This window comes from Tenrec ecaudatus, chromosome 6, assembly GCF_050624435.1.
Source record: "Tenrec ecaudatus isolate mTenEca1 chromosome 6, mTenEca1.hap1, whole genome shotgun sequence".
Classification (NCBI taxonomy): Eukaryota; Metazoa; Chordata; class Mammalia; order Afrosoricida; family Tenrecidae; genus Tenrec; species Tenrec ecaudatus.
In genome coordinates this window covers 132,009,150-132,130,016 of record NC_134535.1, presented here as the reverse complement: position 1 = coordinate 132,130,016, position 120,867 = coordinate 132,009,150, and the positions used below count along the sequence as shown (strand labels likewise).

Genomic DNA, 120,867 nt, shown 5'->3' with positions numbered 1-120,867 from the left:
AAAATATTTGCTTTCTGCTTGAGCCCTTTGTATCAGCTCCCCATTTTTCCCCTCCCTCCCCACTCTTCTCTCCCTCATGAACCCATAATAATTTATAAATTATTATTATTTTGTAATATCTTACACTGTCCAACGTCTCCCTTCACCCACTTTTCTGTGGTCCACCCTCAGGGAGGAGGTTTATATAGATCCTGTAATTGGTTCTCTCTTTCCACACTACCCTGCCACCATCATTTGCAAAACATTTTTTTTTTTTTTTTGGCTGTTGGAGGTCTTTGTTAGATTCTTGGCTCTACTGCTCAGGTGTGGTCAGGGACAACCCATAGAGCAGGGCTACTGCCAAGGTCAGAAAGGCCAGCTGGCCAGCTCCCCTTTATCCCCACCCTCCCCCACAAGAACTCTTTTTATGTTCAATATTATAATTTCTTCCCCCTTCCCCCATCTTACACCATCCAATGTGTCTGTCCACTTGCCGTTCTGTTGTTCATTCCCTTTATTTCAACATGTTTTGTGTACAGTTGAATGAGACATGTTTATCATCTTGTGCAACCATCATCACTACCTGTTTTCAATGCTATCACTTTAAGCAAGCTGCATGTCCTAATTGGTGCCTTCAGATTCCCGGGTTCCCAGCTGTGCATATGGCTGCCCCTGACTTCCGTCTTCTTCAGTGTACTGCTCGTAGTTCTATTTGCATTATAGCCCTTTTAGGGGGTCCTTCTTCCCCGATCTCTTCAAACGTCTCATAAGGTGACTATTGATTTTGTTAAGGAAGCACCTTAGCAATCCATGGCATGATCTGCCCTCCAGGATCACAAACCAATCAATTCGTGGAAGTCACTGAATCCTATTGGGTAGTTTTATGCATGTGTTTGCATAATGGTTGATCTATTCCCATACTGAGGATAAAACAGACAAAATGTGAGACAGGTATTAGCCCAGTCCAGTTTTGGCAGAATTACAAACCCAAAACCACAAAAGTCAACTATGAAAGAAAACCATTGCATCGTGCTGGGCAACTGTCGCAAAAGTGATCTTGTCCATTTAGGAGTCGAGGACTAGCGTCTACTCTTATCTTCTTTGAGCCCTGAGGCCCCCATCTTCTGAAAGAACCATTCCACCTTACTGAGAAGAGAACCCATGTTGAGAATTGTATGACAAAATAATAATAGTAATTCATAAATTATCAAGGGTTCATGAGGGAGGGGAAAAATGAGGAGCTGATACCCCGGGCTCAAGTAGAAAGCAAATGTACAAATGTGCTTGACACACTAGATGGATGTGTGGATTGTGTGATTGTGTGGATTGTGGATGTGTGGATTGTGATGAGTTGTAGGAGCCCCCAATAAAATGATTTAAAAAATGAGAGAGAGAATTGAGTCTTCTCAGATGACAGCCACCAACATTAGCAGAAATGTGAGGACATTCTGCCCTCTCCGACTCTAGCCCAGTCGATGACTGTAGCTGTATGAGGGATCCCAGGGGAGATGAAGAAAACACTGCATCGTTCACCCACAGAATGGCGAAAATAGTTTTTATTGCTAACTGTGTTAAGTCTGGGTAAACTAGGGAAACAAATCCACAGAAACTCACAAGTATAAGAGAGAGTTTTATATAAAGGGTAAGTGCACATCAAGAAAACATCACAACCCAGTCCAGTTCAAGCCCATATGTCTAACATTAGCTCATGTGTGCCACACCAGTCTACGAAATCCTCCTCAATCTCACAAAACACACACAATGATGCTGACTGCAGGAAGAAAGCTGAATCAGGGAGCATGTAAACATCTCAGCCCTGGCAGGGGTCTCCACACAGCTGCTCCAGCACCCAGGGCTGTATCGGGGTAGGTCCATGTGGTTTCTCCTCAGGGATGTCTTGAAGGAAGTGAGCCTTGCCAGATAAAACAGGGAACTGGCTAAGGTAGTTGAACCCTGGTCCAACCATCAGAAAGCAAGAGACCCAAGAACTAAAAAGGTGAGGCTCACTGAGCCATTTATTTCTCTGCCCTTCAATTAATCCGTGTTTATTCGGCCAGGTTGGCACAATAAACCTTAACCAAATACATTTTGAGGTTTTAAAAAATATTTTATTGGGAGTTCTTACATATATCATAACATTCCATCAATCACATGAAACAGTATTGTACAATTGCTACCAGAGTCAGTTTCAAAACATTTTCTTTTACATAGATGGCATATATTTTAAAAATGGCATTAAACGATGTATTATTTAAGTGTTTTGTTGCAAAATTAAGTCTAATTGTAGCAGAAGTATCCCCTGAAACTGCTTGTGCATGAGGTTCAAGCTCCTGGGTATGAATAGGCACTAACCTTTGGAAAGATAGTATATGCGATAGTTTATTGTGCCAGCCTGGCCGATAAACACAAGTAGGATTAACTGAAGGGCAGAGGGATAAATGGCTCGGTGAGCCTCGCCTTGCTTGTTCTGTGCCTCAGTTTAAAGGGGTACACTACCTGTGGGATGCCTAGCCTGTGAACTGTGTCGCTGCAAGTTGAGGTCCCTTCAAGCCCACACGATTGGAATGTTCGTCTCTGGAGCTGGGGACTGACAGTTGATGACAGTTGGGGACCTGCCTTGCTGTTTGCTGCCTGGGTATATATAGCCCAGCTCCCTCTACAGAAGGGGACTGGCAACTGGCAGCTCTCAAGCCTTGAAGGACTGCTAGTGTCTCACTGCTTTATAATTTAACTGTGAATTTCTTGTATTAGCTATCTGTATATAATTTAATGGTTCATTTCTTGTATTATATATCTATCTTTATAAATATATTCATCTATAATCACTAGAAATCTGGTTTGTCTCTCTAGAGAACCCTAACACAGTATATATGCTATTTTCACAGCCTGTTTGATCTGGTGTGTATTGGCCTTAACATTCACAATAAACACCAGCGTGCTATTACCTTCAGTCTTCTCATGGCTGACCCAGGGGCCAGGGGCAACTTGATAATGGCGTAGTGGTTAAGCTTGTTTCTCTGGGGTGCTTTTAAGAAGTTATTAGTCATGAGGAACTCTGGTGGTATGGTGGGTCCTGTGTTGGTTTGCTAATGAGGTCAGGTGTTTAAAAGGGCCAGCCTCTTGAAAGAAAACTGGGCATTCTGCTCCCTTAACCACTGAGTTTCTAAAACCAGCAGGGGCAGTCCTGCTGTTCTCTAGGATCCCTAGGAGTGGAATAGTCAATGGCAGTGAGGGTTTTTGGTTTCTTTTTATTTCTTAGGCTCAGTATCGAGGGGCTGCCAGAAGGTGGGTGATGTATGGATCTTCTTTTTTTGTGGTTGTGGATGCCTTTCAGCATGGCCCTTTTTGGTTTTCAGCCTTTGCTTTGCCTTCAGTTTTGGGAGGGGTAGGGGCTTCCTTTTTTGCTTTCGGTGCCATCTTAGAAAAACACTGGGTCTTTGTTAACGAGATGGAGAGACATAGATTTAAAATTTTTAGGTGCTAGCAGATTACACACACAAAAGCACACAGTGGCTAAAGAAACAGAAGGCGTTTAGGATTATTTCTAAACTTCTGCCTCAGGTAAGGATGAGTAAATGAAGTTGTTCTCAATACCTGGGAGCACTAAAGCAAGTGGGAAGTGAAGACTTCGAAGTAATTAAGAGGACTGTTTCAATAGGCACCTGAATGTACTCGCTTGAACATCAGGGTAAGTCTAGACTGGAAGCTGGAAATATATTGGGAGTCATCAGGCTACACGTGTCAAATTAGCTCTCAGGAATAGCTGAGGGTGTATGAGAACATGGGAACTATGGGTATATCTGAGAATGGGGCCTAGGATGGAATTTGCCTCCAAATGAGTCATATTAAGAACTACCCTTTTGAAAGAACTGGGAGGCAAATACATTTATATAGGTATAAATGTGGGCATACATATATGTAAATATATCATTATATAATAATAGGGATACAGGTCCATGTACATATATTTATATGTTAAGTATCAAGGTAGCAGGACAGACTTTGGGTCTCTACTCAAGTCTTCCCTCAACAAGGGCATTTTGCTTTAATAACCTGGTATTTTGTGATGCTCACCTTCCCGACATGATCGCTGAAGTCAAAATGGGTGCATAAGCAAATGTGGTGAAGAAAGCTGATGGTGTACAGCTATCAAAAGATGTAGCATCTGGGATCTTAAAGGCTTGAATTAAACAAGCGGCCATCTAGCAGGGAAGAAACAAAGCCCACATGGAAGAAGCACACCACCCGGTGTGATCATGAGGTGTCCATAGTGTCAATCATAATGCTGCAAAGGAGGGATGTCAGAGTGGAGACCCAAAGCCCATCTGTAGACAATTGGACATCCCCTCACAGAAGGGTAACAAGGAAAGGACGAGCCAGCCAGGGTGCAGTGTAGTACCACTGAAACACAACATTCCTCTAGTTCTTTAATGTTCTTCCCCACAGCCCACACATACTATCGTGATTCCAGTTCTACCTTACAAACCTGGCTAGACTGAAGCATGTACACTGGTACAAATAAGAGCTCTCGACACACAGAATCCAGGACAGATAACTGCCTCAGGTACAGTAATGCATCAAAACTATGAGGGGGGAGGGGGAAGAAAGGGGAAACTGATTCCAATGTATAACACCCCTACCCCCATCCCAGGGGAGGAACAGCAGAAACATGAGTGGAGAGGCAGCTGATGGTGTAAGAGATGAAAATAATAATTTATAATTTATCAAGGTCACGAGGATGGGAGGGTGGGGCAGGGAGGGGAAAAAGGAGAGTTGATACCAAGGGCTCAAGTAGAAAGAAAATGTTTTGAAAATGACGGCAACACATGTACAAATGTGCTAGATAGAATTGATGTATAGATTGTTATGAGAGCTGCAAGATTCCCCCTATAAAATGATTTATAAAAAAAGAACGACTCTTTCAAAGTTTTTCCTTCGGTCCTGTCTACATCTTGGAGAAAGTGGGAGAGAGATACTGGCAGAGGATTCTGAAGAGTAGGGATTGGACAGATGGCGCCACTTTGATGACAAACCGTGAAAGGCTTAGCAGGGTGTGGTTTGACAGGGAAGTGGCTGCTGGTAAGATGCCTTGGGAGCTACCTGCCAAGACCGAGAAGGCCAGGAAAGGAGCCGTTGCTTCAGCCGCGGGCGGTAAAGCAATGACTACGTGTTGACGAAACTGGCCAGCAGTCCTCAGGGGCCAGGTTCGACCCAAAGGTATCGCCAAGGAGAAGGGGCAGGCGGAAAGTGGCTGAATGCTTACTGGAGAGATCCTAGCAGTCGAAAGACTTTAAAGGAAAAAAAAAAAAAGAAAAAGAAGAGACGCGGAAACCTGTTACGAGGCAAGCGAGAGACACGCAGGTTTCCACACGGCCGAACGCACTGGCGGCGCGCGGAGGAAGCGCGCTTAGGCCGCGGCCGACCCCCGCCCGGGTTGCACAAAGGGGAACTGGCCGCTCCTCGCCGGAAGCGGACACTCGGCTCTCTACGCGTTACGCATTCCTCCGCGCCGGAAGAGCGCGTCCGCCCGCTCCCTGTCGGCTGACTCGCACCCGCACGCTCCCGGACGAGGGGCCGGGGGTCCTCCAGGACCGGAGCGCTCGGACCGCGCGGAGCCGAGGCCCACGAGGAGAGTAGGGCCGACGCTGGGCCGTACGGGGACGAGAGGACGGCGGAGGGGGCGCGGCGCGGCCCGGCGGAAGGATCGTGCCTGTGGGCGGCGGAGGGATTTGAGGGCGCTTCGACTTCCGGAAAGTCCCGGCCCTCCGCGGAACCCCCCCTCCCCCGGAGGAAACAATAACAAACGGGCGAAGGAGGCCGTTCCGGGCTTGTCGGGTTGGGCCGTTCTTCCTGCTTGAGGAGATGCATTTCGGCCCCCGTCAGGGGACGCGGAAGGGCTAGGTGGGCTCCCGCCAGCCTCTCTCCTTCCACCTGTGCCCTCACGGGGGCCTGGGACGTGACCATGGCTGGCGTGGGGCCGGGGGGCTACGCGGCGGAATTCGTGCCGCCGCCGGAGTGCCCCGTGTTCGAGCCCAGCTGGGAAGAGTTCACAGACCCGCTCGGCTTTATCGGCCGCATCCGGCCGCTGGCCGAGAAAACCGGCATCTGCAAGATCCGACCGCCCAAGGTACCGGAGCCCGCGGGCGGAGAGGGGAGTCGGTACCCTGGCCTTCGCTTTCCTGGCCCCGGCCTTCCGTCCTCGGTTCCTCGTTTCTCAGCAGCCGGAGATTAAGTTTCTAGCTCTTTTGGCCTTGTTTTTATTTTATTTTTATTTTGCGGTCTTAGGCGAGAATGGTTGAACCCGTGAAAGTGGTGTCCCTGGGCCTTTTTTCATTTAGCTTTTATGAACCGGTACCTTTCCTTTGGATTATGGGCCAGGGGAACAAAAGGCGTCCGACTTTTCGTTGGTCCATAAGGTTTTAGAAATACTATGACACGACATACCCCAGTCCTCCGCGTGCAGTCCTCATGATGCGATGGTAAAAAGTGCTCTTCTCTTGGCGATTTCATTTTGCAAGCCCTGCTATTGCTTACTTTACTAAATATTTGCAGGCCTCAACCTAGGGCTCGAGTTTCTTAAGGTAATCCGACGCGTAACTGGACCCTAGGATGGTGTCACCAAACCGGGACCCTGCACGAATTACTGCTGCATTGGAAAAGGCTTCCCAAGAGCAGCAGACGCATTCGCTCTAAACATTGTACAGGTTTAGGGAAAGTCTTCCCAAGGGAGGAGAAGCAGCAGCATGTATTTTAAAAGTTTTTAGAGGTTAAGGTTTTCTACTGCCTCAATCATGAGGTAGAAGGAAACGTTGAAATCTCTTGCTGCTTGGAACCAAATATCCAAAACAAAATTAAAAAAAACCAACTTCATTCTTTAAAAAAAACTTGGTTTGCGTATAGAAGCAGTGAAATCCTCCACCTATCTGGGGGAATTAGTTCCTCAGGAGGTTGGATGCTTTGTTCAAGGTCAAAAGGTTTTTTGGTGTCTAGAATATCAGTTTAAGGCCCTGTGGAGGCTGAGCAGCTAAGGCATTTCGCTGCTAACCCACAGCCTAGGAGAGAAATGTGGCAGTTGGCGTCCATAAAGGTTTACAGCCATGCTAACCTTCCTCTGTTGTCAGTCTACTTTGTGTTGCAGGATAGGAGTTGAAATCAACTCACTGGCAGTGGAGTGGGTTTTAGAGTAGCATTGGAGCTCAGTTCTTTTTTTGTTTTGTTTTAAAACAATTTTCTTAGCACTTCATTCACATGTCATATAATTCAGTAATTCAGCCATATCCAGAAAGTTGTACAATTAGCACCACATTTAGGTCTGAAACATTTTCTTCCCTTGTGCTTATTCATGTAATTTTTTTTCTAATTGTGGCAAAAATAAACACAAAATGGTCTACAGTTCCGCAACTTATACATGTATAGTTCAGTGCCATTGATTGTACTCCTCGTGTTGTACAGCTGTTATTGATATCTTTTTCTAAATTATTCTACCACCATTAACATAAACTCATTACCTCCTAAGTAGATCGTTTCTTTAACCCCTGGACCAGTAATCCTCCTGGGTTGCCTCCACTGGTGGTCAACTGGATATTAAGATGTAAATTCCCCGGCTTCATTTACAGACTAGAGGAATCAATTTCTGAATATGGAATTTCTGGCATAGGCTTTTCTACCAGATACTTCCAGGTGATTTCTTGTTAGGTGCCGGATTCACAGTGACCCCTGAGCAATAGGAAGGGACACTGCCTAGTCCTGTACCTTCCACAGTTGTTCTCTGTTGGCACCCATTGTTGCTGTCACCATGTCAGTCTCTCTTGAGGGACTCCCTCTTTTTTTCACTGTCCCTTGACATTACCCCTTAAAAAGGACCCTATATGAGAGAATGGAACTGCCCCTGTGGGATTCTGAGACTTTTGACTCTTTACGGGAGTAGAAGGCCTCATCTTTCTCCCATGGTGTGACTGGTGGCTGCAAACTACTGACTTTGCAGTTTGCAGCCCAACTCATGAGCCTATGCTATCAGACTTGAGTTTGATTTTTCAGTTGGTCTACTTACCAAGCATGACATTCGTCTCCGGACTGGTCTCTTTTGATAACATTTCCAAAGTGTGTGTGAGAGATGTTTTGCATCCTACCTCTAAACACAAAATCAGACTCATTGCCATGAAGTCAGTGAGTTTCCGAGATTGTAACCACCAGAGTAGAAAGCTCAGTCTTTCTCTTGAGGAGCTGCTGGCGGTTTCAAACTGCTGCCTATGTGGATCGCAGCCCAATGCATAACCACTACATCACCAGGGCTCTGACGTCCTACCTAGTGCATATTAAAGTTTGCAAATTATTACCTTGGGTTTGGTTTCTTAAAGATGTTGGTTTATGTTTTGCGTAATAGTAGTGAAGCTAAAACTTAAGTACTTTTGTTTCATTAAAAAATAAATACCGGGTAATTCAACACAGGGACTATAAAACCACCTTAGGTGGTGGTGGTAGGACAATTTACCTCCTGCGCATCAATGTGGAGAAAGATGGGGCTCTTTCCCCTCAATATTTGCAGCCTTGGAAACCCTTTAGGTAGCACTCTGGTAATCTTCGGACTCCCAACTTCAAGTAGAGTGTTCAACTCTACCAGCTGTTTTGTAAGACCAAGATGAGACTGCCCCCATAAAGAGGGGCATCCTTAGAAACTGTGTGTAGGGTCACTTGACTTGCTAGCAGTGAGCATGTATCACAGGTTTTATATAGATTGCTTCTTCTAACCTTTAAACCCCTAATATGTAAATAGTCCCCATTTTAAGTTGAGGACAAGTCTTCATAAGTGAAATAACCAAATGTGTGATCTTGCATAGATTGCAAGGTAACTCTGGAACCTGTATCATTCTATTTAATTCTCAAACCCCAGCATGCTGCTCTTACTGTGCTGAATGAAATTGAGTAAAACCATAGATGATTGATTGGAAACAAGGATTAACAGAAAAATTGCTCTAATAATATGTGTTGCCGTGCTTTAAAATCTTCTAGTTAGCGCTCTTCTTTTCTGTCAGAATTGTCTAATATTGACAAGGTCTGAAGCATTTCAGTTTTCCCTAATTTTCATTTATTCTATTGTCTTTATTAATTATTATAAATTCTATTCAAGATTTCATCTTGCCAGCAGTGTTATTTATAAAGGTTGATGGGACTATACCATCTTTGCACTTATCACATCATTATTATTGAAAATATGCTTGCAAGCATAATTTAACTTTAATATTAATGATTGCTACAGTTTTCCAAGACAAGGCAATGTTATTCTGGACTACTCAAATCCTTACATGCTTAACAGCAGTGGTTCTCAACCTGTGGGTCGTGACCCCTTTGGGGGGGTCAAATGACCCTTTCACAGGGATCACCCAATTTATAACAATAGCAAAATTACAGTTATGAAGTAGTAATGAAAATAATGTTATGATTGGGGGTCACCACAACCTGAGGTATGAAAGGGTTGTGGCATTAGGAAGGTTCAGACTCACTGATTTTACAGTTACTTAGCCCATATCAAACAATGTCCTCTAGCATCCCAGTTGAATTACGCTACCCCATTTCAGTTATCTTACAGCTCTCATCTGGAAGTCGTCTTGTTCTATGGGTTTGCTTTAAAAAAAAAAAGTAGATGGGGAGGGAGGGAAAAAAGAGGAGCTGATCCCAAGGACTCAAATAGAAAGTAAATATAAAATGATGATGACAACATATAAACAAATATGCTTGAATTCAACTGATGTATGGTACGTTATAAGAGCTGTAAGAGCCCCCAACAAACTGATTTAAAAAAAATTTAACCTGTAAGAATAGTCTTGTTTCAAAATTGGGGTATACAGAGCTGGCCATTGAATAAAGCATTTATATAACAGACTACAGAATGCTGGGGCCCTGGTGGCATAGTGGTTGTGCATTGGGCTGCTAACTGCAAGGTCAGCAGTTCGAAACCACCAGCCAGGCAGGCTTTCTACTCCCATAAATCGTTACAGTCTTGGAAACTCAGTCGCAGTTCTACCATGTCGTATAGGTCCCTGTCAGTAGGCATCAACTAGATGGCAGTGAATGAGTTAAGAGTGCTGTCACAAAACACATGAATGAAAACAAAAACCAAGTGTACTTAGAGTGCTTTTCAACATTGCTTTGATATTCATCCTTTTTTAGTTTATTTTAAATTGTTTCCTTTTTAATTTGATAAATTTGAGTTACTGGACACTGTTCTATGGTACATGAGCTCGTTGTCTTTCACAAGAGCAATGGGGAAAAGTCTAATTGTGGGCTATAAAGGGACAGGTGAGATCTGAAATCATTGCTTTAGATAGTATAAAACTTTTACTGAATTACTTTCTGTCTCTGCAAAAGAAGACTTCTAAGTTGGTCTGTTGTTACCATGCTTTGTGGCAACTCATGCCTTAAATTAAGGGGACAGATAATATATTCTTTGCTTAAATACTACTGTGTTAAAATATTCTTTTTGTCTAGGATTGGCAACCTCCATTTGCATGTGAAGTAAAAAGCTTTCGGTTCACTCCCCGGGTCCAGCGCTTGAATGAACTTGAGGTGAGTGTTACGGTACTGTCTCCATCTGCTGAATTCTTTGTGCCAGGGCTCCAAGTCGAGAACTCCACCAGGATCAAGAGTTAGTGTGAATTAGGAATGTAATAGAATAATCACTTGAGTTTTGGAAGAAATGCCTGATTTTAAAAAAGTTTTTTTAAAAGTCGTTCTGCATGTTTCCACTTAGAGTTGTAGGAAATTATCTCAGGTTCTTTTTGTATGATGGGAATGTTCAATGATAGCTTTCAAAGACAAAAGACCTAGAATTCTTAAAATTTCGACCTCTCTTCAGTGCTTATTATTTTATTAAAATAATTTTTAAAATTTATTTTCAATCATTTAGTTTCGATTTATTATTTTTAAAAATCATTTTATTGGGGGCTTGTAAAACTCATCACAAGCCATCCATCCATCCACTGTGTTAAGCACTTAGTTTCTATTTCTCATGTTTTCGTTTGCATCATCTTAGGCAATGACTAGAGTGAGATTGGACTTCTTGGACCAACTAGCCAAATTTTGGGAACTTCAAGGATCTACTCTGAAAATCCCTATAGTGGAAAGAAAGATTCTGGATCTGTATGCCTTGAGCAAGGTGAGGCTTGTGCTTGATTTAGAAGTCATCAATTAATTTCAAACAACCCTGGTAGAAAACATTATTTCCTTGTGTAATATGTTTGGCATTAAAATGTAAATATGAATAAATGGAAACAACAGATCTCCAAAGTTATCATTAGAAGATACTTAGCACTTCGGTATGAGAGTAATGACTCACTTGGATTAGTAGGCTCTGTGAGACACAATATGCAAAAGAAATTACACAACCTGCTAATGGTTTCTTTTTTTAAAAAAATTAAAAAACTTTTTTATAATAGTTTCATGCATTGAGTATACATATAACATCCTGGGTTGAGCTTGTCATCTTTTGTTCTACTGAAAACGATATATTCAGGGGACATTCTCAGGTGTAGTACCTAAAATTTTTTATTAATACCTTTAAGTAGTGTTAATGGTTAACTAAATGGTTAGCTGAGCGGCTAACCAATAATATCCAGTAGAATGAATTGGAGTGTGGAAACTTAAAAGTTGAGAAAACGTTGTGGAGGCCACATTTGAGCTCTGGCTTCAGTAGGGAGAAGGAGAGTTTTTCTTTACAGTAGCCCAGAGCCAGTTGCCACAAGCCGAAGTCAGACATGGCCTTTACCATCCCTGCTCTGCCTGCCCTAATCCTCCTCTTACCCTAGTCTGACACCAACCATTTCTCTTGAAACATTTTGCTTCTCTGCTGGGTTCCAGGATCCATAGCAGTAGCCATACACAACTCACAGACAGGACTCACTATTAAGGGGTTTTGTTAGGGAATTTAACACAAGTCAAGATCGATCAATAGTAAGGAGACAGTCATTGGTCCACATCAAGACTTTCCTCAGCCAGCAGGCACATCTTTGTCTCATGGCTTGGCTTCTGCTGCTGTGGGTCAGCAAGCCTGCCTGCTCTACCTCACGGTCTCAGGGTCACAGCCCCTCTGCTCTGCCTTGACGTGACTCCTTTGTTCTGTCCTGTGGTCACATCTTCTGATGCCTCTGTCTTAGCCTCCGCCTGGCAGACACTTTAGACTGGGCGTCCTCAAACTGCGGCCTGCTGAGGACATTGTTGAGACCCGCCGGATGTTTCTGCCCCATTTTGTTTTTTACTTCAAAATAAGATATGTGCAGTGTGCGTAGGAATTTGTTCATATATATTTTTTAAGCTATAGTCTGACCCTCCAACGGGTCTGAGGGACAATGAACTGGCCCCTGTTTAAAAAGTGTGAGAACCCCTGCTTTAGGCAGAGATCTCAAACTTGCTTTGCTGGTGGTTCTTCTGCCTCAGTGGTCTCTGTTTCTGCTTCTGAGTTAGCTCATTCTTACAGCTAGAAAAATGGCAACCAAGACTGAGCAGTCCCCTCCTTGAGTGTTTCACACATCTTATTTGCATAGTCACACCCAGCCATCTGGTGGGAGTTTCAGAGTCATGAGTAAGTCTTATTAAGAAATTTCACTTCCACCACAGGGTTCAGAGTTTTAGGCTTATTTTTGCCCAATGTCTTGTTAACTTTCTAGCATTACCTTCTCTCACATGAAAAACTACCTGACCTACAACAAAGATGATTATAATAATTATCTTAAAAAATACTTTTTATCCCCCCTCAAAAAAAAATATATATGGCTTTTCTGACTTGTGGGTGAAAACAGCTTGCTTATTTGAGGATTTTGGCAAAACAACCTATTTTTGTGACCTTTCATATCCTCTTATTGATACATTCTTGAAACAAAAACTTAATTTTACCTACTGTATATACTCGTATAAACCAAGGTTTCAGCACATTTTTTGTGCAGTTTTTGTCGTAAAATTAGGTGCCTCGGCTGATATTTGGGTTGGCTTATACTTGAGTATATACTGTAAATTGCAGAAATCTGACTACTCTCAAGAAGGATAGTAAGAATAATTATTAAAATTGGTTTTTATGTAGTCTGTTAAAGTTAATGTCAGGTTAGACTTGTCTCACCAAGCAGGAGAAGTGTATCTTTATGCTAGAGTAGCTGTGGACTTGCTTTATCAGTCAGGGAGCAGTGTCCGCTATGAAGCACTGCACCAAAAGTTGCCTGGCGTAGTGACATTAAAACCTAAGACCAAAGAGCAAATCATGGTGCATTTGACCAGTGAGTTTATTTCTTTATGTAGGGAAACAGTACGATGAAGTTTTCTTTTGGCACCTTTTTTCATTTAAAACTTTAATAACTTTTGCGAGATGATGCTGTTTAAGGTTCTGGTTACGTTTGATTTTAATTGTGTAGTTTGAATAAAATAAAAAACATTTTCTGAAATAATTTTATCATTAATAACGATAGTATTGCAATCCTTAGCCAAATTTCATTAGGTCAATTGTATTTTTATAAATGCTTAATGGAATTTGCCAAAATAATTATAGAAGCAGTTGATCCATTAAATTGAAATGGTTTTGATATCAGTAATTTTCTAATGATAAGTCATAGATTTTAGAATTAGGAAGTGGCTTTCGAGTTAACTTGAATAATTTGAATGATTGTTATTAGTCATAATAATTTGACTAATTGTTCATGATTCTGTTAGATAACATTTGTCTTTGGACTGCTTATCGCCATACCAACAAACCAACTTCCTTTTTAATTAAAAGAGGAATGCTACTAATAAAGTATGCTATGTTTAAGTATGTAGGCAATTTATTGAAAACGTTTTGTGATTAAGATTGTCCAAGGTTTATTGGGTTTTACCTCTTTAGGGTTTTTATATGCCCTTAGGTTTCTCTTTCCCCTAACAGATAAACAATGCTTGTCAAACTGAGATTTAAAGCTAAAAAGGAGACACGTTTTGATTTGTAGTACTTTTATTTCTATTTCTTAAATGTTGTAGTGAGACTGCTACTTCTCACCACCTTAACTTTATTTTTGAACAATTAGTAACAAATGTAAGTGCTGTATACAAATCTTAAGTGCCTTGGTTCCTTCATCTTAAGTGTAGTTAGAGCAATCTTTCTGTATTTAGATATCCATGTAACCACCCATATCAAGCTGTAGAATATTTATCCAAGGACCACGTTAGTAAGCTTCCTCCCCCTCTCTGACAGTACTTCTCCAGAAAGGTCCCTGTGTTCTCACCTCTGTGTCATTGGGTGACTGACTAGAAAGAGACAGACTGCTAACTGTGGAGCATCAGGAAAGTTCTGATGTTTCAAATTTCTTAGGTATGCCCTGGACCTTTTTACAAGAATGTTATTTTTGGCTGGCAGCTGATTGGCAAGTGTTGAGTTTGTTTTATTATAGATACGTGATGATTTTGAAGCAGTGGTTCCCACTGCTGTTTGTGGGAAGCAAATTTTCAGTCTCTTCTAAGTCATTAAATTGTCATTGTGATGACTTCCAGTCTTGATTAAATCCCTTCATCTTTATAGTAATTATTTTTGATAGAAATAGTATTTCTTGGGCTGTCTCTAATTTAATGCAGTTTTACATGAATAACTTCTATTTATAACCACTTCAGCAAGGAACCATTCAAGTTCTTAAAAAAAATTCTCAAAGGAAAAAAATTACCTAAAATAGAAACAGCATTTTCCTTCTTCCACTGTTCCTTATCCCCATTCATGCTTCTCCGAGTTAATCTCTCTACTTCTAGCTGCTCCTGGTGTTTGTCTTTATTTTCAAATAACTTGCTCATTATGCAATTCATTTTTAGTGTTAAGTATGATATACTGACTTAACTAATAATGATTTGGAAGAGGTGTAAGAAATCCAAATCATCCCTCTACTTATTATACCCTTAGTGGTTAAGATCCAGTGTTTGTTAATCAAGCATTACTGTGATAATGTAAATAAATATAAATATATCTGCACCTTATAATGTGCTATGTACGATTCACTTCCTTGTACCAATTTTTATTTTTGATGAATAATCCCCCTCCTCTTAAAATTTTTTACATTTTCTTTGTAGGCATCAGCATTTTCAAAATTCCCAGTAGAAGTGTAAGCCTTTGAGTTTTTCTATCCATCAGGTCATCTGTCAGTGTGTTTTCTTGGAGACATTTCTCTTGGTTTCCTCTTTCCAGCTCCTATTCAGACTGGTTGCCTTTTAAGGTCAGCTGTCAACCTTGAACTTGCTTTTACCACTCTTATTCTGGGAAAAAAATAAGCTCTACTAATTTCTCCAGTAAGATGATAAAAAGGATTGCATTTTTTTAGGGTATTACCTAAAAATGTTGTTATACCCTGTTTTTGGTTTTTTTTTAATACCCTGGTTTATTGGTAGTTTAATGATATACCAAACCAAACTCTGTCATTGAGTTGATTCCAACTCATAAGCTAGACCTATAGGACCGTGAAGAACTCCTGCATATGAAACCAAGGCTGTAGTCTTTAAAGAAGCAGACCGCCACATCTTTGTCCCACGGAGTGACTGGTGGGCTTTCACCACCAACCCACAGTTAACAGCCAAAAGCCCACGCACTGCACCAGTAGGGCTCCTTGGTATATAGAAGTGTAAAATTATGTCACGTTACTTCAATATTTTGTAAACTTTACTGCATAATTTCCAGTTCTACTGTTGAAAATAATGATATATTAATCCTTGTATCTTTGTATGTGACTATGTTCCTAAAAACTTAGGATCTAATCATTGTTCCCAGTGTTTTAAAATGTAAATGATATGTATTGACATGTATTAATTTCATTAATAATCTTTTTAATGAGAGTTCATGTCTTTAATATTTCTTGTGTCAATTCTTTGATAATTTCTTTCACTTATCCTTTTCCCCCTTTTGGACATTTATTAATTAGCTGTGAGACGTCTGGTTTATTTACCTGTTTTGTTCTTTCTTTGGAGCCCTGCTGCTCTAGTCTGTTGCTGTGCTGACCCGAGGATTTCAATCAGTCCTGTTCTCTGCTGCATTATCCTCCTAGTTTTAGAGTTACTGTGCTTCTGTTTGTCCTAAGCCTTTCCAGGTGCTCTTTTTCAAAAGGTTCTCTTTGGCTTTATTTCATTTTTTGGAAAATATTCTCCCCCCCTTTTCTTTTGCTTGCTAAGTTATCACTCATAATCTGCTTTATATCCTTTTAAAATTTGTTTATATTTCTAGTTTTTAATCCATTTTTTCCCAATTTCTATCTTTTTAGGTGGTGTTTTGAGAAGCTTTTTTAAAAAAAATCTTTTTTTAGGGGCTCATACAACTCTTATCACAATCCATACATACATCAATTGTTTAAAGCACATTTGTACATTCATTGCCCTCAACATTTTCAAAACACTTGCTCTCCACCCAAGGCCTTTGCATCAGCTCCTCATTTGTCTTACCCCTCTCCCACCCCCCCATCCCTCATGAACCCTTGATAATTTATAAATTACTATTTTATCATATCTTGCCCTGTCCAACATCTCCCTTCACCCACTTTTCTGTTGTCCATTCCCCTGGGAGCAGGTTATATGTAGATCCTTGTAATCTGTTCCCCTTTTCCACCACACCTTTCCTCTACCCTCCCAGTTTCGCCACTCTCACCACTGGTTCTGAAGGGATCATCCCCCTGGATTCCCTGTATTTCCAGTTCCTGTCTGTACCTGTGTACATCCTCTGGTCTAGCCAGATTTGTAAGATAGAATTGGGATCGTGATAGTGGGTAGGGGGGAGGGGAGGAAGCATTTAGGAACTAGAGGAAAGTTGTATGTTTCATCGTTGCTATACTACACCCTGACTGACTTGCCTCCTCCTCGTGACCCTTCTGTAAGGGGATGTCCAATTGCCTACAGATGGGCTTTGGGTCTCTACTCTGCACTCCCCCTCATTCACAATGATGTAATTTTTTGTTCTGATGATGCCTGATACCTGATCCCTTTGATACCTCGTGATCACACAGGCTGGTGTGCTTCCTCCATGTGGGCTTTGTTGCTTCTGGGCTAGATGGCCACTTGTTTACCTTCAAGCTTTTAAGACCCCAGATGCTGTATCTTTTGATAGCTGGGCACCACCAGCTTTCTGTACCACATTTGCTTATGTACCCATTTATCTTCAATCTTATCAGGGAGCTGAGCACACAATGATAAGATTTTTTAGTTCTTTGATGCCTGATAACTGATCCCTTTGCACCTTGTGATCAGGCAGGCTGGTATGCTTCTTCCATGTGAGCTTTGTTGCTTCTGAGCTAGATGGCTGCTTGTTTACACGTTCAAGCCTTTAAGACCCCAGATGCTATATCTTTTGATAGCCGGGCACCTTCAGCTTTCTTCACCACATTTGCTTATGTACCTGCTTTGTCTTCAGCGATCATGCCAGGAAGGTGAGCATCATGGAATGGCAGTTTAATAGAACAAAGTATTCTTGCATTGAGGGAGTACTTGAATCGAGGCCCAATGTCCATTTGCTACCTTAATACCTAATGTATACATATATGTACATAGATCTAGTTCCACACGAGAGGGAGCTTTTAACTAGAACCTTGAGCATGCTTTATATCTGATAAATTTATTTTTAAGCAAACTTGTTTTGAGTTTTTCTTTTCTGGTCTTGAGTATATACCTAGAGTAAAATTGCTGGGCAATACAATACCTTTTTGTTCAGCTTTTTGTGGAACTGCTGTGGTGTTTTCTACGGGGCTGCTGTTTGCAATAGCAGCTTCAACATTTAACTTTCCCACCAACTCTTCTACTTTCTCGCCAACATTTGTTAGTTTCTATTTTTCTGACAATGGTCCTTCTAGAGGGGACAAAATAGTTCTTTGTGGCTTTGATTTATGTTTTCCTGATGACATCTTGGGGGAGCCGTGTTTGTGTAGTGGTTATGAGTTAGGCTTGTAATCTGCATGGTTGGCAGTTCAACACCAGCCGCTCTCTGGGGAAAGACGGCTTTCAATACCCGCAGACAGTTAGCAGTGTAGAGTCTATGAGTCCCCTCGTAGACTTGATGGCAGCGCGAGAGCAAATGACATCTTTTCATGCGCCTATTGGCCATGCCTTGTAAACCTGCTTTTTAAGTCTTTTGTCTTTTTTATTTGGATTGTTTGTCTTTTATTTGTGCTTTTATAATATGTTTTGAGGTACAAAACCCTTAGCAGATGAATGGTTACCAAATCTTTTCTCTCATTTTGTAGGTTGCCTTTTTATTTGGATGCACAAAATTTTAAAATTTTTGATAAGTATCTATTTTGGCTTTTGCTGTTCATGCTTTTAATGTCATCAAAAACTAGTTCCTGAAGTTAAACCTTTAATGTTTTCTTCTAAGAGTGTTATGGTTTGAATTTTCTTGAGGTTAGGCCATGGATCCAATTTGAATTTATATCTGTATGTGGTATGTGGTGTGGGTCCAGTTTCATTCTATTCCATATGGAGACCGAGTTGTCCCAACACTGTACCTACTTTGTTTACTTTCTTACATTTTATTTCTCCCTTTGAAATGTACTTGTTATGCTGTCCCTTGTTTTATATGCTTCCACTTAATGAAGGCAAGGTCTGTGAGGGCAAAGGTCTTTGTTTTGTTAGCTGATGTGTCCTAGAACTGTAGCTCCTAGAACCATACCTGGAAATATTGAAACACTGGCAAGATACATGTTAAAGGATAGTTGCTCTCGTTTCCATCCATGTGCTTCTAGGTACCCCGCTATTTACACCACTTTGTGTTTTCCTTTACAAAACCAATTTGGTTTTCTTCTGCAGAAGGAGTTCTTCTCGGAGTATGAAAAGAGGAATTGTTCATTTCTTGTCAATATGAAGTTAGATCTTACAGATATTTCCCTAGGGAACTTCTGCTTTGGCTATAGGTTTAACTGCATTCATAATAGAGCATAAGGTGGAACACATTTCTTTCATTTACTGATAAGCATGTGCTCCCTACCTTCCCTCCCCACACAGTACATGTAACCCATTTATAATCACAGCTAACATTGACAGAGTGCTTAACTTTATCTTTGGACTTTTCATGCTTTGTTTTTATTTTTCCTCGAGACAGCTGCAAAATAAGGTAGTTACTGTTATTCCCATCTTAATAGCAGGCTACTGAGACACACGAGTAATTTATTCAAGGTCATATAGCTATTAAGGGTCATAACTGGGATTTGAACTCAGGTAATTGTAGCATTTATGCTCTCAACCTTTGATATAATGGCATATAAAAGCAATACATGATTAGAGAGCATGTATTTATAGTTTATTTAACAAATATGGTTTGTGTACTGTATCATAATACTCTACTGTTCTCAGACTAACTGAAAATTGTCTGTGTTTTAGAGTGTGAGAGATAAGCACTATCAAATTCTCGAAACTAGTGGGCCTTGTATGTATGTATATGATATTCAATGCCCTACGTGACATCAACATCCAACCAAATTGGGCAGTTCATGTTATTACTACCTATCTAAGTACACTCTGTGTTAGATTTTGGGTCATACCTTCTACATGTAATCTGACTTTTTATTACCATTCCTTTAGAAAAATTGTAACTGCTTATTCAAAACTATTCTTTGAATTCATTGTTTGCTTGGCATTTTGTTTAAATTCTTTTACTGATAACACTTTATGATTTCAGAATTTCTCTTCATTTTTAACTGTATAACATTCTGATGTTACTTTTTATGTCTGTTTTTTCATTCATTTTATATTGTGAAAGATAAACATCTTGATGGCTCTGAGTATGTACATATGTTCAGTTTTCTCAGAGTAATGATCAGAATATAAATTTATTATGAGATTTTTGTATACCTGATTTGAGGGTAGGCACCATTAACATTAGTGATAACATTTAAGACCTCCAACCTCTTTATTCGTTTAACTATTGACAAGTGTAAATCTTATGAAATATTGGTTGGAAAAAAACGTTCAAATCTAAGCCGAGACTAACTTTTTATTTTAGCAGACAACGTAAAGTAGTAATGCTTCCCTTTGCCAGGCTTCTTTTCCTAAATGATGACTATCTTTTTTTTTTTCCAGATCGTTGCCAGCAAAGGTGGTTTTGAAATGGTCACCAAAGAGAAGAAATGGTCTAAAGTGGGCAGCCGCTTGGGATATCTGCCAGGAAAAGGAACTGGGTCTCTTTTGAAGTCACACTATGAAAGAATTCTCTACCCATATGAGCTTTTCCAATCTGGTGTCAGCCTTATGGTGAGAAACATCATTCTTCTTAGGAGTGGAAAAATCTAGTGTTCCAAGTACAAACTTTAGACTGGGTTCAACCCAACACATTAACAATTCTCTGTGCAAACCAAGGTAGATTTAATTTCTCCAGCACTGGAAATTTGGGAGCAGTGTGTGTCACATCTGTTTTTGATGGTCTACAAGATAAAGGATATTGGGAAAGGAGGGTATGTAATTTATTTAAAATAACCTTATGACCTAGCTTTTGGAAAAGGTTCTTCGTTAATTTTAAAAAACAACTTTATGGCGTTATGATGTACATACCATAGCATTCACCCACCTGTAGAGGCACAATTTCAGTACACTGTAGTACACTCATGGAAACGTCCTAGTCCTTAGTGGCACAAATGGTTAGTCTTTTGAAAGGTCGGTGGTTTGAGCCCACCCAGAGGCACCTCGAAGGGCAGACCAGGCAATTTGCTTCTGAAAGATTATACCTTTGAAAATATTGGCACTTTTCCTCTGCTTCCAAGCCTGGGCTGCTCTTGATCTTCTTTCTGTCTCCATGATTTTGCCCTCTCTAGAAATTTTTTATAGATGATATGATTCTGTATGTGACTTTCACTTGGTGTACTATTTCCAAGGTTCATCCAAGCTGTAGCATGTGTCAGTATTTCATTCCTGTATGGCTCAGGAGCATCGTGTTGTAAAGCTGTACTTCATGTTATCTTTTTATAAATTGATGAGCTTGTCTTTAGTTTGTAGCTCTTATTAAAAATAGCACTATAAAGTAACACATGCAAGTCTTTGTGTGGACATAGGCTTTCATTTCTCTTGTGTAGGTGCCTAGGTGTGGAATTGTTGATTATACCTAAGAATTGCCAAATTTGTTTCCCAAAGTGGCTGAACCATTTTGCTTTCCTAGTACTGTGTGACACTTCAGATGCTTTATGTACTTGCCAACATTTGACTTGTTAATCATTTTTGAATAGCTAGCTTAATGAGAACAGTATTTGCATTCTGCTTCCGTAAAGATTGACAACTTTGGAAACTATTGGGGCAGTTCTGTTCTGCCTATTGCTCTGAGTGGGAATCGACGGGATGGCGATGGGTTAATGGCTAGGTACTTTCTCAGTCTGGTTAACTTGCTGATTTCTAATGACTTACTATTGTTGATTCTCTTCATGGTACATACAATTTTCTCTTAGAACTAAAAGGTCAGACACCCCGGAAGACAGACTTGGTGATCTGAGAACCAGCTACTGAAAAACTCAAGGAGCACAGTTCCGCTCAGATACAAATGGGCGCTGTGAGTCGCTTTCCACTCCAGCAACTGGTTTCGGTTTGTTTGGGATGTTGTACATCTTTTCACGTGCAAATCTTACTGAGTTGTCTTCTTATATTTGAGTTGTAAATAGTCTTTTATATTCTCAATGTAGGTCTTTTATCAGATATATTATTTACAAATATTTTCTCCTTATCTGTGACTCCTCTTCATTTTCATTTGGATGGCTTATTTGAAGAACAAAAATTTAAAATTTCCATGTCTAAATTTTTGAATTTTTTTCCTTTTATAGATTGTTTTGGTATCAATTTTAAATCTTTTCTTTACCCGTCTTCACAATAGATTTTCTTTGTTTTTATAGAGAAGTTTTATATTTTATTCTCATATGTCCAAATCCATGATCCCGTGGTTAAGTGGCTGGTAGCTCAGTGGTTAAGTGATTGGCTGCGAACTGAAAGTCTCGATGGTTTCCCAGGAGATAGATGTGCCAGTCTGCTTCCATAAAGATTACAGCCTTGGGACTCTAAGGGAAGCTCTGCTCTGTCCGATAGGGTCCCTGTAAGTCAGAATTGACTGGATCCCAGTGGATTTCCTAGTCCTCGTGATGCATTCTGTGCTCAACTGCTGACCAAGAAGTTGGTGGTTCTGTGGGAGGAAGGATGGCAGTAAAGGTGATAGATATTCTAGGAGACAGCTGTACTCTTTCCTATAGGGTCATTATGAGTCAGAATCAAACAGACTGCAATGGGTTTGTTTTAATAACAATCCTTTTGGAATTTTGTGTGTAGTGTGAGGTAAATGTATAAGTTCATTGCTTTGGATGGGGCAAGGCTAGGTCATAGCCATATTCAGTTGTACCAACCAACACCTTCAATCAGAAATGTTCTTTTCTCATTGGTCTTCTTGGATACTTCTGTTGAATAGCACTTCACTATAAATGCATGGGTTTATGTCTGTACTGTTTTGTTCCTTTGATCTGGACACACTGGATTATTTAGTTTTATAATACAGTTTGACGTCCAGTGGTGTAAGTTCTCCAACATTATTCTTTTTCAAAATTGCTTTGGTTATTTCCAAACAATTTGCATTTTTGTATAAATTTGAGAGTCATCTTCTTAGTTTTAATAGCAGCAGTAGAAAACCTCCTAGGATTTTGATACAGATGTCTTTGACTCTGAACATCCACTTGGGGAGAATTGCTGGCTGGTTTCATGCGTTTTTAGGGATTTATTGGAAATTTATTATTTCCCCATTGCTTCTCAAGCCTGATTTCTTATCAGTGAATCTGCTTTCTCTGCTCTGATCTTTTAGGGTGTACAAATGCCCAGTTTAGATCTTAAGGAAAAAGTGGAGCCTGAGGTTCTTGGCACTGATATCCAAGCTCCCCCAGAGCCGGGTACAAGAATGAACATTCTACCGAAGAGAACAAGACGTGTCAAGTCTCAGGTATCAATGCCTACGGGCCATTTTAAATAGGCGTTTTAAGTGCATTGACCGTGCAGAACAAGTTGTCTAGTCACGGGAGGCCATTACTATTGTTCTTTACGAACTAAAGAAATACTTATTTCTCATTGTCTGTAAGGTGAATAGGAAAGACACTGCATTTGGTCTGAAAATTAGCTCTGTTAATTTTGAGCAGTTTTGGCAGGAATGGCAAATCAAAGGGTGTCTTGATGCTGTAGAGCTAGTTTCATAGGTTTGCTGATGAACATTTTATATTCTCATGGTTAGCAGATTGAGAGGAGTTGAAAAAAAGTGATTTTATTTTTCATTGATTATTCCAGTATAATACTGTCTTACTGTCTGAGTTATTTCTGCTTGTGTTCAGTGCATTTTCCTAATGCATCGGAAAGAAAGTCCATTTCCCTTTTGCCTGCTTTCCTTTTTTTCCTAGTCTCTCTTCTTAGGTCTGAGGAGCTGCATTTTAAGTGGTTTGCTAAAGACAAGTCTGTAAGCTGGCCCAGTGGGGGCTTAAGATCCTGAGATTTGGTTCATGGAAGTGAAAAATGAATGGACAGGAGTAACTACCTAACTGACTCTTAAAAAATGATGTGACTGCATCTCAGGTTGCTCCACGTTAGAGTGGACTCAGAACCAGAAGAGTCTGCTTTTTGAGTTTAAAGAAAATGCTAACAAAATGGGAATGGTCATCAACCAAAGTTAGAGAAGCAAAATATTGCCTACACTGAGGAATACTGGATCTTGGGTTGTGAGGAGTCCTTTTCCAGAGGGCCGGGAATATTTTTTCCCCATGCCATTTCTGTTTTTCCTGTTCGGAATTTGTGGTTACTGAAATAGCCTCCCTATTAATTTAGCTTCTCAAGTGCTTTGAGAGCTCAAAGGTAGGTGTGCTGGATAGGGATTGAATGTAATGAAAATCCATTGGAAAATGGTGGTACTAGTTTATACAGTAGTAAATTCTGGTTTACCATCATTAACGGGTTTTTATTTTCGTGTGAGTTGATCTCAGGTTTTGACTGTCTTTAGGTACATAGTGACTCCTCTCTTTTTTTAGACTCCAAACATTGAGGACTGCTCTCTGACATGACTTGGATGAATTGTCTTAACAAGCTCTGTGTTTCTAACCATTTGCCAGCTTGTGATGAAATTCCTTTTGTTGTTCCCCTTGAAATCTTATTTTTAATTGCCTTTTGTAAATTTTAAATAACCACATAGAAATTCTTTTTTTTTTTTTTTTAAGATTTACATTTTTAATATAAAAGTATTATGTTTTCCCAGGAACTTAAAACACACACAAACCACCAATGTACTGTCACCTTTTAAACTCATACACTAAAATCCAGGTCGATGGCCAGACATGCCATCCAAAATGCACTTGCACTAGACTTCATGGGCCAAGTACCTGGGCTTTACTAAAAAGGATTTTATGTTTTAAAATGTAACAACATAGAAATGATAATACTTAGAATTAAAGGCAGCCTTTTAGCCAGATAGCTGACCAGTTTGTATAACATCTAAATGTGAGCCCTTAACTTTGATTCAGATTTGACTTATTTAAAGCCTCCAGATTTAAAAGGTGCACTGCACTTTCACCTTTCAGAAAAGTTGACCATCCCTATGTGCTTCTTGTGCCTCAATTTCAATTAAATAAATAAGAGTATATATGTATACATATATATACATATATACACATGTATATATGTATAATATATATGATTGACTTGTGTCAGACTCCTGTTAAACTGGAGAAAATTATTTAACCCCTTTTCCAATCCACACAAAAAGGACTGCCAAGAGAGAGAGACAGAAAGAATATATATAAATATATATATATATATGGGTGTAAATATGTGCTACATATACACCCATAGATATATATATATAGATCTAAAAAAACAGCCGTAACAAAAAATACCAAACTACACTTGCATTATGGCAGCAAAATAAGAGAGTGAGGGTGAAGGGGAAAATGGTTAAGATCTATTAGAGTTTTCAATAATTATGATATTAGCATAACTTCTACCAAATTTGCCTGTAACTCCTCTCCAAAGAGACAAGACTTCTTTTAAGATGAAGGAGTTCCTTACACAAAATGCTTTGAGTTCACATACATCTGTACTATTCAGAACAAAACAGTTTGCTGGCAAAGATTGTGGGTTCGCAGGGACACGTAAGCTTTCATTAAACTGGAAAGCAATCAAGTCTTTATGTCTACAAATTATACATTTAATAGTTCCACAAGTTTGGCAAAGTTCGAGATGACACCTAGGATGTTTTTACCAAATCGTAGACATAAATATGGAAATCATCATCAAACTTGATAAAATAGACAGAGGGCTTGGCTTCTACTTGGTGAATGACCATGCCAGTCCTTTTGGAGCCATCTTCTTTGGCATATTCCACTTGTTTGCCTACCAGGCTGTCAACAACTTCTCCTGGTTCCCTTTCTGCTGGAGGTGAATCGTTAGAATCCGGCATGATGCGAAGGTCGCCTTCTTTATAGTCATCTAACAGCTGGTACATATATAAGACAGGATCTTTCTCATAGGTAATATAAAACCATGTGTTCATTATAGGTGCACGTGCCAAGACCATTCCCCTCCATTCATCTTTAGAACCATCCTCTGTCTCAAACATATGCTCCACAGCTTTGCCAATCATTGTGTCTGCTAAGTGTGCATCACTGATTCGAGACGTTGCAACTATCAGGGAGGACTTCAAGCGCAGACACTCTTTCATCTTTATTAAGTTCTAGTCCATAAACACAGTCAAATCCATCGTATTTTATAAGATACAATGAAGGATTTACAGGAACCTGATCCAGAACTGTTCCCTTCCACTGTGTAATGGGTCCATTCCCTTCTTTCCAACCATGCTGAATTCTGCAGCCCACGATGTTCCGCCGGGGCTGTGAAACAGGCTTGCTGGGTCCCACACTGCTCCGATGTTTTTTGTGAGAAGTTCTTTTCTTCATCATGTTTGCAGACACACCAGCATGTCCTGCATCAGCTCTGGACCGCTGGCCAGGTGTCTTTCCGAATGGGGTCTTCATTCATCTGTATCTAAGTGAGCAGCACAGCTGCTGGACTAGGGTGAAAACTCAATATTCTCCAATTTGAAACTTCTCACAGAATTTCAGTGTTCTTGTTAATCCACCATCCACATGTCTGTTTTACAAATTCAGCAAAAATACTTGAAATCACCAGCACTCTGCCGACCTGCCAGAGGGCTGTCGTCCGCAAACCTTACACGGAGCTCCTGCCGTCCCTCTTCTCAAGCTCCCTGCCTGACTCAAACCCGAGCCAGACGGCGCCTCCCCGCCTCCCGGCCTCCACGGCGCACGCGCACTGGGCCCGCCAAACTGCGAGGCCACGCCGCTTCGGCGGCCCTCTCTGAGCCCGGATGAGATGCGCACGCGCTGCCGGGGCGGCCTGGTGGGGGCGGGGCCCATAGAAATTCTTTTGAACCATTGTATCACTGTAGTCTGATGGCTGATATCGGATAGAAACTAGAGCTGTTAAAGGATTTGCAGTGATTTTGACTCCCAGTTTGTCCGTAATTGTTCATCTGCTGTATTGCCAGACTGCTTCTTGTTATTTTTAGCTATTTCGGAGAGAAAGTATATGTTAAAAAGAAGAAGGAATTAAAATACCTTATAGCATAGCACAAGGGAGTGCTGGTGGCACTCTCAGCTACGCATTAGACCTTTAACCACAGGATGGGCGGTTCAACTCTACCAGGAGGCTGTCTGCTCTGGGAACAATCACAGACGCGGAGATCTTCATAGGGCTGCTATAAACTGGAATTGGCTCTTTGGCAGTGAGTTTTGTTTTTGGTGTAACGTACACTTATCCTGTGATAGACATAGGGGATTGGTTCAAGACCCCATTGGATACCAAAAGGCTCATGTCTCAGATAAAATGGTGTGATGTTTTCATATAACATAGGTTCATCCTCTTATTTAAATCATCTCTAGATTACTTATAATACATAATACAGTGAAATGCAATGCAAATAATGCTTTATGGGTCCCTCAGCCTTTGAGGAATTGCTTTGACCACTTACCGTATATACTCAAGTATAGACCTACCCGAATATCAGCCAAGACACCTAATTTTACCACAAAAATTGCATTAAAAATGTGCTGAAAAACTCAGTTTATACACGAGTATGTATGGTAATTATTTTCCAAAAATATCCATCTGTGGTTAGTTGAACCCAAGGGTGCTGTGGAGGGCTGATTATCATTGTACACCTTAGTGGAATTTCTTCTAAGGAATAAAGGAGTTACAAAGAAATCTTGATGTTTACTTATTAGGTCTGTTAACACTATTATTAGGTTAATTCTAAAACTACATTACATTATGAAAAAAGCAAATGAATAAATAATGATATTGGGAATCCGAATTCTCAGTGGAAGAAGGGCGATAAAAATAAGGGATGGTAAAAGGACCTTGTGGCGATGAATTAGAATTGGAATTATCAATAGGAACCAAAGACATGAAATTACAAATAAAAAATTTTTTTTTCTTGTCCTGACCTCTAAAAGGGTCTAGAAGCATTGATATCTCAATGGCGACTAGCACACTTTGTGCTCAGATCTTGTTTCAGCATAACGTTTTCTTTTTATTTTAAATCATTTTATTAGGGGCATATACAACTCATCACAATCCATACATACATCAATTGTGTAAAGCACATTTGTATGTTCATTACCCTCCTCATTCTCAAAACATTTGCTCTCCACTTAAGCCCATGGTATCAGCTCATTTTTCATCCTCCCTCCTTGCTCCCCCCTCCCTCATGAACCCTTGATAATTTATAAATTATTATTCTGTCATATCTTACACAGTTCGACATCTCCCTTCACCCACTATTCCTTTGTCTGTCCCCCAGGGAGGAGGTTATGTGTAGATCCTTGTAATCGGTTCCTCTTAGCTGCCCCACCCTCTCTCCTCCCTCTGGGCATCACCACCCTCACCACTGGTCCTGAAGGGATCATCCATCCTGGATTCCTTGTGTTTCCAGTTCCTATCTGTACCAGTGTACATCCTCTGGTCTAGCTGGATTTGTAAGGGAGAATTGGAATCCATGAAAGTAGGTAGGGGGGGAAGCATTTAGGAACTAGAGGGAAGTTGTGTGTTTCATCTTAGTTACACTGCACCCTGACTGGTTTGTCTCCTCGTGACCCTTCTGTAAGGGGATGTTTAATTGCCTACAGATGGGCTTTGGGTCTCCACTCCACACTCCCCCTCATTCACAATGATGTAATTTTTTGTTTTGATGATGCCTGATACCTGATCCCTTCGACACCTCGTGATCACACAGGCTGGTGTGCTGCTTCCATGTGGGCTTTGTTGCTTTTGAGCTAGATGGCCGCTTGTTTACCTTCAAGCCTTTAAGACCCCAGACACTATATCTTTTGTTAGCCTGGCACCTTCAGCTTTCTTCACCACATTTGCTTATGCACCCATTTGTCTTCAGCAATCATGTCAGGGAGGTGAGCACACATGATTTTTTGTTCTTTGATGCCTGATAACGGATCCCTTCGCACTTCGTGATCATGCAGGCTGGTGTGCTTCTTCCGTGTGAGCTTTGTTGCTTCTGAGCTAGATGGCCACTTGTTTCCATGTTCAAGCCTTTAAGACCCCAGATGCTATATCTTTTGATAGCCAGGCACCATCAGCTTTCTTCATCACATTTCCTTATGCACCCACTTTATCATCAGAGATATTGTCAGGAAGGTGAGCATCATGGAATGGCAGTTTAATAGAACAAAGTATTCTTGCATTGAGGGAGTACTTGAGTGGAGGCCCAATGTCCATCTGCTACCTTAATACTAAACCTATAAATATATGCACATAAATCTATTTCCCCATCTTCATATATAAATATATTTACATGTGTACATAACTTTATTTAGATCTCTATAAATGCCCTTCACCTCCTAGCTCTTTTCTCTATTTCCTTTTACTTTCCTCTTGTCCCACTATCATGTTCAGCCTTCATTTGGGTTTCAGTAATTCCTCTCAGTTACATTACACTTGGTCATTCCCTACCAGGCCTGGTATACCCTCCTCACCACCGATTTGAATCACTTGTTGTTCCCTTGTCCCTGGGTTTGTTAACACCACTTCCTGTCCCCCCACCCCTCCCCCTCTCCCACAGCATAGCATTTTCTGCTAAAATAAACCAGAGATCCTTGGAGACATGGCTGATTCCAGGTATAAGGCATGGCCTTTTTGTTTAGAAAGTAATGGCTTAGAATCTGTTGAAGTCATGTCACAAGGATACCTGCACCAGCTCCACCTGGGCAGATTTGGATCAATTTGACTATAATAAAAGAATAATGGTAGTAATGGATTATAATACATTTTGTCTTGAGGGCTGTGTGTCGGGCAGGTGAGCATCACAGAATGTCAATTTAATCGAAGAAAATATTTTTTTTTGTTTAACTAAAAGTTAATTTTATTTTTACGTGTCATAATACAAACAAAAATCGTTTTGTTCTGTTTTTTGTCCCACTACTCCACTCCAAAAACTATTCTCTTTTTGAGAGAAAGGGGGAGTAGGTCTTCCGTGTTGTCCTGTTAGAAAACATCCAGAGTTGCACCACCAGCTCTCCGGGTGAAGGCGTACAAGTAAGAGCAAAGCGATACAAAGAGGCTGTGCTCTGCCTTTATCTGTCTGGTCGGGTCATTCCTGGCCGAGTGGGCACCATCATAGGACGGGCTGGGGGCCGATCATTGGGGGCCCAGGCATCATTGGCATGTGGCCCCCCATGGGTGGCCTCATTCCAGGAGCGGGTCCCACTGGCATCATCCCAGGAGGAGGAGGGCCCATCATTGGCATCATGGGGGACCCCCCATGTGGGGAGCTGGCAACATCCCAGGGCGAGGAGGACCCGGGAGACTCGGGAGGCGGGATCATGGCCCTGCTGGAGGAGGAGCAGAGAATGGAGTAGGAGGTATCTTTCCTTGTTGAAATGCAGCCATTGTTTTGTCAATCAGGCTCTGAGCCTGCTCTTCCATCCATTTCCCATAGTAGTCTCTCACATTCTCTGTGTGTTTCCTACCACTGGCAATGTGTCTTTCTCACAGATGGTGAGACATGGGTGAGGTCTGTAGCGAAGTAGTCGCAATAAAACTTAAGCATGTTGCTCCACCGACCGTTTGCTGCTCCGTTCGGCGCCGCCCGGAGAAGAAAGTATTCTTGCATTGAGGGAGTACTTGCGTGGAAGCCTAGTGTCCTTCTGCTACCTTAATACTAAACCTATAGGCACATAGACCTATTTCCCCATCCTCATATATAAATATATTTGCATATGTACATGTCTTTATCTAGACCTCTATAAATGTCACTGAAGACAAAGCGGGTGAATAAGCAAATGTGGTGAAGAAAGCTGACGGTGCCTGGCTATCAAAAGACATAGCGTCTGGGTTGTTAAAAGCTTGGGGGAACACAAGCAGCCATCCAGCTCAGAAGCAACAAAGCCCACATGGAAGAACACACCAGCCTGTGCGATCACGAGGTGTTGAAGGGATCAGGTATAAGGCATCATCAGGACAAAAAAATCTTAACATAGTGAATGGGGGCGGAGTGCAGAGTGGAGACCCAAAGCCCATTTGTTGGCCACTGGAGATCCCTTTGCAGAGGGGTCTAGGGGAGGAGACAAGCCAGTCAAGGTGCAATGTAGCAACGATGAGAAATACAAATGTCCTCTAGTTCCTAAATGGCCCCCCCGCCCCCACTATCATGATCCGAATTCTACCTTGCAAGTCTAGCTAGACCAGAGGATGTACACTGGTACAGAGGATGTATACTGGTACATTTAGGAACTGGAAACACAGGGAATCTAGAGTGGATGATCCCTCCAGGACCAGTGGTGTGAGTGGTGATACTGGGAGGGTAGAAGGAGAGTAGGTTGGAAGGAGGGAACTGATTACAAGGATCTACATGTGACCTCCTCCCTGGGGGATGGACAGGAGAGGTGGGTGAAGGGAGATGGACAGGGAAAGATATGACAAAATAATGAGTTGTGAATTATCAAGAGCTCATGAGGGAGGGTGGAGCTGGGAGGGATGGGAAAAAATGAGGACCTGATGCCAGGGCCTTAGTGGAGAGCAAATGTTTAGAGAATGATGAGGGTAGTGAATGTACAGATATGCTTTACACAATTGATGTATGTATGGATTGTGATGGGAGTTGTAAGAGCCCCTAATGAAACGATTAAAAAAATATTGTAATAAAAACCTGAAAAACCCTAAAAAATACATTTTTGTCTAAAGCAAAATGTTATCTGTATAGAAAGAAGTTGATAGTGCTTTCTTTCTCTCTCAATCAAAAATGTCAAACTGTTTACTTGGAGATATATTTAGCACCCTCACCCCATCCGCACCGCTGCCTCAAACTACCAAACTTAAAACATTGCTGTTGAGCCATTCTGGTGCTGTTGGCTACCCCCGCGCATTTCTAAGTAGAACTGCACTCAGTAGGGTTTTTAACGTCTTCTGGAAGTAAGTGGCTAGGCTTTTCTTCAGAGACTTTTTGGTGGATTTTAAAAGTACCTGTTTTTTGCTTAATAATTAAATGTTGCACACACTACCCAGAGATGCCTATCTATATTTTACTGTATGAAAACTATATGAGGTAGTACCCGCCAAAAAACCTGAATTGTGCTGAGCAGAGTAGAGCTTTCTTAGTATGCCTTTTCCCTCTACGTGCGTATTGAGCAACTTTCTCTTGAGTTTGTGCACCCTGTGGTGTCACTTGAGTTTGCGGACACCAAGATATAATTAATTTACACAAGGATCATCATTACAAATTAAAACCATTAGATAAAAGGTAACTGGAAAGTATATTGGCTTAAGAGTTTACTCTGGTTGTTATTTTTTACATTGTGGTAAATATATGTAACTCCAAAAGACTTGAAATTTCAGTTATCTTCACATGTACACTTCAGTGACATGCTCATCATGTTCAACCATCACCCATATCCATTTCTCCAAAAATATAAAAATATTTTTTAACTTATTGTGGTTTGGGTAAAGGTCCATTATGTATTTTCTCATCATATTTTATGGTTGTTATTTTTTGTTATGAAGGGGAGAATGTGACAGACGCTATCTTAGCTAAATGCTCAAACTAGTGGTACATGTTTACGATGCCCTTCAATCTAGTGTATAATGTATAACTGGCCTGTGTCTGGTATTTCTTGATGTAGAGAATTTTTTTAATAGGCAGCCAGAGTTGTAAGTTTATTCTGTTTATCATTCTTTTTAGTCCATTTTCTTAATTACTCAGGAGCCCCTCCTGGGGCACAAATTGTTAGGAATTTTGTTGAATAGTTGATACTAATTTTATGTACTTTCCCATTTACAAGTACATTAGAGTTAAGTAGAGTCTAAATTGCTCTCTCTCTGATTGGACACGAGGCATTTAGACCACTACCACATTACTGACCTTACTATTCCACCACCATATGTTGGTGTTAACTGCAGTGGAATCACTCTGACTCATGGGGACCTACATACTGAAGCACTTCGGTGCTGTCTTCCTGACTGTACGCATGCTTGTGTCTGTCGTGTCATTTCGTCTCTTGGAGGGTTTTGCTGACACTCATCTTTACCAAACAGATGCTTTTTTTTTCTTTCTTTCACATGTCTTTCCTTTACAAAATGCTTTTTCTAACAATTGGTCTCTGATGACATATCTAAAGTAAGCAAAAGGAAGTTTCACCGTCCTTGGCTTTCAAAGAACATTTTGGTAGCATTTCTTCTGAGACCATGTATTTGTTTTCCTGATAGTCCATCATATAACCATGAATTCATTATTTTTTGCCAGCATCATAATTTGAATGTATCAGTAATTTTTCTCTCATCTGTTTTCATTGCCCAATCTTAGCATGTATGTGAAATGATTCACCATTACATACTTGTTGGAATATTTAAAACAAATTTAATTTCTGGGGAAGAACAACTGTACAAAGAAGCTTTAGGTGTGGAATTAGGTCAAACTAGTAACAAACTATTTTTTTGTTTTTTAAAACTTCCTGTAATAATAAATCCTAGTGTGTCATCAGTTCATAGGGATCTCGTTTGTGTGTTGTTTTTTTAAATAGCAAAGCACGTCATTGTGTGGATGCACTATAATTGTTTAACTCTCTCTAGTCTCCTTTGGATGAGCATTCAGGTTCTTAGTATTTTGTTGTTATAAATAACCTTAGGTTGAATAAGTATTGTTTTAATTGTTAGAAATAACATTTCTAGTGTGAAGTCCTTTAAGGTCGTGCCCCTGGTTCCAAGGACGAATGCCCATTGTAGTTTTTCTAAGTACTGCCCATTTCCATTATGTAGAAGTTGGACTGTTTTGCACACCCATTAGCAATGCATGAGCGGGCATGTTTACTCAGAGTATGTTCTTAAGCTTCTTAGGTTTTGTTATTTGGAGTGGTGAGAAATCATATTTCAGTGTAGTTTTAATGTACATTTCCCATTATAAATATGAAAGGAGTCATGTGTTAAGTGTGGCCAGCTACTCTAAAGGAGACAGAAGAAGCTTGACAGCCTTGGAAGCAAGGGTTTAATAAAGTAAGTTGAACATCCACTTATGTATCTCTTTTATGATCACTTAATGCATTTTTTAGTCATTTTTTTTAAGATTACAGACTGAAAGCTATTCATTTTCACAGGTTAAGTTTTATATTCTAGCTATCTTAAGGAGTTCCCTTTAGTGTACAAGAGCAGTTTTATCACCGAGTCTCTTGAGTTTCCAGATATTGTCAGATCATCTTCAAATAGCAATAGTGTTACCCTGTGGTCACATCATCAGCAACTTTAACCGGACTTCTACTTCTGACCTCTCTCTCATGTGAATGCACTAAGGAAGTTCTGATTTTAGAATTCAGGGTCATGTGTCTTATCATATAAGAATTGGATTCTTATTTACTTAATTCTTTTCATTCGGAATGGCTGTTGAATTTTGTTAAAGGTTCTTCTGTATCCATGAAGATGCCATGTAACTTCTTAGATCAGTTGCTGTAGTAAATGACTTTAACAGATTTTTCTGATAAAGAAATATTCACTCATTCCTGGAATACATCCCATTTCATTTTTTAATTAAGTACTTTTATTGGGGGCTCTTAACATCTCATCATAATCCATACATTCATCTAGTGTGTCAAGGGCATAGATTATTATTTTCATATCTTACATCGATCTCTGTTGCCTCTTACCTACTTTTCCATTTTTTGTCCCCCTGGGAGGGCATTATAGATTGATCTTTGTGATCGATTTCCTACTTTCTTCCCCCACCCTCCCTTAATCCTCCTGGTAATTCTATTTTCATTGTTGGTCCTGAGGGGTTTCTCTGTTCTGGATTTCCTGTGTTGCTGGCTCTTATCTGTAGCAGTGTGCAGGTTCTGGTCTAATCCGATTTGTAAGGTAGAATTGAGGTCATGATAGTGGGGGGAAGGAAGCACCAAAGAGCTAGAGGAAAGTGGTGTGTTTCATCGGTGCTATGCTGTACCCTGACTGGCTCTTCTCTTCCCTGTGACCTTTCTGTAAGGGGATGTCCAATTGCCTACAGATGGGCATTGGGTCTCCACCCCATGCCCCCCAGTCCCCTATTCACATTGGGTATGGTTTTGTTCTGGGTTTTAGATGCCTGATACCTGATCCCATTGACACCTCATGATCACACAGGCTGGTGTCCCATTTCATTTTTTAGTGTGTTGAATTTATTCTTTAATATTTGGCATTTTTGCTTTGTATTCTTGTATGAGATTGAGGAATATTCATGTGTGTTTGTGTGTGCATATGTTCTCTTGGTTATAAGAATAAATATTCTTGTTTTATAACAATCATTTGTAAGTTTTCCACTTTTGATCCTGATACTTAGTAATTTATGTAGCACTGAGTTGATCCTTACTTTTGGTGGTAGCTTGGTAGTGTTCTCCTGTTCACCATCCAACCTGCTGCTTGTTACGTATTGTACTTTGATAATTTTCGTTTCTTTTAAGTAGATGGGCCTGTTTAAGCATCCTGTTTTTACTCGGGTCATTTTTATAAACTTTTTGAGGATAAGTTCTACGCTGCCCTTTAGGGTTGCTATGAGTTGGAATCAACTCAATGGCAGTAAGAGCTTTTTTTTTTTTTGAAGTAGAAACTGATTGTAGTTTATACATACATGGGTTTATTTTAAGTGAAATGTGTTTAATTATGTCTCTGTGATCAGTTGGTGGCTGCAGATAAGCACTCTCAGTAATGTGCTTGTCTTACTAGTTTTGATAGGAATACTTAAAAAAAAGAGTTCAGTTAAACAGTGGCTTCTGAGGGGATCTTCTAGGCCAGTTCAGTTCAAGGCGAGAGAAATCCACTCAGGAGGTTTGAAGTACCAAAGGGGTAGTAATCGTGGTAGATTTTTTGGAAGGACATGATGGCATCACATTCATACTTCATATTTTTGTTTAATAAAAATTCCTAGTACTATTTTCTTATGCCTATGTTCTCTTAGAGAGTTCTCAGTTTTAATTAGGCTTTCCAGTGTATTTGTGTAATTGTACAAAGTAGACTTACAGTTTTTAAATTTTCTGTTGTGCTTACTTTGTTTTTCATGTATATTGTTAAACATTTGTGTTTTTCCTCTTTCCCTCTTAATTAGATTAAAAACCCAACTTATTGTTATTGAATCAGTTATAACTCAACAATAGAGTAGAATAGCCCCCTTTGGTTTTTGAGGCTATAAATCTTTGGGGAGCAGAAATCCTTATTTTCCTCCCAAAGTTGGTGGATTCTAATGCCAACTTTGCGATAAGCAGACTAACCCCTCTAGTAGTTTCACACACCATAGCCCCACCATGTCATTTGGTGCGAGTTACAGACAGGAATAGAAGAGCCATGGGAAGAGATTTCACTTCACCAAAGGTTTGTATATCTATAATGTTATTTTTTAATACAAGGTAAAATTTTATAAACAGAAGGACCTTTTTGATTTTAATTTTATTATTTCTAGTTTTATTCCATTAAGATTAGAGAATGTAGTCTTATTATTTGTACTTTTGGAACTCAGTGTCTGTTTCAAAAGGTTACGCAAATTAAACCATTATATAGGGAAGATATTACGTACTTTGTATATGTTAACTTTGATATTGTATATTTTAATAGTGGTAACGAATGTGCAGTGTTATGTTTGTTGTTGGACTTAATCTAGAGGTTTATTAGTATAACAAAATCAAGTATACTGAAGCTTAAAAAAAGATTTTGATGGATCTTTTTGGTTATGATTTTGAATGATCTTTATTAGTTCAGACTGCTTATATCAGCTGTGGTGTAGTCATAGACTTTAAAATAGTCTGTATTTTATCCTGGTTTATTTTTGTTGTTAATGACTTGGAACATTTCAAGTAAATGCTGGTTCTTAGTCTGCTTACAGAGATTAGGGTGCATCTAAATTCAGGAGTTAACACCTGTTGCCTGCCATGATGTGCTCGTCTTCAGGTAATAGAATGCCAGGTGAGCGTAGGTTAAACACGGAGGACACATTTTTCACGTAGGAGTTCCGGAGTTGTTATGGCATCCTGACATTCTCAACAAGGCTTCAGTCTCTGCATATTTCTGCCTTGCGTCTTTCATTGAGGAGCCCTGGTGGCTAGTGGATTACATATTGGGCTACGGACTACCAGGACAGCAGGTTGAAACCCCTATTCACTTCCTGGGAGAAAGACTAGGCCTCTGTGCTCAGAAAGGTGGAAAGCCTTGGAATTCCACAGGGGCAGTTCTCGCCTGCCTTCCAGGGGTGTTATGTGTCTGAACTGACTCAGTGACAAGGAGTGAGTTTCTTCCTTGTGTTAATAATACACCCCTTCCGCATTGTAGTGGGGTTGCCTGCAGAGTCAGGCAAAATGCTTTCACCAGATGGAGTCCCCTAGCAGGAAGGGAGGTAGTTGGGGTCAAAGGGTTTATATTTATTCCCAGAGACGCCTTGATGCTTCATTGCCTAGTACTGGATCACCTTCCTTCCCTGGCAAGGTCATTAACAAAGGGAAATGAGATTGGCACTATTGGTCATGACTCCTCTCACTTGGGCATATTTTTCTTTGATCAAGGATAGGTGTCTCTTAGCAAGTTCGAAGTAGAGGGAAGTGGAAGTTCCTATACAGGAATAGCCATTAGTGTCTCTGTGGACATTACTCAATGATAACTACATGTTTATGAAAGATAGATGTGTGTGTTTTATGTGTGTGGATAATGCTACATGGGTATTTCATGTTCCTTTTTATGAAGCTGTGAGATGGGTTAGGAGAATTGAAATAATTGTTTTCTTTATTTAGAAGAGGATCCTGGAACTTCTTGGGCAAGAAATTCAAGAATTGAAATAATTATGCTCATGTGAGTTTTCTTTTATATATATGTATTTTCAGTCAGAATCTGGAGACATGAATAGAAACACGGAACTGAAGAAACTTCAGATTTTTGGGGCTGGACCCAAGGTTGTGGGCTTGGCAATGGGAGCAAAAGATAGAGAAGGTAAAATCATTTGTATATATGTATATATTTTTTTAATTTATTTTTTTGAGAAGGTAAAATCTTCATTTGGTCTTGAAAGGAAATATGTACATGGTTGTAACAAGATTGAAATGATGCTGAAAGTGCAGCCCACCTTGGGAATTTCTTAAGAATTGTAAATTTGTGGCATGGTACCTAAGCAAATTGCCTTTTATTTTTATAATCTTAAGTTTATGGTGTGTGAAGGCATATTTATTACGTTGAATTTTTATGATACTTTCTTTAGAAGAGAAACTTCCACTCTCTGTGCCTTAATTTGTAACATGGAAATATTTACTATAGTTTCTAGTTTTTGAGTAAAGGCTGAAATTAGTGTTTCTCACCTAGTGATCTGACCCTTACAACTTCTCAATTCAAAGGGAAATAGAGCAGTCTCTGTGAGTTACTTTAATTTTGAAATATGCTGTGTGGGAAAGCATAAAACTTTGATATTCTGACCATACTTTTGATTATTTTTCTGTAATTGCTCTTGATGTGGTGTGACACTAGTGATTGCATTTTTTGGAGCTGAAGTGCCTTAATTAGAATCCCAAATTCTTAGATTGGCGGTGTGATGTTGGGCGTGTGATTCTTTTATTTTAAAATGATGATAACAGTATTTCTGCCTTGTAGTGTTGTTGTGAGATTTTAATTAATTTAAATTACTTAAAATAGCATCCAGTTCTTAAGATCTCAACATTAGTTATTATCATTGCTATCTAATTCTCTTTATTTCAAGATGAGATGTCCAGGAGGCGAAAAGCTACCAGCCGCTCAGATGCGTTTAATATGCAAATGAGGCAACGGAAAGGCACCCTCTCTGTTAACTTTGTAAGTGTTTTGGGATGTTTCAGGAGGGAAAGGCTTCTTGGTTTTAATTTTAGTTGCATACTTTCTACCACAGCATGCCGTTGAGTTAGCTTACTTGGGTGGAGGTTTTCTTGGTGAATGTAAAGTTGTAGGTTGGCCTGCTGTAATGTTAATATTGTGTCGCCCTGTGGAAAGACTGCTCCCCTGACTCATAGACCCTGTGGGAGACGAAGGGAATGAACAGGCATGTCTGTAAAGCATTCACTAACATACTGCTCGTTTCCATTCTCTGCCAAATAGTTTTGCATAGAGGAAAGATGGTTTTTTATTATATAAATTGATATTTAAGCAACCTTTAACAACTTGATATGCTTTCTGAGCAAAATAGTCTGATGGTCACAACGGTTGTAAGTATGGATTGTGATAAGAGTTGTAGAAGCCCCCAATAAAATGATTTTAAAAAAAAAGATAGTTTCATGGCATGAATAGCTTATAGTATGTAGGGGATAAAGCAGAGTCATTTAAAATTGTTTCTGTTTTGATTAAAGTATCATGTACTTTGAAAAGATTTTTGTCACCTTCGTTCCTTCATACATTAAATATAGAGAGAATACCGTACATACTTGAGTCTAAGCTGACACGAATATCAGCCGAGGCACCTCATTTTACCACAAAAACTGCATTCAAAATGTGCTGAAAAACTCGGCTTATATGCTAGTATGTATGGTACTTGTATTACCTTGCCTGCAGAATCACTGAAAAGAAATTTTAGCAGTTTTATGATAAACTGTAAATATTACTTAGAATAAATCTATAGGATTTAGGTTATGCTGACTTCTCAGCGTATATTATTTGTCTTAATTATCTAGTAGATACACAATATAATTTTTTATAGAAAATAGACTTTTTTTTTTAACAGGTTGATCTCTATGTTTGTATGTTTTGTGGCCGAGGAAACAATGAGGATAAATTGCTTTTATGTGATGGATGTGACGACAGCTATCATACATTTTGTCTCATTCCCCCACTGCCTGATGTACCCAAAGGAGACTGGAGGTGCCCTAAATGTGTTGCTGAGGTACACACCTAAGCTTTATGATGTCTTGTTTTATAATGAGGAACAATAATGCGTGCATACACACACACCCACGGTTTACTCTAGCCTTCCTTTGTGATTCAATGTTTAAAATCTCTGTATTTAAAGAGCTATATTAAATGAAAATGGTAATCAGCTTGCTTTTTCTGGTTTAGTTTTGTTTTTTCCCTCTATGGGTTAGTTGTCTTTATTGCTGTAGGTGAGTATGAATGGAACTTTAGCTCACTTTGTCTATTTCTGGACAGCTATAAAAATTTTTTAAAGTTTTATTGGTTTTTGCCTTTTTAATAAAAGTAGAAAGTGAGATGTGAAGTTGTAGGCCATAGAATTTATGCATCAGTTTTTCACGCTAAAACGGACTCCTATGGAATCTTATTCACTTATCTTCATTTTGATATTATGCTACATCCTTCTTATTGAAAGATTATGATGATGCGTTGTCATGAAATGCCTAGTTTGTTCATTCACTTAATTGTAATGTGATGCTGTTTTGGACCACTGAAGGGAAACTGTTGACTGGATGTATTTTAAAAAACAAAACTTTTTGTGGCATTTTCACTACAACGTACTATTCTCACAGATAACTCAGAGGCAGCTCTACTCTAAGTGAATATTGGTGTTTTGCCATTAGACATGGTGATTGATAAGTAGTGTGAACAAATCTTTTATTCAAACACCCTAGGTAACCTAGTAGTTATCCTTTTATCCATTACATTGGCTTCTTTTGTGAGCATTTATTTTCTCTTTGAAACCACTTGGTATGCTAAGAATAAAAGGTATGATTGATTTCCAGTTAGTAGCCTTTTAGGGGGTTTGTCTTGATTTCTAAGTGTAATGCCAACTCCCAAGTCTAAAGTTACCTCATTGTTAATTCCAGCTGGAAAGCTGCGCAAATGCAGTTGGAACTCCAGGTTATTTCTTGATACCACATTGTACAAATATTTTATACTTATTTTGCTGTATGGGTTGATGTTTTACTTTACCTAGGAAAATAAGGAAGATGGTGTCTGGGAACTTCAGTGGTTTGCCCAGTTGTTTCATCAAGCTGGTTCTAGCTTTTTGTTTCTTTTCTTTTCTAGGAATGTAACAAGCCCCGAGAAGCCTTTGGATTTGAACAAGCTGTACGAGAGTATACCCTGCAGAGCTTTGGAGAGATGGCAGATAATTTTAAGTCTGATTATTTTAATATGCCAGTCCATGTGAGTATATTTTAAGTCATTTTGGTTTGCTTTCTACTTTTATTACTTTGTAAAATAGAAAACATGACAGCATAAACATGATAACACCAAATGTAAGAATTAGGGGGCTGGCTCCTATTTCTTAAATGTAGCTGTGTTTACTCTCCTCTGGAGAAATGTGTTTTGATGCTTGAGGTATTTCTTAGCCCCATGTGAGTAATCCCTTACAGAGAAGAATGGAGTACGTGGCAACTGCTGATTTCTGTTACTTGTGCTGTGGGATTTGCTTCTTTCTCTTAAGGCGTTTTAAACTTTTCACACCTGACCAAAAATATTTGCCAAGACAATTGAAATTCAGTCTTGGTTTTTGCATTTCCTTGATCCTCTTTGATGCTCTGGTTCATCTTTATCTTTCTTGCAGAAAAAGGTCAGTTTAGTCCATGTTTTGCATCCGCTAGTGGTTGACAATTCAGAGACATCTATGACCTTGAATTTTAGCCCTGGAGAAACAAGAAAGTTGTCCATCTCATTGTGGGTTGCTATTCACTTATGCTATGTATAACGTTATAGTTAATAATCTATGTTTGTTTTCCCTATGTAGATGGTTCCCACAGAATTAGTAGAAAAAGAATTCTGGCGGCTGGTAAGCAGCATTGAAGAAGATGTTATCGTAGAGTATGGGGCTGACATCTCCTCAAAAGATTTTGGAAGTGGATTTCCTGTAAAGGATGGTCGGAGAAAGATGCTGCCAGAAGAAGAGGTGCAAATTATATCACCCCAACTTCTGTTTATTCACAAATGGACTTAGCCTTTGTACAGAACTACCTTTCAGTGAGGGAGTCATATTAGTTGATTAGCTGCCTAACTTCAAGTGTGTCTCAGATTTTCAGTTGAAAGACACTATTTTGGCTTATTTAGGATAGGAATCACGTCTCTCTTATTTCTTATTGGAATTTTATAGTTAAACTTAGATTGAACTTTTTCATTCTGTCTTTAACTCTTACATACACTTTTATAGTTTCCATGACTACTGCATTATGAGTGATGCCCTCAGAACTTCTAGTTAACAAATTCTCTCTTCAGCATTGTCATTGGTTGGTAAACTCCCTTTTTGAGTTTTTCCCATAAATTTTGAAATTTTAAATTTCAGAGATACACAAAGTAAACAGTATAACACACCTTCCTCATTCAATACCTAGCATCCAGACTCAAAAAGTCTGCCATTCTAATTTGATTTTATGATCCCCCTTCCTTTCTGAAAAATTGAGCTTGACTTGTGTCCCAGGAAATATGAACCCTACTTGTCTATGGTGCTCAGTTCTTTGTGTGTGTGTGAATTCTTTTTGCTATTATTTTATGAAGGCTTTCTATATCTATTCATGAATGTTAGTCTACAGGTTTTCTTTTGCCCTGATGTTGGTGCTGGGTAATTCTAATTTATTAAATGAATTGAGAAGTGTCTTTTTCTATATTTTGAAAGATATTGGGTAGAACTAGTGTTAATTCTTTAAATGTCTGATAGAATTCTCTAGTAAAGCCTTCTTAGCCTGGAGAGGAGTGTTGTGGGGAACCAAGTTTTTTTTTTTTTTTAATGCTGTTCAATTTACTTGATATGGGACTAGTCAAATTATGTGTTTTGTATTGGTTGACTTATAGCAGTATGTATTTTTCATGGAATTTGTCCATTTCATCTAAATTGGCAAAATTTTAAGTGTATAGGGCCTGTAGTGTTACCTAATTTAATTCCTCATATTGATATTTTGTGTTGTCTCTTTTTTTTCTTCATAGAGGTTTGTCAATTTTATTAATCATTTTAAAGAATCATCTGGTGGTTTCATTGAATTTTATCTATCTTCAATTTCCTTGTTTTCTGTTCATGCCAATATTATTTCTTTCCTTCTGCTTGCTTGAGTTTTGCTTGTTGTTTTATAGGTTCTTGAGGTGGGAGTTAATGTTTGTTGATATGAGATTTCCCCATTTTTCTTGTTCAATGTGTTCATTTTGTGTTCTAAGTTTCCCTCTCATCACTGCTTTAGCTATATCCTATAAATTGTGATTTTCGTTTTCATATAGTTCAGTGTATTTTTTTCCTTGAGAGTTTGTGCTTTGGACACGTCAGGAGAGAGCAGTCCCTGCAGAAGGACACACTGTTTGGTAAAGGGGAGGGCAGCAGGCCTGGAGCACTGGGACGGATGGCGTAGGGCCTGGCAGGGTGTCGTTCTGTTGTGCATAAGATTACCATGGGGCAGAACCAACTCGGTGGTACCTAGCAACAGCATGGATAATTTATATGTATGTTCCAAGTGTATGGAAAATTTCCTGTTATCTTTTTGTTATTGATTTCTAGTTTGATTCATTTGTGGTTGGAAATATACTGTGTATGAATTTAATTTTTAAAAATTGAGGCTTTTTTTGACCCAGAATATGGCCTTTAGTAGTATATGTTTCTTGGGTACATAAGAAGTATAATTAATCTGTTGTTGGCTAGATTATGTGGGAAATGTTAATTGGATCCTGTTGGCTGGTGATGATGTTGAGTTTTTCTATATCTTTGTTTAGTTTTTTTATTGTTGAAAGACTTGATGAGTTCAAATATAATTGTAGTTTGTCAGTTTCTCCTTCACTTCTATCAGTTTTTCCTTTAGACGCTTTGCTTCTCTGCTGTTTGGTGTTCACATCTAGAATTGTTAAGCCTTCTTGAAGCGGGGTTGACCATTTTATCATTATATAATGTGTTTTTCTGATTCTGGTCAATTCTTTTCTCACAGGTCTATGTGGTAGCAACATTACTAGAAACCCAAACCCATTGCAAAGTAGTAGATCTTGACTCATAGCGACCCCATCAGACAGAGTAGAGTTAAGAAGCAGATCGCCTCACATTTGTTCCTCTGAGGCTGGTGGGTTTGAACTGGTGGGCTTACATCTTGCCTTTAGCTGCCCATAGGACTACCATGCTCCTCGAAAGCAGCACAACCCTTCCTAATTTCTTTTTTTTTTTTTTAATTTTTTTTTTATTTTAACAATTTATTGGGGCTGATACAATTCTTTTCACAGTTCATACATATACATACATCAATTGTATAAAGCACATCTGTACAGTCTTTGCCCTAATCATTTTTTCTCTTTTCTTCTTTTACATTTTATTAGGGACTCCTAATTTCTTTTGTTGTTGAGAATATACAGAACAACACATTTAACAATGTTTACATGTACAGTTAAGTGACATTGATTATATTCTTTAAGTTGTGTGGCTATTCACAACTCTTAATTTCTGAATTCTTCCTTTTCCAGTAACATAAACTCACTTTCCTATCGAATCTTCAAGTTGCTCTTGTCAATTTGATTCCTTATAGGTACTTCTTAAAGAGCAAGTGTTCACTAGGGAAGCGAAACCAGCATCTAGGAGAGGTTAGCGATCCTGTGGGTGTTAGAGCAATACCAAGCTGGCGGAGAGGGGAACTAAGCGGTGTAGGAAGGGGGATAGTGAGAGCGGGGCAAGAGGAGGCAAAAGGAAACAGGGGCAAGCTCTAGGAAGTAAAGGCACAGATAGAGAGATTAACAGAGGTGTGCACTTATACAAATACATTAATCCATGACAGTAGTGGTATTGGCTTATGCATATATATATTTATTATTTTTCCGTGGCAACTAGTCTTTATTTTCATTTATTTATTGATCTGCCGATCTATCTATCTAAATAATCATTTTGTTGGGGGCTCGTACAATTCTTTTTAAATTCTTTTTTATTAAAATTTTTTTATAAATCATTTTATTGGGGCTCATACAATTCTTGTCATAATCCATACATACATCAATTGAGTAAAGCACCCTTATACATTCGTTGCCCTCATCATTCTCAATATTCACCTTCCACTTGGGTTCCTGGAATCAGCTCATTTTCCTTTTTTCCCTTCCCTTCCCTCCCCGCTTCCCCCTCCCTCATGAACCCAAAATAATTTATAAATTATTATTTTATCATATCTTACACTGCCCGGTGTCTCCCTTCACCCACTTTCCTGTTGCCCATCCCCCAGAGAGGAGGTTATATGTAGATCCCCAAGATGGGTTCCCCCTTTTACACCCCCTTCCCTCCTGGTATTGCCACTCTCACCATTGGTCCTGAGGAGTTCATCTGTCCTAGATTCCCTGTGTTTCCAGATCCCAACTGTACTGCTGTGCATCCTCTGGTCTAACCAGGTTTGCAAGGTAGAATTGGGATCATGAACAATTCTTATCACAATCCATACATACATACATCCATTGTGTCAGGAATGTACGTACACTTGTTGCCATCATCATTCTCAAAACATTTGCCTTCTACTTGAGCCCTTAATATCTGCTGCTCATTTTCCCCTTCCCTCTCCACTCTCTCCTACCTCATGCACCCTTCATCATTCATAAATTATTATTATTTTGTCATATGCCCATATATTTATAAGATAATGCATTGAAGCTGCATATGGGCCTCAGCACATACCTTCCCTCAATACAAGAATACTTTGTTCTAACAAATTGGCATTCTGTGATGCTCACAACCCCCCCCACCCACAAATGATCACTGCGGACAAAATGGGTGCGTAAGCAGATGTGAAGACAGAGATGGTGCATGGCTATTAAAAGAAAGAGTGGGGTCTTAAAGGCTTGAAGTTAAACAAGTGGCCATCCAGCAGTGAAGCAAGAAGTCCACATGTGATCATGAGGTGTCATCGAGACAGGGCAACGAGCATCAGAAGATTCACAATAAACAGTAAAGAAACAAAAATACAGTGGTGGGGTTGGAGCGGAGACCCAAAGCCCATCTATGGACAATGGAGCATCCCCCCACAGAGGGGTCGCAGGGAGGGTTTAGTCAATCATGGTGCAGTAGACATGCAATGTACCTCTGTTTCCTGGAAGCCTCCTCCCCTTCTCCCCGACCATCACAACCTCAATGCTGCCTCCCAATTTATACTAGACAGGAGTGTGTACATAGATAACAGGCAAGAGATAAAACAACACATGGAACCCAGGAACAGGAATAGGAATAGAGCTATCTAAAGGGTAGGGGGGGAGAAGTGGAAAGGGAGGAGGGCACCGACTGCAATGACATAATAGCCATGCATCATTTCTAAATTATTTTGATTAATATTTCCATTATATATTTATCTTTTTCTACCTTTTTATTTTTAGCTTATCTATATAATTATATTTACAGTGAATTTCTTGAGACATAGTTGAATCTCGGTGTTAATCTAGTCTCTTGATCTTTGTCTTTTAGTTGATGTATTTGGACCATTTATATTTTTTACTGGTATGTTAGGGCTTAGATCTGCTGTTTTAAAATATGTGATTCAGTGACATTAATTACATTCACCATGTTGTGTAACTGTCATCACTAATTTCAAGCTTTTAAAAAAACTTTTTAATCACGCTTAAAAAAATTTCAGTTTTCCTAAAGCAATAATTCATTTTTCTCCTTGTACTTGCCTTTTGTAAATAGTAATACGTTTTGGTCTCTGCATTTGCCTACTATAGATAATTCATGTAATGGGAATCATGCGCTGTTTGTTCTTTTGTATCTGACTTCCATGTCATAATATATGTCAGAACCTTATTTCTCCTTATGGCTAAATAACATTCCATTGTATGGATATACCATATTTTGTTTCCATTTATTTAATAGACTGGTTGGAAGTTGTTGAGTCACGGTTAATGGAAACAGAGGCAGCATATATGTTGCATAGCAAGCATATCTTTTGTATGTTGGAATTTGTGGACCTGAGTGGTGCTGTCAGATAAATGCTGGGTTGCTTGCTACCTGCAGAGTTCAAAATCACCAGCCACTCCAAGGGAGGAAGATGAAGCACTGGGCTTCAGTAAAGGTTTACCGCATCAGAAACCAGTGTAGTGGTGCCGTGAGTGAAATTGCCTCTAATAGTCCGTTTTTAAGGAACTAGCCAGTGGTGCCTTCCTCATGATGGTGGCCAAGCGTACTGCTTGACGGTGTGTGAGTAAGCTGCCATGTGTGGGCCAGAGCACCTGTTTCCTGCTGGGTCAAAGCGAACATGCAGGATATCTGGTTGTGCGTTGCATACAGTGTCCTTGTTTCCTGTGGTTATGACTGAACTGCTTCAAACCCTGGATGTTGCAATGAACATTGGTGTACAAAGATGGTTGAGTCCCTGTTGTCAAGTCTTAGGCACATACCTGTGAGAGAAATTACTAGCTCAGACGGTAATTGTATGTTTTAACTGTTTGAACAACTGCCACTTTTCCACAGTAGTGCCTGCAGTAGATGGAAGTTCTCACTTTTGTGTATCCTCATCAACACTTGCTACTTTTGTTTTTCAGTAGCCTTCCTGGTGAGAGTGAAGTGGTGTCCTATTGTGGTTTTGATGTGTATTTCTTTACTGACTTATGAGGTTGAATTTGCTATTTTGTGGTTTTGGAGTATTTGTATATATTCTCTCACTGCCATAGAGTCAATTCTGTCTCATAATGACCCTAGAGGGCAGGGTAGAAATGGGGCTGGGGGTTTCTGAGACAGTAGCTCTTTATGGAAGTAGAAAACCCAATCTTTCTCCCACAGAGTAAGGCTAGTGCTTTAGAATTGCTGACCTACGCATAACCCACTAGGTCATCACAGCTCTTGTGCTTCAGAATCGACTTAATGGCATTGAGTTTGGTTTAACTTTGGTTTATCTTCTCTGGAGAAATGTCTAATCAGGTTCTTTACCTGATTTTTGAGTGAGATGAAAATAGTTTTGATTTCACAGATTCCTTGACATGGCTGTTGGGTCTCTTAACGCGCTGTCTTTTGAGAACCGTTCTCCACACGGATGTTAAATACATGTGACTTTAGGTATGGGTGTTTGAAGCCCAGTCGCCAGTGACTCTTAGTGGGAAACCCTCATGGCAACTTCTACAGCAGCTTCCCTTTGTTAATTACAGCTTGGTTTCCTTTCTTAGTTTCTTGGACACTGGAGTCCCTCTATGAAATAATTTATGATTATTACTGTGATTTACCTAGGATTTCTACGTGTGTTTGTGGTGAAAGGGAGTGGTGGTAACGTTCTGCATCATTTCAGTTTTCTTTGTTGCCCTAAATTCAGAATCATATCTTATATTTAATTTTCATAATACCCCACACTGGTCTATAAATAGGAATACCATGAGCCACCACACCCATTGCTGTTGAGTCAATTTTACTCATAGCAAGCCTGTGGAACAGAGTGAAACTGTACATCTTTATGGAAGCAGACTGCTATCCCTTTCCCATGGAGCTGCTAGAGGATTTGAACCACCTACCTCTGGTTAGCAGCAGAGTGCTTTAACTACAGTGCCACCAAATGCTCTGTCGAAATATAGTGAGTGACCTACTAAAAGTGGTCTCACACTATCTTACTGGTAAGCTGGGGAGTAAGAACAGCATCTTTGAAATCATTAAACCAAGCCAAACCCATTGCCCATTCATTCTATTTCGACTCACAGTGACTCTGTATAGGGTTTCTGAGGCTATAAATCTTTATGGGGGCAGATAGCCTCATCTTATTCCTGTGGAGCAGCTGATGGATTTGTACTGCTGACCTGGTAGTTAATATCTGAGTGCCTAGCCCACAGTGCCACCAGGGCTCATTTAAGATAAAGGGATAACCTAAAGACAGTATAAACAAGAGATAAGATTAATATTTATATGAGTTGCATGAACACAGATTCTGTAGGTGTTTGTGAAGATTATAAAGTTTATACATTGTCTATAAAGATTCTCTTGAAATTTCTGTTGAGCACTTGTCATTTGTATTCTCTCATGACACTATTTCCCCTCCTCAGGAATATGCACTTTCTGGTTGGAACTTGAATAATATGCCTGTCCTGGAGCAGTCTGTTCTTGCACATATTAATGTGGACATCTCTGGTATGAAGGTGCCATGGCTCTATGTAGGAATGTGTTTCTCTTCTTTTTGCTGGCACATTGAAGATCACTGGAGTTATTCCATCAACTACTTGCACTGGTATCTACATCTTTTGTTTGAACATATATGCCTAATAATTTTTTTATGCTTTAATCGTATTAAGTGATTAAGGGAGAGCTGACTCACCCCAGTGAAGGTAGCTGTCCTGTTTTAGGAAATCTGTGAAATCAAAACTATTTTGGTCCCCTTCAAAAATGGGTGTTTACCCAAAATAGAATGATGGTTTGCAGAGAGAAGAGGGGTCTCAGGATACCCTTGTAAAGTTCATGTATGGAACAGAACCTAGAGATTTGAACTAAATGACACTTGTTTGGTGTACATGCTAGTTATTTTGGTGATCTTTTTATATGCAAGGTACAATGTTTATGTAATTAAAATCTCATTGACTCACTTTTAGTATTTCACATTTTCAACAGTTTTTAAAATCATTTTATTGGGGGCTCGTACAATTCTTATCACAGTCCATACATCCATCCATTGTGTCAAGCACATATTTACATTTGTTGCCATCATCATTCTCAAAACATTTGCCTTCTACTTGAGCCCTTAATATCGGCTGCTCATTTATTTTGTCATGTTACACTGTCCAACGTCTCCCCCCACCCTCTTCTCTGCTGTCCATCCCCCCAGGGAGGAGGCTATACGTAGATTCTTGTAAATCATTTCCCCCTTTCTACCCCACATTCCCTCCACCCTCCAGGCATCACCACTCTCATCACTGGTCCTGAAGGGATCATCTGTCCTGGATTCCCTGTGTTTCCAGTTGCTATCTGTACCAATGTACATCCTCTGGTCTAGTCAGATTTGTAAGGTAGAATTGGGATCATGATCGGGGGGGAGGGGGTGTTCAACAGAGTTAAAAAAAATTATACTGACATACTTCACTTACAGTTTTTATTTATTCACCAAATAGTATGCTATCTTAGACTCTAATATTTTTCTCTCCATTTGGAAGATAATAGTTTATAGTATGCAATAGAGGGCATTTAGTAATTTTCGTGTTCTGTTTTGCTGTTCTCTCTAAAGTGATAGCCATTAGCCACATGTGACTACTCGGTTGTACATTTCAAGTGCTTTAAGCAACTCTACACTATCTGGCCACCATAAAGAAATTCACAGAGCAGTTCTTCTCTGTCCTACATGGTCTCTGTGAGTCAGAGTCAACTTGATGGCAGTGAGTTTCATTTGTTTTTTGGTATAAACAGCACGACTAAATTCCCATCTTTTTTTCTTAAAGATTATAATTATTATAAATGAATTCTAGTCCATTGGACACTAGTGGATTCATTATGATTAATGATGCTAAATTTTTGTTCCTTAAGGCTTCTCAGCCAAACCCATTATCATCAGGATGGTTTTTCGCTTCAGTGACTATATAGGATAGTACAGCTAGCTACCCCCATGGGGTTTCCAGGGGTGTAAATCTTGGCAAAGGCAGCCAGCTGCATCTTTCTCCCATGAAGTGGCCGGTGAGTTTGAACTAATGACCTTGATGTCACACGGTTACTTTTAAGGTTTAGAAAAAAAAATTATATTCAAAATTTCAACACTTCTAGCTTTGACTTACTTCCTTGGATAATAAATTTGAACTCAGTGAAGTTATTTAAAGATAGTCAAAAGAGGTTTGACTGTAATTTTGATTATAATGGGTTAGTGGAAAGTCCTATGAACCTGAATCAAAGTAATATGTTAGTATCCTTAGAAAAGCACGTACTTCTCATATATTAACCTTTATCTGTTGAAGATTTGTCTTAGTTATTCCAAAATTTCATGCTTTTGCCATGTGCAAAAGACATTCACCTCATTGTATCAACACAAAAGTACTAACTCAGATCTCATCTTTTGAGCCATCTAAACCAAATATGGCACTTGAGGCACATTGCATCCCGCAGCAAAATTCTTCATATGTGAACCTGTGAAATTTAGACTACAAGTTACCAGGTTCCAAAGTATTAGGGTAGGACAGGTGCAAGGTAGACCTTCATTATAAGTGAGAGAAATTGGAGAGAAAGAAGGCATAAATGGGTGCCAAGCAAGTCTAAAACCCAGCAGAACAAATTACATTAGTTTTGAAGTCTTGAAAAGAATCCTCTGTTCACTGAGACCATTTGGTAATGGTCCACAATTCTGAGTATTGACCATACTCTCAATTCTCGGTGGGGGCCCCGAAGCCCTAAACTTCTGGTCTACCTTCTACACCTGTTGAGATAGCAACTCTGCTCTTTGAGCTATGGAGTGCCCCATTCCCTTAGTCCAGCTGAGTGGCAGCTTACCCCCTTAGCTTTGGACGGACAGCAGACTTAACCTCCTTATCCTGCCTTAATGACGGTCTTAAAGTCTAGAAGCAAGTTAGCAAAGATCTGGCTTTGGAGAGAGACCCTTTGAGATCTAGGAGACCAGGGTCCATCCTTTCAAACCTGGGGGGCTCTGCTGCCTGTGCTCTTTCTAGCTGCTCGGGCTGCCCCAGGGTGCTCGTTTCTCTTCTTGGACTTGTTTCCTGCCAGGAGAACTTTAAGACTCAGACAGCTTTTTTTTCCTTTTGCTCTAGTTTCTTCCCCTTAGACTGATGGGATTTCTGTTGTGTAGGTTAGGTCTATCAGCTCGGACTTAATCTCTGTAACAAAAGCTAATTGTCCTTAGTAAACATTCCAAGCCATGTGTTCTTCATTAAAATTTTTTAAAAATTATTTTATTTGGGGCTCGTACAACTCTTAAAACAATCCACACATCCATCCATTGTGTCAAGCACATTTGTACATTTGTTGCCATCATCATTCTCAAACCATTTGCTTTCTGCTTGAGTCCTGGATATCAGCTCTTGTGTTTTTCTTTTTGTACAACCAAAATTTCCAAATTCTGTTTTCATTTTGCATAGTTCATTTTTAAGTCCCATCTCTTCCCTTTCATTTTATTGTAAGTGGCAAGAAGAAATTACATGGCTCCTTTTAAATGTTGCTTGGAAGTCTCTTCAGCCAGATACCCAAATTTATCACTTACAAGTTCTACCTCCTACCAAACATTTGAACATAATTCAGACAAGCTCTTTGCCACTGCATAAGAAGCATTGCTCTTCTACCAGTGTCCATTCCTGTGCATCCTTTTCTTCTAAAGTACCACTTCCCTTCCACATTTCTAGCAACCTAAGGTGAGAGAGGCTTTCTCTAAAAGTTATCCTCACTTCTTTTGAGTCCTTACAAAAATTACCGTTAATGTGCATAATTTTACTAACGTTCTCTTCAAGGAAATCTTTTGCATTTACGATTTCAAAATTCATTGTTATCAAGTCGATGACATCTCATGACTCTTATAGGACTGGGTCAGACTGTCTGTCCTTTGGGGTTTTTGAGAGACTAACATTTATGGGAGTAGAAAGCCCCGTCTTTCTCCCTCAGAACAAGCTGGTGGTTTCAAACTGCTACCCTTCCTGATTATAGCCCAGTGAGTAGCCACTCCACCAACTGTGCTCATGGTAACTGTTAGGCACCTTAAAACTCTTCTAGCTTCTGCTCGTTACCTAATTCCAGAACCATTTCTGCATTGTGATTATGTATGAAAGCTGCACATAACCCATTCTTGGTACCCAGTTCTTGGTTATCTAGTCCTGCTGTAAGAATGAAACAAATGGGTGGTTTTAACTAACATTTAAATTCTTGCAGGCTAGAAGTCTGAATTCAGGCTGGTGGCTCTAGGGGGAAGCTTTCTCTTTCTGATGGCTCTGGAGGGACTTTTTTGTATCTTTGAACTTCTCCTGGGTGATCTTCATGTGGCTTAACACCTCTCTTATCCCATCTTTGTTTACTTGTTTACGTCTTTAGCCTCTTTTATAACTTAAAAAGATTAACTCAAGATATTGCATATACTAATCCTAGCTCATTAACATCACTGAGACAGTCCTTTCCCAAGTGGGATTATAACTACAAGTATAGATGTTATGATTTAAAACACTTATTTGTGGAGACATAATTTATTCCACAACTCAGATACGTCTACTAATGTACCTTAAAGACTTTATTTGCTTTGAGTTGCTTTTCTAGTATCCGTGGTGCTGTCTATTCATTGTATATGTTTGCCCTGTCTCCTCTATGAACAATAGCACAGATATATAAGATGATTGCTAGGATTCAGGGAGCATAATCTCTGGCTATGGAATAAGACCAAAGTTATTTGTAATTATTAAGTAGACCCTAGCCTTACTGGCCTCATGCTCTGCCCAGCTAACCAATTGTTTCTTTTGCTAGGGGGGAGCCAAAGACATGGTATGGTGTACCATCTCATGCTGCAGAACAACTGGAGGAGGTGATGAGGGAGCTGGCTCCTGAGTTATTTGAATCTCAGCCTGATCTTCTACATCAATTAGTCACCATTATGAACCCTAATGTGCTAATGGAGCATGGTGTACCTGTGAGTCTTTTTGTGTCTCCTGTCAGTATTTTTAATTTTAGAGTTGTTTTGGATTTTGAAAAAGTAGACTCACAATATATCCTTTGTTTTGTAATGAGTGATGTGAAAAGTCAAAATGGAATTAAACTGTGAAGGATACCATTTTAACAGTGTTTTAAATTATGACTTAATTTTCAAATACTTAACATTTAGATCTTGATTTTAATAGAAATAATAATTCTTTGTTTTTCCTATGTAATCAAAGTGTGGGCCTTCTAAGTGGTAGCTTTATCCTTTCAGAGATCTTTTTTCATAAAATAATTTTATAGCTTTCAGTGACTAGATAATAAAGTAAAAGTAACACGTGACTGACTACCTTTTATACTTTGCAGTTCAGTCTGATAATGCTTTTCAAATATAAGCTACCTGATAATAAGCTCACTTAAATGTTTAGCATAACCTGAATGAAAAACTGTATGAAGTAAAATTCGTGGTGTTACTTTGTCTTTAAAAGAGTGTCTGTGTTCTATGATGCTCACCTTCCCAACCCTATCACTGAAGACAAAATGGGTGCATAAGCAAATGTGGTGAAGAAAGCTGATGGTGCTTGGCTATTAAAAGATAAAGCATCTGTGGTCTTAAAGGCTTGATGTTAAAAAAGGGTGGCATCTAGCAGGGAAGAAGCACACCAGCCTGTGTGATCACAAGATGTCTATGGGATCAAGTGTCAGGCATCAGAAGACCCAAAACAATCATATCTTTTCGAACGAGGGGGCTCAGAGTGGAGACCCAAAGCCCATCTGTAGACAATTGCAGATTCTCTCACAAGGATCACAAGGAAGGATTGAGCTAGCCAGGGGGCAGTGTAGCACCAAGGAAACAAACAGCATTCCTTTAGTCCTTTAATGCTTGCTCCTGTCCACTAGCATGACCCCAGTTCCACCTTAAATTCAGGCTAGACTGGAGCATGTGCACTGGTACAGGTAAGAGCTCTAGACACACACAATCCAGGACAGATAACCCCCTCAGGAACAGTAAATGGGAGTAAGGATACCATGAAGGTAGAGGAAAGGTGGGGGGAGATAGGGGGAGCCGATCACAATGATCGTTGGATAATATCCCCGCGCGCGTGCACACACACACAGGGATGAACAACAGAAACCATGGGGGATGGGAGTCAGCTGATGGTGTGTGTAAGATATGAAAATAATAATTTATAAATTATCAAGGGGACATGAGGGTAGGAGGGTGGTGGAGGGAGGGAAAAATGAGGAGCTGATACCAAAGGCTCAAGCAGAATGAAATTGTTTTGGAAATGATGATGGCAACATATCTATAAATGTGTTTGATACAATTGATGTATGGATTGTTATAAGAGCTGTAAGAGCCCCCAATAAAATGACTTATTAATTAAAAAGATAAAGAGTGTCTGCATATGAGAATCTTGGATCTTTTAAAGGCACTTGTTAGTTGCTATAGAGTTGGCTCCTCCTCATGGTGACCTAAGTAATCGCCTTGCCCTTAGTATAACAGACATGCAACTTTATAAAGCACAGTTCGGTTCAGGGTAAAAACTGACTTAGGGCATAGCTCCATATGAGCTAATCAATTTAGTTACCTAGAAGGTAAAAGGAAGCCTTAATCCTTACTGCTGTTTACAGCAGAAGAATAAAAGAAGAATTCTCTTAATTATAAAAATTAGTTCTCATTGAGAATTTACCTGCTAACTTTGATTGTTTCTAATGATTATTTTAAGAGGGTAGAATTTTGGCTACTTCTTAGAAATCCTGATTTTTTTTCCCCTGATAATTGTAGTTTAATGCTTCATCATATCTAATTTTAGAAAGTCATTTTGAAACAAGCTGAATGATAAAGTCTGTTTCCCTTCTTTTGTTGTTTTGTTTTTGTTTCCCTGTTCCCAATTTGCATTTAGGTATACAGGACCAATCAGTGTGCTGGCGAGTTTGTTGTGACGTTTCCCCGTGCCTATCACTCTGGATTTAACCAGGGCTACAACTTCGCTGAAGCTGTGAACTTCTGCACTGCTGACTGGGTCTGTTGTATAGCAAGTGGCTGTTGTCCGTCTACTAACACGCCTGTAAAGCGGAGCTTAGTTGCCAGATTTGCTTAGCGTCATTCATCTCAAGGAAGAGCAGAGTAGCTGCTGGGTTTCAGAGTGCTCATTTAAAGAGCAGTGTTTCTCAAAGTGGGTGGTACTGCCTCCTGGGGTGCCCTGGAGACATCTGAGGTGGGGCTGGGGCTGCAGAAGCAGTTGCCTTTCATCCTGAATTAGGGGTGTTGTTAGTATACAGAAGTTTTTAATTACGGGGGGCACTGAGTAATTGTTTTCTCTGAACAGGGATGTAGGCCAAATAAGTTTGGGAACCCAGGAGTTCCTGTCATAGTCTTTATTTTGAGAATTTCATAGTTCCTCCCTTTCTCGTGCACTCATTAATTTTTCCTGTTTTTAAAATTTCGTATGTACAATTAATATTTTCTGAATCCTTGTCCTTTTCTGGTTTGTCTAGTTTTTGCTTTCTCTGAACGCTTTGGATCTTCAAAAGAGAACCCAGCGTACAGAGATCATTTCAAGTGTGACTTCTTCCACATTTTAAATACGTAACTCTAATTTTTATTTTAAAACAGTCTGTCAGTAATTTTGTTCTGGTAGACTGATTAGGTAATTTTATTCTTCGTACCATATTTTTGTTTACTGTGTTCCTTTTTATTTAAAAAAATCTTTATAATATTGTCATATTTATGGGTTATACTTTTGTATAAATAATGATAATGCCCGTGACTGTTAGCTTGCTTTTGTATTATGTAGATATCAAAAAGGAATTAAACAAGAGAACACCATGTCAATTGGAAAAATATAGCACATTTATCAAATATACTCTGACTTTATTTTTATTTTGGTGATGCTATTGGTGTCCCTTCTCAGCAGTAATATAGCATTTGTTTTCTGTGGACACTTTAAATATATTAAGTTTTTAAAAAATTTAATCATTTTATTGGGGGCTCATCCAATTCTTACCACAATCCAGCCATCCATCCACCCATTGTGTCAAGAACATATGCACATTTGTTGCCATCATCATTCTCAACACATTTGCCTTCTACTTGAGCCCTTAATATCTGCTGCTCATTTTCCCCTTCCCACCCCACTCCCCCTACTTCACGAACCCTTCATCATTCATAAATTATTATTACTTTGTCATATGTTATACTGTCCGACATCTCCCCCTGCCTTCTTCTCTGCTGTCCCTAGGACTCTATATGTAGATTCTTGTAATCAGTTCCCCCTTTCCACCCCACATTCCCTCCACCCTCCAGGCATTGCCACTCTCACCACTGGCCCTGAAGGAGTCATCTGTCCTAAATATATTAAGTTTTATGAATAAATATCATTTTGTTTCCTTGGTGAATGAATGAAATTATACAATGAGTAGTCTTACTTGATCTTGTAATTTTAAATTGGTTCCTTGCTAGGCCTAGTTTAGCCAAAACAAGATTGAAGACCTTGCTTTGGGTTTGAGCTCTGGTTTTTACAATTAAACCAACAGTTACCTAGAGTTTCTGATTTCCAAGGTATCTGGCTAGGTGGAGAGTGGGGGAGTGGGGATGACTCCGAGATGAGTTGAAGATGGCTTCTGCCCTTACAGCGTTCACGGTTTATAATGTTTGAGCTTGGGCTACCCTTTTATTTTGACTTGCTCTTATTTCTTACCAGGTATATGAAAGTATACTGATAGATTCACCCAATAACCCTCAGACAAGTGAGATGTTATATATGAAAGCCCTTGATACTGTGTAGAAGAAAGGTGTGATAGAAATAGGAAAAAGTTATAGCAGGTTTTTTTCTGGAATAAAGTATAATGGGCTACCTCCCCACCCCTTCCCAAAACATAAAGAGATAATATGAGTTCTATTTTATGTAGTCTACATATAATAATTAAGAACTGCAAATCCCACAGTTATTTTTCTTCCTCTGAATATCCTTATAATGAAGCTAAATAAAATGATATATAAGATCACTAATGTTGAACTAATTCAACTAATGTGGGATATATATTGTTTTCTTTGGAAAGATTATTGTTTTACTTAATTCAGAGGTACTTTTTTTGGGAGGGTTTAAAAACAAAATTTTATTGTGGAGGCAGCAGGGCAGGTGCTCAATTCTTACCTGCAGCCTCAGTTCAGCACATAATTCAGAGGTATTTTTATACTCATATTGATGCCACTGATTACATTTTGCCTTTCTCAAAATGTAGATGAATTCTCAAAGTTTCTTAAAAGTCCATCTTAAGTTTTCATCTTTATAGTAGTTTACAAATTCAAACAACTCCTTGTAGCCATTCCACATTTCCCCAGCTGATACAATGTGTGTGGAATACAGGACAGCTAGTATCGTAATTTAATTTACTGCTCGATAGGTACAGAAAATTTCAGAATTTATCTTAAAGAGCAAAATTGTTGATTTATGAAAAGCGATCATATAGTTAATTGTTCAGTTTTTGTTAGGGAACATAAAACATAATCTCATAATTTCCCTTTGAATTTGCTTTAGGTTGGGCTGGTTGTTTTAAAAAGAATTTCTAGATGCTGAAATCTAAATAATATTTTGCTTTGGTTGTTGGAAAGGAAAAGAAAAAGTCAGTTTTTAATTGTCAAGCCAGTGTGGATTGCTTAAGTAATGCTTTTTCCTCCTTCTAGTAGCAACTGTTCTTTTTGTTCTGTGGAAACATGAATTCTGAAAACTTCCACTTTGCCTTTTATGGTCTGAGGTTTTGTCCCCCCCACCCCAATAGACAGGGGGAGGTGCAGCCTTGTGTTACATTGGTCTAAAATTATTTGCTGCTTTACTTGTGTACCAAGTGGCTCCTGCTTCTTGAAGTACACAGTGAGTAAAGAATGAACGTCTTAAGCCAGCGCTCCACCTTGTAGGGTATGGGAGTTTCTCTGGGAATACTTAAGAAATTCCTTCTGGGCCATGAAGGGTTATTTATAGTTTCCTCTTAAATTCAAATGGGAATTGCTTTTGTGCTTCTGTATAGTAAAAGGGAAGATCTGAAGGGTAAATACTCATTCTGTTCTGGAATGTGTTATGAGCAAGCAATTTAATTTGGGAATTGTCCCTTGTTTCCAGTTGCCCATTGGACGTCAGTGTGTCAATCATTACCGAAGACTAAGGCGTCATTGTGTCTTTTCTCATGAGGAACTCATCTTTAAGATGGCAGCAGATCCAGAATGTTTGGATGTAGGGCTGGCTGCCATGGTCTGCAAAGAACTGACTCTTATGACCGAAGAAGAGACACGATTGAGGGAGTCTGTTGTACAAATGGTGAGTTTGCCTAGCACTCCTTGTATTCGATGCTGCTGTGCGCACAGTCTTAGTTTCTTAGTGCTGCCACAAGCAGGTGACTTTAACGAGAGAAGTCACAGTGTCTCCCCATCCAGGGGGCTGGCTCAAGAAAATGCTCTCTCTGACCCCTTGGGGAGAATTCCTTGTGCCTTCAGCTTTTCTTCTTCAGCGCTTTGGATATCACCACGTGACTTCATTCTTTCTCCATTTGTGCTTGCTTGCTTTTGTGTCTATCAGTAATCTCCTCTTTTTCAAATATCAGAAGTGGTGAGCTTAAAGCACATGCAGCAAGGATGCACTCTCACTAACAGAACAACACCCCCCACAGCCCCCCCAAAACAAAGGATTAAATAATTCAGGTTTAGGGGTTAGAATTTACAACTTACACTTTTGGTAACAGAATTCAATCCATAACGTGGACTCCACTTAAAAATTGAACCCAGAAGAAGAAAATCTTTATGTTTGATCCTTTAAACACAAAACCACTATAAGTTCAGAGAAGGCTTCATAGTTTTATAATTATCATTTTGTTTGTTTATTTTCTAAACCATTTTATTGGGGGCTCGTACAAATTCGTATCATCATCCATCCATCCATTGTGTCAACCACATTTGTACATCTGTTGCTATCATCATTCTCAAAGCATTTGGTTTCTACTTGAGCTCTTAATATCTGCTCCTTATTTTTCCCCTTCCCTCCCCACTCCCCCCTCCCTCATAAACCCTTGATAATTTATAAGTTATTATTTTGTCATATCTTATACTGTCTGATGTCTCCATTCACCCACTTTTCTGTTGTCCTTCCCCCAGGAGGGTATATGTAGGTCATTGTAATTGGTTCCCCCTTTCTACCCCACCTTCCCTCCACCCTCACCACTCTCACCACTCTCACCACTGGTCCTGAAGGGGTCATCTGTCCTGGATTCATTAGATAAAAATTTTTAGTAATTTTTTTTGTCATGACTAGATTTAAAAAATAATAGCATCTCAGGAGGTAGAATTTGTTAGGTGTATATATATTTAAAACCTACCTATAGTCTTATGTCTTTATAAACAAGAAATTTTAAATTCATTTCTCTCTGAGCTTTGTAATAAATAAACATGTGTCTCATGATGGTGCACTGTCAGGGTGGATTTTTTTTCACTTTTAAGTCAGTCAGTAATAGGACCGGATAGTAAAGGGCACTAGGATTTGGAATGCGTGGATATGAGCTGGACATTCATCATACTGAACAGGGACAGAGATGAGGCAATTCACCTCTTGACTTCTCGTTGGCCTTCTTCCCGTCCCTTGTACTTAGCCTCAGTGACATGCTCTACCCTTACCATGTGTCTTCCTGCTACTGTATGATAAGTTCTTTCTGTTTAGATCATCTTCTGTTTTTAAAGCCATATTATACTGTACAATTTGGAATGTTTTGACATGTGTATATACTTATGAGATCCTTGCCATAATTAAGATAATGACCACAGCCAAGACCACATCAAGTTTTTTATGCCTCGTTATAACAATACCTGCTATCTTTCATGTCCCTCCATCCTAGTCCCACAAAACCACTGGATCCGACTCTCTTTAGTTCACATTTAAAGAGTTTTATAAAAATATGTTTTGGGTCTGACTTTTTCACTCAGCATAATTACTTTGGGAGTCATTCCTGTAGTTGCATATGTTAATAATACTTTCTTTTTATTTCTGAGTAGTTTTCCACTGCAGGTATATCTCACAATTCTGTTCACTTTTTGATGGCTATTGTACTGTTTTCTAGTTTGTGCTTATATTGATAAAGCTAAGGTGTTCTGATGATGCTATGGGATAAATCTACAAGGTCAGCAGTTCTAAACAACCAGCAGCTCCAAGGGAAAAAGTTGAGGCTTTTTGCTCCTGTAAATATGTACTGACTTTAAAACTGCACCTTGACCCATTATGAGCCAGAATCAACTTGGTGGCAGTGGGTTATGGGTACAGATTAAGCTGCTATGAATATATGTGTACTATAAGTTTTTATGGACAAATGCTTGAATTTTTCTAGAGAAAATTCTAGGAGTTGGATGGTTGATTCATGTGGTATGCGTATGTCTAATTTTAAAATAAAAAGGATCAAACTTTATTCCCAAATGGTTGTACCATTTTCCACCAGAAGTGTATGAGAGTTCTGATTGCTCTGTGTCCTCACCAGTACTTAATATGGTCAATCTTTTTAACATGAGATATAAATAGGTTTGCAGTGATAATTTTATTGTAAAGTTTCCAGAAAATTTTCATCATCTTTTGTTTTTTTTTCATGACCTCTTTAAACCCCTCTGTATTTGTATATGAAGCAAGATGGAGACTGAAGTTAGTTTTCTTGACTAGGCTACTTTTTTTTTTTTTTGACTAGGCTACTTTTATTAATTTCAAACCCATATATGGAATATTACTTTGGAGATCTGCTTTAGGAGAATATGTGTTGAATTTACTAAACAAGCGCGATTGGTAGGTTGAGGAGATATTTTTGACATTCTTCAAGTGGTAGTTTGTAAGGATGACTGATTTTCTTCTGACTACATTCACAGTTGTCTTGAAAATAACATTTTCTGACAGGAAGGTTTGTAAAATTACAGAAGCAAAGGAGTTTTTCTTAGTGTTTCTAAACAATTTTATCTCAAATATAGTGCTCTGTGTATGTTCAGTTGGTATCCAGGGTGGTGAAGTTTACATGTTTGGCTGCTGCGAGGCTGAAGGTTGAATGTACCCAGACACTTTGGAAGAAAGGCATTTTTCGTGATTTACCTCCAGAAATTAGCCACTGAAAACCTATGTAGCTCCATTCTCTTGTCACCCGTAGAACTGAGCTGGAGCTCACTCTGTGGGATCTGATTCAGTTTGGGCTTTAGTATATGCCAAGTTAGATTTAAGCAGCCTTAAGACAATGAATGTAGGCTAAGGAAAACATAAGTATTAGCATGACAAAGTACTTGAAGTTTATTTTAAAGAATTTTAAATTTGCCTAAAAAGAATTTTGATACATGGTCAGATTAATTTTTCTAGTTTAAGTTACCTGTAAGTGGGTCTTTTTCAAGTTTTACTTTTTGAGATGCATGATTGAATGTCTTGGCCTGATGACATGATACATAGTATTTCTACTGTCTGCATATAGTCTTAAAAGTCTTATTTTGGTTATGTGTTTATTAAAAATGGGACATCTCCTGTTGCCTGGGGTCTTCTATTGAAGTTTTAAATAAAAGTACATTGATAGAGACTCAAGAAAAGAGTTTTTGTGGTCTCTTCTTACAGTGCAGACTTCTAGTGAGTTATTTCCCCTTGTTCCACAGTAATTTAAATAGCACATCTTGTATACCTCATCCTTATTATTAGTGATCCTTTGATTAAGTTTTTCTCAAGGCTGTTCTCCTTGAAACTTACCTTTCACCTGCCCCCTTGTTTGTAGATACTTTCCTACCTCGAGAAGAGTCCTCAGTGCCTGCATTTCCTCCTCTCTTCTCCCACCACTGTCATGTCCCACCACGCTTCTGAAAATGTCCTTGTTTACTGGTCGCAGTTACGTTGTTCCATTCAGTTGTCACATGAGACCTATTGGCTTTCCCCCTAACACTTGACTTTACTGTTTCTTCAACCTCCTTAATCACAGTTGCCATAATATCCGGCATTATGTTTTGCCTCATCTTTCCCCATTGTCAGTGTTTTTTTTTTTTTTTAAACAATTCATTGTCAGTGTTTTTAGGTTTCATTTATTTTATTTAAAAAAATAATTTTATTAGGGGCTCATATAACTCTTATGTTTTTAGGTTTTAGCCTTTAACTTTTGTTTCTCTCTTTTTGAGCCATTGTAAGAATTATCCATTCTCAAAGTTTTAATTGTCTTTCAGCTTATTATCAGTCTTATTATTCCAGTCTCACCACTTAATGTCTCCTGATTATATGCAAAAGGTACTTATCCATTTTAAACACAGGTGATATGTCCAGTCACCCACTTGAAGTACTTATTGTATACTTCTGTTTAGTCATCTCATTTGTCATCTCACTTTTAGCATCTGAACTGTTGCTACCATTTTCACAAACCACTTTCCTTTCCTGTCTCAGGTGCCAGAATCTGTATGTAAAAGTTTATTTATTTTTAAAAAATGAATGCGAAATTTAATCAACAAATAGAAGTTATGAAAGGGGAAAGTGAACTCCAAATTTTTCTTTAGTGTTTTTGTTGGTGCAGGTCTAACGACACTAGATTCTTTCAGTTTTTTTGTTAGGATATTTTTATTTCCTTTCCATTTTTGAATGATAATTTCATTGGACAAAGAATCCTAATTTGTGTTGTTTCATGTTTCTCTTTCAGAAATTTAAAAATTCTGTTCTATTGTCTTTGACTCTTCAGAGTACCTGTTGAAAGGTTAATAAAGAGTCTTCTTGTTTCTTTTATGGCAATATGGCGTTTTAAAAAGTTATTTTCATGTTTATCTTCTTTTTTATATCGTTTTATTAGGAGCTAATACAACTCTTATCACAATCCATACATACATCAATTGTGTAAAGCACATTTATACATTCATTGCCCTCATTATTCTCAAAATATTTGCTCTCCACTTAAGCCCCTGGCATCAGCTCCTCACTTTTCCCCTCCCTCACCGCTCTCCCTCCCTCATGAACCTTTGATAATTTATAAATTATTATTTTGTCATATCTTGCCCTGTCCGACATCTCCTTTCACCCCCATTTCTGTTGTTCGTCCCCCAGGGAGGAAGTTATTTGTAGATCCGTGTAATTGGTTCCCCCTTTCCAACCCAACCTCCTTTCACCCTCCCAGTATCGCCACTCACACCACTGGTTCTGAAGGGATGATCCGCCCTGGATTCCCTGTGTTTCCAGTTCCTATCTGTACCAGTGTCTATCTTCTGGTCTAGCCAGAATTGGGATCATGATAGTGGGGGAGGAGGAAGCATTTAGGAATTAGAGGAACGTTGTGACCTAAGAACTCTGATGATTTATTTTGAGACCATGTTTTCTTAAAAATAGTTTTTAAAGAGAATACTAAATACTATGGGGGGGGGGAGGCGCTATTAGAATATAGCCAGCAGACATCTAGATTAAACTGATGTCAGAAACAAAACCTCTGGTGGAAGAACTGCATTGTGTCTGCCAGTGAATCCGTCAGTTATCAGGTTTCCACCATGGGAAACACTTGCTCTCATGGCAGAATTGGCTTACAAGTACTGTGCTCAAGTAAACACAAATGATCAAGGGAGTTGCTATGTATTAAAAATGCAAGTCTTTGTAAATTGCATTTAAATGCTTTTTCTTGAATCATGAAATATGATTTAACTTTCTTTATGATGTGTTGGTGAAGTTGGTTATATTTTGGTTTAGATAGTTTTACGTAATTTTAAACTACTTTGCCCTTGATTGTATTTGTATATACCGTTATTTCCAGGTAATGAGTAGTAATTTATTCTGTAAGGATATATTTTTCCTGGGGGTTGTATTTTTCTCCCTGTAATTGTTTTATTAAAAGATAGCTACATAAAACAGGCATATAGCTTATGAATATAAATATTCTTCTTATCACCACCCAGATTAAGAGACTTTTGTCAACCACCCCGTTAAACTGCCCTCCCCTCAGAGAACTACTGTTTTTTGTAGTAATCATTTTATCTTACTTCATGGCTTTATATTTCCATTATTCAAATGAACATCCTTAGGTACCAAAGTGTATTTTTCCTGTCTCCTTGTACCATCTGTGTTTCTGCCTTAAATCAGGGATCGACTCTTGGAGAAACATTTTAATAGCTTAAGTTCTTTGATGCTTGAAAGACTGATCTGCTGGCATATATTATCTTTTAGGGAGTTGTGATGTCCGAAGAAGAAGTATTTGAGCTTGTTCCTGATGATGAGCGACAGTGCTTAGCATGCAGAACCACATGTTTCCTCTCTGCCCTTACATGTTCCTGTAATCCTGAGCGACTTGTGTGTCTCTACCATCCAGCTGACTTGTGCCCCTGCCCCATGCAGAAGAAATGTCTGAGGTATCCACAAAGGTTTTGTAAAACCAACTCTTACTCTTTTTCTTAGTTATTCTGTGCGTAGTAACTTTTATCTATCTGTCTGCGTCTCTGCTCTAGGACTAATCCTCTGACACTGACTCTGAACTTGGCAGTTAAAATTAGGCTGTGATAGTCTGGGTAGACTAGAGAAACAAATCCATGGACACACATATGTGTATAAGAAAGAAATTTATATACAAGAGGAATTGAATATTGAGCCCAGTCCAGATCAAGCCCCAAAGTCCAGTATTAGCCCATATGTCACAGTCTATAAAGTTCTCTTCAGACTTAGGAAACACATGCAGAGACGCCGAATGTTGAAGATCACAGGCCAGTGGGTAGAAAGTCTTTGGATCCAGTGGCATTGGAAACATCTCATTGCTGGCAGGGGTCTCTGCATGGCTTCTCCAGCATGCAGGGCTGCATCAGGGTGGGTCCATGTGTCTTGTCAGCTGCTATGTCTCCCAGGGTTTGAGCAGTCTCCTACCTCCAAGGAGGAAATACCAGAATTCCCAGAATCCTTAGGGGAAGGCTATGCCCACACAGAAACCTCATTGGCTATGACCTGATTGACAGGCTAGACGCCACCCCTACATGCTTAATCCTTAAATTGACAGTTATTTAACTGCCACATAGGCTGTTACTTGATTTGACATGTTCCTTGTCTCGTCTTAACATCAAAACTTAATGGGATTCATTGCTTTTCATTTTCATTCTATGTGAACCGAGATTCCATTCCCTGGCCATTATACTTTTCTTAAGCTATCTGTATTGAAATTTAATTTATTTTTAAGTTGTTGGTTCTTAAAGTTTTGATTTCTGTGTTTTTTCCCCTAGATACCGCTACCCGTTAGAAGATCTCCCTTCTCTCCTCTATGGTGTGCAAGTCAGGGCACAGTCCTATGACACTTGGGTCAGTCGGGTTACAGAAGCACTGTCTGCTGGCTTCAGCCACAAGAAAGGTTCCGTTTCCTCCTTTTTGTACATACTTTGAAACTCTTGTCCCTCTAAAAAAGCCCCTTTTAAAGTATATTTTTCCTTCACTTTAAGGAAAGTTCCTCGGCTTCATAGGAGTTTTAGATTATGGGTGGCCTGCATGTGGATTTAGTTTTCTATTTGAGAGTCTTCTTTTAAACAGAAAGGTTTATAAAGTGGGGCTGATAGCAAACTTGCAGTAGATAGATGTCTGTTCTGAGGAGCCACTGTTACCAGTGGGCCAACACAGAAGTCTTGCGTGCAAAGAAATTCCCCTTACCTGAGAGAAATCATCCATATGGCCTAGAAATGAACACCTGGTCATATACTTTGATTGGATTAGAGAGACTTTCACATCTGCAGTATGTTTCTCCGATAGATTGATGATTCACTTTAGAGAGGTTGGTTAAGATTTTGGAATGGCTTTTTATGTCTGCGATTATGGTGCATGACTTTTCATTTATTTTTACAGATTTGATTGAACTGAGAGTGATGTTGGAAGATGCTGAGGATAGGAAATATCCAGAGAATGATCTCTTTCGAAAACTCAGGGATGCTGTAAAAGAGGCTGAGACCTGTGCTTCTGTGGCTCAGCTGCTTCTTAGCAAAAAGCAGAAACACAAGTAAGACGAAGAAGGTTTTTTTGCTATATTTCTTGCAGAGTAAAACAGGAAGTTGTAACTACAACCAGTGAGACCTGCCCTACATTCCCTGCCCTCTGTGTCTTTATGTGTTTCCCTTTGTCACTATTGTCCAGTCTTGCCTCCTTTCTCACTCTACTCTGATGTCCTCTGTCTTCTTCCGGGAGGCATGTTCCTGTTGAGGGCACCCACACTTACTCTGGGTTCTGTGTGGACTTCTCTTCCCCTAGACCGCCAGGTACCATATTCCCTCACTTTCAAGGGTTTTTCAAATGCTCTTCGTGAGGCTTTTCTTGACAGTCCTTTTTAAAACCACAACCTTCTTTCCAGCTTTATTTTCTTCTTATCTACCTACCTGCCTATCTATCTAGTCGTCTAATATCCTAGATAAATTACTGATTTATTATTTACTCCCCACTCTCACTACAATGTATGCTAGTGTAGAATGCCAGGAATTTTGGTCCTATTTTTCACTACAGAGTTAAAACACATTTCCATCATTGCAGCAGAATGAACAGGTATGCTAGGGATAGACCAGAGGTTCCCAAATTTAGTTGGCCTAAGGCCTCCTTTCCAGATAAAACCTGCAGCCATCCCTGGCGATTAAAAGCTTTGGTACCATAGCCTATAATCCAGAGTAAAGTGTAGGTGTCTGCTTTTTTAGCTCCCCACCCCTGCATTGTACCCTCACCACCAGTGGGTGGTATTGCCCACTTTGGGAAATGCTGGGCTGGATTTATAAAGAAATTAGAAAAGCTCCTTTGATACCAAAATGACTGTGAATTTTTCTTGCTTATTACATTTCAATATTATTTCGCATCAGGCAGAGCCCAGATAGTGGGAGAACTCGGACCAAACTGACAGTGGAGGAATTGAAGGCCTTTGTCCAACAACTCTTTAGTCTTCCATGTGTCATCAGCCAAGCTCGACAAGTAAAGGTGGAGTATTAATTACATGCCTGTCTTGGATAATATGGTTAAATACAGTGGAATGTCTAGACTCGTGTTCTGTCATATTTGTCTCTCTTCTCCTTAGTAAGTAGTAAGAAGTTCTTATAGGAACAGTCCTAAAATAGTGGATTACATGTTGGGCTGCTAAACACAAGGTTAGCAGCTCAGGACCAAGATGAGTTTTTTTGCTCCTGTAAAGATTTATAACCTTGGAAACCCACAGGGGCTGCTATACTCTGTCTTGCAGAGTTGCTAAGGGTTGGAATTGATTGTGTGACTGTGACTTTTGGAAGACTCTTGGCTTCGTTCTTGAGGTCACATTTAAAATGCTGGAACTTAGCGACTGTGGGCGTGCGTCCTAGTGGCACAATGCTTCTGGGCTCAGCTGCAAACCAAGAAGTCAGATGCTATACCCACTTGGGCTCAGTGGGAGAAAGGTCCTGGCAATCTGCTCCCCTGAAGGTGGTGTGTCCGAACCTTATGGGTCGGAATAGAGTCAATAACACACAAAACTACAGACTAGTTTATTATTTCTGTGTTAATTTTAGATCAGAACTGCTCTTTATCATAGACGTTACTGAAATGCACGACATTAGTTAAACGACTCTGAGAAGGAATTGGTGAGCTCTATAAGTACTGGAGTTTTAAAATTCCACTGTTTTGAAATCATCAGGGTCCTGAAGGTTTAATGAATATGTAAAATCTCAGAAGAACACATAACGTATTAATCAGTGTAATTAGGAATCATGTTTGAGGTATGTTTCTATGTGTTTGGAGGAATGGACAGATAGCTGAAATAAAGTTTATCAGATTGGGAAATCTAGTCTCCATTGTGTTCTTATCTTAATCTGCCTCAGAAGATCATTTTGATTATTGACCACTCGAAATATTTCTCTAATCTGTGACACTACAGTCTTCTAGGTTTCTGCTTGGCTCGTTGTCCACTCTTTAGTGTTCTTTGCTATATATTTTCTTCTTGGCTTGACTCCTAAGTTTGTGTATATTGTATATATCAGGAGTATATATTTATATTCTGGCATATATTAGAAACCAGCTTTTTTCCTCCATACTCTAGGTATCTTATTAGTCCACTGACATTACCTATGACTCATAGCTTATTTACTCACAGGCCTCTAGCTCTGACTGCCTTTCTCCTTTACAGATTCCTATATCTAGTTGCTTGCTTCCTGGAAGCAGTGGGGGAGTTTCATCATAGAGAGTACTGTGATCTGGATCATAATGTAGACAATCTCTGGCAACAAAGTGAAGAATAAGCTGTAGGGCACAGCAGTAACGGCAGTAAGAAGCAGCTGTAGTCGCCCAAAGGACAGACCCTGGCACTGCAGAGTTTAGTGTAACTTTCTCTGTTTCCGTTTCCTTGGCTAAAAAGCATCTTGAAAGCTTTTCATGGAAATTTTCTAATCCACAGTTGTGTACATACCCAGTTGTGGTTCCTTCCTGCTTCTGTAGTTCTGCCTGCAACTGTGATGCATAGATCTACCATCAGCTATGAGTTTGTTAGTTTCCACTGTACTTTATGTCCCATTTAAGTGGCAGCATTTCTGTGAATCCTTGGACACTTTTATGTCCTTTTGCTGATAGTCTCCCTCTTTCAGATGAGAGAGAGTGTGTGTGTGACACACAGAATGAATTAGGTAGGGGTTTACATTTCAGATAATAAATGATGTATTTAACAATGTAAGCCATTTATCAACCCCCCAGTAGGTCTATGGAGGCTTTATGTTTGTTTCTCTTCTCGCGCTTGTCGATTACTTCCCCTTCACCCAGATTATTACCTGTCAGCACTCCAGCCTCATTTTTTCTCCCTCTCTGTCCCCACCCCTCCAAAGTCTGTTTCTTTTGTTATGAAAGTCTTTATTGTGAGTTTTTGGTTTTCTTTTTAACAGCGGTCGTACAGTGTGTGTCCTTCTGTGATTGATTAATTTTACTCAGCATAATGCTCTCCAGGCCCATCCAGTGCCATCAAGTGTTTCATGGGTGGGTGATTTGTCTTTATTGTTGTCCTAAGACTTAATAAATGAGTCTTTCTCTCTGTAAGGTTGATTCATTTATTATCAGTATGTTCCAAATTTAATCTCTAGATTATCTCCAAGATATATCCCAAGGCCCACTGCTTATAATTTTCTTTTTGGCTTAAACTAGAAAGATGTAACCTAGTATCTTCGCAGATAAAGCGTTCAGCTGTGAACCTGTAGGGTGATGATGTGACAGTCCACGTCTATAAGAGAACAGCCTAGGAAATGCTATGGGGCAGTTGACTCTGGAAGAGTTCTGAGTTGGAATCTACTTGACAACAATGGGTTTGGACCCACCAGAATTTGTTCTTGGATTATTCTACCTCTTACTTGATTTCCATGTTTCTACACTTGTCTCCTGCAGTCTATTTTAATGAGTAACTAGAGTGATAATCTAACGTATGAGTTAGATTCTCTCATTCTCCTGCGCTTAAAATTCTCCCCTTGTTCCCCAAAGCCCTTGGAATAAAATCCAAACTTCTTATTGCCTATGAAATATTATGTAATTTTACTTCTTCCTTCCAGTTAGACATCTCCCTCCCTCTCTCATGCAATGTGAGTGTCATACCATCTCAGTCCTCTCTGGCACTTACTGTTGGCTTTGTGTGAGTGAGCTGCTCGTCCTCTGCATCCTGGTACGGTTCCCACCACATCCCTTTCATTTTGGATTCAATTTCTTTGTCTTCTGTGAATACTCTAGCTAAGTAATATGCTCTTCTCCCCTTCTAGTAATTTTCCATCGTGTTGTCTTATTTTAATTTAATATCACTTAAACTGAAACATTCCTGCAGCTGCTTTCTCACCACCTGTATTAGATGGTATGTTTCTTGAGATGAAGCACTCTATGTCTTTCTCAGTACTGTGTGGCTAGATGAATGTCTGCATCTAAGTCAGCAGTCATTTAGTAGTTATTGAGTTAATTGTATAAATTGTATGTATAAATCACATTAATTATAGAGCATATGTATATTTTTACCTATCATCTGTTTGGTGGTATGATGATGACATTACTTATGGTCTACAAATTGTACATCAGTTGTTTATTGGTTTGCCTGGATTTTGTATTCCATACAAATTTTGTATCTTTTAAACCTACTTTCTGTTTTATCTGTTGATCTTATTAGAATTTGCTGGATGATGTGGAAGAGTTTCATGAACGTGCTCAGGAGGCAATGATGGATGAAACTCCAGATTCTTCCAAGCTCCAGATGTTAATAGACATGGGCTCTAGTCTCTATGTGGAACTGCCTGAATTACCCCGACTAAAGCAAGAGCTACAGCAGGCCCGGTGGTTGGATGAAGTAAGACTGGCCTTGTCTGATCCGCAGCATGTCACTTTGGATGTCATGAAGAAGCTGATTGATTCTGGGGTGGGGCTGGCGCCCCACCACGCTGTGGAGAAAGCAATGGCTGAGCTGCAGGAGCTCCTTACGGTGTCAGAGCGATGGGAAGAAAGGGCTAAGGTCTGCTTACAGGCGAGGTAAAGACCTCTTTAATAAGGAACGGACTTGTTAAATATTTTTCAAGCTGTTAAATGTTAAATGTTTTTCTGTCTTCCTGATCAGTCACCAAATTATCGAATGATGCTGCCTCTAGACTGTTTCAAATAATAATTACTAGCAGAGTCTTTTGTTAGGTACTTTAAGTGATGCAAAGTAGTATTTGACTTAGCACTTACTATGAATGAATTTGAAGTCAGAAATTATTATATATAAAGCTCACTGCAGTGTTACTCATGTTACTAGAGAAGTTCAGGTTAAATGCTGTATTCAGAAAAGGAGGGATTATTATGAGCTTGGATGGTCAGACATGAGCTTGAGAAAAAAGGTGGACTCTAGGGCGTGCCTTGGTGGAACAGTGGGCTAAGCACCTCCAGCCCATCAGTTGCCCCACAGGAGAAAGCTGAGGCTATCTGCTCTCATCAAGATTCACAGTCTCAGATATTCTCTCTCTGGTCACTTTAAGTCAGATGACTTGATAACAATGGTTAGTTGGTTTTGAAGAATGAGTAGGATTAAAGTGGAAAGGGGAAGGAAGTTGAGAGAGATGTCATAAGCTGAGTTCTAAGGTTGTGTTCAGGTGACAGAAAATTTTTTTAAAAGTTGTCTTGAGTAGAGGATTGATGCTGGAAAGTAGTGAGACATAGGATTAGAATTAGGCCACAGAAGAACAAGAGAAGAAGCAAAAAGAGCTGATACCAAGGGCTCAATAGAAAGTGAATGTTTAGAAAATAATGATGGCAACATATGTACAAACGTGCTAGATAAAATTTTTTAAAATCATTTTACTGGGGGCGCATACAAATCTCATCACAATCCATACTTCAGTTGTGTAAAGCCCATTTGTACATTCGTTAAATGTACATTTGTACATCATTCTCAAAACATCTGTTCTCCACGTAAGCCCCTGGCATCAGCTCCTCATTTTCCCCCCTCCCTCCCAGTTCCCTACTCCCTCAAGAGCCCTTGATAATTTACAAATTATTATTTTGTCATATCTTGCCCTGTCCAACGTCTCCCTTCCCCCACTTTTCTGTTGTCCGTTCCCCAGGGAGGAGGGTATATGTAGATCCTTATAATCGGTTCCCCCTTTCAAACCCATCCTCCCTCTACCCCCTCCCAGTATCACCACTCTCACCATTGGTCCTGAAGGGTTCATCTGTCCTGGATTCCCTGTGTTTCCAGTTCTTATCTGTACCAGTATACAGCCTCTGGTCTAACCAGATCTGTAAGGTAAAACTGGGATCATGATAGTGGGTGGAAAGGAAGCATTTAGGAACTAGAGGAAAGTTGTATGTTTTCTCGTTGCTACACTGCACCCTGACTGGCTCATCTCCTCCCCGCAACCCTTCCATAAGGTGATGTCTAGTTGCCTACTGATGGGCTTTGGGTCCCCACTCTGCACTCCCCCTGATTCACAATGATAAGATTTTTTGTTCTTTGATGCCTGTTACCTCATCCCTTCAACACCTCATGATCGCACAGGCTGGTGTGCTTCTTCCATGTGGACTTTGTTGCTTCTGAGGTAGATAGCCGCTTGTTTACCATCAAGTCTTTAAGACCTTAGACACTATTATCTTTTGATAGCCGGGCTCCATCAGCTTTCTTCACCAAATTTGCTCATGCACCTGCTTTGTCTTCAGCGATTGTGTTGGGAAGGTGAGCATCATAGAATGCCAGGTTAATAGGCAAAGTATTCTTTTTTTTTTTTTCTTACATTTTATTAGGGACTCATACAACTCTTATCACAATCCATACATATACATACATCAATTGTATAAAGCACATCCATACATTCCCTGCCCCAATCATTCTCAAAGCATTTGCTCTCCACTTAAGCCCTTTGCATCAGGTCCTCTTTTTTTTTTCACCCTCCCTCCCCTCTCCCCCCTCCCCCATGTGACCTTGATAATTTATACATCGTTATTTTGTCATATCTTGCCCTATCCGGAGTCTCCCCTCCCCCCCTTCTCTGCTGTCCCTCTCCCAGGGAAGAGGTCACATGTGGATCCTTGTAATCAGTTCCCCCTTTCCAACCCACTCACCCTCCACTCTCCCAGCATCGCCCCTCACACCCTTGGTCCTGAAGGTATCATCCATCCTTGATTCCCTGTGTCTCCAGCCCTCATATGTACCAGTGTACAGCCTCTGCCCTATCCAGCCCTGCAAGGTAGAATTCGGATCATGGTAGTTGGGGGGAGGAAGCATCCAGGATCTGGGGGAAAGCTGTGCTCTTCGTCGGTACTACCTTGCACCCTGACTGACCCATCTCCTCTCCTAAATGCCTCTATGAGGGGATCTCCATTGGCCGACACTTGGGCCTTGGGTCTCCACTCTGCACTTCCCCCTTCATTTAATATGATATATATATATATATATATATATATACACACACACACACATATATATATACATATACACATATATACACATACATACACACATATCTTTTTTTTTTTTTGCGTGATGCCTTATACCTGGTCCCTTGGCACCTCGTGATCGCACTGGCTGGTGTGCTTCTTCCATGTGGGCTTTTTTGCTTCTGAGCTAGATGGCTGCTTGTTCACCTTCAAGCCTTTAAGACCCCAGACACTATCTCTTTTGATAGCCGGGCACCATCAGCTTTCTTCACCACATTTGCTTATGCACCCATTTGTCTTCAGCGATCCTATCATGGAGGTGTGCACCCAATGATGTGATTTTTTTGTTCTTTGATGCCTGGTAACTGATCCCTTCGGGACCACTCGATCACACAGGCTGGTGTGTTCTTCCATGTGGACTTTGTTGCTTCTGAGCTAGATGGCCGCTTGTTTATCTTCAAGCCTTCAAGACCCCAGTCACTATCTCTTTTGATAGCCGGGCACCATCAGCTTTCTTCACCACATTTACTTGTTCACCCCCTTTGGCTCCAGCAGTTGTGTCGGGAGAGTGAGCATCATAGAGCTCCAATTTAATAAAAGAAAGTATTCATGCATTGAGGGAGTGTTTGAGTAGAGGCCCAAGGTCCTTCCGCCACCTTAATACTTAACTTATAAATATAGACACATAGATCTATTTCCCCATCCTCCTATATATATTTGCATGTACATGTCTTTGTCTAGACATCCATAAATGCCCTTTGACTCCTAGCTCTTTCCTCCATCTCCCTTGACTTTCCTCCTGCCCCACTACCATGCTTCGTCGCCACCTGGGCTAGAGTATACCTCTTCTCTAAGCAACCTTACCCTTGATCATTCCCCACCAGGCCTGCCACTCCCCCCTCTCTACCATTTGGGGTCCCATGTTTTTCCTTTGTCCCTGTGTTTGTTAACACCACTTCCTTACCTCCCCTACCCCCCACCCTAAGTCCCCCCGGAACTGTCGGTCCCGTTGTTTTTCCTCCAGATAGTACATCCAGCCTGTCCTATTCAGACAGACCTGTGGAGACACTAACATGCACGAAAACTAGACAGAGGAAAACAAAGCAACAGTATACAAGACAACAAAACAACAAAAACAAACCACTGACAAAGAACAGAACAAAACAGTTCACAAGAGAAAAGCTTGTAGTTAGTTCAGGGATTGTTTGCTGGCCCTTAGGAGCGTTTTCCAGTCCAGTCTGTTGGGGCATCACGCCCTGGCCCCAAGGTCCACTTTCAGCATTCCCTGGGGACCTTGCCACTCCATTCCCTTGCTGTTCCGCTGCACTCTCCCAGTGATTTGCCTCGGTGTGGTGGGATCAGGTCAGGTGCAATTCCCACACTGTGTCTCCGGTGCTGTCCCCTGTATCGCCCTTAGTCACTGATTGGCATCATTTCTCATAGTGGGGCCAGCCATGTTGTTCTCTCTGTGGACTGGCTGCTCTACTCAGGAACACCATCTTCACGGCCTGGTGGGCCAGGCTGTGCTCCACTCCCTCCTCCTGCCCCTTCATCTGCTCCCGTGTGCTCTGATCAAATATGTCCATCTCCCGGAGCTGCAGAGTCAATGTCGTCCTTTGGAACAAATTCTTTTCGGGGGAGGGGCAGGAGGCAAAGTATTCTTGCATTGAGGGAGTACTTGAGTGGAGGCCCAATGCCCATCTACCTTATACTAGACCTGTAAATAGATGCACATAAATCTATTTCCCCATTCTATATAAATAATATATTTGCATATGTAGATGCCTTTATTTAGACCTCTATAATGCCCTTTGCCTCCCAGCTCTTTGCTCTATTTCCTTTTACTTTCCTCCTGTCCCACTATCATGTTCAGCCTTCATTTGGGTTTCAGTAAGTCTTGGTTACATTACCCTTGATCACGCCCTACCAGGTCTCCTAATCCCTCCTTACTACCAATTTGGATCACTTGTTCCCTTGTCCTTGGGTTTGTTAATGCCACTTCCTTTCCCCCCACCTCCCCTTCTCCCATGTCCCCCCAGATTGTTCAGCCTATCTTATTTAGACAAACCTGCTGAGATAATAACATGCACAAAAACAGGACAAAGCAAAACCAAGCAACAGAAGAAAACAAAACAACAAAAACCAATTACAAAACACAACACAACAAAAAACAAAAGCTTGTAGTTAGTTCAAGGACTGTTTGTTGGCCTTTAGGAGTGTTTTCCGGTCGAGTCCGATCGGGTGCCAAGCCCTGCCCCCAAAGTCTAATTCTGTTTTTGGTGTTCCCTGGGGACTCGGTTGCTCTGTTCCCCTTGCTGTTCTTTTGCAGGCCCTTAGTGTTTTGCCTCGGTGTGGTGGGATCAGATCAGGCACAACCCCCACACTGTGTCCCCAGTGCTGTCCCTGCTTGATACAATTGATGTATGGATTGTTAATAAGAGCTGTAAGATCCCTCAATAAAGTGATCTTTTTAAAAAAAAAAAAGATTAGAATTAGGCAAGTACTGGGAGATGAGGGTGAGAATGGTGAGCATCAGCATTGGCACTCTTGCTTTTACCCAATTCAGGTAGTCAAATTTTTACTGTTTAATCAACTATTTTATAATTGATGGTAGTGCTTTTTATGAAAGCATTTCTCTAGAAGCTAAGATGAATATTTATGTAATTTCTGTTGGGAGGCAGGAAAACTGCTGCATAGAGAGATCACAGCTGCTTAGTGAGCTGAAATTTGAAGCTGCTTCCACTTTAATCCAAAGACTATGTATTTGCCAACCATTTCTTTGGATGCATTTGATAGGAAAAGCCTTAGGTGATACTCGTCAACACAACCAAGAGGAGCTTCCACATGTGCTGGGGCTTTTTTCTCATGATGCAGTAAAGAAATGCATTAAAGTCTTTATCCTCAGAGGTTCTTACTGGGCAGATTCAAGTTATTTATCTTTAGGTATATAGCAGTTCCAGGAGGTAGAATATTAAATGGGAAAAGTTAAATAAGTAGCATATTTGGAATCTTAATATACGATTTGGTATATCTGAAGCAAATGATAGTAATCTTTTGAATGAAATTTTGTTGGTAGTATTAGAAACACCTCCCACCTTCCCACCCCCATTTTCACATGGAACCAGTCACCAAGTTCTGATGATTTTGCCTTCAGAACGTCTTTCATGTCTGTCTCCTTCACATCCATTGCCATTGACCTCGTCATTGAAGCACACCAGTGTTGCAGTCCAGTAGAGTCTGACGGGGCAGCCTCCCGTGTGTCCGATTAGAACTGTGCTCTGTGAGAGCTTTCAGGGGCTCTCTCAGAAGGGTATCACCAGGCCTTTCTTGTGAGGTATCTTTTGGTGGACTTGACCTCCAACCTTTTTTTTTTAATCATTTTATTGGAGGCTCGTACAATTCTTATCACAATCCTTACATGCATTCATGTGTCAAGAACATAGAGTACATTGGTTGCCATCATCATTCTCAACACGACCTCCAGCCTTTGGATTAGCAGCCCAGGGCGTTTGACCACTTGTACCAGCCAGGGACTCTCATATGGTTTAGTCTTCTATGTTTTCTTTGATACTTGTGATTTGGTAAGTATTTATTACATGCCACAAATAATTTCCATGTTTTGCTGTAAACAAAGGTCTCACAAATGTATTACCAAAGCAATCTGTTCAGGTGGAAGCTTGAATACAAAGGAAGACACTAGAATTTTCCTTACTATCTGTTCAGTTGCTCATTTGGTGGCAACCATTTTCAACTTGAGACTGCTGGTATCCCTGGTGTTTTTACTGGCCAGTTTGTTCAGAAGTAGATCACCAGCTTGTTTCCCGGGTCTGTCTGTGGAAACGCTGCTGAAACCTGTCCCCCATGGTTGACTTGTTAGTAATCAAAATACCAGTTAAATACTGTGGCATAGCTTCCAGGATCACAGCAACACACAGGCAACCACAATGTAATAACTGACAGACTGAATCAGTCACTCCTTTTCTTAGTTGTGTGCCCATAGTAATTTGTTTTTAGTCTCAGTACAGGAATAATGCTTATCTTTTATTCTGATTAGTTGAGGATAAGATCTAAATATATATATAGTTGTTGGGATGTGTGTGTATGTATTCTTATATAGCTATATATCTTTGAATAACTAGGGCTTAGTTAATGTAGTTCATTAAATGTATTTGGTCATTATTAGTGGGTCTCAGGTCTGTTGACTTTTACATTGCTCTCTATTATGCATCTGAGAATTTAAGATATTGTGGAGAACTAGGCTGTATGCTGTGTCTCACTCACAGCCTCGAGTCATGCTGGTTCTAGCGACCCTCTGTGGGTTTCTGAGACGGTAACTGTTTATAGGAGGACAAAGTCCCGTCTTTGTCCTGCAGAGCTACTGGTGGTTTTGAACTGCTGACCATAGGTATCGCATCCCAACATGGAACAAACACTACACCCACCAGGGCTCCTATATGTTGTATAGTGTAGTCAAAAGGAGCTTGAGTTCTGGAACTGGTCCTGAATCTACACTTCAGGTATGCAGTTGACTACATTAAATGACTATGGAGGAAATAATTTATCTTTACATTAAAATTTTCTCATCTAAAAAAGTGGAAATAAAGATAATAGATATTTTGTTACTTTCATAGGATTGTGTTACGAATGAAATAAAATCACTTTTATGAAAGTTCTCAAAAAAAAAAAAAAGAAAGTTCCACATTCTAAAATGCTGCCTAAATGTTGCTTACTGTCAGACTGTCCTTATCCACTCACCTGTTGTTATGTTTCTGTAGGCCACGGCACAGTGTGGCAAGTTTAGAGAGCATTGTAAACGAAGCTAAGAACATTCCGGCCTTTCTGCCCAACGTGTTGTCCCTGAAAGAAGCCTTGCAAAAGGCACGAGAATGGACAGCTAAAGTGGAAGCAATTCAGGTACCTTTCAGATAAGCCCACCTCACAGGTGAATCCTTTCACCCTTCACTTCTTAAATAATTCTACAAGTTCACCTACTTTCCCTTACAATTTTGTAATTAAAAATAAATATTACCTATTGTAATATTACTTGTATTGTGAAACACATTGAAATTGGCTACTTAACTCCTGACAGTAGGGATTTTATTCCTTGCTATGTTCTTTGAATCTCTATGTACGTAAATTACCTTTATAAGAAAGAGGCAGATAAAGGTAATGATGAAATGATCATTGTTGAAAACCACAATATTCATGGTACTATTATACGTACGGGGGCATGTACTTGGTCATTATTAATGTACATCTTTATACATAAATATAAATAGGATATAACTTTGGTAGAGACGTTTATATCATTCAAAGTGAAAAGTCTGAGGCAGCAGTGAAAGAATACTTGCCTATATAGTATTTATCCTGCATTATGGAAGTTCTTACAGAAGACATCATTCTGTTCAGGTAATGCTGTTTCACAGATGATTGTTTTAAATCTTTAATTAAAAAAATTTTTTTCTGTAGAAGTTGTTGAGAATATACATAGCATCACATACACTGATTCAATAGTTTCAACATACATAATTTAGTGACATTTGTTACATTTTTAAAAATCATTTTGTTAGCGGCTCATACACAATCCATCCATCCATTGTGTCAAGCACATTAGTGCATTCGTTGCCCTCATCATTCTCAAAACATTAGCTCTCCACTTAAGCCTTTGGTATTTATTAAATTCTTCAAGTGGTCTGATCTAATTCTTTAGATTAAAATAGCTATAATTAAATTATTGTACTAAGAATTAGCTTATCCTTCCATCCAGTTTTATAATTTAAAATGATTGTTAACTATTCAGATAATATTGTTTTATATAAATTGTCTTTACTGCAGAGCTATAGTTACAGGAAAAGGAAATAAACTTTTACGAAATGCTACCAGAAAGAGACCAGATTCTGTCTAGTCTGTATGACTTATCCTTTACTTTCTTTTCCGTTTTCTTGGACCTGCTTAGTTGCCACTATCACTTTGTTTATTTTTTTAAAGTTTGTCTTTTTGGTTTCACCAGGACTCATATAAGCCTCAAGCTCGCTGCCATCGAGTCGATGCCGACTCATAGCGCACCGACAGGACAGGGTAGAAGTGCCCCTGTGGATTTCTAGATTGGAGCTTTTTTTCTGGACTAAAAAGCCCTGTCTTTCTTCCAAGTATACCAGGGTAGCTCCTCTATTTGTTTTTAATCTTGGAGCTGTTTCAGGCAATTGGTTGCCCTCAAGTGCCTGCTGATCCTTAGTTGGCCATTAGTTTATTAAAGGATTATGTTGACAAGTATAGCTAGCTGTCATCTGTTTCCTGCCAGTGCAAGAACTGACTTGCAGGCTTGAAGGAAGTGAATAGGTTCTGTTGACAAACTTTAGGATACATGACTTGTAAGCAAGCTCTGTCTGGGCTTAGCCAGAAAGTATTCTGTATTCAAAGGGCTATCCAGGCGTCTCCAATTTCTGACTTAAATTTGAGTTACCATAAACCACTTTTAGGATCTTTTTTTTCTTTTTTATCCTTTTAAAAATTATTAGTATTATGTACTACATAAAATGTTAAAATATAGCTTTAAGTTTATATGTAATGTCTCCAACCCCCAAAGGCAAGTAAAGATGAAATTTATTAAAGATACTCGTATAATAATGTAAACGTTAAAAAAGAACGGTGAGGTATTCATAGTAGACTTAAGTCAGAACTGACTTTGATAGCCACCAAACCGGAACTCATCTTAAGTCAGGAAATCCCTAAAGTTGGACACAAGAGGGAGTAATAAGTGTGGTGTTTTATGCCAATGTGGATCATAAGTGTAGTATTTTATGACATTTGTTTCTGACCTTTCTTTTCTATCCCAGTTAGTCATCTATTCCTCTCTTGGTATCACAATGATTTAATTGTATTATTGGAATATCGAGTAGGTCTAGAGAGGAGTCCTATATGGTATTAATGCCCTATATGGTTATGCGTTGGGCTGCTAACTATCAACAGTTCAAAAACCACTAGCCTTTCTATAGCAGAAAGACAGGACCTTCAACTCCTGTAAAGAATTACAGTCTTGGAAACTCATGGACAATTTTACCCTGTCCTATAAGGTTGCCGAATCAACTCTGTGGCAGTCAATTGGTTTTGAATAGGCTAGAAACTCATTATTCTTAAAAAAAAATTCATTTATATTTTTCTGCTTTTTTTTTTAGACACTTCATTGTATCAAAATGAATTTACAGGCAGATGTATTAGTTAACACATGGGAAATAACGTTATACTAGAGTGTCAACATTTAGTACCTAACCCTATATCTTGCTTTCATAAGCTCTGAATAACAATGAATGCTATAGGAATATATATATAGTTTCCTATAGGCATGTCTATATATTATGTCTGCAAGGAGATTTATTTAGTCAGAGCTTTCACTGTGAATTATTGTAAAGTCTGTAAGCTGCCAGACTGTTTCATGTGTTATAGGCTGAATAGATTATATTAATATTCTTCTCACTTTCTGCTCAATTATTCAGCAAATTTAAAGTAATATGTAAGTTCTAAAAACAATAATGGTTTCATTCCATGGAAAAATAGAAATATTTTGACTTGAAAGGAAAATATTTATTCTCACTTCTGCTATACAACATAAAACTGAGATTGGTATGGATACTGAAATACTGCTTTGCCATTAGAAAAAATTCTTAAAGATTTTGAAGTATGCAAAAGAGATTGCTGAGCTTTCTTTTAGTGGAATACCAGCTGTTGTCTAGCACACCCTCTAGGGTTATCTTATCTTATTATAGGTGTGAATCTTTTGGATTTTCTTTGAGCTTTTCATAACTCTGACAGTTTTCAAAGCAGTTTACAGTAACAAATGAATCATGCTTATTGAAAGGCAGGTGAATTTATCTGTAGTGATGCAGTTGATTATCCATAGAAAAGCTGATTCGAAACATTAATTTTATTGTCTAATGTAGTATTAAAAGGAGTCCTGGTGGTGGCATGGTGATCTAGTTGGCTACCAACCAGAAGATCTGCAGTGTGAACCCACCCAGTGACTCTGGGAGAATAGACATGGCGCTCTGTCCCCATAAAGATTGCAACCCAGGAGTTCCTTTGAGGCAGCGCTGCTTGTCATAGGAGTTGAATCAACTCAGTGGCACACAATAAATATCAAGTGGCAGAAAAAATACGGAGTTTGAAAGAGAATGGAATTTTTCCATTAAGGAAAAATTTCCATTTGAGGAGCCCCCTCCCCCAGTTTGATATTAAATAGTTTGTAATCTATTAGCAAATTCATTTCTTCATTAAAAAATTCATTTTATTGGGGGCTTGCTTGTACAGTTCTTATAACAGTCCATACATCAATGATATCATGCACATTTATACATATTTTAACATCACCATTTTTAAAACATTTTCTTTCCACTTGAGCCCTTGGTATCAGCTCCTACCCTCCCTCCTCCTGCCCACCCTTGTGACTCTTTGATAAATTATAAATTATTTTCATTTCTTACACCATCTGCTGTTTGCCTTCACCCATATTTCTGTTATTTGTCCTCCTGGGTGTGGGGGGGGGCTTGTACGTCCATCATTGTGATTGATTCCCCCTTTTTTGTCCCCCCTCCTCTCCTCCTACCCTCATGGATTCCCATTACTGTTCCTGAGAGATTTATATGTCCTGGATTCTGTGTGTAGAGAGCTCTTATGTGTACCAGTGTGTATGTGTTGGTCTAGCCAGAATTGTAAGGTAGAAGTGGGGTCATGATAGTGGGGGGGCAAGGAAGCATTAAAGAAGTAGAGGAACGTTGTGTGTTGTGTTGATGCTACATGCACTCTGGCTGGGTTGTCCCTTCCTTGTGACTCTTCTATGAGGGGATGTCCAATTGTCTACAGAGGGGCTTTGGGTCTCCACTCCAGCCTCCCCTCGTTCGCATCGATGTGATTGTTTTGAGTCTTGCTGATAGCTGATCCCGTTGACACCTCATGATCACACAGTTTTCCCTGCTAGATGGCCAATTGTCTAACTGGAAGCTTTTCAGCTTTTTTCACCACATTTGCTTATGCACCCACTTTGACTTCAGCGATTGTGTGGCATCACAGAATGCAAGTTAGTAGAACAAAGTGCTCTGGCATTGAGGGAGGACTTGAGTAGGGGCTCAATGTCTGCCTGCTACCCTGATACTTAACATATAAATATATGCACATGGACCTGTATCCCTATTGTTACTATATTTACATGTATACATGCTTATATTTATATCTCTATAAATGTCTTTTGCCTCCTAGTTCTTTCCTCTATTTCCTTTCACTTTCCTCCTGTCCTACTATCATTTTCAACCTTCATTCAGCTCTCCGGAATTCCTCTTGGCTACATTGCACTTGATTCAACTCCCTAGGCGTTATACGCCCTCCTTGCCATCGTTTTTTAGATTTCGTTTTGTTCCCTTGTCCCTGGGTGTGTTGGCTCTTCCTCCTTTTTCCCCTCCTCCCCCTCTCCCCTGTCCCCCTGGAACTGTTGGCCCTACTGTTTTCTTCTCAGGCTTGTTTATCTTGCCTATCATATATAGATAGACATGGAAAAAAGAAAAAAGGACCCATAAATAGTTCCAGGTCTGTCTGCTGACCCTTATGTCTATTTTCTGATCGAGTCTGATGAGGTGCCAAGCCTTGCCCTCCGAGTCTGAAGTCTGTTTTAGGGATTCCTTGGAGACTTTGTTGCTTTGCTCTCCTTTGCTTTGCTTTCCTTGCTGCTCTATTGCACTCCCTTTTTGTTTCACCTTGGTGTGGGAGGGTCAGACCATGCACAATTCGGTGTCTAGTGCTGTTCCCTGCAGCACTGTGGGTCAGTAAGGGGACATCCCTATGGTCCTCTCTGTGTCGTAATTGCTCCTAGCAGGATGTCTTCTTTGGGGCTTGGTGGGTCAGAATGTGGTTCGTGTTCTCTCTCTCTCTCTCTCTTTCTCTCTACCTCTACCTCTACCTCTACCTCTATCTCTACCTCTACCTCTACCTGTTAGTTTGCTCCTGTGTGGTCTGGGAAGACTTGTCATTCTCCTTGGGCTGTATCTATTTCCTCATTTCTAACCGCATCTAATTATGCCATAATTCAGATTATTCCTTAAACCAAAATTTATATCTTAGTAGCTTCTACATTAATTCATAATATAAACTCTGACAAAATGCTCATTTAAAATTTTTCATACAAGCATTTTATATAGGCACTGGAAATTATATTAGTTTAAGAGTTGCGATTCAAAGATAAAGAATAGCACTTTTAAAAAAGGAAGAGAAAAAGTACGCACACTAAATAGTCTTTGTATATTTTCCAACATCATGTTGAGAGACTTGACAGAGTAAATGCCGTAATGTGAAAATGTCCTTCCCGTAGAGTGGCAGCAGCTATGCTTACTTGGAACAGCTGGAGAGTCTGTCTGCCAAAGGGCGCCCCCTCCCCGTGCGTCTGGACGCATTGCCCCAGGTGGAGTCGCAGGTGGCCGCTGCGCGAGCTTGGAGAGAACGGACAGGGCGGACCTTCCTGAAGAAGAATTCTAGCCATACGTTGTTACAGGTAAGAAATAGTATATCTCTGTGTATACACGATGCTACAGTCTCATCAGCAGTTGATAATTTAGTACCTATAGGTGAGAGGATTGTCAATTTTTCTGGTTGCAGGTTTATGGCTAGGTGCTATCAGATGTTGATTGGAGTCTAAAGCCTTAAGCAGACTTTGATTGGGGTCATCATGAGCTGTGTCCAGAGAAGTCAACCAGGGTTATTTCTGTTTTTACTGAACACTCACTGAGAGATCTTATTTCTCAGAAGCACAAATGTAAATACTCACTTTTCTTTCTTCTTGAGCAATTGCACATAATGGTTAGGAGCATAAGCTTTGAAATAATATAATTTGAGGACTAGTTTCCTATTTGCCAACACTGTGTCCTCAGTGAAGTTGTTTCTTTCTGACTCAGTTTCCTTTGTTTGTAAAATGAGGAGAGTAATGCAAAGTTGGGAGCCCTGGTGGCACTGCTGGGTAAGCGTTGGGCTGCTGACTGCAAGGCTGACTGTGCAAGTCCACCAGCCGCTCCTTGGAAGGAAGAGGAGGCTGTCTGCCCCTATAAAGATAGGGAGCCTCCTCAGGAAAGGGCCACTGTTGGAATTGACTCGACAGCAAGGGTCTTGTACCTGCTTCATAGGGTTGTGAAGAGTATACTCAATTATGTGTATAAAGTGCTGAGGAGAATTCTCGGTACCTGGTGAGTGCTTCATAAAATGGTACATTTTTTCCCAATCATTTTATTGGGGGCTCATACAAATCTTATCACAATCGGTATATACATCAATTGTATAAAGCACATTTGTACATTTGTTACCCTCATCATTCTCAAAACATTTGCTCTCCATTTAAGCCCCTGGCATCAGCTCCTCATTCCCCCCTCTCCCTATCCACTCCCCTCTCCCTCATGAACTCTTGATAACTTATAAATTATTATTTGGTCATATTTTAAACTGTCCGATGTCTCCCTTCACCCACATTTTCTGTTGTCTGTCCTTCAGGGAGGAGGGTATATGTAGATCCTTGTAATCAGTTCCCCCTCTCTACTCCACCCTCCTGATATCACCACTCTCACCCCTGGTCCTGAAGGGATCATCCATCCTGGATTCCCGGTGTTTCCATTTCCTATCTGTACCAGTGTACATACTCTGGTCTAGTCAGATTTGTAAGGTAAAATTGGGATCATGATAGTGGATGGAGAAGAAGCATTTAGGAACTAGAGGGAAGTTGTATGTTTCATCATGGCTACACTGCACTCTGACTGGCTCATCTCCCCGCCACCCTTCCGTAAGGGGATGTCCAGTTGCCTACAGATGGGCTTTGGCTCCCCACTCTGCAGTCCCCCTGATTCACAATGATAAGTCTTATTGTTCTTTGATGCCTGTTACCTCATCCCTTCGAGTCCTCATCACACACGCTGGTGTACTTCTTCCATGTAGACTTTGTTGCTTTTGAGCTAGATGGCCGCTTGTTTGCCATCAAGCCTTTAAGACCCCAGACGCTATATCTTTTGATAGTCGAGAACCATCAGCTTTCTTCACCACATTTGCTTATGCACTGGCTTTGTCTTCAGCAATCTTATCAGGGAGGTGAACACATAATATGATTTTTTTGTTCTTTTTTTTTGTTGTTGTTGTTGATTTTTTTGTTCTTTTATGCCTGATACCCGATCCCTTTGGCACCTAGTAATCACACAGGCTGATGTGCTTCTTCCATGTGGGTTTTGTTGCTTCTGAGCTAGATGGCCACTTGTTTACTTCAAGTCTTTAAGACCCATGAAGCTGTAGCTTTTGATTGCCGGGTCCCATCAGCTTTCTTCACTACATTTGTTTATGTACCAACTTTGTCTTCAGCGATGTTGTCAGGAAGGTGAGCATCATGGAATGCCATGTTAATAGAATTAAGGGAGTACTTGAGTGGAGGCCCAATGTCCATCTGCTACCTTAATACTAAACATAAATATATGCATATAAATATATGCATATAAATCTATTTTCCCATCCTCATATATAAATATATTTGCATATGTACATGCCTTTGTTTAGACCTCTATAAATGCCCTTTGCCTCCCAGCTCTTTCCTCTATTTCCTTTGACTTTCCTCTTGTTCCACTATACTGCTCAGCCTTCATTTGGGTTTCAGTAATTCCTCTCAGTTACATTACTCTTGATCATGCCCTACCAGGCCTCCTATACCCTCCTCACCACCAATTTGGATCACTTGTTGTTCCCTTGTCCCTGGGTTTGTTACCACCACTTCCTCCCCACCCACCCCCCACCTCCCCCTCTCCTATGTCCCCTCCCGAACTGTCGGTCCCTTTGTTTTCTCCTCCAGATTGTTCATCCAGCCTATCTTATTTAGACAGTCCTGCAGAGAAAATGACATGCATAAAAACAAGACAGCAAAATCAAACAACAAAAGAAAACAAAACAAAAAGCCAATGACAAAACAACAACAACAAAACACAACAACAACCAAAAGAGAAAAGCTTGTACTTGGTTTAAGGACTGTTTGTTGGCCTTTAGGAATGTTTTCTGATCGAGTCTGATGTGCCGCCAAGCCCTGGCCCCACAGTCTATTTTTGGTATTCCCTGGGACTTGGTTGCTCTGTTCCTCTTGCTGTTGGCTTTAATTAACTTCACTTTCAGAATGATTTTTTAAAAACTAGAGTGCATGTTGTGGTTTTATCTTTAAAGGTGCTAAGTCCTCGGACTGACATTGGCATATATGGAAATGGTAAAAACAGGAGGAGAAAGGTCAAAGAACTGATAGAAAAAGAAAAGGATCTGGACCTTGAGCCCCTGAGTGACCTGGAGGAAGGACTGGAGGAAGCCAGAGACACTGCCCTGGTGGTAAGGAGTGATGCAGTAAGGACAGTAGCAGATGCCCATCCTGTATTGTTAGTGATTAATCCTTCTTGCAGTCCTAAAGGAAGGAGCACTCCCTGCCCTGTAGGCAACCTTCGAATCTCTGTTCCAGATTCCGTTCCTTTCCCACGTGCTCTGGTACCTTCTTGCTGTAGATTTCTCCCCTCACTTTCAGACATCTTCACACACTCTCAACACAGGTATATTCTAACGTGGTGGGGACTTTTTTTAAGAAACCAAATAGAACAATTATAGCAAAAATCACCTTCTCTCTACTTCCCCTCCCAATTCTTTGCCTTGGTCAGTGGGTGGTTCTGAGGGCTCTGTCTCTGTTTGCCTATTCTTTTAGCTTTTTGTTGTAAATTAGGTGAAGATTTAGAGCGTTGTCATCTGTGTTACATTCAATAATTCATACACATATTGTTCCAACTCATCCTTTGCCATCCCTTAATGTACCGTCATTTATCCCATTTACCCCTTGTGTTTCCTATTACTATCCCTGCTGTCCTAACCCTCTGTATTTTATCTCTGGGTACCTGTTACCCCTTTTACCGATAATAAATGGCTGATTATTCTAACACAGAGGTAAATTCAATTCCAGACCTACAGGGTGATTAAGAACCATAGTCTTGGAGATCCCACCGGTTGCGTATTTTTATCCCTCTTGCATCGCCTCAGCTCTCACCTTCATTGGCTTGGGCCTCAAATTTATATTTTAAGCCTTGACTTAACTACTATTGTATAGCTAATCGCACTGAGAACATCGCCACTATGTGCTTAAACACTTGTCCAAAGCTGAAACATGTCCTGTGCTATTTCTCTTCCCTTTAAACTGCCAGCCCCTGCTCTCTGACCCCTGCCCCAACAATTTCCTTTCTGACAGTTACATTTTTTTTAACAAGTCAGCTTACCTCCTCTGTTATATCAAGTTTATACAAATACTTGTGAGCACTTAAAATAGTAATTTCAAGGAGCCAGCATGGGTTTCATTTGGGGCATTAGAGTAGACATAGTATTTGGATTTGAACAAACCACATCATGTTCTAGTGACTGTGATGATTTATGTCAGCTGGATGGGATAATAGATGAAATCACAATTATTTGAAAACCCAATCTACGGTGTGCTAAATAATGGATTGCATCAATCTACAAAGAAGCTTAGGGTAGTTATTTGTTCCTTAACAGTGTGAAAAAACCTAATGGGGAGAGCAGTATCTAAATAACCTTTGTACTTTCTTTGTCTTTATGGTCATACTTCATGTAAAAATATGTTTTTAATCAAATGATATAAAAACTTTTGCCACTCCCCTTTCCTCAAACTCGTGTGTATTTTGCATATCTCTGTTCTTTTGTTTTAGTAGTTGTCTAGTATTCCATCAAACTGTCCATAATTTCTAATCGGCTCCTGATTTGGAGCATCTTGGCGGTTACCAAGTGCTCCCTGCTATTAACCATGAAACGAGCCTCTTTGTGCTGCGTCCTTCTCAGCAGTGTTTCCCTGGGCTTGACTTCATGACGCTCAATACTGTTTTACTTTTCAAAGGAAATGTCCCCGTGTAGTAGTGCCAGCTGCTTTTTGACATCAGGTCTTCTCGGTAGTTCTCGGCAGCAGCAGTATAGTGGGTGCACAATAAACTACACGAAGGTGATGAGAATCTTCCAAAGGAAGGGTTTTTTTAGAGTGGCAAGGGAAGGAGAGATGCGTTAGAACTGATTAGAGCCTGAGTAAGGAGAAAGAAAATTCAAATTAGTTTAGGCAGCAGGTCATATTAGGGAATTGCAAGCACTGCGTAACCGATGTGGCTGCGTCTGCCTACAAAGGACCTATTCTAAAGCCAATGAAAATGGCAGACAAGTATAACCAAGAATTATTTTGAAAGTGTCTCAAAGTTGACCAATAGTTTAAAGATAAAATGCGTGAAGAATATTGTTGATAATTTTGTTTGCTTTTATTTTGTTGAAATGAGTCAGGACGATGTTATAATTGGTCCCCAGGTTTTATTATTTTACCTACACAGTAATTGGAGAGGGCTTCTAGAAAGAAATAACAATTGATTTGCTTATAACTGGTCCCTAGGGAGTGAATTACAAGAACTAGTATTTGTATTGAGTGTACATTATGCATGGCAACACACTGAGCATTTTCATGTGTAGTGTACCCCAGGTTGGCAACTTACAGGTACAAGAGCCAAACTTTCATACCAAAATGGCTGGACTTCAAAGCAGATTGTTGTTCTGTTATAGTCTCAGAAGAGTTCCGAAGTGTACTATTTTGATGTAAATGATCGAATGTGGTAGCACTGTGCCCACTTTGAAGATGGGAAATGTTTATATAGAAACTGCTAGTATGTCCCAAATTTTAAGAAGTTGTTGAATGAACTGTTTTTTGGAACGAACAGTTCTTTGTGACCATGATGCCACAGTTCAGGGATGGCCCGTTAGCCTTAAGGATTTGATACTTGGGGAGTTTAATGAAATGACTCATTTCAGTGAAATACTTGTACACAGGTGGCAGTTTTCAAAGAACGGGAGCAAAAAGAAATTGAAGCCATGCATTCCCTCAGAGCAGCCAACCTAGCCAAGATGACCATGGTGGACCGTATAGAAGAAGTGAAATTTTGCATTTGCCGCAAGACAGCCAGTGGGTTTATGCTACAGTGTGAGCTCTGCAAAGACTGGTTCCATAACAGCTGTGTTCCCCTTCCTAAATCAAGTTCCCAGAAAAAAGGGTCTAACTGGCAAGCTAAAGAAGTCAAATTCCTTTGCCCTCTTTGTATGCGATCTCGACGGCCCAGGCTGGAGACCATTTTGTCACTCCTGGTGTCCCTTCAGAAGTTACCTGTACGGTTGCCTGAAGGAGAGGCCCTGCAGTGTTTGACTGAACGGGCTATGAGCTGGCAGGATAGAGCACGCCAGGCCCTGGCTACCGACGAACTATCCTCTGCCTTGGCCAAACTGTCTGTGTTGAGTCAGCGGATGGTGGAGCAGGCAGCTCGAGAAAAAACGGAAAAGATCATCAGTGCAGAACTCCAAAAAGCAGCTGCCAATCCGGACTTACAGGTAAGTTCAAGGGTTACATTGTTTCCCCCTGACTTCATGGGATTTGTCAAGTGTCAATAGTAAACTAATTCTGCCTTACCTATTGTCGATTAGAGAGGTAACAGTAACTTGCTAGCAATTGTGTTATGTATAGCATCCTTTTTTCCTACATACATTCTCTCTGGAGCTCCACTTAATGAAATACTCTTCAGAAATACCATTCAAGTGGGCCTGGGCATCATAATCAAACAATGTGATTTCTACTAACTGTTGAAGAACTCTGTTAAAGAGTCACTTTCAAGTTTTTTGTTAAATTTTAGTGGTGGTAACTGTTCATTCCTCATGTTTGTTGAGTATGTCTCTGTTTATCTTGGAATTGTCTGCTTTTTAGGGACACTTACCTAGTTTCCAGCAGTCTGCTTTTAACCGTGTGGTGAGCAGCAGTGTATCATCTTCCCCTCGACAAACTGTGGACTATGATGATGAAGAAACAGATTCTGATGAAGACGTTCGGGAGACATATGGCTATGACATGAAGGTAAATTACATTGCTGCAGATATTAGAATTTATTTACTATCACTGTGATTGTTTTGATACTGACCCCACAGTGATGGTGAAGAGAAGGCTCTGACAAGTTTGTTTCATTTGGCTCCTGTTGGCCCTTTCTAATGACTTCGTCTTTCTACCTTGTAATAACATCATGACCCTGCCAGGTTACAGTTAATCCATTGGTCACTTTTCTGTTATTCATTTTAGTATTTGTACTATAGCCAGGGAGTTCTTGGTGTGGTGAAAGAGACTACATCCAAAGAACTATGCAGAGTTTTTTCCCGTATTCTACTTAACTGTTTGTCTTTTCAGCATGCAGATTAAGTAGGTTCTGCTCATTCTTAAGAATGTGATTCCCATCAACATTAAAACACATACACATTGTAAAATTAAAACCATCTGTCATTGACACTTAGAAGTTCATTGTTGAAAAATAACCTTTCTCATAATATGGATTCTTAATTCCAGGCCTCATTTTTTCAAAGTAGTTTTCTGTTGTATGTTGTAAAGGCTTTGAAAATGTTAACCCTTGAACTAGCTGGTTGAATTTTAATCTAAATACTAAGAATTATCTGTTTACCATGACTTAAAGGAATCCACTTGTTTCCTTTCTAACACATCACTACTGCTCTGGTATTTCTAAACATGATAAACTTTGCTTGGAAGTATGTATGTCACATGAAAAGAATATCACAGATACTACTTGATCTTCACGCAGCACTATATATCAACCCTGTGATTTGATGTTTGTATATGTTTATGTAGAATTTATATGTTAGTTCTAGTATACATCTTCTTCTTTTTTTTAATTTTTAAAAACAATTTATTAGGGGCTCATACAACTCTTATCACAGTCCATACATATACATACATCAGTTGTATAAAGCACATCCATACATTCCCCCGCCCCAATCACTCTCAAGGCATTTGCTCTCCACTAAAGCCCCTTGCATCAGGTCCTCTTAGTATACATCTTCTATATTAGGAAATACTGGCAGATGGTAAAATTTGGGCTGTTACAGTGTTAGTATTACACTTAATTAAAAGAATAGAAAAGTGGTAGTAAGACTAATAGTAATTCAAGGTCATGTCTTTGACCTTGATCTCTTGATGGTGCTTTCTTTGCATTAAACAAGAGTGAAACACTGCCCAGTCCTGTGTCATCCTCACAGTTGATATGTCTGAGCCCTGTTGCAGCCATTGTGTCAGTCTATCTCATCTAGAGCCTTCCTCTTTCACACTGACCCTCTACTTAACCAGGGCCTGTCTCTTCCGATAGTGTGTCCGAAGCATGTGAAGTGAAATCTCCGCAGCTTGGTTTCTAAGGAATACTCATACTTTTAAGACAAATTTGTTTCTGGTGGCTCCTGGTGCTGTCAGTATATTCACCAACACCATAATTCAAATGCATCTGTTCTTCTCCATTCTTCCTGCTGGTTGTCCAGCTTTCTCATGCCAATAAGATGATTGAAAATGCCACATTTGGATCACCTGTACCTTACTCAGTGCTCAAAGTGACATCCTTGCGTTTTTAACACTTTAAGAGGTCTTTTGCAATAGATTAGTCAATGCGATAGATCAGTGGATTTTGTGACAGCTGCTTCCATGAGCACTAACTGTGGATTCAAATAAAGTGAAATCCTTGACACCTGCAATCCTTTCTCCATTTATTGTTCAGTTCTTAGGATTTTAGTTTCCTTTACTTTGGGTTGCAATCCATATTGCAGACTGCCTTCCTTGATCATCAGCAAGTGTTTTAAGTCCTTCCCACTTTCAGCAAGCAAGGTTGTGTCTTTCCCATATCACTGGTGGCTTCCACCAATCCTAATGCTGCATTATTCTTCATCTAGTCCAGCTTCTCAGCATATTTGGTCAACATACATATTGAACGAATCTGAGGGATACAATCCTGACGCACATCTCTCCTGCCTTGACACCACACAGCATTCCTTTGTTCTGTTCCAACAACTGCCTCTTGGTCCATATACAGGTCTGTGTGATGAGCGAGCCTAGTGAAGTGCCCTGGAATTTGTTGGTTTCATTGTTATCCCTTGTTTGTTAGGATCCACCCAGTCAAATGTCTGTGTGTAGTCTCTGCTTTCAGTCAAGATCTCTCTGACAGCAGCAGTGATATCCCTTGTACCATGTTCTCTGCTGACTACCTGGCCAATCAACTGAAAGAGGTTCATATTTCTTACCCTTCCAAAGAAAGGTGATCCAACAGAATGCAGAATCTAACTATCATTAATATCACCCTCAAGTAAAATTTTGCTGAAGATAATTTAAAAACGTTGTACTTTTGTATCAGTATGTCAACAGGGAGCTGCCAGAAATGCAAGCCATGTTCCGAAGAGGACAGGGAACGAGACATACCCAAGTCATAGTGACCTACCTGATAGGGAGTTTCCAAGACCATTACGCACTTGAGAGGGAGGAAGCCTCATCTTTCTCTGTGGAGCAGCTGATGGGTTTGAACCACCAACTTCGTAGTTAGCAGCCTACCATCTGTGGCTTCTTTGAGGAATAGCAGTGGTTATTTTATTTTAGGAAGTTCTTTTTATATCACTAAAGCCTGTGTGGAGAAAGGCAAGTTCAACACAAGTATTCTTTCGCCTTCTCTACCCTGGATGACACTTGATTGGTTGAGCTTTTGTTGAAATAGCATTTTATTTGAGACTTTCACACTGTTTTCTATCAGATAAGATGGATAACACATTTCTCATTGAAGGGCCACTCTTCCTTTCCTGTAGTTATACCAGGAAACTAGCTTGTAATTTTCCTTCTTAGTAGCCTCTTTTAAGGCTTATTGTTTTCCCATCCTTTTGCTTTTATCTTTATAAAGTTTTTTTCCCCCACTCTGTTTATATATGAGTACGTAGAAAGACACATGAACCATACGTGTATAACTCGAAATCAAACTTGCTGCCCTTGAGTGGAACTACCCTTGTGGGTTTCTTTACAGGTGTAGAAAGCCTTTTCCTTCTCCCCACAAGTATATACTTAATAAGTTACATCAGATGGAACAGATGGATACAGCTAGCACTCAGATGAAGAAATAGGACATTATAAGCACCTTTGAGGCTCCCCGGTCCTGTCTCAGCCACCTCTCTTACAATGAACTGTATATTTTACTTGCCTTTGAACTTAACAGAAATGAAATTATACATCATATTTTTGGGGGGCTGACTTACTTCATTCCACAATATGTTTGTGCAGTGATAGTTTTCATTGTATGAATATGCCATAATTAATTTACTCCTTATATTATTGATGATTATATGTGCTTTTTCCAGTTTTTTTACCTTATACAGAGTAGTGCTGGAAATACTCTTATAAATGGTTTTTTGATGCTCATAAATATTTTTGCATATGCTATACCTCATTAACATAATTGATCCTCATTATTATTATATGATTCTCTGCGGTTTACAGTGTATCTTTCCAGAATCAGAATTGAACCACTTCATAATTTATACTTCGATTAGAGGAAGAAGTTGATTTTCTTTTCTTCCTTCTTCTATTTCTTGTCCCTACTTTTCATCTTTTTCTGGTCAGTGTCTTTTTTTATTTTGAAAGATTAACAGAGTTAATCATGAAATGAGTAAGAGTCAAGGTCCGAAAAGACAATTTCAGTTAGTGTGTGGAATCATCTGGGAACTGCAGTAGGGCTGTGGCAATCTCCCTTCTTTTGCCCTTCAGGCCCTACATTCGTGAATAGACAAGAAGTCTATGAACTCTAAATGAGGAACACTGCCTCCTAGACTCCGCATACAATGTTGTCCTTTACAGAGCTAGCGATTACTTTGACTAACCTGTACTTGGTTCTTGGAAAATACTTTGTCTGTAAGATAGTGTTATGATAATAGTAGATCTTTTCTCTGGCAGCCCCACCCCCTTCAAAAAAAAAGATTTGGAACTAGTCTTTAAGCTATCACCTCTTTCCTCTATGGTTCTCTTTTATATGCTGCTTTGTGTTGCTTTTTTTTTTCTTAAAAAAAACAATGGGAGGGGAAGAGTCTATATAGTAAAAATTTTAGGCTTAATGAGCCACATACAGACCATGCAAAAACATACAGCCAGTTGGGTTTGGCTCACATGCTATTGTTTGCCAGCTTCTACTCTGCAACAGGTGCACTTGAGAAAAGACCAAAACAGTGAAAGAGGGAGTTGATCTTTTTTGTTTCATTCCCCCATCCTTGTCATCATCTGAACAGATGCTTTTGACTCTGGCAGTAGCAATTGCTCCAGTTTGCAGTCCTATTTTCTTCACCTCTAAATCAACTACCTTAGAATGGTAGAACTGACTGGCTCAACAGTGTGTTCTCTTTAGAGAGCTCTGTTTCCCAATTTGCAGGCTCCCAGTCTAAGCATTTGAATTCTGATAACTAACTCTACCCCTTTCTTTTGTGTTTTGGTTGTTGTTCGGTGCCTTTGAGCCAATTCTGACTCAACAGTCACCTATGCACAACAGAACAAAACACTGCCAGGTCCTGCACCATCAGGTCCTGCACCATCTGCACAATTGTTCTTACACTTGAGCCCGTTGTAGCAGACATCTTGTTGCGAGGCTTTCTCTTGTGCTGTCTCCATGTTACCTGGACGTTTCCCTTTGCTGTTTTAGTCCTTTGATACATGTCCAGCCAGTTCCCTCTATTAAATTATTTCTCTCGCAGTATCGGTGTAATTACTGTCTTCCTGATTTTACTCTGCCAAAGCTGTATGTAAGTGAGAGTGTATGTAAGTGAAACAGACTCCGTAAGAACATCATCTGAGACTGGCTGAGAACTGCCAGTTGAAGAATTGGTGTATTCCTAGCCAGTCTTAATGTGTTAAGTAAGAGCGTTTGTTAAGCTTCTAGATAAGTTAATAAAACCTTGAGCAAAAGAGAGTGAAAAAGTTTGTGTTTCTAAGATGTCGAATCTACACCTCCCCTCCTCCCCCTTAGGTTCATTTTCTTTTCATTAAGAGCAGTGGTTCTCAACCTTCCTAATGCTGTGCCCCTTTATACGGTTTCATGTTCTGGTGGCCCTCCCCCCCGCCCCCCAACCAGAAAATTATTTTCGTTGCTACTTCATCACTGTCATTTTGTTACTGAGATGAGTCGGGTGACAGGTTGAGAACTGCTGATTTAGAGGGTCAGGCTTCTTTTTGGTACAGAAACTTCTTATAATTGTAGACTTTTGAAGGCAGATTACTAAATAGTAATTTTCTTGTGGGTTTATTATTTTTATGGGTTTGGGGTTTTTTTGGTTTGTTTGCTTTTTTTTTTTTTTTTTGCATTACTCTTTTCTTGGTTTGAAACTAGTTATTACTGTTTTTCTCCCTAGTGGATATTTTCTTATTTAATAAAGGCACTTCAGAAGAAACTTCTAGAAGTCAACTGAAAACCCTGTGGAACAGTGTTACTCTGACACATACCGGTCACCATGAATGGAATGGTCTCCATGGAAACGCATTTAAAAGTTTAAAAAAATTTTAATGCTTTTTTTTAATGTTATATTACAAGTTTTAACCTGAAATCCTACATTTATATCCTTGCCACAGAATAATTTAAATAATTTTAATAATAAATAGTCCTTTTTAATTTCTTTTTTAGGACACAGCCAGTGTGAAATCCTCTAGTAGTCTGGAACCCAATCTTTTTTGTGATGAAGAGATTCCCATCAAGTCTGAGGAAGTGGTGACTCACATGTGGACAGCACCTTCATTCTGTGCTGAGCATGCTTATTCATCTGCTTCAAAGAGTTGTTCTCAAGGTACTGCTCTCGTTAAGCAATGTGAACTATGTATTAATCATGACTACAAATCTCTTCAAGGAGCCCTGGTGGCGTAGTGGTTACTCGTTGGGTAGGTAACTACAGGGTTAGCAGTTCAAAAACACCAGCTGCTCCGTAGGAGAAAGATGAAGCTTTCTAGTCCCCTAAAAAGTTAGAATCTCAGAACCCAGTAAGGGCCATATCTACTCCGTCCTGTAGGATCTAGGTGAGTCGGAACTGACTTGTTGACAGTGAATGAGATTAATTTTTTTGGAATTAAAAATATAGTTGCTAGTCATAAAATTACTAATGGAATCTGAAGATTCTGTTTTAGTTTGGAAAAGCTAGGCCATGGTTGCCTTTTCTATTGTGATAACCTGGAAGCTTACACAGAGATATCAGATTTTTATTAGAAAAGCATGGAAAACGTGAAATAGTTCAGAGTCTTATTTCTATAAAAATCTCCCATATGTAGTCATTTATTTGATCATTACCAATTGTTGAGTAATTTGATGGTTTTTAAGAATATTCATTCTGCTTTTACAAAGTTTGAATTGTTAGCAAGTTCTTCCTTCCTTGGTGGATAATTTCTCCATTATGTTCATTTTTTTCCCAATGAAAATAAATCACACTACTTCCTTTCAGTCACATCTCTGGGAGGTGGGGGATGTTTCTCATAATAAATTGTAAGATTCTATGGAACATTGCCTGATAACAGATAGCTAACAATTTCTGTATAAGAAGCATACATCTGTAAACTGAGAGGGGGCAAGAACCCATTAGGTACTCCACCAGGAGAAAGATCCAACAGTTCGCTTCTGTGATACTCAGTCTTGGAAACCCCATGTGGCCGCTGTACTCTGCCATGTGGGGGCAATATGAGTGGAAATGGACTTCATAGTAGTGGGTTTGGTTTTGTATTATCTGTCTCAATATTCTGAATATCATAAGCGCAGTATTTTGGTATACTTTAAAATGGAGAGAGCTTGAATTTAAGAGTTTCTGTCACATTCTCATCACCTTTAGCTGTAGAATGAAGAGCTTTTTTTTTGTTTCTGGAAAGGTTCCAGCACTCCAAGGAAACAACCTCGAAAGAGCCCTTTGGTGCCCCGGAGCCTGGAGCCTCCGGTGTTGGAGTTATCCCCGGGAGCGAAAGCCCAGCTGGAGGAACTTATGATGGTCGGAGATCTCCTTGAAGTATCTCTAGACGAGACTCAACACATATGGCGGATTCTGCAGGCTACGCACCCACCTTCTGAAGACCGATTCCTGCATATAATGGAGGTATGGCGTTACAGTTTATGGGGCCTTGATGGCACAATGCTTAAAGCATTTACCTGCCAACTGAAAGGTCTTTACAAACCTAAAGAGTAAGAACTCACCAGCTGCTCTGCAGGATAAAGCTGGGGCAGTCTGCTTCTGTACAGTTCACAGCCTTGGAAATCATAGGTGGCATTCCTTCTAGATCCTAGAGCAGGCATCCTCTAACTACGGCCCGCGGGCCACATGTGGCCCACTGAGGACATTTATCTGGCCTGCCGGGTGTTTTTGCCCTATTTGTTTTTTTACTTCAAAATAAGATATGTGCAGCGTGCATTGGAATTTGTTCATAGTTTTTTTTTTTTAAAAACTATAGTCTGGCCCTCCAATGGGTCTGAGGGACAGTGAACTGGCCCCCTGTTTAAAAAGTTGGGGGACCCCTGTCCTAGAGAGTCACTATGAGTCAGAATCTACTCAAAGCCATTGGGTTTAATGGTAAAAGAGATGGGGGAGTAGTAAGATAAGTAAGGAGGTGAAGGGTCAAAGAAGTAGACATTTGCCTGGACTGTAACTGTGCCATCTGTGTCCTAGTCCCCTTTCCATTCGCCTCCTTGTTCCCATGCATAGAATGGTACAGTGTCACTAACTGGGGTGCACTAACTTTGAACATACTGTAGGTTGGCTGGCTGTGTTTGGTGCAGAAATTAGATTGAGGATAGCTTAACTTGGTGTTTTCCCTTTGTACAAAGCATTATCTTCATATCCATGATCTCTTCTGATAAAGAAACAACATATTGAGAGAGTAAATGTCTTGTTCAATATGTGAACCCTGAAAGCTATTTGTGTTCAGTATTTAATTGGCTTGTGCTGATTCTTAGGTTTCTGTCAGAGTCTCAAGTCTCTAATTGGTGGAAAATTTAATTTTCAAATGCTTTTTTTAAAAGCATGTGAGTAATTATCTTAAGTAATAATCAAGTTCCCGAATGCTTTTAAGTATTTTTTCATTTTCTTACTTGACATAGTATTACCATGAAGGGTTTTAATATTACATTGCGTAGAATAGCAACAAAATTACAAAGTTGAAAAGAAAAGTGATGTTTTCATTTTATCACAGTTATTTTTCTAGTGTTACCATCTCTCTCGTTCTCTTCTGAAGCCCTCTGGGCTGTTTGATGAACACCATCGAAAGGGCGCTTTTGTCGCCCTTGAGAGTCAGACGCTCCAGAGTTTTGAGGACAAAGGGAAATGTGCCAGGGCGGTTCCTCGGTGTAACTTCCCTGCCTGTGCCCACCATGGTGGTCTTCCATTTCTGAAAACGTCTTCTGATCAACCCGCATGAGTGTCCAACCTCCTTCATGAAAACCGGTCACAGCTCGTCCTTTGGGGTCTTCCCCCCAAAACAGTGACTCTGAGGTGACCGCTCTTCCTTGAATTTATCGTCACAGTTTTCCTGATGGTCCTTAGAACACTTGTTTTGTCCAAAAACAGGTGTTTTATGTGAAGCAGCATTCCCATACATTTGTTGCAAAGTTTCAGTGATTTAGGAAGCTGCTGTGTTTTGTTAAAAATTTTGTAACAGTCCTGTCCCCAAATCACTTTTTAACCAAAGCACAAATCTCTCTCTCTCTTTTTTAAACATACCCCAGTGAGACTGAGAGTTCTTGTCTGCAACCACCACCGATCACAAAGACATGTTTAAGCAAATAGTGTTTGGGAAAGTATGCACGTGTGGACTGAAGCCCTAGTGACAATGCTTGTGACTTGCCCTCGTACAAAGAGTGCTTTCAAAATAATAATAAAAATAACAATAATAATAATGATAATAAACAAAATTCAGTCAAAACAGTAGCTATTGAGAGAAGGGATCTGATAAGGCAGTTAATCAAGGAAGAGAGGTCAGTGTACAAAGTTATGATGACTAGTCTTGTGGATGCCAAAGGGATGCTCTTGATAGGTTTTCTTAAATAATTTAGGGTGATTGTGGTGGTTTATTAGGAAGAAGGTCTTAGGTGAGAAAAAGGCCCGAAAAACTGCACTGAGGAACTAACTGTCCTCACAGCAGCGCACCTGCTTGTTCTTCAGGATAGTAAGGTAGAATTTTGTGGGGAACCTTGCCTCATCCACCAAGCAGACCTGTTCTTGTCCCTTGACACTTTTTTTTCGATCTCCGAACTCAAAGGACCTATATAGAGGAGCACATGTGTCCCTCGAGGATACCCAGCCTGCTCTTTTGGTGTGGTGTAAGTCCAATGGCACACAATGTTTGGGGAAGGGCGTTAGAGCTGGAAAACTGACACAGATGGGGAGGGTATGTTGAGAAACGATAGCTTCGTGTTTTCCTATCAATAAAAGCTTATGTGATTTTGTAGATGCAGTTTTTTTACTTACTCTGGTTTGCTAACACTAATTATCTTTCCTCCCCGTTGGTTCACATAAGCTTAAAAAATAAGACTTTTTTTTAAAGACAGAAACATTTTACCTTAGTTTTGTCCTTTTTTCCCTGCTGTGTGACTTATCTTCTTTAAGTATATTTTTGCCTTGTCGTACAGACTTTTAGAATGACACTTTTTTTAGTGTCTCCCTGTAAAAGTGTCTCTAATTATATATTTCTGAAGGATGACAGCTTGGAAGAGAAGCCATTCAAAATAAAAGGAAAAGACTCTTCAGAGAAGAAGCGGAGACGCAAACTAGAAAAGGCAGAACCGCTTTTTGGAGAAGGAAAGCAGAAGTCCAAGGAGCTAAAGAAAATGGATAAGCCTAAAAAGAAGAAACTAAAATTAAGTGCTGAGAAGTCAAAGGAACTAAACAAACTGGCCAAGAAACTAGCAAAAGAAGAAGAGAGAAAGAAAAAGAAGGAGAAGGCTGCTGCAGCTAAAGTAGAACTTGTGAAGGAGAACACGGAGAAGAAGAGAGAGAGAAAAGTACTGGATATCCCCTCCAAGTACGACTGGTCTGGAGCAGAAGAATCTGATGATGAGAATGCAGTGTGCGCAGCACAGAACTGCCAAAGGCCCTGCAAGGACAAGGTGAGTCCTGGCTGGTTAAAGTCACCCGTGAGTGCAGTCATGGAGAGATAGGTTTGATATGATGATAGTTTGTTTTAGACTCCTGGATTTGGACTTCCAGCAGAATCTGTAGTTTTTTGTCATTTTTTTTTAATGAAACTCTTATCAGTGGCTAAATAAAAGTATGTGTTTCAAAAAACCTAGAACTTAGTGAACATAGAGAGACAGAAGCAGAGAGAAGCTGTAGTGATAACCCTTCTCAAGCAGTACTTTTTATATGCCAAGGACCCACGTTTTAGAATAACTGTGTGTCTTCTTTATAGGGTGAATCAGAAAACTGAATTAACCTATTAGTCACAATAACTTGAAAAACTCTTGGGCCAAGAATCTTCAAACTATGGCAAATAATTGCATTGAGTTGTTTAAGGACCCAAAAGTAAGGGTAAATTCTTCCTTTTCAGTCCGCACCTTATACTCAGGTCCGTGTGCACGCTCTTAAATGGAATGTGATTTTTGGAAAACTCTTGGCTTAAAGCTGCTGGTGAGACTTAAAGGTCTGCCTAAATCCAAAGACTGATCCAGAGACTTTCTCCTGGGAAGCAAATTTTTAGTGTTGTTACAGCGCAGGAAATCCCACCTCTGCATTTAGCACTAAGTGAGGAAGGCTTTACAATTTCAGAAATTCTAGATAAAATATAACTTCAGATGACAAACACCTTTAACACAGTTCATTACTATCTTAAGTTTCTACACGAACTCTTCGAACTCAGTAGAAGTCATTGACACATAATTCAGAACTTTGAACATGTTTAAAAACCTTTTCTAATCCTCAGTTTTAGGTATTATAAAGTGATGTCTGTTGTTTTTAGACAATACTAACTATAACTTTCTGAGATAGATTTTTTTTGGAAATGCTGGTTCACATCTGTTATAGTTCTCATTAAGATTGTTAATGGATTTGTTGTTCATATTATGTTTATTACGTTCATTGTAACTCTTCATATTTAAAATTTTTATCACCCCACTTTGAAAATATGAATGGAGTAAATAACTACGTCACTATTTCTTACAGATTATACTTTTTTATTTATACATTTATTTATGCATTATTTATACTTATATATATATATACATTTTTAAAGTTTGAGGGTACCAAAGGTTGGCTCATCCAAGCTTATTTACAAATGATGAAGTTGAGACTCAGTGAAAATAAATGATGTGGCCAAAGTCATAGAGGTAATTAGTGGCAAAATAAAAAAACAGGGCCCTAATTTCCTACTCCCAAATTCTCTCCACTTGATATCCCCACCTCATCAACACTGACATGTAAGTACAAAAAACACATTCCAAAACAAAGTGAAACAGGTTTACACTTCTTAGGGGCTTTCTAGTTATTTTTAGAAAATAATTTTATAGTGAAAAAATATTCTATAGTTTCACCTTCCAAGGACAACCACCATACATATTTTATTGTGTTTTATATTTTGCATGTAGTTTGTTTTATAATTTGTTCACTGTTAAAGTGCACGTCATAAGCATTTTCCTATATTATACATACTTGTGTGTATTTTAGTGGGTACATTATACATATGGGATGCGTCTTCCATTTTGAATTTACTCACCTCTGGAGTTGTTTCTTAAAGAGGCTCATGGAAGGCTGGCTACCTGTCCCTTTGGAAGCAGACCTATTAGCAGGTCACAGTTGACAGCGCCATCTCCCTCTTTATCGCTCCTATAACTGGTTTCATGGTAGCCCATCAGCAAGAGAGGGATTTAAAAAAACTTTCCCATCATCTTTTTTACAGTGTTTATTTGTACCCACCATGGATCACTTACCTTCTTTTTCTTCTTTCCTCTTACCACGTCAATAATTGCTACCCTAAACTGCATCGTAAATAGAGTTCACTTCATTTATTACCCCACTGTCTCCTTGTGGCATATAAGTCAGATGTCTAGTGTTAATCTTTTTGATCTTTTCCCCATCTGCTACCAACCTATTCAATTCACACTTGCCCTTTTTACTTCATAAGCTTATGAGGCTAAAGTGAGATGATCTATATGAACGTATTTGTTAGGCAAAAAAGCAGTGTGAATGTTAAGCTTTGATCATTATTTTCCTCTGAGATCTGGGATTCACTCCTAACATTTAAAGCATTAAAAATAATTTTTTGGTTGTTTTTGAAAAGTAATCCTCTACATTTTGGGAGAGCAAATGAAGATTTAGCTAAGTATTCAGAGAAAATGCCTGTTTTAAAAAATAGAAGAGGGCTTCATGAAGTACACAAAGACATTATCTTTGAACCCCACTTACCTGTAAACATCTAGGCAATGCAGCAGTGTGTGTGCTAGCCTGTCAGTAGCTTACATCAAAAGAAGCAACTTGGTATGATTGTTCTATAAGCCCTACATGAAACCTCCCGTCCTCTAGTTATTCTGTTTGACTCAGAGCAACCCTGTAGGGCAACGTGGAACTGTCCCTTGCAGTTTCCAAGACCGTGATATTGGCGGAAGCAATGGCCACCTCTCTCCAGCAGAGTGGCTAGTGGGTTCCAGCTGCTGACCTTACTGTTAGCATGCCTGTTACTTTGCTGTGCCATCAAGGTGCCTTTGCAGTTCTGTAACGTTTAATTTCAAGCAAGTTATTCTAGATCAGAGTTAGAGTTTGCCTATTTATACATTATAATTATGAACGATATACATAATTATAACACATTATAAATAATTTTATAGCTTTTCAAGTCTGTTCTTTATACCAGTTTTACTGGCTAGAAAGCACATTTCTATGAAAGTTTTGTAATTTTTGCCACTTCCTCAGTTCATTGTATTTCTGTAAAGTTCAGATTAATGTATGTGTGACACCTGTCTTCAGAACACACATGCAGACAAGAATGCTTTTTTAGGAAACAGTTTATATTCTGTATCATTCAACAAAAATAACTTCTGTGATTCATTCTGTTCAGGAAAAAGTACCTTATAATTTTACTATCATTAGTATCATTTTACTAAGCCAGTAATTAATATGAAGTTGAGAAAAAGTCTTTTAAAAATAATTATTTCTCTTACATTATTTATCAAATTAATTTCCAGCTGAAATTGACTTTAAAAATGATGAAGAATTATTTCCAAAAGATTAGGTTTCAAATTCACAGTCTTTTTTTCTCTGAGCTTTGTCCTTTTCCTTCAGTCTTATTGGTACCAAGAGTAATGCAAGTTAACTTGAAAGCATATACTTTTGAATTAATATTTAAACAACATGTATATGTATTTTTCCATATCAAAGAAGTATATAATCATTTTACTTGAAAAAATGTTTTTTCTTCACTGTCTTACCACCATCCCCTCCTCTCTTTTCCCCCAGGGGCCTGTTTCCTACGACCTTTTCTGTCTTTTCCTTACTCGCTGCTATTGCTATGTGAATTTTGCCATGTTAAACAGAGCTTGAACAAGCTTAGGTGTTTGCTGTTTGTTGGCACGGAGGGGGTTCAGAGTCACACCAGTTGCTCTGCAGGAGAAAGATGAGGATGTCTGCTCTCACAAAGATTTCCTGTCTCAGAATCTGAGTGGGTGTAAGGCTCACGCAAAGTGTGTGGGGCAGTGATCTAGAGTAACCAGATGACCCAATTTGTCTGGGACTTTTACTGTTTTTAGCAATGATATTCCATCTTTTTAAAAAAATTTAAATTTACTATTCCATCTTGAGAAACAGTCCAGTCCTGGGCAAACAAGGAAGGGACTTAGTTACCTGATGTGTTCAGGACACCCAAAAAAATTCAAGGATTCTGAACATCAGTTTATTGTTTCATTAAAGGAGTTGTTTTCACCTTTCAGATCTGAGTTTTGCGAGGAGCCCTGGTGTATAAGCGAATGAATGCCAGACTAACAAAAAGCTTAGTGGAGAGCTGTTAGGAAGCATCACTGAACCATCACTTCTAGGAAGTGAAAACAGTAACCTGCCAAATATTTCTCCTCAAGTCTGCTTGAGACCAAATCCTGAAGCATCAAGCATAGTATATTTTTCACTTAAAAATGTATTTTAACTGCTTGCTCTGCTCTCCTTTCCCTCTTGGATGTTCTTTCCCTGGTTTAATAGAGCCTTTCTCAACTTCAAATATATATATATATAGATATAGATATATAGATATATATATATATATAGATATCCCAAATTTGAACCCAGAAACTGATGAATAAATACTTTAAGATCTCTTATGAGTTAATATTTGAACAGCTCAAAGCTGTGAAGTGTTTAAATGCCTAATTTTGTTATTCACTAAGCACATCTCCCAGCAAGAATGTAAAGGGGAATGAGTTTTAGAACTTAACATGCAACTTCTGTGTTCTTGGGTTTTCAAGCCACCGTTGTAGAATCTGTTGCTCCTACATCAGAATCTGCGGTATCAATTGACATTCCATGCTGTAATCTCCTTCATTGTCCTGTAGGCCCATTCAAGCAAAAGTAGAAATCAAATGTGATTGTTAGTGAATGAACTTGATGAAAAGAAATTGGTAACAGATGGTTTTTTTCCTCCCAGAATATCAGTAAATTGTTATTTAACGTGTAGAGCAAGGTAGCTAAAATCTATGTACCTGTGACTATCTTAAGGGCAGCCACCAACTCTTGTAATGAGAGCTCATTAACTTTATAGCAAGGCACTTCTAACCGAAATCCCCAAAGAGAAAATGCTACCGTGCATTTCCCTACCTGAAAGAGGATAACAGAACTGTTGGGAAACTGGAAGCCAGTTAAGTATAGCGCAGACATAGGACTTTTAAAAGACTGAACTATTTTCCTGGCAGCAAATGCTGCTACATTGGTTTCTTGTCCTAGGGATTAGCCTAAATGGGGATTGGCGTGAATTTTGACTGTTGGTAAGATAAAGGTATCTGTTGGTGTAGGGCAGGGCTTGAGATCAGGTCACTCTGGTTTGACTTGCCTTTCTACCCCCAGACATGCTGAAAGGGTGCCAAACTGGAAGGAGTATCAAACTGGCTCAAAGCCCAGGTTTAGAGAGGTGCCATCATTAACAACCCAGACACACACAGTTCATCTTCCCACTGAGAAATACTGTTACTTTACCAGCTTTAGGACCACTCCCTGCTGTCCATTTGATGCTGTTGTTGCAGCCCTGGAGTTTATTCTGACTCACAGCGACCCCAAAGGGTCTGGTTAGCCCTTTGTTAATCTTTACCTGCTTGCAGTGCCTTTAGTTTCACTTTGTAGCACAGAGTCACTATCTTCCTCCACTAGTACTGCTGGAGTGTGCCACAACAGCTCACATTCTGATCAATACTAGACATGATGCAAAGGTTGACATTCTCTAGGAAGGAATTAAGTTGCCCTGAATTTAAAAGAAGCAGTATTGCAAAGAGCTAGTAGAATATATATGTTTAGAATATATATGCAAATTACCTGTGAGCTGGTTAAAAATTAAGACTCAAGACTTTCTCTCCACTTCCAGTCCCCACTCTCACATATTCTGCGTCAGTGAGTTTGGGATGGGCTCCAGCAAAGTTTTTTTTTTTGCAAACCTAACAAGTGTTCATGTTGCAGATGGCCACACGTTTTTGAGAAGTAGTACTCCAGGCACCCATGCCGAGATGCAGAATGTTTAAAAAGTGCTTTCAGATTCCAGACACTGAACTCTTGGTGCTCTGGCATATATTATTTCACTTGATCCTATCAATAGCCTTGCAAATTAGATGTTATTTCCATTTCACAGATCAGGAAGTTAAGCCTTAAGGAGGTCAAATGACTTCAAATTAGCGTATTTACTCATGTATAAGCTGAGTTTTTCAGCACATTTTAATAGTTTTTGTGACAGAATTATGTGCCTCAGCTGATACTCAGGTTGGCTTATACTCAAGTATATATGGTGAATGTTCAAGACAGAGCAACACCAGAACTTAGGACTTCTGAATGAGTTCATTAATCTTTATCCTACACCAAGCTTTTAAAATCTAGATCAAGGTAATAGAGAAGCAGAAAGGTTACTTTGACAATTGATTTCTCCCACTTTTTTTTGGTTACAGTCCTAAAACTACTAACATGACTTTGAACCAGCCCAAACTTCCCTCCTCTGTCCTTTCTCATACCTATACTAAGTTGCTGCTTTGACCTCTTCATACTCCTTACCTTGTTCTGATCTTTAGTGCATTGTTTTACGTAGTTTCCTTTGTGACACTTGCCAGCCTTTGCATCAGGGAGGAGAGCAGTTCTTTGAATCTTCACATGAGCCATAAAAAACAACCAAGTCATCTTTCAGTTGTAAAAATCAAAAGTCACGAATTGTTACCTCTGGATCCAAAGTTAACATCACCAAGTACAGTCCTTTTCCAGTGTCTAAGCACTTTCTAGTCTAAGAAAGGTCACGTTTACCTGACATTTGCCACCGACCAGACAGTTTTCCAGACTTTAGTTTTAAACACCAGAGTGATCAATTGACCTGTGTGTTTGACTTGTTATAATTGGTTAATTTGTAAGATTTGACCTCTGATATTTGCTAACTTTTTATAGGGAGTTGTATTTGTAACGGAAGAAGAGAAGAATAAAAAATATTAGTTTAAAAAGTGGCCTATGTGACTGCTTTTCTAAAAAAGGTATTTAATGCTCTTAGTATTTTGGCTTATCTCTTTGAAATAAAGCTAATATACAGGATTGCCTTCACATTGTACTCTTTCTTTCTTGATTGTTTATTGTCTTAGAGCGTAGAAATTGTTAATATTAGCTAAAACTACTTGGCTGCTCTATTAGAAGTTACTTTTTTGTCAAGTTTTCCTCAAACATGTTTCTGCCTCACAAGGAGCCCCAGGTATTCATGAGGAAATGGCGTACCTAAGAGGCCTAATTTTGTGGACACACTATGGTAAAATAAAATTTGGGGGTATTAATTCCCCAGCTTCTTTCTTTAAGAAATAACCCCCATAAGAAGTCATTGTCTTTCTCTCTGAACATGCCAGTTGTTTGCTATCATTTAAGGCAAAAAAAAAAAAAAAGCTTTTGATTTGCTTTTATTATAGGCGTAATGTTTATGTGACCTAAACATTCCCCAATCTTGTCTCCTACAGGTAGACTGGGTACAATGTGATGGTGGCTGTGATGAGTGGTTTCATCAAGTTTGTGTGGGTGTGTCTCCGGAGATGGCGGAAAATGAAGACTACATCTGTATAAACTGTGAAAAGAAACAGGGGCCAGAGAGCCCAGGTCAAGCCCCCCCTTCTTCCTTCATAATGAGTTACAAACTACCAATGGAGGATCTTAAGGAGAATAGTTAGCATATGCTTGGTTTGGGACATGAGGAAAAATGGACCACATTGAAACCTTAGACACCAGGAGCGGTTTAGATCCACTCAGAATGCTGCTTCCAAAGACAAACGGCCTTCAGAGAGCATCCTCTTAGTGCTGGCTCCTCGGTGCATGGACTGCACGAGCGGCATCTCTCTCAACACTACTCTGCAGGGGATGTCTTCTTTGGTACTGCAGCCAGTATTTCAATTCAGATGCTCCTCTGAATATAGTTTGCTGCCTTCAAGTCAAGCGCGTGATTGGGCTCTAGGGTACTGGTTAGCTTTAGGATACGAAAGCAGATGAGAACAGGATGTGTACGGTGTGGCACGTGGCCAGTTGACAGTAGCTAGAGGCTTGCAACCTAGGGTCAGCCTAGGCACGTGTTGTGCTGATTGCTTGGATCTCCTTAGTTGAGGTCGTTGGAGAGGAGTCCGGGTACTTTGTTTCCATGATTACTAGGCATCTAATGTCTTATGTTACAATTAGGAGCAACAAGACTGGAGTTAATCTTGTTAGAAATGCTGAGATAATAGCGCAGTCAGTAGACCTCAGCTACTTGTGCTTGTGTGTACCAAGAAGAAAACTCCAAATGAGAATCTCTATCTTCCTAAGGAGAAGAAGCTGTGAACTACGTTAGCAAAAATCTGAATAAATTGGATTTGGGGAAGAAGAGCTTTTATTTCAAAACAAGGAGCCATTTTTGGCATTGAGCAGTCTGCTATCTTGGGGTCTACAGTTAGGAGAAGAGCAGCTACCTGGATTCAGGCTTCTGCAAGGGACAAGGACAAGTCAGAATGTTTCATTGAGCCACAGCAAAGCATGCTTTTCAGGGAAACCGTCATCCGCAAGCATCCACACAGCACCGGCTTCAGGCGTAACTATGAGCAAGACCAGCAAAGAACAGCCCTGACCCCAATGACTGCTGTCCCCAACACTGGCAATGTCTGAGTGTAGCCCATGAGCCACACTGGGCTGTGGAGCCATCCATGGCTTCAGCCGAGGAGGTGGGGTTGGAGGCCCCCGGGAGAAGAGGTTTTAGTAAATCCATTTAAAAAAAAAGGACTTGTTTTTACTTTTTTCTACATGTCTCCAACTACTGACTGTTCTATAAATAGATTATTTTTCCTTTTTTAATATACATATATGAATATATAAATATATATATTTACTGTTACCAGCAGCATAAGACAAGAGTCGCAACAGCAGTTTGGGGCTTTTCTTTTTTGCTTTTGAGTAAAGACATCCCATTCCTTCCTTGTAGCACAAGGAGTTAGCGCTCCCGTTTCCATTCTAGCTTGCTTTTGTTCAACCAGATAACCGTATTTCCTTTATGTGTTGGGAGCTGCCCCTGTTTGTCAGGAGACTTGGTATTCCTCCAGTCCCTGCTGACTGTCTTATTCTGTCCGCGTGTTTTTATGTGAACGTTTGGAACTATGGTGCTGTGTCTTCTTCCCTCGCATTGTGTGTTCTGTTCTCGTTAAGGTATTAGGTGAGCTGTATGTAAACTCTTGATTAGAATAGCTTCTTGTTCAGTTTATCTTCTGACATTTTAAAATTTAAGTATCATTTAACTGAATCTGTGAGGTTTTCAGTTTTATTTAAAAGCTACAAAGATCCTTTAAAAATGCTTTTTTTAAGGACAAAAACAAATCCTGAAAATAGTGTTTTGTCTTCAGTATCTGTGTCCCATGATTTTGGTCTACAAATTTAAGGTTTTACTGAAATTGATCAGTTTTCCATTTCAGGGTGGGTGGCAGGGGGAGCTAGAGAACAATTTCTGGTCCTCTCTTCCCTTCTGGTCCTAACTGTTTTTCAAAGCAATGTCTTCTAGTCACTAGAAGTGAAATGTACTGTACAGTTACAGATTGAATGGGTATGAGATTTAACTCAAAAGCATTTTACTACAAGAGCAAAAGCTTTTCTACGAAAGCCCATTTCTGTAAACGCTTTTTCTGTACAGCTCACACAACCTGGTTTGTAGTAGTACTTTCAGATACTGTGTGACATTTTGACTTCAGCGGTTCATAAAGTATTGGTATGCATGTGTCTTGAGTTCTCATCTCAGTGCATGATTTATGATTTCGATCGAGATTACAAGGTAACTAACCAACTTCATGTTTTCAGTTTGCCAAGCTATATAAAATATTTAACCATCTAATCTGATGTTACAGAAGAAAGCACCATCTTTTTGTGCCTTTTGGTCTCTGTAAAAGTCTTCAAGTACTTGTGGGGCCACCTGAGATACATCTAAATTTTTGCCTTTTTTAGTTCTCCATTAACTATTAGACCATTGTGAGGATAGTGAGTAACATAGTTACTTCTCAGAGTCTTGGATGGATGGGGGACTGGCTCTCTGGGAATAATTTATGTCCCTCATATGCTAGATACATTCTCTTTTTGGAGATCTGACAAACAGTGAGGCCTCTCCAACCATAAATAGCTTATTGTTGAGTTTATCTTCTGACATTTTAAAATTTAAGTATCATTTTACTGATACTGTGTGGTTTTCAGTTTTATTTAAAAGCCATGAAGATCTGGTTTTGGACTACAAATTTAGAACAAAGCTGAGAAGGACAAATAATTTTTAAAATTAACATGTAATTTTGGCATTAATGAAATAAGATTTTGATCTACTTAAATAAATGCTGGTGTACTCTATAAAGCATTATTCTCAGCCAGGAAATCGGCATTTATAACATTAATCTTCAGGATTATAACATTTTGTGTGAAACCTTGATTTAAAATGGTTTTCCCAAGCATCCCCTCAAAAATGGCAGTTTTTTAGTTATTAGTCTTTTAATGTATGCATTCTATCTTTTTCAGAGTTAATGTCCACTGCCTTCATTATAAGCTGTTTTGTTAAAGGTTATAGGAAAGGGGATGGGGAAGGCAGGACTTTGATATTCTCAAAGGATAGGTCCTCAGCACTGGGCAACCCCCCCCCCCCCCGCCCCAATTTATTAGCCCAGTTCTAGCATTGGGAGTTCGCTTTCTTGGGCGTGGTAGTCATTCCTCCCGCTGTGGTGTTTATCCTTTGTTTCACTCCGTGTGGCAAAGCTGTGTGGAGGTGGAGGTGCTGGGCAGCCGGCTAGGCTCCGTCCCTTGCTAATGCATATCCGCTGTGCTTGCGTGGTTCAGGTTTGTGCCTCAGGAGAACGACAAATCCCTGCATGTCATGATGGAAACCCGCTGATGAGGAACCTGCTGAATGCTGCAGGGGCTGTGTGATGAGCATGGCGGCCTCTGCTGCTGTTCTCTGATTTTGTCTTTAATGAGTCTCCAAAAAATACCAGATCCTATGGTTTTCTCAACCTTTTTAGGCTCCATGTGCAATTCTTTACATGTGGAGAAATTCCCCACTTTGTCAATAATTTATAGTTTGTCAGCCAGTACTTAAATCGAGAATGCCCCCTTTTCAAAGGGTAGGGTTACACATCTTTCAAAGGGAAAATGACAATTTGGAGTAGGACTCGAAAATTGTGAACTGTGGAAAATTTAAGTCCCATATATATATATATATATATATATATATATATATATGTATATATATATATATATAAAACCAGGTTTAATAAAGTTTCACATGTGAATTAGCTTCATATGTGTGTAGAAAGTCATTTTTGCCCAAGGTTCTTAAATGTAAATTTAGAGAAGCCAACAATTTGGCTTCTGTCTTTTCCATTCTGTGCCCCTTCCTTTTTATTTTTAAATAAAAAATACACTATTATTTCTTTGGATATACATGGTACCACGTGGTATTTGCAAGATGAGAGGCTAGCACTGGATGCTACTAGTCTGGAAATGCGATTTGTTTGCTGTTGGCCTAGATCAGTGGTTCTCAACCTGTGGGTCGCGACCCCTTTGTGGGTAGAACAACCCTTTCACAGTGGTTGCCCAATTCATAATAGTAGCAAAAAAACTGATGAAGTAGCAATGACAATAATGTTATGTTTGGGGTCACCACCAAATGAGGAACTGCATGAAAGGGTCGCGGCACGAGGAAGGTTGAGAATCGCTGGCCTAGATCATATCCAGTCACCACTGTGCAACCTAGCCGCACTGGGAAGATGATGGTGGGTTTCTAGAGCTGTGTCAACATGTCTGCTCCTTTATAGTACTCCCAGGTGTCGTAAACCTCAGAGCCCCCATTGATTATATATTGACTTGTTAGTGGGACATTGACATATAACATGGTGGTGCCTTCTGAAAAGTATCACTGGATTTCTTGGTAATGGTCTTTTTCTTTAAATCACTTTATTGGGGGCTCATACAGCTAACTCATCACAGTCCATACATACATCCACTGTGTCAACCACATTTATACATTTGTTGCCATCATCATTCTCAAAACATTTTCTACTTGAACCCTTGGTATCAGCTCCTCATTTTTTCCCCACCCTCACAAACCCTTGATAATATATAAATGGTGTGTGTTTTCCCATGTCTTAGACGGACCGACTTTTTCACCCACTTTTCTGTTGTCTGCCCCCTAGGGAGTGGGGTGTATGTATATCCTTGTGATCGGCTCCCCTTTTCCCCCCACCTCACTCTTTCCCTCCTGCTATTGCTGCTCTTCATTATTGGTACTGAGGAGTTTATCTGTCCTGGATTCCTTGTGTTTTCAGCCCTTGTCTACCTGGGTGCATGCTCTGGCCTAGCTGGATTTGTAAGGCAGAATTGGGATCATGATGGTGGGGAGGAAGCATTAAGTAGAGGAAAGTTGCATGTTTCATCGGTGTTAAAATGCACTCTGACTGGCTCATCTCCCTGTGACGCTTCTGTAAGGGGATGCCCAGTTGCCTACAGATGGGCTTTGGGTCTCCACTCCGGACTCCCCCTCACTCACAATGATAGGATTATTTTGTTCTTTGATGCCTGATACCTGATCCTATTGACACCTCGTGATCACACAGGCTGGTGTAGTTTCTAGTTTTTTTAAACATGCTTTGCATTTGTTTTCTGAAACAATTTTAGATATGATTAATTGTGTTACATCCAAATTGGTTTTTTTTTCCATTGTGTTCTCAGGTCCCAATCCTCCACCTTGGTTCCCACCCCGCTCCTCCTTATCATTTACCTCAGTGGCAACTTGCTACATATTAAAAATCCTGATAGAAATTAGCAAGTATAAGCCACTTCTAAACTTGTGCCAAAGCAGTTTCTAGTACTTCACTTTTCCTCTATAAAGAAATGAGCTCAAATAATTCGATCCGTGGTGTGACTAGTCCATTTTTAACCGAGAATAGTCTTTTTTTTAAATGCAGTAAAAGAAGTGATTCCTGAGTATTTCACTTATCATGGAGTCAATTTTCAGCAAGAACCCACCTTTTACTACCTTTGATTCTTGAGAAATTTGCCCCTTTTCAGTGAACTAGTAATAGAGAAAATGAAGAGAACTATTTTCCGTTTTCCATTGGCACCTAACCCACAACTAGTTCAAACACCAAGTGGCTTCAGAGATGTAAATAACACTTATTTTTAATTGCCAAGGTTTATTAGCTCATGCAAGTATGAAGAACAGATCGCTGATGAAAACAAGGTCCTGCTTGTAGTGAAGTTACCCTCAAGTGCGCGCGCGCGCGCGTGTGTGTGTGTGTGTGTGTGTGTGTGAGAGAGAGAGAGGGAGGAGAGTTAGGGGTGGGAGGAGGGAGGAAGAATTCTGTTTCTCGATTTAGAAGCAACTGTTTTCTTTCCGCAAAAGGACACCTGAAATAACATAAGACACATGATCTTAAAAAAAAGATCACATAGGTTTCTCTAATGTAGATCACGTGTCTTATTTTTACACAAATGCACACTTTACTGTGTGTGTATGTTTACAAACCATGTAACTCCCTACATGAGTTTCCTGTCTATGCTGTTTGTTATATGTGTGGCCATGCTTGTTATATTGAAGAAATAGTTTCTGAAGGTCATGACAGCATTGTTGATGCCAGTAAATTTGAAGAGCTAGAATCTGTTTATGGGAAGCCTTAAGCAAATAGAAAATAATACAAGAGGATATAATTATTTGTTATGTGAGCAAAGTTTTTATAATTTGACCTCCCTGTAGAGTAAATGTTGGGGCTCCGAAGTGTATTTATATTCTACTTGGTAGGAGAAAGTTGATTTAATTATTTCACATAGTGATGAACTGTAACTGTAAATTCCTTAAATTTTGCAACTAGGAAAACGTTTTTCTCTAATCTTTTGGAGCGAGGTTGTATTGTTAATGAGGAAAAAAGGCACTATAGGAAGACTTCGAAGTGATTTAATAGTTCAAGCTAGTGAGTCTTGTATTCAGAGATTCCAGGAGCATGGATGAACTCAAAATTCCCTGTATTTCAAAGTAAAAACCAAACAAAAATTTCAGAGAACATTGGGTTCAGTAATCTGTGTAATAATCTGGGGTTTCACTCATAATTGTGTGATCTTAGGTTGCTGAACTTTCCTGGGCCTCTGTTTCCTATCATCCGATGGGTCTTCAAAAGTTCATGGAGAAAATGAAACTAAGGATTAAACATCATTTCTCAACAGAACCTCCAAGTGTAAGAGACTTTGTAAGTGATACCGGCCATTTAGCCCATTCTTAAAAGAACTGAAGAGTTCTATACATTTATCCATATTGGTCCACTCTTTGACATACTGAACTGAAGGAAAGTAGGTGTCCTGGAGAGAGAGTCTAAGAACCAAAAGGATAGCAGAAGGAGCCAAATCAGGATTGTAAGGAAGATGCCTGAAGATTTCCCATGGGAATTCACACAAAAGACCCTTGTTTGATTAGAGAAATGGTTGGATGCATTGTCATGGGGAGGACCCTGCGTGAACCATTGCTGGACACTACTAACATTTTCAAAAAGATTTCTCTAACTTTCTCATAATTAGATACAATTTTTTTCTTGGCCCACCAGAAAATCACAACAAAAATAACATGAGCATCCCAAAGTGTTGCCATGACCCTTGCACTTAACCAGTCTAGTTTTGCTCTAACTGGACCACTTCTACCTCTTGCTGGATCGATCTCTCTGTCTTCTGGATTATACTGGTAAAGCTTTGTTTCATCTCCTGTTAAGAATTTGTCCAAGAATTTCTGCAGGATCTTGGATCTGCAGTTGATCTGGGTGCAACCATTGGGCACCTGTCAAAGTTGGTTCAACTTTTAAGTTTTCTGTCAGAGATATGTAAGCTGAACCAATTAAGATGTCTGTTGGAGTTGGCTATTCATTGTCAGCTCTCGTGGGGCACAAAGATTGATTTTTTTTTTCCCCCTCAAAAGTTAATGTGCATGGTCTGCTCTGGGTTTCACCCGCAACATCCTATCTCCTTAAAAGAATTTACCCACTTATAAACTGCTGATTTCTTTGGCACATTGTAACCATAAACTTAGAGTAAAGCATCGGTGATTGTATCACTTTTCCTTCCAAGCAAAACCATACACCTGATGGTTCTTGGACTAGAGCAGAATTCCTGTTGCTGTTAGAGGCGCCCTTCAAACTGATGCCCATTCCTTCCCAGTCCATCAAACTAGACAGTTACCCTAAGTTCCCCCTGCCATCCAGTCTATTTCTGACTCATGGGGCCCTATGGGACAGACTAGAACTGCTTAGGAGTTGTGAGATTGTACATCTTTCTGAGAGCGTGTAGAGATAGCTTCATTGTTTCCCTTAGAATGGCTAGTGGTTTCTAACCGTGGACTTTGTGGTTAGCGGCACAGTGCTCCTTACAATAAGAACACTGAATTGGGTGAAGGCTTACAGAGTCACTTTTTGCCCCATTTGTTGCATTCCCCTTGATGTAACATTGCTTATCCCACATACTGTCTTTTCCTGTTTCCATTCCTTCTTTCCCAACCCTTCTGAACTCTGTACTTGGGTAAATGCTGCCCTTTTGATCTCAAATGACTGCTAGGTTTGTGTACTCCTTAGTGTTACTGCTCACCTTGTGTGCCGCTCTATTGTTTGGCGGAAAGTTGATCCGTGGGTAAGTTCAGTTCCAGACCTGATAACACGTTTCCCATGAACTTTTGAAGATCCCTCATGTGGGTTCATGTGGATACCAAGAATAAGTAGTTTTCTTTGAAAGTAATGTGACTTTTCAGGACTTAGTAAAATGTTAGAAAATTTAGAGAGGATGGAGATCGAGGTCATAATAGTGGATCTTCATTTGATGCTAAGGGGAAAAAAATCTACTCACTATCCCTGAGGAAGTACACAGCCTACGTCAGATAGCTTCAGAAAATAGAAGAGCTAGTTAATTCTTTTCCTTACTGTAGCTTACTCAGTGCCTTTTCTCTCTGGGCTGAGATTGGCCGTCTGTAATCCTGGGTAAACACTCCCAAGTATGTCCCAAGACATCTGCGTTTCATCATTCTATTCAGTGCGGGAACTGACCTGCTATGCACAGCTGGTCCTAATGAACCACATTTGTTTTCTCTGCAGTGAAACCTGGGGCGCCTTCTCCACACTAGGCGGCACTGCAGAAACTAGAAGGCACCACAGTTCTAGCAGTGTTAGCCCTTTTCCTGGCCTACCCTGACCATCTTCTCTACCTGAGGCTGAGATTTGTGGGGACACAAAACCACTGAGCACCATTACTTATTTGGTACCCAGAATCATCATAAAACATTTAGTCTTGGTCCCTGCTCAGTGCTTCTCTTTCAATTGTCATAGAAACATCTTTATCCCAGAGCTCCACCTGGAATGGTTTAATTCACTTTGCTTCTCAGAATCTAATTCATTCTTGCCATCCCCAAAAGAAGCCCTCCGTCCCTGGGCCTCCTGTCCTACGAGTGTTCTGCTTTCCCCTCGCTGTCCTCCCCTGCCAGTTCTTTGTACTGCCGAGGCCCTCATCTCTATTCCTGTGCTCTCGACTTTCTCGAGAGCAGTTCCGTTGGAACTTGCCTGACCCTCCCACCCGCAGCCACCTGGGGGCTGTTGCACGGGAAGGACGCTCATTCTCTCATTTCGACCAGGCTGGGTGTGATGGAGGGCTACTGCCTTGGTGGGCCTGTGTTCTCATTGCCACTGTCCGTGCCATTTTGCTTCTCTACTTGGAGGTGAGGCCTCTCTTCATTTGTACCATCTTGTTGTCAGGCCTTTGAGAGAGACACTCTGTCCCCAGCCCTGCCACCGTTTGGACAATTTTAAAAAGTTTAAAAAGTTTCTGGACATTAAGTAATCATTTCCAACCGGCTTAATAACCCAGTTCCAAGGTCACTCATAAGGGTCTCAAAAACATCTCTAAAATGTTAAATTCTAGGAGCATACTCATAACTAATATGCTTTTAATGCCCTATCTTGATCTTTCCTCTTGACATGCAACATTTTGAATTCAAGAAACCTCCAGTTCCTTAAGCCATGCTTTGTTCTAGGCTGTCAGTTCAACCTGAATTCATTTCTTTTATCCCTGGTGTAACAGACTCCAGGGTCTGTCATTTTAATCATGCATGGTCTGTGTTTCAATATCCTGCCCCTGCAGAACATTGGCCCTGGAAAGGTTTAGGCATCTGACTTCTTTTCTCTCATGGGCTACTGAGTACACAGCATCGATTGAGCACTAAAAACAGACTCAGGCAGACTCTCAAAGCAATTTTGCAGCCCCAGTGGTTCATCAGCAACCTCTTCCATCTTTAAAGGTTCTAGACTTCACCTGTTGTCACATCCTGCCACATGCATCCCTCATCGGGGGTCTGGCTTCCTATTAGCAAGGAAATTAAAGAGTTCCATGCTTTCTCTGTAGTCATCGCTACTGCTGGCTTCTAAGCTTATCCTTAGCTCCTCTAGCAAAGGCCATGCATGTGTCATGAGTGAGTTCCATTTGGCACCTCTCTTCAAAAACTCTGGATTCCCCATTTAGCATCTAAGCATGTTTGAGTCTCGTATTAATATTCTCCTTTGAACTTCTCTCTACTTCAAGTCACTTCTCAGGCGGTTGTGACCTAGATTCCACTTCTAACGCCAGTTAAACGACGCCAAGTGGACACCAGGTTTTATCTTACGTGACCTAGCTTCAGCATTTGATACCAGTTCACCTTCTTAAAATACCTCTGTGGGCTTCCAGGCCACTATTTTGCCTCCCAATTTTTCTCTCTCTAGCAGTACTGTGTCAAGTTCCTTTTCTGTTTATCTCCTTAAAATGGCACTATCAGGAGCTCTTCTCTCCGCGGATGCCCACCTGCACTCCCGGTGACCACTGTTCCTCAGAGGATTTCCCAGTCAGCACCACCTGCCTATGCTGTCGGCGCTCTCACGTCCACTGCCAATACACATTTCCACCTGGAGTTACTTTCATTATGCAAAACTAGTCAAATTAGGTCTTTTCTATCTCCAAGTCTGTTTCTGTTAATGTATTCATGTATCTAAGACGCTAGGTACTTAAGCCAAAACGCAAGTGACCCATGTTATATTACTCTGCCCATGCACTTCCTGTATGCTATTAATTGGTAACCAAATCCTATAGATTCACTCTTTGAGATTTTTAACCCCCTCTTGTTTTTAGTAAGTTGATTAGTTCAAGCTTGTGTTACTTTTTATCTGGATTCTTTTAAAATTTTATAAATCATCTTATTGGGAGCTCTTACAGAACATTCCGTAGTTCAATCACATCAAACGGTAGTGTCCAATTGATGCCACAGTCCATTTCAAAACATTTTTAAATTGATTTCTGAAGTCACCGTTAGTCTCTAGTTTGCCTTTGAGATCACGACCAGAGTACATTACCTAAAGAGCCAGTCGGTGCTCCTATGGAGCACATGCTCCTCGGCACAGTAACCTTCCATTCCTCTCTCATGTGCCTGGCTCCTTGGTTCCCTCTTGAGATATCTATCTCACGACAGACGGTTTGACTCCCTGGTAAGATGTCACGATGCGTGATACATTAGTCGTTCCATGAGTGCCGAAACCCTGCGCGCGCTCTCCACACCCAACAACTAGAACAGTCTCCTGCTCATAGTGGACATTCAGTAACTTGACTGAATGCTGGTGCATGCCTTGGTTCTACTAAATAATACTGTGCTTTCAATGAAAGTGCACAGCAAATTAGGTTCTCATTTAATGCCACACATTGGTCATATTTTTCACAATGAGTTAACATTAATGTCCCTCTGGATGTGTTACTTACAGTAATTGTGTTTGTCCCCTTTTCATCTTGGCTTTAGAGTAATTGTTGACCATTTGGTATAGTTTTATAAAGGTGCCCAGTACTCAGCATAATATTTTATGAACCATTCTTTTATTTAGCTAAAAATTGTTCCAGGTTTTCAGCGTATCTCAAGGTGGTAGTTTCTCAGTAAGTCTCTGGCCTCAACTGGTCCAATCAGTCTGGAATTGTAAAGACTTGAATGAATTTTGTTTCAAAACTTTCCTCCCTTCTCCCACAGGCCACCCTCGTAGTTAGGATCAGAATGCTCGGTCGTGGTAGCTGGGGGCTGTCTACTTCTGGTCCCAGGGTACACGATGCTGCAGTTGGTGTAAATTGTTAGTCCCCAGGGACAAGTTTCTTCATTGAATTTTTGGTTCCTTTTCCTTTTGCTCCAGATGAGTAGAGACCAATAGCTGTGTCTTAAGTCGCTGCTCTCAATCTTAACATTCTACTTGCCACTCACCAGACTAGGATGTGGAGTACAAACTGTGGATTATAGTATGCGTTTGATCAGGTTTTCTCATGAGACTGATCCTAAGGCTTCAAACCTCCAAAACCAGTCCTGCAAGGTATTTGGTTATGTATAAGAAGTACCTGGAACTGTGCTTCTATGTGACTTAGTGTATACATGAACATATGCATCTTATACTTGCTTTTACACATGGACGCATACATACATTCTCATGTAGCCAAACATCTTTGGATGTTGAAAATTAGAAATGTCCTCGCATTTACCAAAAGCATCCTTTTGTTTTTGTGTGTGGGTACTTTTATTTTTGTTGAGTATGCCCAGCAAAGCATCGATCCAATTGTTCCTACATGTACATTGACATTGATCACACTATTTGAGCTGAGCAACGACTCAGACCCTTCTTTTCTGAGTGGTTCTGCCCTATTTAATGTAAACTCACTGCCCCTAACGGTCCTAGCTGACCTTTCCAGTTGCTCTTGTTGCTTTGATCCCTTATAGATATTTTTCAAAGACTATGATTTTAAGAAGGACTTGGGATATTTTTAGTTTATTAAGTTTTGAAGGTTATTGCAGGGTAATAGTTTCAAGGGTTTTCCCAGCCTCCCTGGCTTTTGAAATATGGAGCCCATGGGAATTTAATCTAATCTGAGTTTCCCTCATTTTCATCAAGATTATAGAAACTTTGATCAAAATATTCAGTAATGGTAGCCAGGCACCAGTACTGGTTTAATGGGAAAGGAGGCAGTTGTTCGTGGGGGCAATTAGCCACAAGATTCCATATTCACCACCTGTTTCTGACACCTTCCTCTGTTAATGCAGGCAAATAGGAGTCCAGTTGTCACGCCTTGCCTAACCATTGTGTCTCTATCGCTCTGTGTCTGGACTGCCACACCCTCATTCTTTCCCCTTATTACCTCATCCTTAAAATTTCAGATCCTCAAAATGCTTGAGAAGGCTTTTCGGTTAATTTTTTTCCTAATCTGATTTAGATGTCCTTTTGTGACACACTGCGAGCATTTAGACGGTACAGTGGTTCTCAAAGTCTGAGCCTGGCACTAGCAACATTGGCATTACCTGGGGACTTCTGAGGCAGACTGTGGTCATACCCCAGAAACACTGCTGTAGAAATTTGGGGGGTGGGACCAACAACCTGGATTTTCATAAGTCCTTCAGGTGACTCTGAAACCTGTTAATGTGTGAGGGCCTGCACAGAGCCCTAGAGCTTTTGGGTCAGACACTACGTTGCTAACAGAAGATGGGTGATTAACCCAACACTCATTCCTCGGAAAAAGATGAGGCTGTGTGCTCCTGTAATGATAGGCAGTCTTGGAAACCCTAAGGCACAGTTCTATTGTGGCCTCTAGGCTCGCCATGAGTTGGAATCGACTTGCTGGAATTGCCTGGCCATAGTATTAATTGTTGCCTTTATATCTTTTGGGTAGAGCAGTGCAGTGGCGAAAACACGATTATTGTTAAGGTCTTTACAAATTAAAATCCATCTCTGCCGTCCTCATTTATCCCTCCTAGTTCTTTTGAGGATATGAAAAGCTAGTTCATTTCTCCCTCTATCCCCTTTCAATATTTGAGGATAGCCGTAATCTCTCCACCTGCCTGCAGTTTAGCCTCAAACTTCCAATTTGACATTCTTTACCTTCTTCATTTAATTCATCGCAACAAACTGTAGAATACTCTGTAGCCTTAAACATATTTTCAGAATATCCTTTCAGCTTCCCAGCTCCAATTCTGAAAGGAAGAATGATGTCTCCGTACAGCAGCTCCCAAAAAGACAGGCTTGCATTCCATGTTTAGAGTTCCGTTTGTGCAGTTGGAGGTGTGTCGATGAAATCAAAGGTGCTCAAAAGTTGTTACACTGCCTTTCAGTGAAAAGATCTGTCCTTGGTAATATGCTTCTGTAAAGTGGTTTCAGATCATTCTGAACAGGTGGTTCTCAACACTGGTGGTAGATTGGAATCACCTGGAGCCCTTTAAAAACAACACCCACCCACCCTCCAAAAAAAGAAAGAAAACCAACCCTCACAGCTACTCCCCTGCGGCAGATCAATTCAATTAGAGGATCTTGGAATGGAGCCCAGCATCCGTATTTTTTAAAACAGCTTTTCAAGGTGTAATTTACATATTAAATTTACCTGTGTGAATGAATGCCTCACTAGTTTTTAGTAAGTTTAAAGAATTGTACACCCATCACCACAATCTAATTTTGGAACTTACCTATCATCCCCCAAAGTAATGCCCTGCCCATTCACAGTCACGTCCCA

General features: G+C 39.7%; 1 protein-coding gene and 2 pseudogenes across 4 annotated transcripts; 1 reads left to right on the top strand and 2 right to left on the bottom strand.

Annotated features, from left to right (window-relative positions):
- The first annotated feature begins 5,100 nt into the window (after positions 1-5,100).
- Positions 5,101-112,622, top strand: KDM5A (lysine demethylase 5A). 4 transcript variants are annotated; one of them, XM_075552226.1, is made up of 29 exons: positions 5,102-6,106; positions 10,465-10,542; positions 11,009-11,131; positions 20,017-20,187; positions 22,757-22,891; positions 37,326-37,431; positions 38,189-38,280; positions 39,179-39,337; positions 40,435-40,554; positions 41,135-41,293; positions 48,343-48,524; positions 52,724-52,886; positions 54,799-54,918; positions 58,015-58,209; positions 64,063-64,244; positions 65,100-65,224; positions 65,710-65,860; positions 66,702-66,816; positions 69,989-70,344; positions 77,499-77,637; positions 83,075-83,254; positions 85,936-86,091; positions 88,615-89,166; positions 89,537-89,683; positions 95,292-95,451; positions 96,515-96,735; positions 99,327-99,737; positions 106,231-106,313; positions 106,782-106,916. In XM_075552226.1, exons 1-28 carry the CDS (start codon positions 5,942-5,944, stop codon positions 106,273-106,275), a joined length of 4,908 nt encoding a protein of 1,635 aa, XP_075408341.1. In that variant the 5' UTR covers positions 5,102-5,941; the 3' UTR covers positions 106,276-106,313; positions 106,782-106,916. The 4 variants fall into 4 exon arrangements, with proteins under 4 accessions (XP_075408339.1, XP_075408341.1, XP_075408340.1 ...); XM_075552223.1 differs by lacking the exon at positions 106,231-106,313 and having other exon boundaries at positions 5,104-6,106; positions 106,782-112,622; XM_075552224.1 differs by lacking the exons at positions 54,799-54,918; positions 106,231-106,313 and having other exon boundaries at positions 5,101-6,106; positions 106,782-112,622.
- Positions 25,111-26,274, bottom strand: LOC142450383 (spindlin-1 pseudogene; annotated as a pseudogene).
- LOC142450384 (U1 small nuclear ribonucleoprotein C-like) lies at positions 29,586-30,061 on the bottom strand (annotated as a pseudogene).
- Positions 112,623-120,867: the final 8,245 nt, after the last annotated feature.

Coding starts and splice junctions, on each gene's coding strand:
- KDM5A (XM_075552223.1), top strand. CDS start 5,942: ATGGCTGGCGTGGGGCCGGGGGGCTACGCGGCGGAATTCGTGCCGCCG. Junction 83,255..85,935: donor CTAGCCATACGTTGTTACAG/GTAAGAAATAGT, acceptor TTATCTTTAAAG/GTGCTAAGTCCTCGGACTGA. Junction 99,738..106,781: donor AAAGGCCCTGCAAGGACAAG/GTGAGTCCTGGC, acceptor TGTCTCCTACAG/GTAGACTGGGTACAATGTGA.